At 36.0% G+C, this 144,179-nt stretch overlaps 5 protein-coding genes across 8 annotated transcripts in view; 1 reads left to right on the forward strand and 4 right to left on the reverse strand.

Moving 5' to 3' along the window:
• Positions 1 to 11,119: 11,119 nt before the first annotated feature.
• PAPOLA (poly(A) polymerase alpha) lies at positions 11,120 to 51,899 on the reverse strand. Of its 4 annotated transcripts, none has more exons than XM_088539677.1 (23): positions 51,651 to 51,899; positions 51,596 to 51,620; positions 42,512 to 42,682; positions 42,100 to 42,166; positions 40,433 to 40,514; positions 39,875 to 39,984; positions 38,129 to 38,182; positions 36,949 to 37,060; positions 35,544 to 35,633; positions 35,312 to 35,450; positions 33,801 to 33,873; positions 32,304 to 32,424; positions 31,310 to 31,394; positions 26,562 to 26,615; positions 25,659 to 25,778; positions 24,104 to 24,213; positions 20,861 to 20,982; positions 19,076 to 19,218; positions 18,089 to 18,186; positions 16,654 to 16,874; positions 16,218 to 16,280; positions 13,872 to 13,946; positions 11,120 to 11,791 (listed from the first exon to the last, which is right to left on the reverse strand). In XM_088539677.1, exons 2-23 carry the CDS (start codon positions 51,601 to 51,603, stop codon positions 11,696 to 11,698), a joined length of 2,214 nt encoding a protein of 737 aa, XP_088395803.1. In that variant the 5' UTR covers positions 51,604 to 51,620; positions 51,651 to 51,899; the 3' UTR covers positions 11,120 to 11,695. The 4 variants fall into 4 exon arrangements, with proteins under 4 accessions (XP_088395803.1, XP_088395802.1, XP_088395801.1 ...); XM_088539676.1 differs by having other exon boundaries at positions 16,218 to 16,283; XM_088539675.1 differs by having other exon boundaries at positions 18,089 to 18,189; positions 51,651 to 51,898.
• A 1,398-nt stretch (positions 51,900 to 53,297) lies between these two features.
• Positions 53,298 to 75,948, reverse strand: AK7 (adenylate kinase 7). Its single transcript, XM_088539759.1, has 18 exons — positions 75,859 to 75,948; positions 75,414 to 75,608; positions 74,119 to 74,227; positions 73,520 to 73,614; positions 72,687 to 72,797; positions 69,625 to 69,708; positions 69,082 to 69,170; positions 68,453 to 68,543; positions 66,175 to 66,252; positions 65,310 to 65,459; positions 63,787 to 63,915; positions 63,272 to 63,440; positions 61,941 to 62,069; positions 60,850 to 60,918; positions 59,342 to 59,539; positions 56,184 to 56,404; positions 54,155 to 54,313; positions 53,298 to 53,374 (listed from the first exon to the last, which is right to left on the reverse strand). The coding sequence occupies exons 1-18, from the start codon at positions 75,946 to 75,948 to the stop codon at positions 53,324 to 53,326; spliced, it is 2,217 nt and encodes a 738-aa protein (XP_088395885.1). The 3' UTR covers positions 53,298 to 53,323.
• A 2,939-nt stretch (positions 75,949 to 78,887) lies between these two features.
• Positions 78,888 to 80,941, reverse strand: GSKIP (GSK3B interacting protein). Its single transcript, XM_088539685.1, has 3 exons — positions 80,921 to 80,941; positions 79,734 to 79,992; positions 78,888 to 79,066 (listed from the first exon to the last, which is right to left on the reverse strand). The coding sequence occupies exons 2-3, from the start codon at positions 79,989 to 79,991 to the stop codon at positions 78,905 to 78,907; spliced, it is 420 nt and encodes a 139-aa protein (XP_088395811.1). The 5' UTR covers position 79,992; positions 80,921 to 80,941; the 3' UTR covers positions 78,888 to 78,904.
• Positions 80,942 to 81,282: 341 nt separating this feature from the next.
• On the forward strand, positions 81,283 to 120,619 carry ATG2B (autophagy related 2B). The gene is made up of 42 exons (XM_088539700.1): positions 81,283 to 81,459; positions 84,787 to 84,949; positions 86,540 to 86,692; positions 87,613 to 87,715; positions 88,979 to 89,141; positions 89,605 to 89,784; positions 91,115 to 91,215; positions 92,146 to 92,324; positions 92,952 to 93,106; positions 93,874 to 93,985; positions 94,141 to 94,402; positions 95,182 to 95,332; positions 95,836 to 95,928; positions 96,144 to 96,332; positions 96,947 to 97,220; positions 97,939 to 98,041; positions 98,546 to 98,738; positions 98,869 to 99,011; positions 99,631 to 99,788; positions 100,029 to 100,201; positions 100,534 to 100,684; positions 101,491 to 101,690; positions 102,587 to 102,667; positions 104,217 to 104,323; positions 104,624 to 104,716; positions 105,554 to 105,624; positions 106,649 to 106,725; positions 106,955 to 107,125; positions 107,607 to 107,748; positions 108,593 to 108,795; positions 109,632 to 109,858; positions 110,211 to 110,319; positions 111,665 to 111,859; positions 112,467 to 112,568; positions 113,677 to 113,755; positions 114,702 to 114,906; positions 115,830 to 115,899; positions 116,755 to 116,837; positions 117,350 to 117,471; positions 117,598 to 117,752; positions 118,724 to 118,873; positions 119,643 to 120,619. The coding sequence occupies exons 1-42, from the start codon at positions 81,298 to 81,300 to the stop codon at positions 119,871 to 119,873; spliced, it is 6,234 nt and encodes a 2,077-aa protein (XP_088395826.1). The 5' UTR covers positions 81,283 to 81,297; the 3' UTR covers positions 119,874 to 120,619.
• A 23,382-nt stretch (positions 120,620 to 144,001) lies between these two features.
• BDKRB1 (bradykinin receptor B1) overlaps positions 144,002 to 144,179 on the reverse strand; it is a 3,905-nt gene continuing 3,727 nt past the window's right edge. The window contains 2 exon segments of the mRNA XM_010214888.2: positions 144,002 to 144,061; positions 144,064 to 144,179. The exon segment at positions 144,064 to 144,179 is cut by the window's right edge and continues 941 nt beyond it. Coding sequence (XP_010213190.2) covers positions 144,020 to 144,061; positions 144,064 to 144,179 — 158 coding nt within the window. The 3' untranslated portion in view covers positions 144,002 to 144,019.

The following is a 144,179-nucleotide window of genomic DNA, read 5'->3' on the forward strand; positions in this document are numbered from 1 at the left end:
AAAAGGAGTTTCTTACACTCCACGGAAAGAGACTGCTAATGAGATGCAATGCGCTGAAGGAGGGAGTGCACAGCAATACTAATTGCGAGTGGAGCTGCTGCAGGGAACTACCCGCGCGCTCAGATGTGCTCCCGCATCCTGCTCCTGCGCAGGGAACGGCCCCAGCGCAGCACCCTGGGCGTCCCCGCGCAGGGCAGCGCGGCCGGGCGCACCCCGCAGAGCCTCTCCCTGCTCCTGGCCCTTCGCAGAGCTCCGCTTCAGAGCCACCACCAGCAGGAAGCAACGCAAAGCTGCGAGCAGCGGGACTCATCACCGAGCACAGGAATATGCATCGTCTCTCACAGATTTAGAGGAGACACAATACATTGAGCAGAGTTTTTCACACAAGCTATCCTTCGTCTTAAGAAGTTACTTGCGTACCTTCCAAATCTGTGTGCGCTGAGCTTTAGATCACAGCACAAAGCTCATCTCATTTCCAGGATTTTCCCCAATAAATTAGGTTCACGTATATAGGAGCTTGATGGAGAAAAGTTTTTCTTTTATGCAGATTTCATTAAACAGGTCATTTTAAGGAAAAAAATGTTTCTAAGTTAGATACAGACAACAAATATTATATATATATATTCATAGATGTTTGTGCATGTAGTTGAAATTTCAAATAGGAATTTTTTAATTAGTAAGCATATTCATTAACTTTGTATATTAAAAAATTAGAAAAAGTCAGCTCTAGTCTACTAACTTGAATCAAACAAGAATGTATTACAACCTTCCTACATTAAGTTTAATCGTTTCAAAATTAAATATTTTAAATATTTTAGATTTTGAAATTTGAATCTCTGCAAGATTACTCCTACAATGTGCTTTCTGATTATTTAATTCTTTCCCCCCACTAGATAAGGGCACCACAATCTCAGCACTCACTCCCAAGAAAAGCAATTCTCTGCAGCATTCTATAAACTACTTTGTTGCCAGACTAGAAGAAACTGTATTACCTGGGTTTCAACTTACATAGGTGTATATTGCCAAACCTAAAAATATTGGGAATGAAATACCACAGATAGTTGTACAGCAAAATTTCAGTTAGAACTATTTGTGATCAGTTCTTGGACAAGGTAACTGTCTTTCATCTACTTTGTCAACTCCAGCCTTGAGCTGTGTCTTTCTTCCTGCAACAATAGGCAAAGCCTATAAGAAAGAGTATCATCATTTTGGGAAATAAAATGGTTAAGTTGAGCTGTCTTCACATATTCACCCTTGTAATCTCTCTTCATCCTCCCCACAGTAGCCTCCAATCTCTATATTTTCCTTACTACAAAAGTCTTTGCCACTTTTCATCAAATTTTAGTATGATTTAGTGATGTGTATTGGTGGACCAATATAATGCAAACAAAGTCTAAGTCTTCCTGCAGAAGTTAATTTGCAACTTCCTGGAGATACCCCTTAGCAAGGTACAGTTTACATTGCAAGAAGTGCCTTCAGAAACACAATGAAGATAAAAGGAAATCATTAATGAGCCCTTAGTTTAATACAGGCATTTGACATTGATGAAGAAAAAAAAATCAATTAGGTTATCATTAAACTAACTAGTAGGGTTAACTACTTGACTAGCAGCAAGAAGAATCAACACCAGAGACAATGGGGCTGACACTACCATGTCCTAAAAAAACCTCCAAAAGATTTAACATACTACAAAAATTCTAAGAGGCAGAAAAACAAACAAACAAACAAACAAACAAACAAACAAAACCCACACACTCATTCATGCCCTAAGGCAAGAGCAATGTCCTGCATGAAGGCATCATAAAAAGGGAAGGCTCTTACACCAGGAACAATTCTGTATATCTGCACATTTCACATGCTGTAAGCAGCAAGGCTGCTTGCTCCATTTCTCAGGCTGGTAACAAAAGCACATGTGCCTTCTGCATACAGGTCACAAGATGCATCCAGTAACGTCCTGATGAGTTCCTTCTTTTGTTTCTTAATCATAGGAAAGTGAGTTCATATTCCAAATCAGGAAAGTGAATAGCAGGAGTACATGTAAAGCATTACATAGTCTTTTCTTAGGTCCAATACAGACAAGTTAACCATGAAAAGATACCACCAAGTACAGAAAGGAAAAATAAAATTGATAAAACCATAGTTTTAGGCTATAGGGTTGTGGAGCTAGAGCTTTGGTTTTTGCTGCTTTTTAATTCTTTTGCTGGGTTGGTTCCAGGGAGCAAAATTATTTTAGCAAAGACTGGTAACCTTTCTGAATTATAGGAAATCTATGTTCATTAGTAGAGTGTAAACCACAATTGCTTGTTGTTTCAGTTGCTCCCCATATGAAAGTTTGGCTGCTATTTGCAGTTATCTGGAAAAAATTGATTTAGACCTAGCAATTGGAAAGGGGAGTGAGGCAGCTACTTTTCTAACTCCCAACTCCACCACTGAATCACTAAACGACCCTGGGCAAGACAACTACTTTGTAGCTCCATTTGCCCATCTAAAGTGCATCTATTAAATTTACTTAGCTCACAAGGGCATCAAGAGGCTTAATTAATGTTTGCAAAAGCTTCAAGATCATCAGTTGAACGGTGCTTATAGAAGTCCAAAATATGATAATGCCAATGAGGAAAAATGGACAAATGCCAAGAATCGATTGGACAAACGGCTTCTCCTATCTGTGCCGTCCATACTTCAGTTTTTAGTTTGCCAGTGGAAATACACATGTCTGTTTAAATAAGGTCTCATACATATTCCACTGTGTACAGAACCAGTCACCACAATTTATAGGTCTGAAAACAGTAACAAAGCTTTAAGAAGTATTAGAAAGATATAAATTTCACTTTGAGTCCAACACATAAAAAGTCCATTCTCCAGAGTGGTTCTATACACTACTGAAAAATTCCCTGGGGCACTTAACATATACACAGGACTCGAGTTAACATTTTATGCACTGTAATTTTTTGATCAGTGGGCACTGGGAAGCATCTTCCCTTGACTGTTTTATGACGAAGAGTTTGAATTTAGTATCTGCAAGCACATAATCAACACCTAAATAAGAAACACCTTTCTCCCAAAGGAGACATTGCAATTGCCATAACATCTAGGCCACGACTGTTAACATTTTCACTAGGGAATTAGAAACGACTCCAAGATCCTGAGCAAATCTTCTCCCCTGGCTGAGCAGATACTCACCAGAGGACACTGTTCGTATTTCCCCTCTGCCCCTCGGCCTAATGACGAGCAGCCTTGGCTTACAATTACTCACAGAAAGATGAGGTGCCAAAGATACTGCAACACAACTGCACTGAAGCCAAGCGTCCTACTTCAGTTAGGCCCAGGCAAGCTGAAGTTTCATGATAAGATGTCATCCCCTCACACCATCCCCACACGTCCCAACCTAGCACTTCTTTTGTAGTCACGGTTTTTAATTGCAAAAACATCTCCCAGAAACAACAGTTTAAATGTGCTTGTGTGGGAAGGCACAGGGATAAGATCAACATGCTTAGGGGCCAACAAAAACACAGCCATATCAAAAAGTAGGCCAAGCCTTAAATGCTGAAGAAACAGGGTCTTAGATCAGATAATAGAAGATTGAAATATCAAAGCGTGTAGCAAGTATTAATTCTCCTACTTCAGTTTAGTTTTTGCTTTCTCAGTCTAGTTATTCCAGGTAGAAAGTAGTATAATGAGAACTGTTTAAAATAACAGGACTGTTTAGAAAAGGGCTGTAGGTTAACTAGGAAATGCTGGAAGCTGCTGAAAAGATCTGAAAGAAAAGAGGATCACTGGGATCACCCTATTCACCCTATAAGCATAGGCGCTTTTTTTTTTGATGAAATAAGTCAGCATAGAAGTATTGTCAAAATGGCAATTAGAGAGGTGTCCCCTGTAATTCTGTTTTTTATTCTTCAGTGTTGTACAGGCCGCCCTCAAAAAGGTGATAAACAAGCTTTCACTAAGCAGAACTTAGTCTATCTTCTGTAAACCAAGGTAACACTTCTGTGCAGTACTTACAGCAGTAAGGCACTTTGTCCTGCTTTGTAAAATGAACATGCTGTTCGTGTGGGGCTCTCAGGCACTCTAGAAGAAATTCTAGACTTTGTGAAAGAAGTAGGTTAGTTTTCCTCAAAAGTAATTTGTCTTTAAAAATTTAAACTCTAACTCTCACTGTTGTGAAAAACCAAGATGCAAACAATGAACAGATGCAAGCAACATCTATGGCTCCAGATAAAATGAGCACATTTCCCAATTTTGCTTTCCTTTCTCTAGGACATTGCTCTAATGGCATTTATTCCTTCCTCTTCCAGGTGATACCCTTAAAGCTAATTTAAAGCAAGATAACAAAGTAAAGATAACATATCTATTAAAAAACATAGATTCAAGAACTACCCTATGAGTCAACAGGTGTGTAATTCAAATTTACAGTAAAAACCCCAATGGTATCATTTTAAAGCATCTTCTATACAAAAACTCCAAAAAGTTTTGTTTACATGTTATTTTTTCCTCTTATAACCACACTAAAGCATCTTCAATATCACATGACCAATATGAACCCTTAACTTTCAAAAGGACTAAAATACTAGGACTGATGCCTGCATTTTGCTATCAACTGACTTGTGCTATTGGGGGGCTGTTGTGCTCTTGTGTCTAAGAAAGGATGCCTGATACCAACAATTGTGCCAGAAATTTTTCTTTGTTTTTAGGACCAGTCTGGATTCAGTTTTACACTTAACGGAAGATACTGAAAATAAAAGCTGGTAATTTGAGGTAATCTAAAAATCTAGCACACTAAAACACTAGTAAAATATTAAAGAGATATTTTAAGCAAAAGCTAGAAACTTGTTTCAGAAAGAGGTTCAGGTTATCTTTGAAAAACTAATGGCCCAGAAAGGAAGGCAGCTCTTTGTGGTGATTATAAGAACAAAACCTGCAACTTCAATGCATTTTTAAAAATACAGGTTACAGTAAATCAAATGTAAAAGTATTCCTAATGCCTAGAATACTCCTAATGGTACTAAATACAACGTGCCATTTTGACTTTATCTGCAAAGACAGAACATCTGGCACGCTTCTGGCTAGACAAATCTTATTCAGAGCTACAACTACTGAAAACATGAACTGATTCCCAGACCCTCCAAGCAAGTGTAAAAGCAAGCTTCCTATATGCCTACATTAAACAGTTCTTCCTAGGTTACTATAACCACCATAAATATATTGAGAGACTTGATGTTTTCCAGAATGTTTTCTTACGTAACAATTTCTAAAAAGCAGATTCTTGTGTTTTAAATTTTACATCTTGATTGAAACTAAGAAACTTTTTTTTTAATCTATGTCAACTACTGCAAATGCACCCAAAGCTCACGTAAATAGTTCAAGGGAAGGGCTCCTTTTATTAATACTGAAAAAGAAATAAAGTATCAATTGGTGAATTCAGTAGGAAACTACTACATATTTTGATTAAGTTAAGCTCAACTGTATTTGTATCATCCTAAAAAAACTGGGAAACTGAACGTCCCGGGGAAAATAGCACTAGAAAAATTCTAGTGTTCCACAGAAAATGATCTACTGCCACCAATAAAGCATGTGATTAAGCAAACAAAAAAAATTCCTTCTACAAATTAATTTTTTTAAAAAAACCTAAAAGGCAGTTTGAATAGTCCAAACTTACTAAGCTACCACTCTTGAAAAGGGTTCTGAAAAATCTTTTCTGTCTCTTCTCACGAACTCCAAATACTACACACTCCTGGAGAAAAACAAACAAGTATTCCTGAATGACAACATATTGCATTTAGTGGTCAAACTGATTGCTAGCTTACAGAAAATCCACATGCTTTTCAGGACTAAGAAAAGCATAATCACTTGGATTCTAATATACTGCACGAACAGGGCCTAAATTACCAAATGTTACATCAGTCTTGCTGTTTCTTACATCGCGATGGATAAAGGTTATGAATGATAAACTGTGGCTGAGACAATGAATGTTTCCATCCATCATTCTGGGCTTCTCTTATTCCAACCATGTGATTGAGTTGAATCAAGTTTATGACATCTTGGCAGGGAGAATCCTACAGAAGCTAATATCTAGATTGAATACATGAATAATGCATTTATTCCTCATAAAAGCCAAAAATGTTAATTTTAAGAACACGGGATCGCTATCTCACTTTGCTGAACCAGAGTAAGAAGAAATATTTTTTGAAGTCCTAGCAGATCATTCACAAAACATTTTTAAAGCTTCTTAATTACAGCAGCATTTATATTACCCCTGAAACGCAGTTGATCTCCAGATGCCATTAAATTAGAAATTGCACAAAGATCCTAAATTAAGCAAAGCCTCCGTTGCAGAGCTGCGGCCCCGGCCCCGCGGAGGCCGCTCCGCTCGCGCACGCGGCAGCCTTGGCACGGCGTCCGGGCAGGGCCCGCGAGCCGCCGGGGGCCGCGTTCTTGGCTGCGAAGGCAGAGCGTGCCCTCTGTCACTCATGGTGAGCAGGCCTGCCCAACTGTCTCTTTTCAACAACTTTATCATCAATCTCTTTATTAACAGCTCCGCTGCAGACTGAGAACGCAAACAAGGACAAGGCGCGTGCCAGATTTCTGGAAGGCGCGCGGCATCAGACATCATACCAGGCACAGTTTTAATGAATTTGGAGCAGAAGCTACACCTCCAAACACACATTCGCTTTTTAAGGAAGTACTTTTCCAAATAAAAAGCATGAAGAAGAATCAAACTTTGATATTTCAGGTGGAGGGGTGGGGAGGTAAAGGGACAAGGAGAAAGATTCCTCAAATGTCATCCCCTCAACCCAACCCCATCTGAACAGATTATTTTTTTCCCCAGCTCGATTTGAATAGCCTTATTAATGAAGAGTACATGAATATGATTCTATTTGACTTTTAATAATTCATCATTTACACATAAAAAAGGGTATTTTATAGGCTTTAGCATACTATTGGTGAAGCAAATATCACCAAAATAACCTTAAATGAAATGAAAGCTTTTGATTGATGAGTAGATTTTTTAACTATGCACAATATTTAAGTATTCTAACCGAATAAATATATACTTTAAAATGACAAAATGCATTCATAAAATAAATGTGCTTGCTTGCAAATAAGACAAAAAGACATCTGCACTAGTAAGCTGTCCAGTACTTTGTGGGTCATTGTTATTATGGGGCAATTTAAATGCATTGGCTATTTTCTTAACTTAAAAAAAAAAAAAAAAAAAAAAAATCACATGCAGCTTAGCCAACAAGTTAGAATTTTATAGTCCTACATCAGTAGTGATTTGCCTTTTTAGCCTTTTCTATTACTTGTGTGAATTAAAATTCCTATTTAAAAAGAATAATTTACTGCAAAACAAAGCTCGATAATATCTGCATCTGCATTATACCATTAAAAACATAACTTTCTCAAACCATTAAGAAACTTAAATTTGACTTATTTAAATGCAGTTTACAGCCTACCGGGTAAAAACTTGAACACTGGGGACATTCTTATTCTTGGTTTATTTAAAACAATCCAATAAAGCATTAAGATAATAAAAATGTTTAGGTCATTAAAAAAAAAATGCTGAAAGGTAACTGTGACCTGATTTATTCTTTAAATACAGAGAAAGTTTCCCAAAGATGGCATCCCTGAATTTAGAACAATACATATAAGCCTAAACTTCATTAAAAAAAAAAGAAAGTCTAAATATCCAAAAACCAGATGGGACATCCAAGAGTGGTTCACTGTATTATCTTTTTCATAATAAAATAAAACTCTCTGAAGTTTGATATCAAAGTTCGTATTCTTTTGCCGATCATAGTGGCAGATGTTTGCAGATATTTCAGATTATTAGCTTGAACTTTGTAAATGTATCAAACTGCATCTGTCTCTATCAGCAAATCCTAGAAGCTTTGTTTCTATTGAACAGATCCTTAATTCTGCAAACGTGATTAGACTAAAAAAAATTACTAACGTTTTCCCAAAATGAACACTGAGATCTTTAACAAGTGAACCTACAGCATACACACATAATGTATTTGTAGTATTCATGAGTGGACCCCCAGGGTAAACCTTTTTCCAAAGGGCTTCCACAGTTACATAAAGGGTGCCAGGACTCCTTTACCACATGGAAAACCTTTAGTAAGAAAGGACACAACTTCAAAACAATACGAATTATGTGTAAAAAAATAATTAAAAAAAAAAAAAAATCACACCTTGCTTCCTCTCCACACCATAGGTTTTTGCGTATTTAAGGACAGATTCCAGCTTTAGTAAAAGAGTAATATATTCTTGCTATACAGAATTATTTTTGGTTATTCTACAAGCAAAGCATTCATTCTCAATTTTGTGTTGTTGAATAAAATTGATATGTGCATTAGGATACATTTATTACGCAACTAATACTTCTCATTAGTTACTCAGCTGTACATTTTACAGCTTCTAGAAAAAAACTACCCTAAAACAATGGCCCATGGTCTTCAAAAAATCCACAACACTAAGAAATTGCAAATAACACTCACTACCCACATCAGAGAAGCACAAGCTTAAATTCACCAGCTCACAAGTCCAGTGCAAATCAGGATACCCAGTGTATCTAAAACCATCACGGTTGCAGGTTAACGTTTAACATTTTCTCTACAACAGCAGTTTTGAACTTCTTGCTTGAAGATTTTGAGTCCATGAACTTACTTTTAGATGTCTATCACAGGTAACTCAATAACATAACTCTGCCAGTAGATTCAGATACACTGACCAGGAATCTATTTCTACTACTAGCAGATCATTATTGTCTGGAAAAATAAGAGGAATTAAAGCCATAAATAACATGAGCTGAGAGGAAAGGGAGACAGAGTGGCCAACACATAAAGATGACTCATTTGTTTCAAATAAAACAAGTCATTGCATGCTGTGAAAAAAAGATACACAACACAAAGGTTTAGGCAGGGTAATTATAATACGAAGACCACAAGTACCAGTGGTTCCAGCAGTTAAAGAAAACAGCAAAAAATTGGGCTCCTCATTAAAGTTACTCACATCAAGCAATAGGCAGGATTGGGCTCATGCTGATACAAAGATCAATCAAATGATGCACAGCTATTTGTAATTCTTACTTTTATTTCAGGGCAAGCTTGAACTATTTGACAAGAAGAGAAATAGTGCCATCTGCTGACAAAAGGAACAGATAGTCACTTGCAAGGAAAGCAAGTGTTAAGATTCCAAGACTATTACAGTTAGTGTTTTAAATAAAGTTTAGTTCAAACTTTTAGAGACAACAGTACACCCCCAGATTGTCTATACATGCGTTTCTTCTAGTTTTGCCATCCCCTGAAGAACTCAATATTTTGAAATGGAGTCCTAATCAGGAGATAGGGAAAAAGGATGCTCTTAAAATGCGTTTGTCAATAAATTCTACCTGCAGACCCAAACCCACCATACAACACACAATTTTCCCTTTAACAGACTGAAACTTAGCATCTTGTTGTTACTTCTCCAAACCAACATGAGGTTTATTTACAGAATATTCTTTTATGCAGTTTTTATTTCTCTAGGTGCTGTTCTGTTTTATATTAGCCAAAAAATTAACAGACAACTTTTCATTCAGAGTAAAATAAGTATTGTACATTGAGAAGAATCAGGCGACTATGGGATTGTGCTGTTTTTTATTGTGTTTTCAATGGAGAAATACATCATCTGTTTACAAAATAGCTCTTGAAAAATACAAGGAGTACAGATACTATAAAACAAAGCAAACTCCAGTCATGAGACACTACGTACATCATGCGAAAGCAACAGTCTGATCTCCAGGTTATGAAAACTAGAATTAAAAAGTCACTATACAGAAAGATTCCAAGTTTCCAGCTTGGTAAAACTTGGGTGCAGTTACATGAAACGTTTAATAAAATGAAAAAAATCTTCTGATGTGTAAACAAAATGACAAGACTAAATTTGTGCCTGGCAATTTCGATCTAAACTCCATAGCTACACAAAATACACAGACACCTTGTACACTTCAACTGTTAATATAACCTTCTTTGGGGGTGGACAACAGCAGGCTGCACAGGCCAAGGAAAAAAGAAGTATTGTTTACTAGACATCTCAGACAAATGGCAAAAGAAAAAACCCTTCAGTTACTGCACAGCCTAAGTAAAAGATAAGCTACACTCTGACTTTGGAAAATTAATTTAGAAGGATAAGGGGAAGAGTGTAAGTATTTTAATTTTAACATGAAAGATGCATGTGTAATAGGATGGAGCACAATGGGAGAAGGGAGTTCATAAAACATGCTAATCAAAATATGAGAAGTATGATTTGACATCCCACTTATTTCAGACTAAGTAACAGTAACATGAAGTTTGTTATCTACATCTGGTAATTACTGCTGATATCCCTCACATTCCTCAAATACTGATGTTCTTTGCCATGAGAGATTCAGTTCTTTTAAAATAAAAAGTTGTTACTGATCTTTTTGATAGGACTACAGAACAAAAGAAAGGAGAGCTTACTAGATGTGAAGTGCTTACAAGAAATATGATTTTTAAAAGTTCAATGTTGTTCAGTATGTAAAACTATTTCTGATGAGCCATCTAAAATAAAAGGGTTAAAATTCTTGGGGAAAAAATCTTTTTGCCTTTATTTAAAATCTGAAGCTTTTTAATGCATATAGGACTTTTATGGAGTGTACAAAAACCATCTTATATTTAGTGATCTGAAGGCCATCAAAATGAGTGTTATTTTTCCACAGGCACACAATATTACTTAAAACTTTTTAGTCACGGGATAAAATTTTGAATTTGTGCCTACAAGCCACAACTATTGTTATAAGGTAAATGGAAAAAAAAAAAAAAAAAAAAAAAGTAAAACAAGGGTCTTGCTTGTTTTTCTTTTTATAACAATTGTCCTATATTGTGCATACAAGCTGGAGAAGAAAAAAAAAAAAAAAACTAAATGCAAAAGCTTTTCCCAAGAAATATAGTAAAGGATTCAAAAAGGGCATAAGGAGATTGATTAGCTCAAAGAAAAGTTTATCTGCTGTTTGACTGCTGATCTGTATGCACTTTAAAATAATTCTATAAATAAAAGTAGACCATATATCTTAATCATGTCCCACCAATACCAAAACCTCCCCAATTATTTTCTTAACACATGTCTTATAACCTCAAGATTTGACATTTCATTTTAAAGGCTTACTGCTGCTTGATGGCAGTCGAACTAGATATGCTATACACTGTTTTCAGTGTATAGTATATCGTAGAACATCAGCCAATTTGCAGATTACTAGTATTGAAGAGATCCTTCAATAAAATGAAAGTATCAGCTGAAGATCTAAAATTAGTCATACTCCAATAAAAAAGTACATAAAAGTGCATTTAAGGGATTCTTATGCCAGTTTTATCTCAATTTTTGAAACAATGCATCAAACAAATTCAATCAGAATGTCAAATATGGCTACAAATAGTGTTCATGTTTTTAAAGGCAGTAATCCTTCGAAATATTTAATGCAACTGTTGCTAACACATTAATAGTACTCCTGGCTTCACATACTAACCTGGACTTCCAATCAAGTGGTGATTTTAGCCCAGAAAGGGAAGTGCACAAAATATACCTAAATCCATTGCGATCACGTTCTAGTCTTGCACCCTTCGTTCTCCTTTTCTCTCGCATTAGAAGACAACAGGTTGAGTTGGCAGATACTGTTTATGGACCCCTGAGGTTGTTTTTACCGATTCAATCTCAATTTTATTGAATTCTTGATAACAGGAATAGGATTTGCAGGGAGAGCAGGGATATCCGAAAGGTCCGTACTGGATGTTTTCTGAAAAGAAAAGAGTAAGTTTAGTTGTATTTTAATCTCACAAAAATAAAAAGAAAAATATTTTAGTAACTGGCACTCAATTCCAACCATGACAAAAGAATTTAAGATTATACAAAAAAAACAGGGTAATTATAAATTGTAAGCATAGATGTAGACATTCCTTTCCCTAGAAGAACAATCTGTGCCAATCTTTCATACCATGTGCTTCTCTTCCACAACTGCAAGAAATTAAGCTGGACTTACTTATAACCTGTAAATAAAGCATAACATCCACAAAAGAGGGGTGCTTTATAGGCGACACCATCAAATCTGTATCTTTAGTATTTGAAGACTGCTTTGAATGCGCAGTGTAAAGACCCATGTCTCTTGTAGATGAATGATGAAAAACCATCCCAACATTAAAGGATGTTTTCATATATTCACGTTTCCAACCTTTCTCAATGCTCTATTAAAAAAAAACCAAAACTCCTCCAAGACAGTACTAGACAACTGCAATAAGTATTTTTGACAATACTCCGAACAGCTTTCTCCCACTTAAAAGAATTAGAATTCATTCAGCAAAGCTGCAACTGAAGCAAAACAAAAAGGAACTCTCTATATTCAGTATGACTGATTCGTTTTCACGATAGAAAAAAAAATAAAAATGTATTCCTACACTCGTCAGTCTCTTTTCTTTCTTCCTCCCTTAAGTACTTCTACTCCACTCCACTTAAGCTTATTATTTTGAGTATCCATTATATCACAATAGCCCAGCTATTAGACATTGCTTCCCATGATTTATTAGAAATTGTTTCCTTATGTAATAGATGTTCAAAATTTATATAAAGTACATTTGATACAGAGGGAAAAATGCATTAATATGACTGTTGTAAATTTTCGTTTAAAAAGTCAAATGCATTACCACTCACTGATACAGCAGCTACTGATACAACAGTTCAAAAAAAACAAGAATTCACTGCCAAAAAGCTTAGACAGCCCTGATCCACCACCCTCCTCCTGCCAGTAGCCCACTCCCTGGTTCATACAGACCTCCTTTTTAACATTACTTTTATTTACTGCACTATGAGTTGTAATGTGCTCTAAACAAAGCCACCGAAAAGTGACAGAAAAGGCCTATTAACTGATTTCCAGGTTTCCTTTCCTATAGTAATGATGCCCAAATTTGCCAAAACTATAAAACTTTATATTGTAATCATCCCTCAAAAAAAAAAAAAAGGGGGGGGGGATGTACGATCTATAAAGGGAATAATTTCCCCTGAAGCAGTTTAGGGTGCCTGTATAACATTTATTGTTTTAACCAAATATTTTTAATACCTGCATGCAGTACCGTTCACACAGTTCAAAAGCTGAAGAAATGGTCAGAACTATTGCAATAGATCTCCTTTTTCAACATATATATTTGCTAGACATCACTTAATGGGTAAAGTGTGCATAAAATGCTTTGTAATCAAAATCAATCTTCAATCAGTAGAGCAACAAGAGAAGCTTAGATGCAGGTAAGAGCAAAGACATTCTCTAGAAAAGTTGTTACAATATTAGAAACAAAAATATAGAGTGAATGCCAAGAAATGGCTTTTTTTTTCCCCCATGGCTCCTTCGACTTAAAATACCTACAAGTGAAGCAATGTAGCTGGCTAATACACTATCAAATTAGAACTTTTATCCTTCTCGCATCAAATATCAAAATCTCAAGTTATACTTCAGAATATTCTTAACCTCCACCAGGACATATTTGAAGAGCAGCTACTTAAAGCATTTGTTTCCTTGTTAGAAATGATTATTCTGTGATGTGCAAAGCACAAAGGAATAAACTGAGCCCCTTACTTTGAAGGCACAATTCAGAAGAGCAAATCCAGCTTCGGTCAGTTTGTATGGCAAGCCATACAAGTTTAGCTACAATGCATATTCAATAAGATCAATGACCATCTAAAACACAAAAATTGTGACAGTAACAACAAGCAACTTTCCATACAATGGATATTAAAAATTGCACATTTTTTCAACACTTGGATCATTTTAATTTCAATATTGTCACCACAGACTAGCACACATATAGATGAATTGTTTTTAAATACAGTACCTGAGGAGCTTGCAGAGAAGTTGTCTGAAGAGTTTCTGGTGGAGAAGTAACATTCACTTCTGTCTCAAGTTGTTCCTAGAAAACAAAAAGACTCGATTTAATGTTTTGCTCCTACCCTTCTTAAGGCTACAGAGTGTGGCAGTTATGCAGCTACCTGTGCAGAACTACATTAGCCAGAATGCCTCAAGATGCACAGAGAGGGAATATGGAAAAAGCTGCCTTTGCAAGCATGGGTGACTGCATAACTATCCATTCTCACACAACACACAAGTCAGACTTAGGATGTTTTGCAAATTTGGAATTTGGCATCAACACAAGCACTATCACTTTTTATTCGTCACGTGTTTAAGCGCTTGCTTGTTATGCTGAATAAGTTTGAAAAACATTATATGGTTCAACTCACAGAAGGCAGAGTGTAGTTCAAAAAAGTGTAGGCAAAAATCCAGGAAGCCCACGTAAATGTTACAGAGTGGAAAAGCCATTCAATTGTAATGAATACAATATTAAGCAAACCAATGCTAAGGCACTAAGCTCGATGTACTGAATCAAGTTCACTACCAGCTAAACACCAAGACAAACTACCTCTGTGACCACAGTGGGACATCAACTTCACCACCTGGTAAGCAATTTGGGCACAGCTCCACAATTCTCTGAAGACCAAATAGGTACCCAAATACCTTTAGCACCTACACACAAACTATATTTGATACAGTCTTCAATATCCGAAGGATTGGATTTGTTACAATACTCTAAAAATTGTTTAGGAGAGGGAGCAGCGATTACCCCTTCTACACAAAAAAGTGACCAAATTCAGCTCAAACAGCAGGAGGAAAAGGAACCTGTTTTCATTCTTGGATTTTATAGCAATTGGTGAGCTGAAGCACCTTGTTCAGAAGTCCTAAGAAACAGTGGGATTATCAGTGGGTTAAGTGGCAAAGGGCGGTAGCGGAGTAGGTTTTCTTCTCCACTATGTAAGGAGATATTTAAACAGACAAGTGCACAGAATCACACCCATTTCACAGGGAGGGTTTCACTGCATGGCTGAAGTGAGAGAGCAGTTAGGTTATTATCCAAAGAAAGGAGGCGTCAGTCCTGCATGTTCCTCTTTAAATAGTACTGGCAAGTGTACCATTTACAAACTAACTCAGCTCATTAACCTGGGAAAACACCCCTCCACCTTTTTGCTGGAACAGTTTCCCTGCTACATGAGTTGAATCAGCTTTATGGATGACCAGATAGGTGTGAAGTCAACTTTTCAAGTGAGAAGAGTAGGACTGCAAGGCAGAAGCAGGAGAGTCAGATGTTCTCCTTTTAATAGCAAAAACCTGTTAATTTGCTTAATATCATATAGTAAGACCACAGTGTAATAAAAAAAACTTTCCCTTCAAAGGAGACAAAATGTGTTTATAATATTTAGATTGGTCATACCTCCGTTTCTTTACATACACATTAAAAGAGATAGACTTTAGAGAAGAAACTGTCTATAAAAGCTAACAGGATTGCCTGTGTTTTATATGATAAAGATCTGTAACCAGAGAGCCTATTTCGGATGTTAGAATTAAATACATTTCTGCCTTCACCTGTCTTGAGTTCAAGGAGGTTTCAAGGTTACTATATAAAATACAATTCTTCACTCAAGACAGTGGAAAAATCTATAAACCAAAGCACTTGGATGTTCTAATAGATGTCTCAATTTCTCAGTGCATTTGCCAGAGTATTCCAAGGATAGAAAAATGGACTTCCCCCCGCAAACAGTCCAAGTAGATAGCTACTATCATAAGGCTAAACAAAGTCTGTCACCCCTTCTGCTCACTGGGAAGCAGAAAAATTGCTAAATTACAGGATATAGGAGGAACATGCTTGATCTCTGAAGGCCACCAAGAGTTTACTGAATTGTATAAAATAATTACTCTGTCAGGATTACAAATGTTGTCACCATCATTTGAAGGCTTTAGAGATTAAAAAGTGAACAAGTTCACAACTGTTTTTAAAATTCTCAGTGTAACATTCAAAACATTCAGGTTTGGGCTGCAGCTAAAACAAGGCGCACAGACACATCCCTACTCCAGCTAAATTTGAGTGAAAAAAATATTAGTTTTCTGCTATGCATAACACTGTGAATGAAAGAAATCACTCTGTGCGACTGTGTGCCCAGGCTCTGCTTAGCCTAACAGGGAGCAATGTGCTGCAACTTATTAACAGTTGCTTTAAAAAACATATGCTTTTGCCATGTCTAATGGACAGACTCTACAAACACTATCAGTTACACTGCCTAAGGAAATGCACAGTAATTTTCAAAAGTGTTTAATTAATCTCAATAAAATTATATGATCTAGTCGCACATACCTTAGTTTCCATTTTTTCATGCTCATTCACATCTATACAGCTAGGATCTTCACTTATTTCATCCTGCTGAAACACAAACCCAGAAACCTTTTATAAAAACACAGTATTAAAGAAGGAAAAAAAAAATGAAGAGAGGTGATCAAGGTATTTTTAACAACAGTATCAGCTCAAGGGGCTTACAGTCTCAGAATGCCAAAAAAAATCCCTTTTTAAGAATACAAAAGCTTACTATCTAAATATCTGTGCTAAAACAATGTCATACATGACCAGTATCAGCATAAGAAAAACAATAGCAACACCTAAGCAAGCCAGACACATAAGAATCTACACATTCCAAATACTTGAATCCTAGAATATGTGAACCAGCTCTTTACAGGAGAAATAAATGTCCAATATTTTGGACATTGGTATGTTATCATCTCAAAGTTTTAAATACCTCTTCCATTTTTATTTTCTTGGGAGACTCTTCTTTATGGGGAGATGATGTCCTTTTCACCGCTGTGACAGGGCTAGGTGTTTTTGTTGCAACATTTCCTGAAGTTCTTGGTGATGGATTTAATGGATGCACTGAGGGAAGAACTCTAGAGATTGTAGGCTTTGGTGGTGGTGAAGTGGCTGGTTGCGTGGCAGTTTGAGGAATGCTTTCATTTGAAGTACCTACAGGTAAGAATTTAAGAAGTTTCAATAAGATTAGTTTTGAACTCTGACATTTCAGTTTAGTTGCTGGTATTTTTGGTCTCCAGTTGAGACCACTGTTACCAGTCAGGCTTAACGGACAAGTTAATGGTACAGACATCACATGTGGAAGAGCAGGTATGTGTACACAGCTCAGCTGAGTTTCAAGCTCACTGGCAGAGAGAATTCACATACCAGGAGCAGGGCATCACATCAGTGACGCTCCAGTGTGTGTAAACAGCCTTGCTAAACAAACAGCAGGACATGCTAGCCCAGACAGAGCTCTGGGCTAATGTAGCCACATTGCTCTTGATACCCTAGGAAGCTTCACTATCTAAAGAAGTCGGACAAATGCAGACATACAGCATCTTAAACCGAAGAGAATGTCAGATTTATCTTGATTCATCAACTTTAAGCTTGATTTTTACTGTTTTTCCATCTCAGAGAAAGTCCCTAGAGATATGAAGCCATCACAGAGCACCAAATGTTACGATCTGATATTCCATATAATAATTTGAAAAATGCTCTATATGACAAAGTATTATCTCATCAGTTGCCAACCTCAAGCAAACAACTATACACAAGGAGATCCTGCATACAAGGAGACCTTCATGATGAGAGAAAAAAAAAATCTTAAATCTTTCACTGATTTTTCATTCGTTATTTTTTCAGGTAGATAATATAGAAGATAAAGATATTTGAAAGGACATCATTAAGAAGCATATGCTCTGTTCCCATTTGAATCTTCTGGAATTCTTCTTAGGGAAACAGGAACAGCAAGAACATGGGGGTATGGATTATATAGAGCACAGAACTGTCTCTAATCCGTGAGTTTCATGCTTTGTCACTTGGGTTTAACCACAAAAAGACCAGAAGAAATCCAAAAATAGCTCTTCCAGCTACAGAGAGTGGACATCTTGTCCTCGCTAGACCAGCTGAGCTACAGGCATCATTTGTCTAGAGTATTAGTAAAACTGCTTTACAGAATAATTATTTTTAGGTTTCTACTAAAATATCCTGAGTTTTAAAGCAATTAACCTGTAAAACAAGGAGCAAATGTTGCATCCTATGTTACTGAAAGCCTCAAATTGAAAGAAAAACTCTCTCTGAATTTTGCCAAAATACATACATATATACACACACGTATGTTATTTACATCAAATAATGGAAATAACATACTATGCTGTCTTCCTTACCCCCTGAGCTTTCACTGGAATTTGTTTGTGGCACAGTGACTTCAGAAGCCTGTATGTTGGTCACAGATGCTGCTGTTACAGCTGGCGCAGGACTGCTTCTGCTGTAAAGAGAAAGATAGCAAAATATTGAACTTAAAGTGTGCTACAGCATTATACAATCTGCCTTTCACCACAACATATGCGTTAGTTACTTTGACTTTTAGTTTACTTAAATTGTGGTGCGTGCTATAACATAGTATTTTGTGTTGTGAAATAAAGTAAAACATACTTGACAATTTACCAAGCTACAAAAAACTTTCCCAAAGTTTAGCCTGAATCACTTCAAAGAAAGCTTTTTAAACCAAAATGGGAATACCTTGAAGAGGGGAGAAAAAAAAAAAAAAAAAAAGTAAAAATGGAGGTAGTGTGTTCACAAAACAGAGGTGCAGAGGGAAATGCAGCAATTATTTTTCTTGAAGAATGGAACAAGAACAACTAGAATGTGGTGGTTGTTTTTAATTTACACATACCATTACTATTTTAATTTTAGTATTTTAGTCCTGGGTAAAGAATTGGAACCTGACATGTCACAGAATCAGGGAAGTATTAAATATTTGAAAACAACCAAGGCACATTTCACTTTCAAATGTGATAGCTTAGATATTATGCTTAATAACTACGCAAGTGTTTTAATAACACAGTTAGCAATATCCAAGTGTTAGAGATCACTTACCAAAACTGAAATATCTTATTTCTTTTGACATAAATACTTCTTTACCGTCTCACTCATGTAACTATCTCTCAGACCTCCTGTTTTCAACGTGCTCCCTATCCTACTCACCACTGGTCCTGCTCTAGTGTTCAAACCAGAAATACAAAGGAATGCAAGCTTCAGATTGTAAAACTCATGCCTTGATGCAGTATGTCATGCACACTTGCTATGCTCTTAACACAAGTAATTCAGGAACAGAAAACAATAACAAAATGAAGACTGGAAGCCATTGTTACCCCTGAGAACTTCCTGAACTGTTCAATGGACTCGTCTTCATAGCGCTCGTAGGCGAAGGCACAGACGTGCTGTTATCACTGTCCATAGACAAGTCTAGGCTGCTGTCGTTCAGAGCTGTCAGCCTGACTCCTTCTGTTGAATGCTGCAAACCACAACACAAAAACTGGTTAATCTCATTAAGGGCTTAAAAATCAACTCAAATGAAAGAATATTTCAGTAACAGTGTTAGCCATTTCATTTGAGGGAGAGGCACAGGGCACCGAAGATTTAATCAAAAGAGCTTCCAACACATACACTAAGCCGGTAAGCACATTTAAACACAATTAGATAAATATATTTTTAGAATGAACTTGAAAATAGGCACTTTTAAAGTGAACACATATGCAATATGGGAATGGATAATTTTCAGTTTTTGATACAAATAAACCTATCAAATATACAAATATTTACATTTTTATATTTACAATCAAGATCAAAATTTATCTGAAGCAATGATGTTCAAAAACAAAGTGCTTTTTTCTTCTTGCATTTAGTAACTATTTTTAATCAATTTTTTTTTTTGCTTTTCTGAGCAGATGAAAGCTAGTGAATAATACTGAAATACAGCACAAGTTAGTTTTTTTTTGAAGATCAGTTAATACAGAGAATTTAGAGGCTATTTTGAATATATCCAGTTGCATAATCAAAATTTTCGCGGAGGAGAAAAAAAAATCCTATGGCATAGTACTGCTTAGAGAGACGAGTTATTAAATATTCATATTATCCTTTGAGATGTTCTGAATAAATTTATAGTCGGTTTCAATAAAAAATTTTCAAATCTCTCTCAAAAAAAACTTTCAACATACTCCTTAAGACAACTTCAATAATAAGTCAAGTTATTCAGAAACATCTAAAAAACACATAATTGATGTAGCTTTCAGATTAAGTTGGGACTTACAGGAAGGAAATTTATTTAAAGACCAATTTCCTAAATCTCATACTCAGCTCCTCTTACTGAAAATAAATCACATCCAGATAGTTTTATCTTTTTTTTTTTTTTCCTCTCTTCTTCTTCATATGCAGCTGCCTAGTGCGCCACATGTTGAGTGAGAGGAAAAAAAAAATAAACACACACACACCACACACTTGAAGGCAATAAGCAATTTTTAGATTTTCAAATCTTTTCAAATTCCTTTATGCTAAAAGGACATAATTCTGAAAATTGCCAAGCTGCAGGTTGGAGAACACTTTTAGTAAAATTATCCTCAAAATAATCAACATCAGTTAGAGAAACAGAATATCAGCTTATACACAGAATAGAGCAACAAGTCCAACAAGAACAAAAATGACTTAAGGGAGGGGGGGGGAAAGAGTTGGGAGATAAGGAGATAACAAGACTTTTGACTGATAACAACATTGATATTGATACTTCCTTTAGATGATTTCAATGATAAAAACAAAACAGCTTTAAAAAAAAAACACACTCATCTTCAAACTGATTTAAATCCATTTAGTTTAGTAACAAGAACAGAAAATAATAAATTTCAGCAATTGATCTTAGAACAACAACAACAAACAGGACCAAAGATACTCTTATACTTCATGGTGTTGATGTTCTGATAAATCCAGTGTAACGCTTAGCCTGCATGGCGCATCTCTACCATAGTCCATGAAGTCTTATTGCTTGTACAGGTAAAACCAGGTTTTCAAAATGTTTCTCATTACTTAATGTGTAAATCAAATAAACACAGTGGAATCATTAGTCAATGGCATTTTACTTGCTCTCAAATATTATTGAAGTTTACCTTTTTCTTTTTCTGAAGGACGTGATTAGGTAGCAGTTGGTGAAGTTGCTTTCGTTTCACGTGCCTTGCAGCAATCTTCATATCCATCTCAAACATCTTGCTGTTTATTGCTTGCCTATAAACTACACAATTAGGAGAACATTAAGACATCAGTGAAACACTTGACAAGCGCTTACTAGTTCAGGAAGAAATGATTTGCATTTAAGGATATTTATCATTCTTAGGAATGAGCACAGTTTTTCCTCAGTCTGGATGAAATCTTGTCTACTCCCCTTGTACTGATAGCACAACCTTCACTACACTGCTTTGGAAACACTATTTCAATAAAGCTTCATGAAAGCATGCAGTTCTTCAACTATACTGTTAAAATTTTTCAACAGTATCAGAGCTGAACCTAGTTTTTCATTTAATCTTGTACAAACTAGAGATGGGAATAAGATTTTATCATTAGAACTATAGGATTTACATAAGACTATTTTCTTCACTTTAGATCCAATTTTTATTTATGCAGCTCCTACAACAAATGGGTTCTAACTCAGAAACTGAAAGTGCTAGCTAATACATTACAGTTTTTTCAGGAAGCCTAGATACCATTAAGTCACTACCAAAACAAAAATCTTAAAGGTTTTTTTTTTTTTTTTTTTTATTACATCTGCTGTTTCTATTCAACATTTCGCAAGTGGCTTAAGTCAACGTGGTTAGTGCTGTAAAAGAAACAGCCCTGCAAACTGACATTTAGAGTTTTAACTAAAGCCATTTAAAACTTGAAAAGTTATTTGGTCTTATTTTGCACCAACTCCCAAAACATTGAAAAAAAGCTGTGGCAGTGGTATGAATAACAGAAGTGTTCTATAGATCTTTAACACAAAAAACTTTTCTCTCCTTTATTCTCTGCCTATTCTGTGACCATAGAGAAAAACCTCATCAAAAGAATAAGAGGTGAAGAGTTTTGGGTTCCCTTTTTCATCCTACTAGAAAGCATGCCAGTTCCTCTCTAATTTCATACTTGAAAATCATTCAGCTAGTTTTAATAAAATTTTTTGGATCTACTGAAAAAACAGAGCAAACATTTTCTGATCAAGCAGTCATACTACAAAACTAAGCTAGTGAATTGGGGAAAGGGGGAGCAGGGTGCCAAAAACATACAGAGTCCTGCCCTTGAGCTTTAGAAAGTATCTATAAATCTTGAAGATTCAAGATAATATATGAGTAAACAAATGCTCAATTTCCAACTCTTCCTTCTACTAGAAAGGTGGATGAAGGAAGCTTTCTTTAATTACTACAATTATGACAGCTCCCCATCAAAAGTAATTATATTAAATCTGTTCATGATCTTAACCTGTACAAAGATGCTAGGCTTAACTAACTTAGCAATAAAAATCAGCACACACACGGAGGCTACTTAAGGCACAAATGAATGATTCAAACCAAAGTAACATAACACATTTTGTTGAAAAAACAATGAAATTTTAAGCTCTTGGAAGAACAAAGTTGTCATTAGGAATTTCTTATCAGAAATGCAAAAAGTAACTGCAATCACCCCTGTAGATGTTGCTAGCATATCAGATCTCTGCTTCAGAATGAGTCTCTGATCATTTGTTGAAAGCATACGGAATCAAGCATCATTAAGATATAAAAATCCCACCCCGTTTACAAGGCTCACAAGAGCATAACCTATGAATGCCAAGATCATTCAAATTAAGTCTTTTCATCTGTCAGTAAAAATGATGTAGGGGGGAAAAATCTTAATTAAAATAGTTACTAAATACACAACTGTAAACCATATGAATACTGGATTAAAAACATAGAACAAAGAACTATTTTTAATCTGAAATGACAAAAAACTGAAGTTGTTTGCCACTTTTTTGTTTTGGAATTTGTTTACAAATTAGACAGTAAACCTTTATATCAGTTTAAGTTTTTTCGGTAAAATGTAGCTTTACTTAAAATTATGTATATTTAGATAATTTTTTAATTTGAAACTAGAATAAGTCAGCCAGATACAAAATTTCTCTGAAAACTGTAGCACAATTTCTGTATAAAAATTTGTAATCTATTAAGTACATTATCAAATTACTAAATTTATAAACAGTAAAAAAACCAAAAACACAAAAATAAATGACACCTATAACACACAGGCCCCCTTCTTCTCCCATTCTGTTCCCCAGGGTGCAGCCATATAATTAAACCACTTGCTAATCCTCAAGCAAGTTCTCAAAAATTAGGAACTGTGTGAGTTCACTTTGACCACATTTAATGAAATGGACTAATCCAACTATCTCAAGAAAATACCCCCTTGAATGAAAAAAAGAAAAAAGCAGCTGAGAAAAGAGACAAAGCATTTTCAAATCTTTGCATTGCTTACAGGAAAAAACAAAAACAAAAAAAGGACAGGCCAAAAAACACACAGAGCTGTGCGGTATGCTTAATATGCCATACAACCTCCTTATCTCCAGACTTAGGAATGAGCAGACAGGAGTTGCACTAGGTAGTGCAACTTTAATCTACTCCCTTATCTCTGTAAACATGTAATACTTAAGCATTAGTATCTATTAAAAAATAAATAAATTCTGCAAGTATATTAATCCATCAAGGCCCCTGCCCCTTTTGCAGTCTTCATCTCCAGCTGTTACTAATTCTTGCTTCCAAATTTCTTATACATATTCAGAATGTTTTTGGCAACTCAGAAAGGGAATAAGTTAAAAAAAAATAAAAAAAAAAAATACAACAAGTTTTCATATCTGACACCACAGAATATAAGTTACTCAAGTAATTTACAAGCTAGTTCAAAAACCCTTTACTGAATTAACTGTCACAGACTAAAAAGCATTTTATTCTATAGTTTTTAAATACTTAACTTTGATTCATAAGTAAATTTGGAATTTTATTTAACATGAAAATAATTAAACTAAAGCATACTGCAAAAGGAGACTGGGCTAGGTAGACTGCATATAACAAAATTATCTATTCAATAACAAAGATAACACTATTATCTACCATTTTGAAAGAGATTTGAGACCTGTGTGTATTACTCCAATCATTTAAAGTTAGTTTTCATTAAAACTGTTTAACTTGAAGTCATCATAGTAAGACTGTATTTCAAATAATACCCTGAACTCCTTCACTAAATCTTGCTAGTCTTTGTCTAGTACAATCATACTGCTTAGAAACTAGATCATGAAAGAAAAGTAACAACATTCAGCAAATTTACCAATATCCAAATATCTAAAAACCAAGACTCACCTGTGTCCGTAAAAGACTGAATGTCGTAAGTAAGATCGACACTTAAGTTTTCTGAATTTTCAGTTTTCTTGAACACCAATCCAATCACCCACATTGTACGGTATTCTTCCCTGAAAAGTTTTAAATAAGAAAGTCATGTAATTCTGACCAGAGAACTGAATAACCTAGTAAGCAGTTTGCAGCAATAAACAACAGTTTTACATTTTAGTTCCACTAGCAGCAGGGCAGTAAACACCTGAAAGCAGAATCTAAAGCAGATTTAATGGCATTCTCTTAATATTTGGAATATATATAATATACATAACATAATGGAATATATAATTCATTGACTAAACAATGCTGATTTTTTTCACCTAAGCTTGTTTCAACCCCCTCTTTAGTTTAAGTTTGACCACAAACTGTGATTTTCAGATAAGAGCCTCCTCCCAAAAGCTCATCTTCACACAATTTATGTGGAAGATGAACTATTACACTTTATCAAAGAATTAATAAAAAGATTCTGTTGTCATAACAGCTCATGACATTTAACATTTAAAAAAAAATCTTTTTTTTTAAAAAAAAATCTCTAACACTATTCTAGAACAAGCCTATTTATGAATCAATTAAAGAACACCTTCACCTGTCTGTGTAAAGTTATCTACACTTTCTACATTTGGAAAACAACATTTCATTAGAAACATTGCCGGGAACAATCCTCAATCCTCTCAAGCGCTAACCAGAGTCTTTGATTATTCAAAAGCATGGCAACATGACCATGATTTTAACTTCCTATCTGTGTACCTACTAAAGTGGTGGAAAAGATGCACTGCCCACACTGGTCACTTGTGCTTGGAACATACATAAATGCCTGAACTGCATGTAACTTCACACAAAAGCCACGAGTAGCACATCGCCTGCAAGCAGCTCGCAACTGCAACAGGCTGCACGAAACGTGAACAAGGCTTTTTACATCTTCTCAATAAAAATTTCATCCACCTTCTTGCACCTCATACTAAAACATGATTTCTCAAAAGTTGATTAAAACATTCCATCTAAAAAAATCAAATATTTATGTTTTGGAGGGAGAGGTTTTAGGACACGCCTCCAAAAAGTCTAGAAAACAGAGCCCAGAAACCATTAGCATCTCAATTTCCAGATCCCCATGAATTCTACCATTAGCCATTACCAAGTGTTATGCCTCCCAACTACCAATATTTAAAAGTATTAAATTACCTAAGTCATTTAACACCGTGCCTGATATTCTAGCTTGATTCTCAGCACTGCCTTGTAATTAAAATGCTACATCAGATGCCAGGTGAGCAAACTAGTCAAGTACCAATACCTACCAAATTATCCACCATTATTGGCAAAAAAGTATGCAATTAGAACAGCATTAGAAAAAAAAAAAATTTTTTTTTTTTGCTTATAAACGGTTTGACATGGAACAAAGTACTTCAGAACGGCTTAAAAGTATACACTCTTAGATTACTCTACTTGGAAGAGTTATAAAAGCATTTATATTGATTAATTTTTATTTAGTCCTTCAACGACAACGGAAAATAGTAATTTTGCTTACTTGTCAGGATTTTCCTTGGGTGCTGGGAATGACTGTGGATTCACATGAGCCAGTGTAATGAACTCATTCTTCTCCAAATTCCCAACTAGAATACGTATCTTTGATTCCACCAAGCCCACCCTGCATAAATGCCATTCAATAGCAAGTTTTTGTTAATATGAAATAACAAAAATTCCTAACTTCATGTATCAAGGAGAATAAATTCCTCAGCATTCTACTTACACTACTACTTCAATACAAATGAACTAGCACACTATACTAAACAGATTAATTCAGATCAATAAACCATGTCAGATTATTAAGCAATACAAAGGAAGTTTAAGAACGGTCTAATTAACTCTTAACAACCTGGTTTTACAAATGAAGTTCAAAAGCAAGAGATCATCATCAGTAAAGATGAGAAAAATCTCTTCCATTGACCTCTTCTCAGTCAGCAAAACACTCCCATCTATTTCTCCAATATTTTCTAGGTTCAAATAAAGAACATTAAAAAGCAAAGAAGTTCCCCATAAGTGACAATCAGAGAACTTTGAAAAAAAACGAGGAGAGTGGAAACAGGGGAAAGAGGCTTTTTTGAGATCAACGGTGCTAGAGATTAAAAACACACCTATGCACATTACCTTTCTTACCAAAAAAAAAAAAAGTTACATTTAAGGAAACAAAGTTTAATATGAACATAACAGTGAAGAATAATGTAACCAACAGCTTTACTCTCCCACTTTTTTTTCTTTTTCCTATACTTAATGAAGAATATCTTCATCCACTTAATTTTGATACACTGAAGCTTCACTTTTTTTTTTTTTTTTTGGTCTTTAAAGAGTATATTATATAGACCTTTGCCTCCAGGTTGCCTAGATTTTTTATTTTCGTAATTGTTTTGTTAATAGCAAGCATTATACTCACCATTCTAGTCGCTGTTTTTCTGTCGGTGCGCTTGCTAGAAGTACAATATAATGCCTTTGGAGATAAAGACAATATGCTATTCTATTTATACTTCTAAAACTAGACATTCAAAGTTTAGTATTAAACTTCTCAATAACTTCTACACGGCAAGCCACAGATCATTAGCTAATCACATACCCTATAATAAAATTTAGTAGATTAAGTAGGCAAAGGCACTAGTAAACAGTCCCCAAGCACATGACTATAAGACCTCAAGATTTTTCAGATTTAGCTACACTTTAATACCACCGCTTAACAGAAGGCAAAAGGAATAAATGCAAATAAAATAATAAAATCAAAATATCCACTAGAAATGCAACAGCAGTTAAAAACCACTACAGAAATTTCAAAACCTAATGAGAACAGGGCTTTGGCTGCCTACTGCTTAGATTCACTGCAGGCAACTTGAAGACTGTTGAACCCAAGACTTGTGAACAGAAGGCTGTTCACAAGTACCTGGACAGATGTCATTTCTTAGTAACAACATTATTTCTCAAGAGTTAGATGAGTGGTTAGCATATACTCATTTATCAAATCCAAAAATAATATTAAACTTAACTTATAAAGACTGAATACCCATTTCTTAAAAGTCATTAGACACTTATCTGGAACTTCACAAGGAATGTTTCTTCTGAAGATAATCCTGAAACTTTCAATTAAGTTGATAGCGGATAATTACTGTATTATCCATTGTAAATAAATCCCAAAGAAATGGTATACAGAGCTAGAATTCTATTTTAAACAAGAATCCAAGGATGGCCAAATAGGAGATAAATATACAGAAAATAATAATTAATCACTGTATTTGAGTTCATAATCTTGGAAGTAACTTACTACATGCCTATTGCCAATATTTTCAGAAGTTTAAATAATTCAACTTGGCACTATAAATTCTATCTAAAAATATATTCAGGTCTTATCAGAACAGGATTAGTAAGATCAGCAATCAAACATTTGTTATGTTGACTTCAGAGAAAAGAAAGCAAGGCCTATGACAGTGAAATACTACAACGCAAAACTTCCTGATCTACAGGACTTGAAATTATAGGAGTAAACCAGAAACAACTGACAAAACTGGTAACTGTACATTATCTGTTTTTTCTGTTTTGGTTTGGTTTTAAAGGAAGAAGTATGGTGAAAAAATAAAATACTATAGTCATTTAATTTGTTAGCTAAAGCCAGAAGAACTACAAGAAGGGGAAAAGACATCCCTCTAAATCTCATCCTTCTGAACATGGTATATTATCCATTTATTTTCACGTTTTAAGAGTATTAACTATTTAAATACAAAGGGTTAAGTTTTTCCTACCATCTTATTTAAAACATGCTCATTTTAGTTACTTGCAAGACATGACCACCTCCTAAAATCTCAAAATTATGGTGTAGAAAAGTAAGATAGAGTAGAAGCATAATAGATTTTTCCAGAATATCTCTGGGAAAACAGACACATTCTGCCAATTCATTTGTAACTCAGCAGTGATGCAAGAACCTTGAAAGAGAGTTCCTTTTCCTCAAACTGTAATTGGGCAAAAAAATCACTTATTCCTAACAACAACTTCTAGATATGCAACTGCTAGCCTCAGGATTCCTACATCGTGTGTAGGACACATGACACGTGGTATGATTCAATCAGTGGGAAAGGCAACTTAACTTTGCATGTGTGAACTGGAAACAGACAAATCGACAAGTACTCAGAGAAACTAATTTTCTAGTCACATATTAAAAGCAGCTCCTTCAAACAAACTTTTAGAGAGCAACTCCAAAGTCTAAGCCCCAACTAGTTCATGCCTACACAAAGAAAGTCACTCACAGTTTTTATATTGGAAAGATCAACTAAACTCACTTTCAATTGAAAAAGGCGAAGAGTACATCACCAGCCTGCCACACACAAAGATTTGCTAAACTGCTGTCAGAGAATTATAGGACATCTACATAAGAGCATTAAGTTGCTGCTAAATTAAAGAAACGCTTAGTTTTAGGATCCAACAGTTAACTCAAGTTTTACAAAGACAAAAGTTGCTACGGATTCTTTAATTCCAATTTTATAACAAAGATTATGCCGAATTCAAAAGGATCCATTAGTTTTTGAAAGAGATAGGAAAAAAATCTCTTAAAAATAAAGTTTATCTCAACTGTGACTATCATTATTTATAGTATTATTTTGAGATATATAGTATTATTTTTAAAAAATGGTGTTTCTTCCCTCCCACCTCACCCGCCCTATCACAATTTTTATCAGGGAAAACTGAATGCAGCTATTTGAAAGTTATCTTACTATTAACATCTGTACCTACAAAAAAAAAAAAAAAAAAAAAAAGAAAAAAAAACCAAAAACGTATTTTTACAGAGAGCATAAAAGAAGATACCATGCAAGATCCAGAACACCTGGACATGTTCATTGCAAGTTTTCTTCATAGAGCTTTCCAGAATTTTTACTTTAAACCACTGCTTTCGTTAAAACTGGAACCAGGCATACCTTTCACAAGGGTCAGGGGTGCTTTGAACAGCTACATATAGATTCTATTCACATCTATTTAGCAGGATTTAAAATAAAATAAATAAATAAATAAACCTACAAATCATTTAGGGGAATGCTATTTTTCTGATAACCACATTTTGCTTGATTTTACAAAAGTTCTAACAATTTCAGCCTCATGTAAAACTGAACATTGTTATATCAGTCTGAAATTATTCTCATTTTCTTGCAAAATATTATATCCAGGAAGCATGAGCATATGTTTTTTGGTGCCCATTTTCCCCCATCTGAAAATTCAAAACCACATGCCACTATTGCAGGTGGCACATACTGCAATTTTCTAACTTAACTAATTGTTGACATTTAAAGGATAAAAGAGAAAAACTAAACAAAAGCTCAGATTTCCCTCTTCCTGATTTGTTCCAGCCGCTCAAGTACACAGTAACCTCCACATTTCTTTAGTCACACAGCTTTTCGAGTTTGCTGATTTTGAAAACAGCTAAGAAAGCAAAAGCATTTATGATGGCAGAGGTAAAGTGAATTAATTATAGTGTTAACTGTCATAAACACTACTACAGATACTAAAGCAACTCATTTGAGGAGAAATGATTTAGAAAGTTGAGGCAGAAGGGCGGGGGGTGAAGAGAACCTTGCTGTGAGACACTCATCTGGTCGAGCACTATACACTGCTTTGTATCTCAGCAGGAACAAGCTCATGATCCCTGTAACTTAAACATTGGAGTGAATGGGGGAGAGGGGAAAAGACAGGGAAGAGAAAAACACCTATATTTCAGATGGATATTGGACTGAAGAGCCACATTTATTCCATATTGATGACTGCATATAATTATTTTATTATGTGGACCGTTATTAAATAAAACTTTTAAATTGACTTACTAAGGTGTAACAGATGTTTACTTAATTAGCAGGTTCCATAATATCATTCCGCAGTTGTAAAAGACATTTTGTGCAAAAATTTACCAAACCTGGATATTCAATGCTACCAAAAGCAGCTTTTATTGCTCTACTGATGAAATGCCTAAAGCTGGTACACATAAAACTATGTTAAAATGGAGATTATTTCAAGTGACATTTCATGCTTTCTAACACTTCTTTCAAAACTAGAAAGAAAATGCAGTCGGGAAGGTTTTAGCAGACTCTTGAGCAGAAACTGATTTGTCTGCAGTCCGTTTTTAACTTTAAAAATGTTCTTTTAAGAATTTTCAAATTTAATCTCCAAGGTACAACGTAGAAGTCATCCAAATGTTTTAAAGCTTTTATCATGCAAAAGGTATAGAAACAAAACACAGACACATTATGAAGGTCATCAGTCTTTTAATGGGGGAACTGTATATTTCAGTCTTTTTTAGATTAGTACATAACCAACCAACCACCCAACACAGAAACATGTGTAAAGTCTTGATTCGAGAAAAATGGGTCTCCAAAATTTCAACTGAGGGCAAAGAAGATGTAGTCCATATTGTAATAATCCATATTTATTATAAAAGTACAACTTTCAGCAAGTCAATATACATTTAACAAGCTTCTGCCCCACAAGCATAATACTAGAAACCCTATATGTAAGAAGTATGACCTTGAGAGTATTTACCTTAATGCAAAGATATTACAAAATTAAAGATGATAGATGTAGAGTATTAGAGTCGAAAGCCTTAAGCTTTAATGAAGAAGTCTCATAATAACTAGTACATCTGACAGTTACTCAACATAACTATAAAAATTATCTTTTATTATCAGAGTGAACTGTTGACTATACGACAGAAGAAAGTACAGTTTCAAGTAGGTGCTCATCTTAAATATTGACCTGCAGAGTTAGTTCTTTAAAGATTTTGTTTCCCAGGAGATAAGACCCATTTTTAGAATGCTTACTGATACCACTAAAAAAAAACCCCACTTGTGTTAGTCAAACGAGGCGACAGGCCTTCCAGTTATACTGGTAGCACACCAATCCCACCATTAACTGCTGATTCTAGTCTAGGTATCTAGTCACTGACTATCAGGTTTCTGAATTACATACTGAAGACATCTGATGAAACTACTGATTTGCTAAGAGAAAGTACAAGACTGCTCACTCCTCTATATAAAAAAATAAATATTCTTACAACACTTTTTGTAAGCCTAATGTATGCAAAAGCAAATTCCTGTGCCACAGAGCATCATTAGATACTTTAACTGATAAAACTTAAAACATTCTGCCATGCCATAAAATACATACTTGTACTTTTGAAAGAAGTTTGGAGCTTCAAAAAGTTTGGACCACTCTGCCTTACTCAGCAAAATTTCATCTGTGATAGCAAGACCTAAATTATAAAAAAACATTTAAGCTTTTTTTTTTTAATACAACTCAATATCTAGAGTAAAACAGCTTAGAAAATAAAATTTACACATTTTTCTCCCCCTTCCTCAAAAGAGTTTATCAACAAGCTTTACATTTCCCTCTTACTTTCCACCCCACCCTTAAATGGATCATTAGTTACACATATCATATTATAAAAATAACCTTTGATACAATCATTTGTCTAAAAGCTTAATTGATCTGATTGATGATTTAATATGATTCGCTTTGCAGTGTAACATAGTCCAATTTACTCTTTTGGGTATGCCACAGGATAAGCCTGCTCAGTCCAAAGAAGGTAGAAATTTTTCTCACAGTACTTGTATAACCTCTGGGTGACTGAGTGACAGGGCAAAGAAATGAGACAACGAGCCACTTACTACATTGTCTCCGAGAGCTTCTGGTAGTTGCTCTTTCTATCAAGGCCTATCTAAGACAACATCTTTGCACATCTACTGTAACTATTAAGTAGATCACTTGTTCAAGTCTGAGCAAGCTGACTGCCATTGGGACCAATACCTGTCATCAAATGGGACTAATACACTAGTTTTCCAGGTGGCAAAACAGAATCTAAAGCCTCTAGAAGAAGCTTAAAAACAAAAATTGTAGCTCTCATTTTCAGAGCACAAGGCAATCTAATGAATTACCTACCCTTCGTTTTTAGGAGGGACCTACATACAGCAGTCCTCTACATAACTTGGTACTTACAATCAAAAGCAGCATGAAGGATTGGCTAAGTTCTACCTGCTTTAGAAAGTATTCTCATGAAAAAAAATTAACATCCTCCCATCTCCCCCCTCAAAATGAGGGTACCCATAACAGAACCATTTTAAATCCTTTTGAACATATATAGAGAGCATAAGATAATACTTACCTTGCTTAAATTCCTCAACCATGACCATCCGTGTGGAAACGGACACATTGTAGGTAGAGTTCTGCTGTGGGTATGCTGGTGTAATTATAGGCATAAGATGGTACCTATCACTGGGATTTACCTATATATAACAACAGCCAATCAGTTTTCAAGCATACACACGAGTTAATAAATTTGGATTTCTTCCTTTGCTAAAGTGAGTCTGAGTCTCAAATTCTAATGACATCTTAGTTTGCAGGTCAAGTAAATTTAGCAGTATATCAAGCTCGAGATGTTGGTATCCCTGGATTTAGAAACACCAACTGAACAAGACAACTTCTCTCTAATAGAAATTAGCTTCTGAGCACATCAAAGCAAGGATACCCTATCACAACATGAGAAATAGCTATGTTGAGTCCCTGTAAAAGATGTTCTTGCTTTAGTCCTGTTACACTACTGAAAATCATGAGCCAGTCTAACATGAGAGGCTCTGGGCAACCTGAGGAAAGCAGCACTTGCATTAACATATCCTTTATTAAAAACAGCTTATGGGGAACAAAAAGGGAACAGCGCTGAGGGAAATAATACATTTAAATAGCGTAATAATTTTGTTTTTCATAGGCTGTAGGTGAAAGCTAAAGACGAAAACTTGTCCTTAACTTATCACATTTTCTTTAGCAACTACAGCAGGAACAGTTCACATCATATACTGACTTCAATCCCCTAGCCCAGGGATACCAATATGACTTAGAAAGACTGTTTTCATCTTTGTACATTATTATTTAAATATAGACTTTTGTCAAACAGAAAAGCATATATAAAAAAGAAAAAACCATGAAGATCGTGCAACTGAATCTCTGGTGCTTGGATTCAGTCATCAAAAAAAGAAAGACCATCTGAGCACCAAGTATTTTAAAATTGAGAAAACTGAGCACCGACTCTATGCCCTATTGAAATCTGAGGATATGAACCACATGCCGCTGGAAGTTATTTTGTCTGTTTGAATGGCATTCACATCCAACAAAGGGCTACAAAGACAGTGACATCAACATTGCAAATGCTATTCAAAACTTAGAAATTAAGTTAGGATCTTCTTTGGTCCAAGATGAAAAGATATATTACTACACAAACATACAGAATTGACTGTTGCATTGCACTGAATTCAATGCAAACTGTTATTTTTAAGTGCAAGTCAGACAGTAAGTGAACTGTTATAAACAAGCATTTTTTTCAAGTGTACTGCTTTAAAGAATACATCTAATTGCTTTGAGTATCTATTAAGATCACTAATTGTAAGAGCTGGAGTAAAAAGTACATTTTTCAGTAAGGGTTCTTTAAGTGGCCAGTTTACAGAATTAAGCTAACTTTGTTCCACACAGGCTACTTGGAAGGTTACTATAAAGACATAGTGTCAAAATATTAACTTTAATAAACCCAAAATGAACTTCACCTCCAAATCTTCAAGCAACCGAATGTATTGTACAGTGTCACTTATAGGGGAAAAAATAATACACTAACCCTTGGGTCCCATACAGGCAAATTAAGATTGCATTCTTCTGGCTGTTTCAATAGCACTGGATTTGGCCATTCCCTGTTTAAAAAGATTGTAGCACTGAATAAGACTATTGGATAAAACCATTTGTGTTCAAACAACAAAACTTTTTGAATGTGACCCTTCCTCACTCTGCACTTACGGCAAGTCATCATTTCCTCATGAGCAAACTGCTCTAGTTCTAGTCCTTCAAACAACCTGTAGCCCAGAACTATGACATGGCTATAATTAGCTTCTCCAAGGCATCAGAACAATGAATTTTCTTTGACTTTGAGTCAGAGCTTCATCACTAATGGTTTAGATAGTTATAGCAAGCCCCTATGAACTCCTAAATTGCACTGAATTACAATTAAGACACTTCTTTATAAAGACTATCACTGCACCTGTCTTCATGCTAGCTGTTTCGTCATCAAATTAGAAGCAACTGCCAGCATCATTACAAAGCACACACACTAAATTAAAACTTTTTGCTAATGCAAATCATGAAAAAAAATGCTAAATTAAGCAAGTGCACAGAAAAAAAAGAAAAAAGCACACACTTCTGTTCCTCAGGATGACTCCTACTCCCACAAATAAGGTATCTTCCTACAGAAGTCAGGTGTATTTTGGGGTGTTCATACATTAATGCTCATACAGTATGCACATTAGGAATTTGTAAAAATCTCATGAAGCTGACAATAGAATAATGAACACCTTAAAAGGCAACAGCAGACAGCTTTCCTCTTAACAACTTTGTTTTCCAATATACTAATAAATAGTAAGAAAGAAAGCTATAGAGCCAATCGGAAACTGCACTAATTTTCTTCTCAGTAAGAACATAAAGCAACAACTAGGTGCAAGGATTCTAAAAATCTGCCAACACCTCATGAAGAATATAGGGCTCCAGATATGATCCAAGAAAAACAGCATTCAGTAGTGATCTGCAAAGTGCACTTTCCTCTAGTTCACTCTACATTTAGCAGGAATGCTCCCAGTGTTTTCAGCGTTATTCAAACCATCTGAGTTAACTAGCTCATAACTATGAATCCAGAAGCACTTTCCTCTCTATTTCCACATTGAGAAAACAAAGAAATCAGACTCCTGCCTCTGGTCCTGCCTAGCTGCATTTAAGCTATGTGCCTAAATGGGTTACTAACAGATACATCCAAATATCTAAACAACTTCAACTTTTGGGGCATTTGCTTTTGTACAGCACTACATAAGGGTTTCATCTGAACCAATGTTTGAGTTGTGACAAATAATTAGGTACATTCTACTTAAAAATTGAGTATTCTTGTTTTGGGTACTTCAAGAACCAGGCATGTTGAATGACTTTTATTGAAAAGCCCCAAGCTCTAGCACCAAGAGTAGACAACACTTTACTATCAACTTATCCTGAAAACAGCTGAAAAAAATACCATAAAAACAGGACTAAAATTTAGTGTCTACAAAACAATTTTATTTTAGTGTATTCTAAATTTAAAAAAAAAAAACATACCATTTAGAAAATACCAAGAAAAATTTATGTACAAGAGTTGATGCTATTGCATTTGGATAAAGCTGGCAAGTTCTTGCTACTAGCATAGCCCAGGAAACACCACCAAGGAAACCTAATATATTGGAATAGATGTTGTGGCCTGTGGATTGAGAAGGAAAGACAAAAGGAGAGAGTTATCAGTAACTATAAGGGTTAATGAAAACTTCAGAAATTTTGGAATAAAACTGCTTACGTTTTGCCCACAGTTTGATAGCTCTCAGTGTTAACCTGAAGTTGTCAATGTTTGGTACTAGATGCAGAATTTCATCGGTTACCCGGCAACCTGCCAAAAGAAAGGATTCGTTATCCTCGTTACACCTCAAGGTTTCTGTTTTAAATCCCTACCCACTTTCAAAGCCATCAAATTTTTGGTCAGCATCCTAGAAACTTTATTTGTATTTTAACGACTGATGTTTTGAATTGGAAGACACTTTTGCCTTGTTATTGTCCTTGCGTCCCCTCCCTACTAGCCTGTTTCACAGAAACACTGATGAGGAGAAGGCATGAATTTACATTTATGAATTTATACTGCTACCCAGTTTTCTGTTAATGAACTACTGAGATTCAGCACAAGCTGTTTAAGAAAGGGACAGACAATTTCTAAATTCTACTGCCAGTAGAATGAACCAGTACATCACAGAACATGCAACCAGTTAAAGCTTAAGAGCTTTCAGTGACCTACAGAAAAAAAAACCTCAAGTCATAAATCAAAGTTTTAATTTGCGAAAAGAATAGTCTAACAAGAACAATCTTTAAATATATAAATATTACTTGGATGAGATATTGCAAGACTTAAGAACAGCATTACAGATGACAATGTTACATTCTTGACAGATTTTTGATCTAGAATTGGGTTAATAAATGGCTGCGATATTGCTGTTTTATTACCACCAGTTCTCTAAGGCCAGGAATTCCTTTTAAAAAAAGCTACACAAAAGTCAAATACAAGTGTGAGTCCTAAAGTGTGCAATGATGACTTCACAAAACAGTCTAAGTTGCTGTGGCAGTATTCCCCACCTCCTTCCCAAATTTACTTTATGCATGACCAATTTCACCTGAGATGATGATAATTTGACTTCAGATCAGAAGCCAGTGATATCTTAAACTCCCCTGAAGCTGCATATACCCCAAAGCCCCTACCTGGCCCCACATCAGCAATATCTTTTAAAAACCTCAGTATTATAGAAAAGTTAATAGTTATACAACCTCACAAACTACTACAAGATTTACAAATCTGATCAGAACCTGCATGTATTTTATATCTCCAATTTACCACTGAAATAATCCCACAGCTCTTTATCACTTGTGTATGTTCAATACATATAAGACACACATATTTTCAAAGTGGATAACACTCCATACAAAAGTCCCACAGTCCCATTAGTTTCCTGTAGAAACTAACGGGTAAATTCAATCAAAAGAGTAATAAAATAAAAAGCCACAGACACCTCCCCCACAACTTCATAAATATGTGACTTCAGCTTCATATCCCAAGTCACTACATTTTCAGTAAAGACCACAGCTAAACTGTATCAAGTGATCTAGGTTATTTTTTAAAGACTTGACAAAGAAGTTAATATACGAAAGTATATACCTACCATTAAGACTTCGTATGCATCTAATATCTAAATTTTTAAGTAGACTATCATCTCGGAGGTCTAAGTCCTCAGGAATAGTTTGCAGTGCTAATCTTGCAAACAAAATATCAATCTGAAGGGGGAAAAAAAAGACATGATTTTTCTTCTGTCAAGTTGCAGTTCGCTGTAATTTATATTAATCAGTGGTTTACATAATCCAGGTAAGAATGGTAAGTGGGTGTGTGTGGGTGCACGCACAGAAGTAAGGTTCTCTTGGTGGCAAAACAAAACTAACAGATTGATTATAAAATGGTCTGAAAAAGATTAACAGAGTATCTTTTGAAAGCAGAGTTCATATTTTCTTAACCACTAGTCTGAAACTACTTCAAAAGTACAAAACTCAAGCAGGTTATTTTATATAATTTTGAAAACTGAAAAGTCCTGATTACATTCACTGCTGAATAGGTAATTTCATGCAGACAACCACAGAACAAAGAACCCTGCAATTTTCTAAGGGAAATGCGCTCACAGAACACAGCTTTGGCATTCTTCTCTCCCTTGCTGCCTGCTCCACATCCACCCTAGGACAGCTTGACCACTAGGCAGCAAACTGGATAGGAATGGACAGACCAAAACAACGGCTTTGGTCAGATGTAAACAAAAGAAAGTTTGAAAAGATGAGGATGAAGGGACTACGCAATTTCTCTTTAGCAGCAAATTGAAGACCTAAACAAGACCCAGACCTTCCTGTAACACGAAGTGTTGAAGTAAAACTGAATTTAAGGTCTGTACAGTGAGCTATTAAGAGCCAAAAATTTAAACCACATTACTTCGCTGACCTACCCTACTGAATTCTAATATTGGCATTATTCAGAACTTCTGAATGCAGTTTCTATGAAATGAGAAGAGGTACAAGTGGGTAATAGAGCCTAGCAAAAAAAACACACAGAAGGATCCTATATACAACTTCAACTATATCAAGTCATTTTTTTCAGTCTTAAGATCTCATTTAAATGACACAACTGCAGGTACTTGACAGGAGTTGTATTTATCTAAGTGTGAACACTTAGTGACTTTATAGTCACTTTAGGCAAAGGATAGTCACTTTAATGGCATATTAGTGAAGATTACATAAGTTATGGAGATCTTGAAAGCTTTTTTTCAACCATGTTCTACTAAAACAAAATAAAGACCTCTTTACCTCTATTCCATCGAAACAAAGTTTAATAACTGGGACAAAAGCTTCTTCAACGGCCTGGGGAAAAAAAGTTGCATTTTATTTTCAGCACAGAGAATAACACTTAGGCAATACCTAGCAGCTGTAAACAATGAAACATTGTTTGTATTGATTCTTTCCTATTTTCTGTGCTCATTTTCCCCCTCAGCAATTTATCATTGAAGACATACACAGCAAGGACTTAAATACTACACTTTCTTTTCTATGCGTTACAGTTACTACATGTTAATTGCAGCCCAACCTCATAATAACCAGCTCTGACAATACTACCTCCGGGTCTAACTCTCCTTCTCTGCAGGACATCAGACATTCTTTAATCCCCACAGAATCTCTGAACACACTTGAGGCCAACCTGTGGGTACTGTAGAAGCCTCTTGTTCCTATTGTTTCCAGAGTTAGCATCTTTTTGGACAATGAATATGAAAATAACTGTATGACTATGCATTGACTTCATCTAATCCAGTTGGAATTCGTCAATCCACCAATCTAACATCTTTCCTAAACATACTTAATCGAGGTCAGTTCTCTAACCCTTCTGAAATGAGCATCTGAACATGCTAAATCTGCAGCAGACTGCTCTTCTAAGAGCAGAGAGCGTTAGGAAATTCTATACACCTTCCCAATAGGATAGAACGGAAGCTACTAGAGGTTAAGCACTGTTTTAAGAGTGTTGCAGGTCTTAAAAAGAGAAAACAGTAACACTCTTCACAATCAGTCTCCTGGTCAGCAGGATGGATCCTAAACAAGATGTGAAACTAGCCAAGCACTCCTAACTTACCCACTAAAGTAACACATTTTCCATGTCCAGATTCAGCAGCATGCATACTCTAAACCTTCATGCTACATCGGCTACATAAATTTGAATCATTGTCAAAAAGAAGGGTTACCAAAACATTAATTAGAAATCTGAAATTACGTTATAAAAAGGCTCTCATGCACTCAAACAACTGATTCAGTGCCTGCTGTATCACACGGGTACTGTTACCAGCTACAGAACACACGAAGTGAACGTGCAGAGAGAGTCTATTCTATGATAGAACAGGGCTAAACCAAACTAGAGCTTAACACTTGTCATTAATAAACTTCAAAACTAAAACAGAAGAGAAAGAAAGAAAGAAAGAAGAGAAACTTTATTCCAAACTAGTGGTGAGAATAAATTTCTCACTAACTGACCTAAGAAGGCTTCTCATTCAGGTACAGTGGAAATAGAATACTGTATACCAGCATCTATTTCATTCTTAGAGGAAAAAAAAAATCATCTTTACATGTTAGCTGTCTTGTACAAGCATGTTATAACAGAACATGTGCAAAATATAAAGGTTACCTTCATTTTAAGATGCAAGTTGACAGTCAAAATGTAAGGTTTTATTAACCATTACAGTGATATTAACAAAAAATATGTACTTCTATGCTTGCAAAACCTTTATTAAAAACACACACAAGTTATTTTGAAAAGGATCAGGGCTAAACACCTGCATTTACATCTCCCTGATGCTACAGACACTGCAGATTATTCTGTCATGCAGTAAACAGGAACAGAGAAGACTTAAAGATCTCAAATTATTTCAAATATTTTGATAGGCTTGCTCTAAGTTAAGGAAAAACTCACTGCAACCTTAACAATAAAAGTGATTTTTGTTTAATGCTTTTTTCCTCCTTCTATGAACCTCTCAGTATCATTACTTCAGCTGTATCATACTACTTACATACCCTTAGATCTTTTACTTCTTCTTGTTGTTTCAATTTTTCATAAAATGACGTGAAAAAATCAGTTCTTTCAACATGTCTTGGTGCAACACACAGGGCATCAATATCAGCACCTGAAAGTGTTTATTAGCACAATTAGCTTATTCACACTTCACAAATATAAAATGGCAGCCACAATTGGAAATTTTTTTTTTGCAGACAAAGAGAAAAAAAACACATTACTCTTCCTACAATAATGTACAATGAAAAGTCATTCCGAGTCAAGCGAAAAGTTTTTTCACAGCCATTAGGCATACCAGACACATATACACATTCTTCCTTCACCTGTTAAACATATAACTTTTAAACATATATATATAGCCATTTTCAACAATATATCCTCAAGATCCTTTCATCTGCTATTTTGCAAACATGACACAGTTTTATTTAGAATGAAGGAAGATAGAAATGGTTCACAAAAATCTACTAATAAAATTTTTAAAATATCAAAGTAAGATTTTGTTACTTAAGCATAACATTTACGCATATCATTAGAAGTCTTATAATAAAAGTAAATTTTACCTTTTGTATGAACCCCTAATCTATAGGATCCAAAGGTAAAAATTTTTCCTCCAACATTTTCTATTACCGACTGTGGAAGATTCTAAATGGAGCAAACAAGACTGTTATTTTACCATAGCAAAGTACAATGAAACACATTTTTTTAAGAAACCAAACAAAAAATATTTCAGAAAACTGATGTTGAGCTGGAAAGATTAAAATCATTCTGAGTCTGCACTTCATACAAATATACTGTCTTTGATGCAGAGGTCTTTCAGGTTTAATTATCATTGATATAAATATTTAGTATTTAAGGGAAAGAAGCATGTCTGCCACTTGGGAACTACTAGGTAATATTACAGCAACAATATACGTTAGAGCCTCAAATCTAATATTTGTTCCAACTGCTCTACTATTCAGGAACAACATTTACTATGGACATTAAAACATTTTGCTTAATAAACTTTTTGCAGTCAGACCTTCAGACTTACTGGGAAATTAACAATGGAGCCCATCTTTAATTCGACAGAAAAATAACATTACCATATCAATGATTCTCAAACTTCTTTGATTCAAAATCACAACATACTCCATGCTTTACAAAAAAGTTTGCTTTTCAGAAATCAGAGAATTTTTCAGGTATAAGGTTACAACATTTCCCTGTTTTTATCTTTAAGGAACTCCAGAACCTACAGCAGTAGAGGCAATGCACTGCATTTTGAAGCTCTATATTAAGAGCCATTCAATAAAGTAGGTAATTAAACTGATAAGTTCACGTGATATATATCATGGAATAACAGATTAAGCAGCTTCAGATCTTACAACACACAAGTTCCTCTTGCTATTTTACTTTCAAGAACCTACATGTATATACATATATATTGTTTTTAGTCATGAAAATGTATAAATGCCCAGTTCTTTAGAGAAATGTAGAAAAAAATAATACTGAATGTACTCAAAAAAAAAAATATTTATATATATGTGTGTGTGCGTGTGTGTGTATTTGACAGCTAAAAAAACACACCATCTTAATTTTTACAAGCTTATATTTCTCTAGGAAAGGAAAAAAAAAAAAAAAAAGGCAGGGAGAGAAGGGCAGCAGGGAAAGTGGGGGGAGGGGGTAGGTCTATTTCTCCTAGCTGTGTAACCTGCTACCTGTATAACCTGCTTGATTTCAATAAAAAAGTGGGGGAGGATTTTGTTTTGTTTTTAATCAAATAGAGTATTATTACAGTCTAAAAGCAAGACTATAAGATAAGAACTTTTAAAACTGTAATATTAAAGGGAATAAAAGCACCATATATACCTTAAGCTGCAAACCATATTTTCGGATCTAGCACTGGATTAACATAGTAAATGTAAGCACATTATTAAGACAGGATTCTACATAGAAATACCACTTTTTTGTCAGTATATTTATCTAGTGAAATGAGAGAAATCTTGAAAATAAGCATTACAGTTCAAAATTTTCAACTTTTACAAATCTCACAATTAGTACAACTCATCAATTTTCCAGTATTTAGAACTCTAAATGGGCAGTTTTGCCTGGAACTAAATGAAGTCACAGAACAGTTGCATTTGTTTCTCCAGTTTGATCAAGTTTTCCCAAAACTAAGACACATCATGTTTAAACATAATTATTTTCCCACAAGTCTTTACACAAGCACTTATGTAAAACACATTCGTACCTTGCTTTCACTGATTTCTCGTATCCATTCCTTTACCAGGTTATTTAATTTTCCCAAAATTAGAATCCTATTGATAAAACAGCAGAATCACATGTAATAAAGTTATTGGCAAACTAGTCTTATTTACCAAGATGCTGATCAGCATTATGAGTCAACTAGAATAACATTACAGATATAATTATAGCTTTTGTTTATATATGTAAACACATACACACACACAGTCGTTCTTACAACATTCTCATTTCTACAACATTCTCATTCCATGCACTGAGATATTCTTGGTAAGGAGATAAGGTTCAAGCTTCATACTTCAAATTTCACTAACCATTTAAAAAAAAACATGCATGGGGTTCAACAAACAACTACATGAACCTCAAGATCCAAGAAGACCACCATGAGAATGTTTACTCACCTGCGTTGCAGTTCCTCTTCCTCTTCAAATACACCGTAAGGTTTTAGGGTGTCAATTAATTTCTGGGTAAGCATGCAGTCAAACTCCTTGGGGGCAGCTAAACTGATCGGTGAGGTAATGCCATAATGCTTCTGTAGCTGCTGTGTTTGTGATCCCTGGGTTGTAACAGGACTAATAAAAGTACATAGAGTTACCAAGAGAAACAAAATATAACTTTTTATTTATTCCCATCAGATCAGCAGACAAACACAAAGTGGCAGAGGGGAGGGGGAGTGGAAGCTAATGTTAACAGCTACATCCCTAAACAATTTATATTAACTCTTCATACTAATGACAGCAAAACAGCAAAAGGATTACTTTTCTCTGCCTCTAAAAACCGGTTGCAAGGTGAGAAGTCACCATGATATTTTACTTTCGCTCACTTAATCCTCAAAACATTCACAAACATAAGGAAACTGCACATTTTGAGCTCAAAGGCACCAAACAGTTATCTTTAAGCTGACTTCCTTGCAGGCTTGCGTAGCAGGATGGGGGAGGAACATCCGCTCAACCCAAGCTGCAAACCTGCCTCAATGATTCTTAGGGATGCCTCCACACAGCATAGAGCCTTGCATGAGAGATGCAAGCAGTGTCCTGCCATCATCTAAGTTCAAGGGATAGTTCACATTAGGTATCTATCAAAAGAAATACAGCAGAAAGAGACATGAAGGTAGCAGCATACTACCAATCTGATTATAGGTTTCCTACATAGCAGCTTGGGTACACAAACAATAATATGTTTTTTAGTAACAGCTATGTATCTTTGTGATGTTTATAATCAGACACAGCCTTATTTTCAGAATCAGGTCAGATTTAATGCTGTCGAGACTGAATATATTAAAACTAAACATACTACAGTATAATATAAAGTGTTTAGATTCAGTGATTATGGCATATCTATAATTAAAACTTGTGAATTGATAATAGCAAAAGTAGTCATCTATTAAAAACATTTTAAAATATATTCAGTGATAGAGCAAGTTTTAATACATAAACTAGACAAATTTTACCTTTAAGAACATTCAGCCTAGCTAGTGCTATATTTCAGATACAGAAAAACACACTACTTAAATCTGTATTAAAATAGTTTTCACTATGTAAGTTTTGTTCATCTATTTTAGCAACTTTTCTCTAAATGAGAAATATTATTCCCCTATCTTTGATTTTTAAAGTAGAAAAGTACATTGAAAAACTTTTTTGTAAAGAATATGAAGGAACTTAGAAACCAACAAAAAACATTATGACCTCTCATCAAAACAAGCATTGAAAACATGGTTATTAGATCAATAGCTATTCAAAACCCTTTATTTTCTCTCTTACTTCAGAGCTAAAGCAATGCTTAGATAGAGGTTTTAAACTTCAACACTTAAAATTATAACTTCCTATATAGGATTGTTCTCATTCATCAGCATGAAATAATACTATATTTCATACTGAACTGTAATATGTATCTTTAATAACCAGAAAAAGCGGTGCTAATGTCTTTCTGAACGCATTTTTTCATTTTATTAGGGAAATAGGCATAACATCAGTTTAGTCTCCTTGAATTTTTACAGAACTCATGCTAAGAAAATTTCTCATGTGTGAAAAATTTACGTTTATAGCTTATGTAGTGGTTTCATTGTTTGTAAGTGTAGCATTTCTATTGTATGAAGTTGAAGGACTTTTTTTGTGAGATTTCCCTCCTTAGAATTCCTCATTTCCATGAAGATACACTTTTTATACAAAAATATAAATTTTGCATGCAACCAAGAACTCTGTGACAATGTGAGCTGCTTACCAAGAAAGTTCAAGCCTATTTCTCCCTGTGTAACTATTCATTAACAAAAAGAGGGAAGAGAGAAAAAAAAACTCTAAGAGGAATTAAGAGCTTTTAAAAATTTGTACATATAATCAAAATCCAATCAATCATTCCCGAGAACATGATTTGACAAAAGTTTCTTTCAGCTTAAGGAGAAGTTTTATCAGCCAGAGAAGCTGATAACTGAACAAGTCATACACTTTTGGACTTGATATGCAAATTAATCCATCTTAACAGCTTTTTAAAATCCTTCATATAGAACAAATTGTAATTAATGACAAAGAAAACTATTAAAAATGATTCAATAATTCAAAAGTTGTATTTAAGAACAGCAATACAAACAGTATCTCATCCAGTGAACTTTAGCCACTTATCTGTTACAAAAAATATTCATAAAACGTCTTACTACATTTAAACTTCCCTGTATAGGATAAATATTTTTGACTTAGACCATAAAGCAGACAGTTGGAAGACAGGAAAATTTGCAAGTTAAACTCTTATTTGACAAATTAAGATTTTCCAGATTCTATATTTTAATAGTTGCTTTAACTTACTGGTTTATTTCAAGCTTTATTTCTGAAGAATTTCCCAAATGGTTTCACTGCAAGTTCCACATATCCATAACTAGAAGCTTTATCAAATTTGACAGATATCAGGCTTCCTTTAAATAGCAGACAAAAATTCAGCCTGACAGACCTTGTTTCTAGGTTTCTCAAAAAGTCTCAATAACCAAAATGTCACTCAAGCCCTGATCCAGGGAAGCAGATTCCAGAACTCAATACTGCTGACCAAGCCCCTTGTCTTTCACCTGTTCCGCCCTACGCAATCCTCTTTAGTTTCACTCCTACTCAGTTGTGGGGCCACACTACTAACCTTCTGAAGAACTAGCAACTTGAAGCAAGGGGGAGAAAAGCATAAATATATTTCCTTGCCCCTCAAATTACAATACATAAAAAACAGACAACATTAGATCGCTTCCCTGATCATATGGACATGATTTCCTTAAACCAGCAGTATCTTAAAGCCCCTACAGCAACAGATCAGTCATGGGGCACATAAGTTTTCAAACCACTCACAAAAAGGACAGTTCAAAAAAATAAAAACAAGTCAATACGCATCTGCGGGGACTTTTAAGGAAAAAAAAAATAAGGCTGTTACGTATTTTACAAAAACAGGATCCTGTCAGCAACAAAGGACTGCCCTGCATGACTTTCACTTGTGTAGGAAGGCTCAGGATTCAATACAAATTATTAGACTAAAGAGAGCATCTTTCTCAACTCCATTTCTCCGTTTCACAAAAGGCTAGCCCAGCTTGGGCATCATATACCTCTAATGGCCCTGTACCAGCAGACAGTCGGACAGTAGATTCAAACACCCCCTACCTACATTTATCATTAATTGATTGATACATAAGAGAACTATGAGTACCATTTGTATGCATGTATAGTGGAATGATCCCAGAGGAGTGTGCTCTTCATTCAAGTAACAGACAACCAACACGAGGCATGAGGCTTGAGAAGTCTGTGCACTTCTTCTAGCCGATAATGAAATTATTTTCAACATGAGCTACTAGCCCTTTTCTAGGCTAAGTGGCAGAGACAATAATGCAACAATCTGAAGTTCCAGAAAGTGGTTTAGCCATCTGTACAGATTTATGATTATACGTCATAAATACATATACAAGTCTAGGTAGCATTGTCTCTACTTTTTTTTATTCTCAAGATGGATAAATCACTTGCATCCAAGCATGGCACAGAGTGATACTTATCATATAAGCACTTTCAGACAGACATTTATTTTTACCAGATTCAAAAGAACAATCTCTAATACTTGTAGAAACTCCCCTGAAATTTCTCATTTTCCAAAGCTGTTACATCTGTGAATCTGCCCTCCACAGAAGTACTATTTTTTTCCTCTAACCATTAATATTTATCTTTGAGAAACATTAAATGAGGACTTTTTTTTTTTTTTTTGCAGAACAGTATGTAACATTCTCAAGATAGCTGCCTTCTAGAAGCCTTTAGAAGTCCAGTAGATGCAGCAATGCTTGCATATCAACATCAACTACATTCTTTTCAATCCTAATATATTTTAGGCCAAAACTATTTAAATTGAAGCTCAAATATTTATATCAATTGAAGTTTAGCCTTTTCTAAGTATAACTTACACACTGAAAGCTACTTGAAGGATGCCATTGGTAAGTTATAGAAACAAATGGTACTAGGCATAGAAAGTTTATATTAAACTGATTTAAAGCGTAAATTAACTAGTGCTAAGTAATCAATATCCATGCATTTAAGGGGCAGTAAATCCTCAAAAATGCTGCGCAGCAGAAGTATTTACAGATATACCTTCTTCCCCTGCAGAGTATCACATAAAGCCAAGAAATTTCAAATAGAGCTTTTATCATCTGCTTTTTAAGTGAAAAATAAATTATTGTTGAAACCTAATTTGTAAATGCAACTTTAAAGATGAAACACCACATTCATCTTTCGTTTAAGCCAGAAAACACTGGTGAACAGAAACAGAATTCTGGTACTTAACTCATTCATGAAATCATAAAGACCACCCTATACTCTAAAAACTTTTGCCTTGAAAGGGTACATGGACATTTCAGTTTTTAACCTTCAGTGCTAGCTTTACAGCTAAAAGCACAGAAGAGTCAAATCCCTAACAGGTGGTGGGGGAATAAGTAAAATTTGTTAGTCATTTAAGTTAAGAATTAACAAAAAGCAAAGAACACTGAACAGCAACAGAAAGTCCCATCTCAATTAGTCAATCCTAAAAACAGCAGCAACAGACTGGAGACCTTGTCAGGGTCTGACAGGCAACTCAAAAACATATTATGCTTAGACTAGTGGGGGTGTTTTTGTTTGTTTGTTTTTTGGTCTGTTTCATTCTAGCCCTCCAAATAAATGAATTAAGATCTTAACTTTTGCTCCTGTTTATACCTAGCTATCAATGGCTCAGGATTAAACAAGAGTTGTAGAAAAAGAATATACAGTTAAATTTAACACGCTATTGTTTCTCAGATTTATCCTCAATGATTTAAGAGCATAGGCTGATAGTTTAAACCATTTGCAAACTGGGTGACACCTACAGTGGCTTAATACTGAAGCATTATGACTCAAAATTTCATCTGCAAACATGAAACTCAATTCTTAATGAAATGCACCTCCAATGTAACTTTTCATATATACACTGTACGTGAAAATTTAATCTTTATTATGTTGACAGCAGTATAACTAAAAGACCTTTTTCCTCCAAAATCCCAAGTTTTAGTAGCCATGCTTTCTAACATGGCTACTATTCACACTGAATTAAGAATAAACTGTGGTAATGTAACCACTGGTAAAGATTTCAGAGTGCAAAAGGTGGCAAAAGGGGGATGAGGAAAAAAAGAAGGAAGGAAAGAAAGAAGAAAAAGAGAGACACACGTAAAAGATCTTCAAAGGAAAGTAATTTCACATTTACCACAATCACTATGTTGATAAATCCAGTCTTTCTTACTTGCTGGTGCAAGACACCTAAATCAGAACCCTGAAGCAAAACAGATAACCACACTATCTGATTGAGCAACTGGAACTTAATTCACATAGCTCAAGCTTTCCTGTGTCAGATTTCAGAAGAACACTTGTATGTATTTTTAAGTTTCTTCCAACAATGGTCAAGTTAGGCAATTTGGCATGAAAAAATAAAGTTTCTGGCTTACAGTGATGCTCTCATCCTAAACTACAAACATACAAACAATAAATCTGAATGACATCTGTGCAAATTAAAGGGGGATGTTATTTTAAATGGTTAGGATAATCCAGGTGTTCTTCCCGAACTAAAAGTTTGAATCTTTAGCAGAAAACTACTAAACCTTTCAGATTATCTATGAAGAAGCTTTGAGAGTTAGATATTAAAGGTATATGAAAAAGATTTGAACACACCTATTTAAGTAATAACGGACAACTAGAGAAGAGCTTCTTAACTATAATGGAGGAAAGAATTTTCAGATTCCATTAACCTTTTAACTCATTCTCGAGATCTCTGTTCTTTCAGTTTTGGACAATTTTTGCATAACAGAAAAGCAAAAACAGTCTGTCTACACTTCATTCACAACACTCTTGCAAACAACAGTCCCATAAGCTGTTCAAGTTTAAATAGCAGAAACTTCTACTGAAGTCTGCAAATCTTCTGAAACAGGCTCAGTCCTTTTGCAAAGTGATGAATAAATTTAATTCCTTCCAAAATGTAGCCTATAAAGAGTGAGATCGCTCTGTTCAGAAACTTGCACTTAATTCACTCACAGTCCCATGTCCACTCTCACCTTCCCTCTGACATGCAAATTACCAATCATCAACAAAACAATGATTTTTGAATTTGCTCAAAACAATTAAACAGAACAAATTTTACATCCCAAATGCAAGCAAAAATAACTGCCCACAGTAAAGTTTGATAAACTTTATTACCACCACTCCAAAAATCTAAAATAGCAATTATTGATACTAACAACTCTTAAACTTTCATAGCCCTTACGACAGTTTTAATATTTCAAATATCTGACTCTATGTATTCTTCCACTTTTGATAAAGTCCTTTGACAAAGTCCTAAAGTGATTTCAGCAGATAGAGAAGTTCAGCTGACAAGCTGCATAATATTAACAGTTTAACAAGAAACATATGCTTATTGTCATTTATCTACATGATGGGTCAGAAGGTCCAAAGTAGATAAAAAGAGCTTCATAAATTCACAAGAAAAACAGGCAATGCACAGGAACAAGTGCTCTTCACCTAACAGTTCAGTGGCATATATTTCTGTATTAGAGGGAACATCTACCTACATTTCCAGCAAGTTTTTTCCAGCAAGTTTTTCAAACAATTAAAAGGTAAAGACTTCTCCTTTAAGCAGCTGCTACCTCTCCAGCAGAGGGTACCATTCTCGGTAAACATTCATATGAATTCCAAGAGTATTTATATTTTTATTGAAGGCTTTTAGAAATGCCAGCTACCAGCATCACCAGAGCCTGAGCTCATACTCTTGCTGCTTAAATGCTGTGTTTATATATAAAAAAAAAAAGGTGTTTTTATAGTTTGTGCCATTTGTGCTAAAATACACACACCCAGCAGCATGAGAACTGCTACACTTGAGACACAGAACTGCTTCCTGAGATTTCTGAAATAATGCTTTGAAGTAAACAGTGATGATGCTCATCTCTAGTTGGGTAGAAGATGAGCTCTGAGTAGGCCTGTCAACTGAAGATACCACTCTAAAAAAAAAAAAAAAAATCTAAAGGTTCCCCCAAAAGACTAGGGGGATCTAGTATGTATTTCACTCGTCATTCTGAAAGTTGTGGCAGTGACAACAGATATTACATATAGGTTGTTAAAACCTTCAGTCAGAAGGTTAACATCAAAAAGCATTATGGAGAAGAAAGAACTTTCTAAATTTTTAAAAATCTTGAACATTAAATAGTCAGTAAATCTAAGTCACAGTAAAAAGTTGCTAGCACTGCAATGCTTACTTTAAAGCCTTGTGATACAAAGTCAACCAATCCACAGATGCACAAACACTAGAATCAATACAGGATTAGAAAGAAAACTTTTTCTCATTAAAATAATTCTTTATCACTATGGATGCCAATTAGTGTTTGTGCTGAAAAAAGTAATATTTTAAAACAGTGTAAATATATTAAATTAGTATTATTAAAATTTATTATGAAACTCTCCAGTAAGAAAAATACCATCGTTAAGCTCTTCAAATTTGAAGTAATAGTCCAATTAACTTACTAGAAGCCCAAGTTTGAAATATTATTATTAAGCATTTGGTATTTACATAGTTAAAACAAAATAAACAAGAATGAAAGTGGAAAGTATAAACACCCTCCCATCTTCCCAGAGGGAAAAAAATAAAAAATAAAAAAATAAAAGCCTAGCCAACTTCATAGCTAAGGTTCTGGGAATTTTTCATTGTTATAACAAAGAGCAGCAGAACTTATCTATGAAGACACTGCAAGGTGGTTACACAAGCCTCAGCATAACTGTTTTTTTCTTCTGTGTTCATGTACTCTATATTTTCTCCAGCATAAACTTACTCAGCTAAGCTCGCCTTATCTGCACCATGACTAATACAGAAATGTTTTTAGACTATGAAGTAAGCAACAACAGAGAAATGGGGCTAATCTTTATATAAACCCTATGCATTCAGAATTATAGCTAATGCAGTAACTCCAACTTTCCTTGTACTTCACTTTCAATACCCAAAAAGAAACGCCTGAGGAGTAAGGGCCACTTAACCATGTGCCCATAGCTGGTTTTCTCGACTTCAAATAGAATAGAAACATCATGGATTACAGAACTGAGGAACTGCAAGCTCTGTGGTCTCAACCTGGACCATTCTTAATGTCCAAAACATTAAGAATGAAGGAAAAAAAGGGGAAAAAAAAAGGAAAAGGGAGAGCAGGCTAGGTCGGGCGAAGACACGGAGATAAAGCTCGCCCCCGCTGCACCAGGCCACGGACGCGGCAGGTCACCAGGACAAGGCCTCAATTCGGGGAGGAAAAGCCCCCCCCGGGCGCCGCGCGGCGAATGGCGGGGCGGGAGGGGGGCAGGGAAGGGCGGCCACGCGCGCGGAGCGGCCAGGGGGCGCTCCGCGCCCGGGCGGCCCGCTGCGAGCGAGGGCCGCGGAGCGGGGCGGCCGCTCGGGGCCCCCCGGGCCCGCGCGGCCCCTGTTCGGGACACACGAAGCCGCCCCCGCGCCGCGGCCCCCGGCACGAGGAGGCGGAGGGGAGGGGAGCCGCTTCACGCGGCGAGCGGGTTTGGCGGCATCTTGAGACCAAAGAGAAAAATATATATATATTATTATATATATAGTATATTTTTAAAGCTCTTCGTCTTTTGCGGGCAACTGAAAAGCCAGGGGAGGCGCCTCCCCTCTCGCCCGCGTCCCCGCCGGGGCTCGGGCGCCCCCCCGCTCGGCCAGCATGGGCACCCGCGCCGAGCAGGCGACACCAACGACAGGCGCGAGCCCCTGGGCACCCGCTGCGGGCTCGCGGCGCCGAGAAGGGGCGAGGAAAAGAGAGTCGGCGAGCGGCGACGCCGAGGCCCCTCACACTGCGGCACCGGAAGAGCGCAAGGCCGCAGGGGCAGCACGAGAAGGGGGAAGGGCGAGAGCGGGGAAAAGTGCCCCGGCGCGGAGGCACCGCGCGGGCAAGGACAGGGCAGAAGCTTCTCAGGACCTCCGCGAGGCTTCCAACTTACAACGGCATCGTCTCTCCGGCTCCTCCTCCGCCGGCGCCGCCACCACCACCACCACCGCCGCCGCCGCCGCGTCTTCCCCTTCTCCCCTCCTCTGCTTCCTCGTCCTCCCCCACCGCTGCTGCCTGCGGACCAGTCACTCCTCCCGCCGAAAAGCGGGGGCCGTGATCATGGTACGGGCCGGGCTCGGGCCCCGGAGAGGAGAGCGCCGCTCGCCGGGCCGGGCCTGGCCTGGCCTGCCCGCCGCCGCTTCACTTTCCTCTTCCCCTCCGGCCTTCTAACATGGCGCCCGGGCGCTACCACGGCAACCTTCTAGAACGGGGGGGCCCTGCGCAGCGGCGCGGCCACCCCCGCACGGCGCGCACGCGGGCTCGCCCGCGCATGCGCGCTGGCCGCGCGGCCAGCGAGCAGCCTGGGAGTCGTAGTGCGGGCGCGGGGAGCGAGCCGCGCTCGGGAAACAAAGCGCCACCGGCCGCGCATGCGCGGCGGGGCTCGCGCCCAGCGCCGCGGCGGCTGTGGCGGGTCCGGGGGCGAAATTACGAATTCGTCCCCAAAGGGCCCGTAAGATAAACGACAACGTGCAGGAGTAGTATATAACAATTATAGATCTTCCCAGCTTTACAAACATCATCAATAAAAGGAAAAAAGAAGTGACAGAGCGAGTTCTGTTCATGACTCTCACCCCTGACATGACTTTGTGACTGTAAAGACAGCCACGCTAGGACTACATTAAAAATAATAGCTAAAGTGTTTAGTGTAACAATTCTAGTGTTTTTAATTTGTTCTCCTCAACGGTCCTCACTTTCTGTTTTTGCAAAATATTGTGTTAACATATTTGTTTTACAACAACCAAATTACCAGTTTCAGCTCAATCACCATAGCTTTATCAGCAGTTTTTTTTTTTTTTTTTTTGAGAGGTGTATGAAATCCAGTAGGCAAAGGGAAGCGCAGCCAAACCACAGTTAGAAAACGGGCATGGCAGCCAGACCATCATTGGAAAAGGACCTAGGACTCAGCTAGAAACTTCAAATGTTTCTGTAAAAAAAAAAACATGTAATAAACTTGAATAATGAAGAAATAGTAAAGGTCATGAGAATTGTACCAGTATGGTACGCAAGAAAATACCAACACTTACAGTCGATCTTTACTAGGAAAATATTAATCCAGGTAGTCCTCGGTACAGGACAGGAGGGCTGTGTTGCGCAGTCTTTTGTCTGTGGCTAGCTGATAGGCAAAGAGGAGATGCCCTGCTAAAAAATCTCATTTGGTTATTTTTCTTAAAACAGCTGGAGGAGTGAACAGGTTCTGGGTGATGTAAGCCTGTAAGCCTCTTTTTTTTTTTTTTTTTTTTTTGATGAGCAAAGTAAGAGACCTTGCTTTTTCTATATATTTTCATTTTCAGTTAAAACAAACTTTACTGTTGTTGTTTTCGGAATATATATCTTTTCTCAGAGGTCTTGAATCTTCTCATTCAAGATTGTATGGATCACAGTTTCAAATAAAAAAATATGGAGGCACAAATGATATCTAATAAACATTGTTCTGTTAGAAGATACATTAAAGAATGAATACTACAGTATACGAATAACAGTACAATTAATAATACAGTATGGGAAGTAAACACTAAGGTTATATAACAAGCCTAAACAAAAACCATTTCAGAAACTGAGTATATGGTAAAATGCATTAGAAGTGCTCTGTCTATTTCACAGTATCTACAGCTGTCAGGATTTAAGGTTTATCTCCCTCAATTTCAGGATTGTTCTTGAAGAGATATTCTGCCTATAAACAGAAGATTTTCAAAGTTACAAATACATGATCAAGTGCCCGAATTAAAAAAAAAATACACAAACTAACAAAAACAGTTGCTTTACACACAAAACAATCTCAGAAAGTATTAACTGGCTCTAGGATGTGGTCTCTGGCAGAGATGTTGGTGAAACCTTTTTCTCACAACTACCACCCAGCACATTTTCCAGGCTAGTAGCAGCAAGCACATCTCTCACGGGCTATTAACACAGCATTTGCCCTCCATGGAAAGTCCTGGGTGGGAGTAACAGAGTAACCTAGAGCCTGACTACTGCACCCAAAGGAGTAGATAACAGTAGATAAGATAGTTCTTGCAATAGGGAAGATCTCATCCTCCTACATTGTCAGGTATTTAACATTCACCACATTTCTGTGGTCCCCTACATCACTGCAAGGTATACAGAAAGGCAGGGAGAGACCTCACATGCCACAGTCAATTCTAATAGTGATTCTTCTGCTATTGCATAGCAAAACTAGGTATCTTTAGTTGCTATGAAGTGTCAACCACGCCATTAAGGAGTAGTCACAGTATTCCTTAAGTTTAGCAGCAATTATTGCTCTCCCGAACTGCAAGGACTAACCATTGATGAATTGTAATTACAAAAATGGGAAAAAGAATTAAAGTCCATATGTTGTGAGAGATTCTTTGGGACTAAATGAATATTTTGATTGAGCTTTTAAAAATATATTTAAGGAAAAATCAACAACAAACAAACAAACAGACACACACACACACACAGATAACCACCTTACCAGAAAATCAACTGGATCATCTGGCCTGATCTTACAGCATTCATTTAGCCCTTGCATAAGTGTTGGCATGACGTGCTTCATTAAGTAGTTTCGTAATGGAATAGATTGGGCCTCCAGTAACTCTTCTTCTTGTCTCTTCACTTCTGCCAGACGTTTGTTCTATAAATAATGAACCAAAGAATAAAATGAGTAACTTTTACCAAATAGCACTAGACTAAATAATAGTGGTGGCCTCAAGAAATATTAGGAGTCAGAAACCATGGACTTTTTTTTTTTTTAAACACACACTTAATAGCGCTATTAGGAACTTTTTATTAAGTTTAGAGCATAGTGTTTGCTAAGGAAAGTGAACCAAGGATGGTGAAAACTAAAATAATGTACCTAGTAAAATTATTTTGTCTCCTCTTTTATACCTAATGGGAAATATATTCTGTTCTACATACATCTATTTCTATAAGATATTTGTCAAAGTGACTGGAAAACACTAACACGTGTCACCTCAAAAATCACTGCTATTACAATTGCAAATAATTTATTGAAGGATTTTTCAACTGGAGGCAGAAGAGTGTTTAAATTCTGTGAAGAGCTTTGACTCTCTAAGTAACTAGTAACTGCAAAATGTCTCAAAGTCTTTCTCTCTCTCTTTTTAAACCGTTCTCTGGGAAGAGAACTCAATGTGCTAAAATGCCAGTGGATTATATCCCTTTATATCAGCTAAAATTATTCTTGTATTCCAGTCAAATCCAATAAAATGATTACACTCAAAGTAAAATGAATAAAAAACTTACCAAAAAACTTGAGTTAGCCTTTTTTTTTAATTATTTAATAGCAGTTAATAGCATCTGTACTTGCAATAGTTTTAGCCAGAAGACTACTCAAACATTTATTGTCCTCTCTCATTGTGTTCAGTAGTAGCACAAGACATAGATAGATACAGCAAGCAGAAGAGACTGAAGAAAACTAGAGAAATAGTTCTTCTGTACTCAAGCATGACACAAAAGCCATGTTCTAATAAAACTGAATTACCCGATTCATTCAATCTAGGAGCAATATTGAATAAATCAGCTGGTCCCTCTATCCAGAGATTGTAGCTAATCTACAAAGGTAAATGAATCGTTGCTTAGATTTCCTGAGTACCTGCCTCTTTAAACACACATTTTATTTAAATACCTTTTTTTTTTTTAAAGATTCAAATAACGTGTAGTTTGCTTTTCTTAAAGTTAGATGGCTTTGAATTGGATGTAGATAAAAATGTGTTAACTATTCTTGCTAACCTTTCAGACAATCTTCTGGAGAGCACAAAATGCTATTTAATCTTGAATGAAGCTGAAAATAAGCATAGAGATGAGGAAGAAATCCTGACACTTATTTACATGCCAACATCAGAGCAACATAAAAGCTTGTTTAAAAGTGAGCAATTTCAGCCTATTATTTCCCCATAGATATGCATGTACATTCAAATGGAAGAAAAGAATTCCTCCTCAGAATAATCAGTTTGTTTTAAATATCTCTACAGAGACAATAGAAGAGCTGCCTTCTGGTGAAGCAGCCTGACTTTAGGTGAGGGTAAAAAAAATATAGTAGTGTGGCTTTCAGTTTATTTACACAAAATAGAGTGAGGAGAGAGGGAGAGAAGGAAAAAAAAAGGCATCAGGTGCAAGCCCTTTACAGTAAGGTACCCTTAATACTAAGTACTTATTAAACTTAGCAAACAAAAAGCATCCTTCAGACCATATCAGGCATTCCTCACTAAAACACCACTTAGCTCTTAATGGTGCTTCTCTGGCATGTTGGTATTGCAGAGAGCTCCACTGCAAACTGGAATATTGATCAGACTATGTAGAGTTAAAAGTCTTGCTTGAAAGGCATCTTCAATAGCAAAGTATGATAGAATGAACTATACACGTGTCATACTTTACAAGTTCAAGCACATATACCACATTTTCAAGCATAACAGATTGCAGGAAGCCCCTTTGTTTCTACTTTTTAAATCACACAAATGGTTTCCCAGAAATATATGTTAACCTACCCACTCTACCCATTTTTCCTTCCTTTCTGCTCTTTCCTCAGCTTCTTTACGTTCTTGCTCAGCTGCTTCTTTAGCTTCTTTGGCAAGGCGTTCCTCAGCCGCTTTGCGTTCTAAGTTTTCCTTTTCTTCAGCTGTCAAACCATAGTTCCGAGGTTCCCCAATTTCTTTGATGATCTCTTTTATAATAAGTCTGTTCTCAGGATCTTCCAATTTGACTACATCTTTTAAACAATACAGGAGAGAAAATTTTCAGGGCTTTTATCAATCATCAGTGATCATTAGTGAACAACTGTAATATATGGTGACTGTGTTGTTTGAATTTTCCACTATAAGGCATTATTTTCAGGTGTCTATAACAGTCAACATTTTGCTGTATAAATTAAATTTTCTATACCTGAGTTCCTTTAACAATTTCAGCTAAAATAGTTTGTCTTCCAAGATGATGATACAGAGATTTTTTTTTTAATAATGTTTTGCTCAGCAGTTGTAGCTTGACTATGCTTTGAAACTTGAAAATCAAGTCATTAAAGCATCTGAGATGTTCCTTCAGCCAAGCTTATGTCAGGTCATGCAAATTTATGGAACTGTAAACTTCTGAATCCCATACACTTTGCCATACGTATTTACAAAATGTTTTGTAAATATGCTTTACATATTTGCAAAATACATTTGTGTAAATCTATTTTACACAATACATTGATAGAACTGGACAACAAACTCCCCAAAATTCATTCATAGACTGTTTTTGAACATAGACCTATATCTAGTTAAAATCCTACTATAACTACAAAGCCAATCAATAGTTTTATTCAGGGGCATAGGGGTTGAGCAAGATCTCTTTCATTTCATTCATTCTTGCTTTTAACTTTTGGAGGCTATTTGGGCACCAGACTTGCAAAAACACTCAGAAAAAAATGGAGACTGTCGGCAGGGCTCTCTGGGCTCTGTATGTATTTAGTGTGGACGCATCTGGCAGAAGGGGTATAGATAAGTACATGGAAAGGAAGAAAAGGGGGAAATTAAGGCCTGCAAAGATTAAAAATACAGAGGTAAAGGTAGTAGGGGACAGCGAGTATAAAGGCACAGAAATGGCTAAGGACAGAAAGCAGAGAAAGAGGAAAAAGCAAAAAAAAAAATACAGAATTTAGATTAAAATCCAGTAGTCCTTAATATACATTCCTCTGTTTTATGAAGTTATTTTGAGAGCTGTTGACCAAGGCTGCCTCTCATGACTTTCTAAGCACTAGTTCTGACAGAAGGCAGGAGTCCATTACTAAAATCATTGTTCCAATAGATAATGCAGTTGTAATTTGGACTTGAGGTCTAAAAATCTGCTAATTATCCAAGGTAGGAAGATAAAGAAACTTTAGCAAGCAGTTATGTTATCAGTTTCTTCTTTCAAAAAAAAAAAAAAAAAATCAGGAATTACATTCTTGAAGTATTCCATTTTTTCAGCTTTTCAGTTAAGCTGATCATTATTTCTGTAATTTTAGCTGCACCTGGATATATGAATTACTTTGCAAACTCTTTACATTGCAAACTAATGCAAAAGAATTCCTAGCATTACTTTATATTACTATTTTTAACCATGTAAAGTACTTAGAACTCTGCATTGAGTGTGAGTTCTTGAATATGGCAGTCTTTTCTCAAATAGCCAAGCAACATTTCTATGAAAAAATGCTTCAGTAATCCTAATTAATTGGATACCTATAGACACAGGTTTTTAAATAATAATACAGTTAATATTGACCCTTGTCAAGAAGAAGCAGCACCAAAATGGAGTTCATAAATTAATATTTCAAAGCAAATTACTGTTATAGTTTTAACATGCCTTTTTGTAGATAATTTAACATACTTGTCTCACCATTCTCATTTTGCAGATGAGAAAAAAAAAAAGGACAGAGATAGCTGACTTAAAAGAATTAATGTTGTGAGTCACTACAGAAAACAAGGGTTTCCAGAATCTTGAAGCTCCACTCCTTTATACTAATTGTATTTCAGACTCAGAAGAAGTAATAAAATCAACTCATATGACTATAAGTTACAAATTTCTAAAATTAAAATGGAAGTAAGTTTTGATTAATTCAAAACTATATTTAAAGAATCAAGTGCATTTCTTCAACCAATCCACACTGAAGTCAGTGAAAACAGCCAACTTCCTTCAGAACATGACTAAGAAAACAGTCAACTCTGTTTAAATCTGATATGAAAATCAATAGCGTCAGCTGAAGAGAGCAGAGACAAACAAATACTTACATCTTATCATCTACTCCCTTCTATAAATTGATGGTAAAATATGGTAGGATGGTAAAATAGATTTTAGCAGTAAACTGCATGAGAGAATGAGGATAAAATATAAAAATGCCTTGGCAGAGGTTTAATATGCACCTAGATATTTGGAAGCGGAAAGGCAGAAGAGTAATTTAGCAAAAATTCTAAATCTAAAATCATCACGTTATCACACCATTTTTGTCTATATGTATACTTTCTTAACAATACAAGTATGGTATTACTCTCAAAAAATTTCATATAATGACTGATGTTACTTTAAAAAATGAGGAATTCAATTATCATTAAGGCTGTTCCATAATTATTTTCTCATAACACGTCTCAAATAGGGACGTTCTTAGTACCTGGAGTTTGATTCTAGGTCCAGGGTTTTCCCCCATTCTCTCTCTCTCTCTTTTTAATTTATTTTATTTTTATTAATGCCTCTACAATTTTCTCTAGAGTGCTGTCACCTTATCTGTTTCTACAGCCAAGTATAGTACAAAACAGATGAGGTAGAAAACTTCTGCACTAAGCTTCTTTCTTCTATTACAAATTAGCCTATAAGGTGATGGCATCTGAGGATAACTTTAAAAAAATATAAGTGATTTCAACATTGAAATACTATGAAATATATTATCACATCAATACAGGAGGATGTCAGTGTAGAACTCTGCAACTTGTCAGGAAATTATTTTGGTTATTTAGCCTACAGTTAAAATGCAAATTTTAAAAACAGTTTGAACGAAAGAGAATGACTCAAAATTCCTAAAGCATACAAGTATTTCTGCAGATTTTCTTAAATGCATATTGTATATTTATTAAATATGTACATGTACATTAACTCTATTGTTTTTAAGGAGTGTATGTAATTTTTAATTATTTCATACCAATAATCTGAGGATGTATTTCAAGTTCATCAAAATAGTTGAGAACACTCTCATCTTCTGTGTTATAGTCTCTGAAAAAACGAAGAGAATCCAGGAACTTGTTCTGAGTGTAATGAGTTCCAGCAACAACACTCTCTGGGAGATTTATTATTCTGTTTTTAAGGAATTCATCAGTTGCAGCCAAAGAAATAACAAATTCTGTGAAGAAGAATATATTTTTCTGAGAATAAATTTCTGTGGCATGTATTATTTTTCCCCTTTATTATCTATTTTACATTAACATAAGTAGATGTAAATTGCATATATCTTTATGCAGAAGTTAATTATGAAATGTCTTATATTCTCCATTTCCACATTTCTGTCAGTATTTACTAAGGCAAGATCTGTTTGAAAAGGAGCTGCAGGTCCCAATTTCACCAAATTCTTTCATAGCAGTAGTGGTGCTAGCACTTCTTTAGTGCAGCCAAAGCAGCAAGTGACACTGGAAAATTAACAACTTGTTTATCAAAAATTGGATTACACTGTATTGTGATTTTTAATCTCATAAACAAAGGTATCTCTGTTGAATTAAAGTAAATTCAAATAAATTCAATTGTCGATAGTGTGCCTTAAGCACCCTATGCCACATACCATAAAACTTGGCATCAGTTATATTTGTAGTATGATGTAACATACTGTAGTATGGAGTAGTATTTGTAGTATGAAGGAACATACTTGTAGTATGAAGGAACATTCCTGTAGTAGGAACAACAGAAAGCTTCCAAGGATACACAAAAATTTTTTATCTCCCTACTATACTTTAGAAGTCTTCTTATATTTACAGTTTCATTATGCTTAATCTTGCTCTGTTTTATCAGTTTGGAAATCAAAAGAATTTGTGCTTTGTGAAATAGTAATTCATATATTTTTGTAACAATATCTTCCATGTATTTCTGTCTAATATACTAGTGAATATAATAATACTGACATCTTTTTATTTAATTGTGGAAAAAAACCCAGGAAATCATTCTTCTGACATCCGTGGGAAACTTACAGACTTGGTCAGAGACAGCGTTTGTCCCCCCAAACTGACTACTCCCTCCCCTCAAAAAAAAAAAAAAAAAAAAAAAAAAAAAAAAAAAAAGGACATCTTTCAAGATATCACAGCAAGCAGTACAAGGAACTCTACAAAGGGCTAATGATAAACATGTCTTTTTAATATGCCAAGTTTAGGCACTCATGTTTATTCCATTAATAGCTGCAGTAATCACAAAAAAAGGCAGCACTGGTTTTGTTACAAGCCAGCATTTGATGTGGCATTTTAACAAAAAAAAAAAAAAAGGGAAAAAAAAACAACCCCAAGTCCTCCTTTTGACTAATTGTTCACTTCTAAATAAACGGGCAGCAGCATAACATGAATTAGATATTTCCTTTATGTTAATTAAAATGTGAACAGTGGCATTTCATACTTCTTATCAGGAGTAGCAATACTCTGAAGTCTTCTCTGTTTATAAAAACATCAAACTTACCAGGTGTGATTAACTTATCATATTTGTACATTTTGCCTTTAATTTCTTCTTCCTCATCTTCATCTTCCACTAAAACAAAAGTAGGAACAAACCGACATTGTCATTTTAATCAACAATATCATTGCATTTGCTAAAAAGGTACCTAGTATGAACATAATTTTGTATCTGTGCAAATTTTACTAATGTTTTGGTAACAAAGCTAGACCCTGCCTTAGAGAGGTCATTAACATTGCCAGTCACCACAAAATTCTCCTATGGGACACTAATAGTTATTTACCTCTACAGAAGTATACAAATACATATGCAATTTAAAAATGGGTCCATACCACTGTCCTGACCCTGATCCCCCTTCCTGGATATTTTTCTTAAAGAGTGAATCAGGGTTCTGAACACAGCTTACAGAAATATAGTTAAATGATTTCTGTCTTCAAGTGATCAGCTCTTCTCCAGCTGAGTGTCAACCAACTCAGCTACCTGACGAGCATCAGCTGAACATGGTAATTTACAATGTGCCTTACTAAGATAATTGGGAGGGATGTTTGTTTCTTTATCAGCTCACCCTGTTATTTACACAGGGAGATGACACTTGGTCCTAATGCATAGACAGGCAGTGCTTGCTCAGAGCGTGAAGATGAATGTACTGACTGTATGTTGCAGAGCTCCACTGAACTCCTGTCCTCTGAAGCCAAGATGCCCACATAGACACCCACACGGACATACCCACATAGACTGTGGATTGGCTATTGCCTCAGACCCCTTGTTAACCAGTCCTTGAATATTATGAACACAATCTGCCTTAGAAGCATGCTTAGGTGAAGCAGTCCAGCACAAAAGAATACAGTGTCTTCCATATCCATACATTTGCTTATTACTATGCCAGCAAAGATAGCCTGAAAAATATATTTCTTAACTGAAAAAACAGAAAAACTGGTTGCAATCCTTTTGAAATTTTGAGTGGCCTGTGAGAACGAGAATTTAGTGTGTCCTGCACAGCAATCATTGCAGTGTTCATACACAACGAATATGGCAACGAGAAATATAATGATAATAACAACATTAACAGTAGTAAAAACAAGACCAGCCGTACTTACAATTAAAAAGTTCTTTTGCCTGATCGTAGGTTTCTGGGAATCCATCCAAAACATACCCCTGATTCCTACAAGGCATAGTTTTAAGCTTATCTTTTGTGAATTTAATAATGTATTGGCCTTGTATTTGATCTAAAAGACAAAGACAGTTAATAGGTTTATAGAATAGAGATATCTGAAATTATGTCATTAACATTTTCATTAATTTATCCAAGAAGTTTTTATTTAGACTCTAAAAATAATTATACAGTTTGAATAACTGTTTTTCATGTTGCTAGAAATCTATGTAATGTGTAGCAAGTAAATAAATTTATTAGAGTTTAGAAAGCTATAAACATTAGAACTCTAAGGATACTAAAAGGCGAAGTGAGTATGTAGAATAATGCTATAGGGTCCCAAGCATTTTTATTTTTTTTCAGATTTTAACAGAAATAGGAAAGAAGCAAATGCTTTATACATATATATAAATGTGACAAAACACGTGACAAAGGAAAATTCTATATCTACCACAAGCAATAAGACTTAAAAATAGCCTTGCCATACAAATGTGAAATGGGAACTATGGGTTTCACTTTCAGACCAAGGTAAGAGGTGGTCTATTAATCTGTCGTACATTGTTGAGCAAATGTGTGACCAAAAAAAGCTTGTTTTGCCCTGATTTCCTCCTCTGGTAACCACTGACTACAATTTCCTACTTTATTATTCTTCAGCTTTTAAAGTCTTAATAAATATTTATAAAAAATGTGATCATCCAACCATTTCACAATTTTAAAAGACATCAGTATTTTAAACAATAAAGCAAGACATGCAAAAGAGATGTTGTCATAGATCTCATTCCTGAAATCTTTGGATGAGCTACAGCTACACTTTTGCAGATATATCTGATTCTGATCAGGTAAAACTGTAGTGATAGAATGCATTTTAAGAAATATCTGGGCAGAGGGGGTATCCCTCAATTAAAATGTTAAGACTAAGTTAAAAACCTGTTGACTTTGGTTCATACATGGACGATAACTAGTACTTTTGAGTAATGGCAACCTTATGGCACTTTTTCAATATTTAGACTTTACAAATAGACAAATGAAACATTTACCATTAAAAATCACCACAGTAAATATGTAGCTTTTAGCAGCTGAATTAAAATATTTCTTTTACAGGTACAGCCACACATATTTCAATCTAATTGTGTAATTTCACAATTGCATTTGTTTTTTTTTTAATTACATTTAAATACAAAGTGACAAGGCATAATTCTTATTTTTAAAAGTATCTACAAGATCCAAAGGACAAATTCGTTGCATTATTTGCTATTTGTATAGGGTTGCACTAGTTACCTAAATCCCATTTTATCACTTGGTGTTTCCTACTTCCATTTTGCTCCATGCTTTTTTTGATTTCATCTAATAACTCTCGTGCTTCCTCTATATTTTCACTCTCATCTTCATCATCTTCTCCCTCTTCTATATCATCCGCTTCCACTTCTTTTGGAGCCACGATTTTCTCCTAAAGACAACAATATGAACAGACTCAGAATACTATGCTAAATTTCTGTTTATACACAGATATAATAAAAGGATGACTCCTCTCCTCCTTCTCCCTCCTACCTGCCCCCAGAAAAATCCCATTCCATTCAACATCTTACTTTCAAATATGTTTCTGTACAATAAGGTAACGAGCAACCTGCAGTCACCAAAAAGACCTGTGAATCCCCCAAAGGTGATAAAATGTCAAAAAGTCCTTTCTATTTTGAAGTAGATTACTAAAAAAACTATTCAGTTTTTTTTTACATCAGAAAAAAAAAATAAAAACAATAAAATAACAACAATACTGAAATCAGTTATCAACACACCAGATTTGCTATTGTTTCAGAAATCACATCTTTTATTTTAATGTGATGTAGCTTGTAGTGCCTGCAGAGATTTTCAGCAATGCTGGATTTTCCGACTCCAGGAGGACCATGAACATAAATTTTGAGAGGCTGAAAAAGAAAGATAAAAATGTTACATTGTTCAAACAAGATTGATGGTTTTATTTAAAAAGAACTTTTTTCATATAATTACCTTTAATAATTATTCTTAAATAATTAAGTTGAAATACATTTTAGTTTATTTTACACTAATTATTTATCATCTCCTTAAATATCTCCTATATCTTCCACTGACTTTGGAATAAATAACTGTGTTATTTGGTAACACAGTTATTTAATCAAATAACACAGTTATGTAGGATGCAGTAAATTTTGGAATGAAGTGGTAGATATTTTACTATCCAAATGCAATGACTGCATTTCCCAACTCAGGTAGAGTTGCAGTCATCACGGTGGTTGTTTTAAGTTTAAAAATTTTACAAAGTAAATAGTTAACAAAGATTCAGCCTGCTATCCTGATAAAAGGTGAATAACTTTAACCACTACGTATACATTTAGCAAACAGCATACAGCAACTCAAAACCATACATGATAAACTTGCAGTCCTAATTCAGGAAGTGCAAACTCCTGAAATTTTGACAGAGCAGTGGTCTAGGAAAGAGGGGTCTAGCTGTTTTTCTGTCTCGTACTCGGGATGCGTATATTTTGTGTTGGATATTTTTGAATTACACACATACGCACATGCACACACAGATACAGCAGTTTAACCCAGTCTTAGACCTGAAAATCTTTTCTGATGTATGCTAGTACTTTCAATGAACTACTTTCACCAACAATATAAGTGTGTTTTGTTTTACATCTCCTGAACCCCATAAAATCTTAGTAGTATTTAGACGGCTTTATCACACTGAAGACAAACAATAGGTATGTGACTACTAGCATTTTTCTGTGCCTTCACATAACTACTTCTACACAGATGGAAATTCTTTCAGATAACAGAAAACAGCAAAAATGTTCAGCAAATTACAAAACGGAGGGAGCTAAAGTGACAGTTATATGGCAGTTGGATATTTTCATTCACTAGGCATAACAAGGGGGAACAAAATACTCTCTTAACTACCAAATCTCTTGTTAAAATAAATATATAAGCCTAAATAATAAAAAAAAAATGTACTTATTGCATTTTTAAAACAAGGTATACCAGGCATGTCATATATATTGCATAAAGCAGCTAGTTCTAGAGTAGCAGCTTCTCCATCAGGAAGCTTATTTTCACTTACAGGGTTTCACTTTTTGGCCAAACAGAAAGAAAACTGTAGCTGATTTTACGGTTAACTAGTACTCTCTACAAATTTCAATTTAATTTCCAGTTTATATGTCCACTTACTTTGCTTCTCTATCAGTATTCCAAGTGTTTTCTCTTAAAGAAATAGAAATATGTGTTTATATAATCACTTCTATTTGAAAAAGGAACACTTTAAAAATAGTATATCTCAAAGCATTACCAGCAATCCTCGACTTTCCTTGTATTCTTTGATGATTTCTTCAATGTTCTCCACCAGTCCTGTCTGAGCAACCCACTTAATGTTGAAATTGTCTTTCAGAAAAATAGCCTCCATTCGTAGGTTCACAAACAACATATCCAAATGTGATTGCTGAGGAAGCAAAAGCACATTTTGTTTTACAGACCTTAGCTATATACGTTCAAAGTGCAAAGTTGATCATCTTAAACTAAAGACTGGGATGAAATTAAGTTTTTTTTTTTTTTAATTTTAATTTAAAGAGCTTTCAATATGAGTTTATATTTAAGTATTCTCATCAACTGCTGGGATAGTACGACACAATTATTTTGCACTATACAGAGACTCCATGTGATTACAGGAAATAATCTTTTTCATAAATCTATCAAATGTCATCTTAAAACGATTGGGGCTTTCTTTTTTGTTGGAGGAGTTGGTGTTTCTTTGTTTGTTTGTTTGTCCCTCCTGTTGCTCCTGTACAATTTATTTCAGCTAAATACAGGAATATAACATAATTGACATGTGCTGTGTTCATCAGCTTTAGTAGAACCTCATTATTGACATTTTCTTAGTTTTTATGATTTTGTGTTGGTTTTGTAAGGGTTCCTATATGCTTAATGCAGCATTGACATCAGTGTTTCTCTGCTTTTCAAAATCATGCTGTAACTCCACAGAATTATGTTTTAGGTTGGTTAAACTTTCAGTTTATTTATTTTGTAAATTTAAAATTCTTTTTTTAGTCATGTTTTAGGGTTATAGTTTTGTAATGAAATAAATAAGCAAATGATACTTTCATAATGCTATACTTTATGTTTATATCCCTTTCTTAAGTAATAAAAGAAATACAAACTGTTAACTCTTTGATCAGGAACGCATTTTCTCTTGGAATTATCTCAATTTTTCCAGGTCCAAGATTTCTGCTGATACACTAGAAAAAAAAAGTATAATACATATGTGAATTCAGATTCTTTGAAAAGAGTAAACAGGATTTCTGAGGATAATATTGGCTTTTAGACTTTATTTTACACATGGAAAATCAGTATACTGATTTGAAATAACAACATTATGATGTTAACTTTAATATTAGTTTTAAATATCTCTCTCTCTTTTGCTGTATATTGGTCCCTCTGTACTAAAAACCCGCCGTGTTCCAAAGGTCTTATATCTTTGTATTACTTCCTACTGCTAAGATCTAATCGTATTTTATTTCCCAGGACTTCCATTTCAGATTCTTAAAATGTTTAGTTCTGTGGAGAATCAGGAAAGAACAATACTAATAGCTCTCCATATTAATTTGCATCCTTGCATCTGCAGATAGATAAGTTGTTGTTAGTTATTCTTACAGCCTTTTAACAATAGCTTAAAACAAAACAAAACCTAACAAAAAAGATTTGATTTCATAAAAATGTAAGAACGGCTTTATGGGACCTCATCAAATCTATATATATTCCAGTGTTCTGTCTTCAGTAGTGGTCATTAGTGGATGCTTAAATAAAAGTAAGAACACAAAAAAAATACACATGATACCTCCTTCTAATACTCTCCTAGCCTTTAGCCATTTTTCATCTCAGAAAATTCCTAAATTAGAAATGGCTTGTATGTATTTGGTAACTTTAATGAAATTTCTCTACTGTGTCCTTCCTCAGCCTTCCCCTGGGCCGGGATAGGTCCCATTAAGGTTGTTCGCTGCTGAACTCTCTACTGGCAATGTCCATATTTGCTGGTCAGGTCAAAGAGCTTCCGTAGGTTTCCAAAGATGGTTTTTCTTCAACAAAAGCCACATTGACTCTTCCCAGATAGATCATATCTATCCTTTAACACATTTATTTATTAGCTTCTAATAACATACCTTGTTATTGGCCAATGGTGTTATGCATACTGACCTGCAATTCCCCAAACCTTTCTTTTTATATTAGCATTGCTTTTATCATGCAGCAGTCTTCAAGTGCCAGGACAATGCTAAGCAGGAGCTTGTACATGTGAACTATCAACTAAATTATTTTATTCTTGAGTTATTTCTCAACTCTGATGAATACCATGAGATTCTAGTGATTTGTTAGTATTCATTTTTTAAATTCGTTCTATAACCTTTTTATAGTCTTTTGTTACAGATTTATACAGTTTTATACTGATTTAATGAGTCATCCACAAACAGATCCTGAAATATTAAGATGTTTCCAAAGCATTATCCACACACACTAATACAAAGTATCTCTACTTCTTGTCTTCTTTAAGTGCTGCTTTTATACTATAACCATCTATTGGGCAAATAGATTTACTGGCAGCCTTTTTGTTCCTTAAGTGTTTGAAGACAGACTATTCATTTTGATTTTTTTTTATTTTAACAGTTCATCTTCATCTTTTTTTTTTCCTGATTTATTGTGGTTCCTACACATATTCTGCCGTATTTCCTTTATCAGTACATAACAACAAATTTAAAAGGCTGCCACCTTCTTTCATTCAGTCTACAATTGAACCATGGCAATTTTTACTTTCTCAGGCTTTTCGTTAGGAGTAGCATGCCATGTCCGTACACTTTCACGCAAACTTTCAATGCATCCTTTTCTAAGGATGTAATACTTTTAACCTCTTTATGCTCATTTTTATGCAACAGATACATTTGTGTGTGTGTGTGTGTGTGTGTGTGTGTGTGTGCTTATAATTGACCACAACCACTGAATGCTTTGACCTTTATTTCCTTCAAATGAATTTGACTAATTGCCTTATGTTCACTTAGCAAATTGCAAGATGTTTTGCTTTTACAAGCATCTTGTAATAAAGTTTAGAAATAATCTCAACATCTTCCTACTAAATTAAGGGAAAAGCATTTTAAATAATCATCTAATGGCAGAACTGCAAAATTCAGATCAATACCTAATTCAGCACAGCTTTCTTAGGTAACTCTTCTACTGCAGTTGCTGACTTTTGCCAAAGTCAGCTTTGCAGAACCAGCTGGACTTGGTAATGCATTTTGTTTAAAGGACAGAAGAGTCTTACAGAATTGCAAGGTAATTTTTATATCATTTGTTATACAAGATAATTCAGGAAGACCCAGAGACATCTACTTCAGTGAAATTTAAAGCTTTCAAAACCTTAAAAATATCTGATAAAAGAATTAATTTTCTTACCTTTATTAATTCTTTAAGAGTATGCATAGATTCATCTACTGCAACTATGTAGTGAGTCTTAGGCTTATGGTCTGCTATATTTTGTAATATCCTAAAATATGGCAAGTACAGTTAAAGTAATAATAGTTATGGAAACAGATTTGCAGACTTGGCTTTCATCATTAAAAACATTTTAGGAACAGTTCAAAGACAAAGGATACACAGAGTCTTGGAGAACAGGACAATTTTGTATATATTGTCCCTCATGAAAAGCAAAGCTAGATAATCTATGTGGCCGAATATCCCAAGAACAAAAGGTCACGTCTCTAGAAAATATTAATTAATCTACAGTACAGCCCAAGATCCACCCCTGAGCCAGCTGACTGATACTACGTCCTAGTTTCAGGATTGCTAATAATTTCTTAAAGGCATGGCACTCGTGTGAGTCAGATAAAATTTCCAGAAGGCCTACCTAATACTAAAGAAGCTAAAATCTCTGTTTGACTCAATCAGAAGAGACAACTAGTTTTGTTAAAACCCCCAAATCTAAAAGTCTCCATACTCTCCCGGCACATTTAGTTACTGAGCTAGGAGTTGATCATTTTCTTCAGGATCATTCATTTTTCACGCATTTTTCATTATCTACTTACGCTGCTAAATCAAGAACATGAATAGTTGGAATAAAATTGTTTCCATTTCCAAAAACAGGTATTGTAGGAGCCTCACTAAGCCAAGCCATCTGAAAATACAAATGGGGAGTGAAATGAGAAGGAAAAGATTATTTTTAACCAGAGATGGGGAAAAAAAAAAGGATTATTTGTGTGCTTGGCCTTGAAAAGGTTATTTTTAGTACTTTGTATTCCAAATAAAAAAAGATTGGAAAAAAAGAATACAATATTGAAAATAAAAACATTTTTCCCCCCCAATTCCTGCAGTCTCTTCACCTAGCAGACATATTCTCACCACACAATGCATACTGGGATATTGTTCAAAAAGTAGGAAAAAGAGAAGAAGATCAGGAAAAAAAATAAAGGAAATAACTTTCACTGTAGCCAGAACAATTTCAAAGGGAACAAATTATCTGTTCTGTACACAGAAGCATTAAGTTTATTATACCAAAGCTATTAGAAATGCATTCCATCCCACTGCAGTTTACACTTAAATTAACCTTCAAAATTCTCTTGGATGACTACCTTGAAAAAGTAATGCAAGATTCCTTCACCAGCTCCATACTGCAGTCCTGAAGCAACAACATAAGTCGTGAATTTTTGTTTGTTCTGTGAAATAAAATCAACAAGAACATTCTTATAAAAATACGGTATTGTAAGTGGGGCTGTGCCTTACCCTGAAACTTCAGTATTCAAGTACTATAGAGGAAGTGCTTAGATTATATCACTAGGGATTGGAGCAAGATAATTTTTTAACATAACTTTCAGTTATATGTCATACTGCTAATATTTCCTCAAAAATTGAGTTGCAATCAGAACTAATCTGTTTAAATTTGAACTGAGATTCTAAAAAAAAGAGTTGAGAAATTGGAGGTACGTAATTCAAAAGGAGTGTACAGGATAACTTATGCTTCAGCATTCTGGTTTCAGGGAAAAAAAATTCTGAAAACTCTTGAAGCTTTTCTTTACTAGCATTATATTTATATTTGACTTTCTGAAGAGGTGGGAAATAATGATTCAGTAAAGAATAATCACTTTGAAGTGGGGTTGTTTTAAATTAGGGCCAACCATACTGAGATATTAATTAATATTACAAATTCAAATTCATTACATACAAATTCATTAAATAATTTTAATGTTGTAAAGATCCTACTTATTATCTTATCTAGATAACACTAATTAACCTGCATCTACCACCATAGCCAGTAAATGCTCAGATTTGATATCTACATTTCGTGGGTAAAAAAACAAACAAACAAAAATTCCCATATCTTTTGATATCATCTTTAAAGGGAAATAAATCAGACAGCCAATCTTTCATTACAGAAGCAAAGCAACATATGAAGGGATGCCATATGAAGGGATATGCAGCAATGTGTTTGTATCTGGGTCTGTATTTTTATGTATCTATCTACAAAATTAAACGTCGTAATAAAAACTGTATTTCAACTCAGTTGAATGCAACAGCTTTGTAATAATTATATGAAACAGATTAAAATCACAATAGACCACAGATAGCAAAAGAGTTCCTAGATTTAGATTGCTCAGTTAGTATTATGGCAGAAAGAAGCTATTTGTACCCAAAGAGCAACTCCGAGTTTTGTTCTGAACCATAAAGGAAGTGTGCTGTAAGGTTCCTGATATTCTGCTGGAAGGAAAAAGGTTCCTTTTGTGAAAGCACAGGAGAGGCCATTAGCCTCTAAAGAAGAAGTAACGAGCAGGATTTTCCTAGCATCTGTCTCTGCAGTAACCTCGTCTGGCCATTTGTGAAATACAAACTGGTCTGGCACCCTCTGCTATAACTCTCTGAAATACAAACTTCCAGCATATATCCAGATCATTGGTGAAGACCTTCAAGTTGTGTAATATTCATTAAAGCCACTAGATGTCACATTCTAGCCATTATAATCAGTAGTGGGATGTTCTGATTTGTTTTGTTTTGGGTTTAGGGTTTTTTGTGGGTGTGGATTTTTTGTTTGTTTATTGTAATCCAGAAATCTTCAATTAGCAATGAAGCAGGGTAACAATGATTTGCTGAAAACAAATTCTTATGAGACTTCCTTTTCCAAAGCACTTCCAGGAACAAATCAGGGACCAGGGTACCCATTGATACAAGCCCTGAAGAAAAAAGTGGTCTACCTGGAAGGACCACAAGAGGCATATTTTCAAAATATTCAGGTGGCAGTGCTTAGTGGAACAATCTGTAGCGGTACACTGTCATCTAAACTGACGTGCAGCATTGCAAACATATAAAAGCTAATTGTATTATTAGCTTGGTTATGTGGTGATTCAGCACATAAGAATACTCAAACATAATTGAGCCAATAGTTCATCTATGTGGTGTTGCTGGCAGGACTTATTATCAAGTTCTGTTGCAATTTTCATGTTTCTAATATCACACGTATAAGAGTTATACCATAATCTTAGGCATTTATGTTAGTGCAGGAAACATAGCAGTCATTTACCACTCTATTTTTTTTTCCAGTCTGTAATACGAATTTTGCTGGTGTTCTGTACTGCTAAACCCATGTAAGAGGAGAAAACAATTTCTGATGCTCTTTTCTCAGCAGAGTGTAAAAAAATGAACATTTTGTATATTAAATTCAAGGTAAAAATTGTTCTTTTTTTTTATTTTCCTGCATAATTAGTCATATAAATTTCTGTTATGGAGGCTGAATTAATTAATTTTCAGTTTTCAGCTACACCTCACTATGGAAAACTGCTAGCACAAAGAGAGTAATCAAATGACTTCATCACTCAGGATTCTTTCTTGTCTTCCAGTTCTCCCTCCCAGCCTCCACAGATTCTAGAGACAAATGTCAATTTCCTCCAGCCAGGAAGCAAGATCTGAGCCACCGCTGTTATTTATATGATAACAGCTCCCAAAAGAGATCTGTTCTCTAAGAAGATTAGTAGTCTAATCAGGCAGAGACAAGTGAAGGTGAAGGAAATGAATATAAATACATATAAACTAATGAATATAAAACACATACAAAGAGATAATATTTGCTGTAGGTATTCTGGGTCAGCTCTTTGTCCACAATTTTAAAATGAATTACAAGAGTGGATTAAAACCAACAAGCTTTTTTACTCCATGTGCTTGGTCTGTCCAGGAACATGCTAGATGGGGTTCAAATTACTAAAGTATTTACCAAAACATCTTCTAAGCATTTCAGTGAGACAACATAACATGCTAATATTTCAAGAGAGATGCTACTTTCGTGTAAAACTATGATTATATCCCTTCTACCTTCTTTCATCTACCTTTCCTTTACCTTCTTCCAGCCTTGAGCCTCCTTTCCCCAAAAAGGCTCCAACTTTGATTCTCTCTGAAACAGCTACTGAAACAAGTGGGTTTAATTACCAACTAAGGAAAAAAGACAGAATTTGGGAGGTAGAGATTTGTATTATATAGACACATATTTCAGAAGAGATTACTGCCTTCTTTGTACTTGATATTAATAACAGGTGGTATTTGCATTTATCATAGCTTCATTTTTTAAAAACTACTGGTAACTTCTGTGATTAAGATAATGTACAAAGTAAAAAGACCCAACAATCTATACTTAAACAAATTATTTACATACATTTTTTCCAAGTTTGAGAACAAGCTTTTCAGCATTTATGTGATCGGTAAAGTTAGGATGAGATTTTCTTCTGCGATAATCTTCATCAGTAAAAACAATTTCTAAATCCTCCTACGATGGAAAAACATGAATGTTATACATCCCTTAAACAACATTTGTAAAGGCCAAAATTGTTTAAAAGAAGTGTTTTTATTTGATATTCTTAATACTTCAGACATTTTGAATATATCAATATTTTGATATTTACAAACTTTTCATGTACATTTATATTTTAAAATATATGGAAGTCTATCACTACATATAGCATTATATAAACATGAAAATTTATATAATGAAAACATTATACAAACATGAAACCAGCCGCAGATAACATTTTCATGCAAAATTTATGTAAGACTAAATTCAGGAACTATAATAACATGCTACAAAATGTACCACATGATTCTTGATGATAATCCCACAGCGATATATGCAAATATATGCATTTATTCACATATAAACTTGTTAAAGTATGTATTTCACTAAAAATATATTAAGTTAGAAAGACAGCATATATTTTGGTTAGCGTAGGCGTCACCTCTTGCCAAACAGCACCTGATTTTTGCACATAAGTCTCCCCACTCTTTATAGTCCAGTGCCTGAAGTACTCTGTCTAGTGGAGTAGAGTAAATTTAACAATTTGGGCAGCAAGCAGTGGTTCAGGTGCAAGGATGACAAGAAAAAGACTTGCTGAACCAAATTTACTAGTATTGAGAAGAATACTGAAACAGTTTAATTGTATACATTTAATAGAAAGCGTTCAGTGAAAATGAAGGGGATTTTTTATTGCTTACTGGGTCAAGGGGTTTGCTTTTAGCCCAGGTCATTACTGTTGAAATGAGAATGAATATCTTCAGTGTCTCAAAATGCTGCATCTCTGTACGTAGTGCTGTTTAATAATAAAAAGGGATATCCTTATTGTAAACTGTATTTCTTAAACAGCTTTTTTTGCTTTTATACAAAAGCCCTGTATAAGTGGCTATGTTATAATGTTCTACACTATATTCACTTTCACACCTTCTTTGGCTTAGTACAAAATACATGTAATAATTAAGCAAATAATAATATGTCAAAAAAGACTTACATTAACATGAGAGGAAGAAAAGAAAATCAGCTATACCAGGAAACGATTAATTTTTACTGACTACTAAGATACTGCAAGAAAAATTTCCTTCTCTCTATCGAAACAGAATAATCCACAGAACTGTAGAAAACTCTTCTTATTTTAGGATAGAGTAAAATAATTAAATGTAGTTTATAGTTTGTTGATTCCCCTAGAACTTATGACGCTATGAATACAAGAGTATAATTCAGTCTATCATATATATATATATACTTTTATATATGTATACGTATGGCACCAACTTTCCATTCAGCTGATGGCTGTACTAACCAGAGGCAGCCCATGTTGCTTCTTCAATTTGCTTTGCATCCTCAGTGATATTATATAAAATGATGTCGCACTCAAGCAAGTAACTCAAAAGTTCATCTCGAGAGGAGATCTGTGGAAAAAAAAAAGTTAGAAACCTTCATTAAAAGGAGAAAAGAAAGAAAAAGAAAGGAAGAAAGCAAGAAAGGGAGGAAGGAAGAAAGGAAGAAAGAGAAAGAAAGGAAATGGATACAAAACTTTTTTTTTTAAATTAAACTTGCTGATAGAATGTAGTTTTCCCACACATAGACTTCTGAAGAGGATGTTAGAATAATTCATAAGACTACAAGACTGATATCGAACTTTGTCAGTCATATAAAAGTAAGGATGATGCATAAGTTAAATATGGAGACATCCAATCTACAACATACATTAATGTGGTTTTAAAAGACATAAAATTTTAAGTGGAATTTTAGGATTTATATCTTCAGTGCAATTGTATCAAAAAGATATCTTTTTTTTTCCAGTATTTTTAACATTGATCATCTGGCAGAAGAGTGAAGGTCAGAAAAATGTCAGCTTATTTGCAAAATAAAAAATAATCTCATTCAACAGAAATGATAGCGTGCTGTATGTATCACTCCAAGAGACAGTTTGCATGAGAGCAGCAACAAAGAATAAATATCACTACCCGTAATTTTCTGATTGAACAGTTCAGCTATATGGACGTTCCTGTCAGAACTTTCAAATGTTTGAAGAGATTCTAGACAATCAATGTGAGACACTTAAAGGCACTCTTACTGTTAGAAAACCTTAAGCAACGACATTCTTAAAAGTGAGCCTCCTCTAGTTAGCTGAGCTTTGAACATACCTTGCACAAAGATGTAGGAATTCAGAACAATTAGTAATTAGTGAAAAGTAGTGATTTCAGTGGATAGTTAGAAAGGGTAGATCCTGAATTTGGTTCAAACACCAATATGCTTAAAATGGTGCTAAAATACATAGGAGAGCTGTGAGAGATACCTGATGCTGATGTGTTTTTTTTTTCAGGTAGAAAGATAACAGGCTTGTGGCTCATGGGGTAGACTATGTTCTGTCCAAAGTGGTCAAATTTTTATGTATGTAAGTCTCCTAATTGTAACATTTGCTGGATCAGATCCAACAGGGAGTGGATGACTACGTAGGAAGCAGAGGTAATAAAATATGAGCATAAAACTTCCAGCAGCAACAAGAGACCTTTAACATGGGTCATTTTAAAAGACTCATGGTATTTCTGGTCTTGTCTGATGGTGACCTGAGATAACAAGACTACTACTCACTTCATAGGTTTCCACTGCAAAAGATGGTTTATTGCCCTCTGCTTTGGAAAGAGTTCCCACCACTTGGTAGACTCCCTCCTTGGGCTTGTGGCCTCCTTTCAAGTTAGGAACTTCAGTATCTGACGCATTTTCCTCCTCTTCCTCCTCCTCTCCGACTTCCTCCAGCGAGGCCCCAACAACACACTTGGACAAATACTGCAACACACACAAGACGCCGAGTCGAGCATGGCCTCCCTCGGCCCGGTCCCAGGATAGCATGGATGCCCCTCCAGACTTCAGGGACTTGTGCCCTGAAAGCCGCAGCCATCCCTGCTCCCAGCCGCTGCCAGGGCCTCGTCCGCAAGGACTGTCTGGCGCCCCATGGCCTCCCTGCTCCCACAGGGCCCCCGATGCCCTCCCGCCCTCATCGGTGGCCCCCGAGTTGTGCCGGGGGCACTGCAGCCACCTCGCCGACGCTGCGGCCGCAGTAGGAGTCCAGGTGGTTGAGGAAGATGCGCTGGCTGCGCACGGGAGCCGCCGCCGCCGCCTCCGCCATGGCCCGGGGACGCCGCCGTCGCTAAGCGACCGCGCAGGCCCAGCTCCACCCGGGCGCTCCAGCCCTGGCCACGGGCCGCTTCGTCCCCCTCCTCCTCCCCTCCTCGAGGCAAAGGCAGGAGAGCTGCGGCCTGCAGCACAACCGCGGGCTGCGGGCCCCTCTCCCAGGGCTCAGGGCAGAGGAGCCTTACTGCAGTTATGGGGTCCGCCTCTCCTCGCTTACTGACCTTACGGGGGGGCGGGAGGGGAGGGGGAAGAGGGGTTCGCTGAAGCAAAGATTTTGCCAACAAGGTGGTTTTGATTAGTTTTCCAAGGCTCAGGAAGGGCACAGACCACCAAAAAGCATGTAGTACACTCCTTCTTCTACGAGCCCTTTCTGTAGGGCTCGTCCCTAAAGGAGGAAACTTTGTTCCCAACTTTGAGGCAGAGAGGTGACCTGGGCCTACCTTCACCTGGGCAGTGCTAAACGCATCATCCTAAGCGGCCTTGGCAGAGAGCATCTCAGAAGGGAAGCAGCCCTTTAGGTAATCCATCGCCCTTGTTAAAAAGTCTATGTCAGATACCATGCTTTGATTTTTCTTTCTAGTAGTGCATAATCTTGCCCACAGGAAACGTGGAATTTATAGATTAACAGTTGAATGAGGTGGGGCTGCCAGTTCAGATCATGAAAACAAATAACTGCCTAAGGAGACCTACAGAATAGGGCTGTTGTCAGCACTTTGAAGAAGCTCCATAGAGGCACCTATTCCATGTATAGAAATTGTGTTTTCTTCAGATTAGTAAACCCAGAATAAGAAATCGTGGGATGACGTCGCTTTATTGCTTTTGAGCGAGTTGCAGTGCAGTGTATTAAAACAAACAACAGAAGTTTCTCCTAACACTTACAAAACACATGCTTTGAAATTATCTCTCAGATGTCCATAACAAGCACTTGAAATGACACAGCATTATAGAAGTGTCTCAAAAAAAAAAAAAAAAAACACCACTAGCAGGACATCTTTACCTTGGTTATTTTCCCCATCTAACATTTCCTCTCCTATTTCTTCTTTACAATACCTGTTGTTTTTTCTTCTGTTCTTTTCTTCCCCCCACCACGCACTGCAATTTCAGTAATTGTGAATTTGCAGCCAAAGATGCTTTCAAATCAAAACTGTGTTTATGGAAACATAGACCTTGGTTTGTTCCAGTCCTCTCCCCCCAATAAAACTACAACACACTGTGGCATTTATTTAATGCTTTAGTCATTGAAAATTAACAAATAAATAGTTGCAAGGGAACATATTCAAATATAAAGCCAGTAAAGTACATTCTCCTCACAGAGGACTAACCATGTGCCACAGAGCGGTGTGCAAAAGAGAGCCTACAAACAGTTTTTAGAGCATGAAAGCACACTCTAGGACAGGAGTGCCAGGAATGTCAACCTAAAAAGATAATGAAGTATTAAATTAAGCTCTAGAAAACAGAAGTTTTGACTATAAATTGTCTTGTCAGTCACAGTTATATAATATCACTATGCAAAATCTATTATAAATACTCTCATAGACTTCTCCAATTAATATTACCAATCCTCAGCTGCTGTAAATCAATGTGGATAATTATCTATGTAAATCATTAGCTCTAATAGTCTGAAGTCAGTGGAATTTGCAAGTTTACAACAACTAATAATCCATCTCTAGGCACATATCCAGAGATCTAAGAGCAGGGAATAAAAGCAGGATTATTAAAATAAAGATGCACAAATACTGAGTAATAAAAGAATACAAAATGTATGATCATCACAGAACTTTAAATTTTTTTTTCAATAGCACTAATATTCCTAACCAATTGTAACTTTTAAAATGTCTGCCATTCAATACACAGTTGAAAACCTGAAGAAGAACAATAGATTTATAAAGATATTAGTACCAACTTTTAAGTAGAAAATACAAGTTACATCTTCCAGTTTGGTATAAGTCATATAAATTTCATATACAGCCTTTGGTTGCAAACTAATACAATGCAATTAATATTACAGTGTTTATTCAGTATTCATCAAAAGAGGATTTGATAGAGGTACTAAAGTACTGTATTATAGAAAGCAAAGGCTGAAGCAAAAATACTCTAGGGTATATCCTGCATATCAGGTAAACACATTCAGCATAGTAAACAGGCCAGAGTGGAGCCTCCCAACAGCTACAATATAGCATGCGTACATATGTATACATATACATGTATCATCTTGATAAAAGTGTAGCCCCTTACACCCTAATTTACTTCTGTGCTTAGCTCATTTGCAGTTGAGACAATACATTCATATATTAACAGTACATCCCGTTACTATTATAGTTTGCTGAAGATGTCACAGACAAGGACAGATCAAGTAAGACTTGTTTTTAACTCACTGTCACTATATATATGCAATGCTCAAGCGTTTGAGAGCCATCTTCCTCATTGAAGCAAAAAAAATTCTGATTTAAGCACAGCAAAACAAGCTGAACCTCTATTCTGTGCAAAACAGTAGTTCCCATTAATTAAGTAAAACAAGTAGTTAACTTCTATTTTAAAAAGTAGATTTGAAAATAATCAGCAAGCACAAAAAGAAAGATGACTACTTGCATGTATAACATTCAGGCTCTAAACAGTTCTCACCAAGATATTTTCTGGAATTTTAGATAACAAAAACACAGATAACGCTGAAAAGAGAACTTCTTTTTTGAATGCCTTGGAACATAAATTGTTTACTTACAACAAAAAGAAAACAAGAAACTTTTTACAATTTATTCATTGACTTTTTCAGCCTCTTGAGCTAACAAGCCCACTGAAGCAAGATGTCACGTATCAGTGCTACAAGGAATTAGATACTAATGCAAGAAACAAGGCTCAAGCTATGTTTGTGACTATGTTTGTAAGAAAGATTTCAGTACCTTATACTAAAGATTCCTTTTAGGATTAATAAAACTTCCTCACTTCAGGATGAATCACGACTGACTATCCTTCTTCAAAGCTTCTAGTCTTTGCAGTAATGCATTTCCGAAAAACTCTCGATACGCAGGGCTGAGAGAGTCCAATAAAGAGTAGACGGTTTCATGGTAGGGAGTTTGCAAACTGTCATCAGTCTGATCAAAAGCATAAGCTACTACCTGTAACAAAGAAATCAATGGTTATATCTTTGTGACTAACATTACCTTGTCACGGAGAGCAAAGAAATCAGAGTTCAACTTTTTCAGTCCAGATAGTACAGTAATGTGCGGACAAAGATACTTGATTTAAATTGCAATCAGTGCTTTCTACTTGGGATTTGATAATAACGTAACATTTAGGTAGTCTAAAATACTTAGGTAGTCTAAAATACTTTTTTTTTTGTCCCAAACTCAGATATTAGTAAAAACCTTTCTTTGAAAAGAAATCTAACATCCAGGTTTCTGCACAATATAAATGTTGCAAAAAAGTTACATACATACAATTGTTACATACAAACCCAATTACTGAAGTTTTCTGCAACACATTTGCCTGCTATCAGCTTCAGTCTTCATCATCTTGTGAGTACCTTAAAGTTTTTTCCAGCCCTCTCTTCCTTGCTTCATTTGAAATAGGTAGTTAAAGTTGCACCTTAACCTTGCACTAGTTCACTAAAGTTACTTTCAGTTGCACTTTCTAGGCAAATGCATGTGGAACTGGTTATCATAAAAATAGAAGAGAAATAGGTAGACTGCTTTAGATGCCACTCAAATACTATTCTAAACACATTTTGAGCAATGATTATTGTAAAACAAAGAGACTTTACAAACTCTACGCAAAGCATTTTACCCTAAGTCCTGCTTCTGTGAGCTCGAGGCAGTATTTGTTTCTCTCCCTGGTCTCCACGTTGATATATGCCACATCCTCTGCACATGGAAGGGTTTTTGAGACAAACATGTTGCGGACAGCAAAGAGAACATCATTCACAACAGCTTCTGCTTCTAGTCTCATATCTTTCACATCTGCTCCATCAAAGTCTCTATAATCAGAATCCTCTTCAAAGACCATATTATTGCTCATCTCCATAGGATTGCAATCAGTCTCCATTCTGCATGCAAAAATATATTTTTTAGATTTTTAATACCATTACATTATACTAGTACATACATATTACTATAATACCACTATACTATATACAATATTAACACTATAAATATGCCTATTTAAGATATGGTTTATGTTTTATCATTACCCAAGACAAAGCAAAATATGGGATTCTCTGAGAGAGTCTCTGCTCTCTGAGACTCATGATGGTCCAAATAAGTCTACACCAAAACGGCCAGAACAACAGTTTAAGGTGGCAACATCAGCATATAAAAGCAGTGTCACAAAGGTTTGGCCAGTTCTTCATTCACAAGCAACTTGCTACCTGTTGTTTAAGAACCTGTTATGATTCAGCAGTAATTAATTCTATGCTTTGCTCATCCAGCATGCATTAGGAAAACAAGTCATGCCTGGAAAAAAAAAATTCAATAGCCACTGCAGACACAATGCTATTCATGGTACATTTAAGAAAGACTGCATCTATGAACGAATGGGTTATTGCACTTTATAAGGACAGATTAGGAACAATGGCCTTTTGTTTGCCCTCACTAAAGAGCAATTCCTCATAGGCAACCGCCGATGCATTTCAGAAACACACAGAGCTACCTTGCCTATGGCACCGATAACAGAAAGGGCCGGGCGGCAGCAGTTACAACGGCGGTCACAAACTACCCCCGAACTCATCACACCCAACGCCCCGCCCGGCGCAGGTCCCCACGACGGGGTGCCCTGGCTCCACCATCGCCACAAGGCGACCCCATCGCGGGCAGCACCTACCGGGACGCCGACGCCGCCCGCTCGGCTCGGCTCGGCTCGGCTCCCCTCGGCCCGGCCCTGCAGGAGGCCAGGGCCGGCCTCACTGCCCCGGCGAGCCCCAGGCAGCCCCAACTGCCGCCTCACCCGCCGCGACTCAGCGCCGCCCTCACGCCCACCCGTGAGGCTACTTCCGCCCACCCGTGAGGCTACTTCCGCCCACCCGTGAGGCCACTTCCGCCCCCTCCTCCTCCGCCGCCTGTTCGGCACTTCCGCTCGCGCGTCGCGGCGCCGGTGACGGCGCTCGGCGGGGGGAGGCAGAGAGGAGCCGCCGCCCGTGCGCGTGCCCGCGCCGCCGCCCCGGGGCCGACGCGCCCCCGCGACCCGCCCCGCCACTCACAGAGCTCCCCCCCGCCCTGCGGCCCTGTGCGGCCGCCCTGAAGATGGCGGCGGCCGAGTGAGGATGGCGCTACCTGCCAGCGGCCCCGCGTCCTGAGGGAGGCGGCTCAGCGGCCCCGGCCCCGCGGCGCCTCGCGCCGATCCCCGCGCTGCCGCCATGCCGTGGCCCTTCTCGGAGTCCATCAAGAAGAGGGCCTGCAGGTACCTGCTGCAGCGCTACCTCGGCCACTTCCTGCAGGAGAAGCTCAGCCTGGAACAGCTCAGCCTCGATCTCTACCAGGGCACCGGCTCCTTGACGCAGGTCCCGCTGGACAAGTGGGTAAGAGACGCGGGCGCTGCCCCTTCCCGCGGCGGGGGCTGCCGCCTGCCCTGTTCTCCCTGCCCGACCTCCTCCATGGAAAAAGGTTAAACCCCTAATCAGCATTTTATCCAGGTCACCCTTCCCTGCTAGGTGAGCACAGTGAAAAACTGACACGGGCCATTTATTGCAAAGACAAAAAAAAATCTTTTGGATTTTGTTTTCATTTGGATTTTGTTGTTTTTAATTCTGAGAAATACAAGAAAAATTGGGAAGGAAAATTGTCTGTTGCCCTTTAACTAAAAAGTAAGAATTACTGGCATGGCATAGAGAAGAAAGAGCTGCTCCTGACCAGAAATAGCCACTGTAGTACCTAGGAAGCGTGTTTACTGCCAGCTGCTAGAGATGACAAAAGCATAAAGTTTTCCCTGCCCTGAATACATTCAGGCTTCAGCCTAGAGCAACCTTGACTCTTCTGGATAGTGCTATGCTAAACGTGGCTCACGTAGACTTCTGAATGTGGAAGTGCTTGTTGGCAAGAAGCAGAAACTTGCAGCTTAGCTGGAGTTTGCGTAGCAGCTGGGCTGTCACATTTTGAACCATTTGAAGCTTTTTCAGTCCCAATCTGTATGTTATGTATTTGTGCGTGTGTGTATGTACATGTATATGTAGATATATATATATAGGTAGTCTGCTATATAAAGCTAAGGTGCTGTGTCTATGCTTGTAAGTATTTTGTAAGGTTTCCTGGCAGAATTACCCATGTTACTGAATTCTCCCTGCTATGCGAGCTACAGTCATAGGGAGCCATACGTACTGTGTGTCACTCATTGACTCCCAGGGTAGCTGAGATGATTAACTAGCTGTACAACCTCACTGCTTTACAGGTGTTTTTTATTGTACTACATTCTGGTATAAGACTATGCAGGATAGATTAAAAAAATACATGTGAATATCTGATATTTACAAATAATGCTTTGCCAGTTGTTTCTTTGCAAGTGTATTTGAGAGTGACAGTAGAAAAATATTTGCAGAAATTCTCATTATTGTATGTCCATGTTTTTCAGGCTCTGCAGCTTATTTTGTATAGGAAGAAAGGCTGTTATACTTAACAGAATTGCAATGCCCTCTAGTGGAAATCAGCGATTTTTCTCTAAACAAACTGGCATGATTTAAAAAGTAAACACTCTGAAATAGCAGCAGTAATAAACAGTACTAGATGAAGTTAAATATGTATACTTGGTGATTAAATGTATATGCAGTACTGGGTAGGATACCTTCCCCATTTGGAGATCACTGGCTTGTAAACAGTGCACGGTGTATTGGTGGCTCTGTGCACGTGACGTTCTCACGTATGACTGATTGCAAAAGCAGATGTGGCAGAAGTATGGAAGTATTACAGCTCTTTTTTTTTTTTTTTTTTCCTAGTCATTGTCAGCTTGTTCTACATTAATCACCAGAGTGACTGTAGTTATGCATGTTATCTTATCCATTCTGTGGATACTTTGTTCATTGGAGTATCCTAGATATTCTAGCCAGTGTTGTCTGTGTGTTTGCAGATTGTAGAGATACCTTAATGGCCTCAAGTATTCTCAAGTAACCTCTTGGTCTCCTGACACCTGAGCTATTTAGAAAAACAACCCAAAATCTAACTTAGGATATGGGTGGTTGAATTTGAATGTACATAAAATAGTACTGTGGTTACTATTGATAATATTACTGTGATTCCAGCTGGAGACTTTCAGTCAAAGATGTGGGAACAAGTCCTGATGTGAAGATAGAACCTCAGTTTTAACATTTAATTTAGAATGCACTAATCTTTCCTTTGAGGAACAGTAGGATTGTTTATGAATGAATTTTGCTATAAAACATTTGAAATTTCTGATTTTTTACGGTAATTTTTATTTTGAAATAAAAAGAAATATAGTAGTTCAATTTCTATGTATTTTGGTAGCAAAAAGAGGGCAGATTTATTCAAAATCAGTTTTTGATAATTAACTTCCTTTTAATGAAAATGCATCTAAAGTACTTTAAATAACTATATGGTATTTTCAAATATTCCGGTTTACTTGCTGTACCCTTTTTTGGTCTTGTCAGATACTATTACCATCTCTGTAATTATAACTGGAGACAGAATATTTTCATTTACCTCGTTTCCTAAAATACTCTTGTTTATTTTCTTTTAAAATGATTCTTTATAATTGTAGTAAATTAAAAAAAGTTATAAGTGACTTTTAAAAAATACCAATTTAAAAGTTATTTTACACTTTCGTTGTTGAATTGGAGTGTTTAGAGTGTTCCTATAATCAAAATGGTAAAGTCAAAACTATACTTGTTTGCTTATTGAGCCCTAGGTTCTAACCTGCTTGAACGCAGTCCTGTGCCACGTGCTTAGGTGACTCTGCGTGTGCAGGGGGGTTGGACGAGATGATCTCTAGAGGTCCCTTCCAACCCTAAGCATTCTATGATTCTAATATTAAAGCCACAGTCATGATCAGGGTCTTATCTACACTTGCCAAATTTGGTGTGTGGTTGAGATTGATTTTATGTTGTTTGAGCAGCATAGGAAGTTCTTACTTAGTTGAAATTAAAAGTACTGAACTTCTGGTTAGGAACACAAATTACGTTTTTTTATTTTTTTTCAAGTGTATAATCATTTAATAGGAAGAATATGTTTGCTTGTAAAACTGTTGCTTGTACAGTATTCCATTTTGCTCATCCATCTCACTTCATACCGTGTGTTTCCTGGAGCAGTGTGATTGTCTGTAGCTTGGTTTATAATGTTACTGTAAAGAGTCCTAATAAAGGAACAGTGTCTATAGACTACTGGTCAGGCAACTGGATTCTGATTCTTACTTTTTCTTAATAACACTTAACGTTACTTTGAAGTCATTAAAATCTGATTTAGAAATGGCATGCATGAAGTACAGTGAAAATGGATTTTTCTGGTTCCGTTGTCAGAGAAATGTGATACGAGGATTACATTACATCCAGTGAAATACTTTTTGCATCTTTACTGTCAGCTGTTTTTCAACTTTCTTCAAGAATTACCAGGAAAAGAATATATTAACTTGTGTTGCTGTTGCAGTATATATTAAAGTAACATAATAGGATTTGATATATTGTAAAAGAACAGAATATTCAGCTATCCACATGTTAATCTGTATCATATTAAAAGCTCAGTAATTAGTATGACCAAATTATGACAGAATCAAAATACTGAGAAATTTATTGGCTAATTTATTGGTTCTCTTATATGTAATTACTTTTCTGATATACTCCATATGTTGATTGGTTATTATAGTACTCAGAATAATGAAAGTGACTTTTTTGATTCGCTTCTTTTAGTGTCTGAATGAAATCCTGGAGTCTGTAGATGCGCCTCTGGAAGTCACAGATGGCTTTATCCAGTCAATTTCATTATCTGTTCCATGGGGGTCCTTGCTGCAAGATAACTGTGCATTGGAAGTAAAAGGATTAGAGATGGTCTTCAGGCCAAGACCAAGACTTGGTATGCTTATTTTTTCATTTTCCACATGGTGATTTTTTTTTTTTTTTACAGTTTTTCAAAAGCAAAAGGCTCCGCTTGCCTTAGATACTGCTTCTGTATTATTTAAAGCATCTTTTAACTTACATGCATTACCAACAGAAGATAATGTTGTTCTATTAAATAACTTCAGAAGTTTATTTTAAAAAAATATATAGTAGTACTATAACTCTTACTCCAAACCATTTGGGACACACAGAAGTTAAAATAATGCTTTAAAGTTTTGTGTGGAAGGAAATTTTTGTTAGCCACGTCCTGTGGGTATAGAATGCCAAATGCTGTTCAGTCAGTGCTAGTAGCTGTGCACCTTGCTGTGCTGTAGGATAACACGATAGTTTGAGATTTTGCAGGGAGTTGTAGTGAGGTTTTGGCTTTCTTCAGCAGCATTAGAGTAAAAGGTACACCTTTTTGTATATTTGGACAATATCAAATGCATTTTGTTTCCCCCTGTGTTATAATGATGGCTTTTAAGTATTGTAAATGCTAAGTACAGTAAATCTTTGATAACAATGTTGAAAGGGTTATCAGATCTCTTCTAGCTTGCTTGTGTCCATATAATGCTGATCTACAGTAGACTGTACTTGTGATTAAGTTTTCACTATCAAAGTTTGAGGTATTCTGTTAACATTTGTTATTATATAACATATGGGACCTTTAGTTATTCTTCAGTGGGTGGAAATTTTTGAATATATGTCTGAAGGTCTTAGATTTGCTTTTTTTTTATGGTGTAGAGATAGTGTAAGAAAATATTTTGGTTTTAATACAGTATAAAGATGCGAAAAACTGCATAAATCCCAGAATCCTTCATCTTTCAAGTAACTTTTAAGCAGTTTTAATAAAATCACAGTGGATTATTCTTGCTGTTAACTATATAAACCTGACCTCTACCTTTTAACTGAGACATCAAGATATAAAACTGTAAGTCTAGACCAGAATTTAAGTTAAGGTGGTAGACTGCTTTAAAAATCATGCCGAAACAAAGCCTGTTCTTTTTAACGTGTTGTGTTCTCATGTTGTTAATGAATTGTTTTGAAAGTTATTAGCTCATGTCTGTGTTAGATATTTAAAACGTATATTACTTAAGATCTAAGTTAGATCTAGGTTAGATTCAATATGATTACATCTTACAACTTGCTTAATCTTTCGCGGTTTGTAACACACCTCAGAATAACTTTCTTGAAAGTTGTTTATTTGATTTTGATTTTGTCTGGAAAATCCTTCTGGTACAATTAAAGTATCTTTAGAAATGGATTAATTAAAGCCTTTAAGCCCTTCATTTAAGTGCTGAAGGCTGGGTATGCTTAACCCTGCTTTAATTTTGTTTGTACTGAATTTTCAAATATCAGAATCTTATCCATACAGTCTTAGCAGATTAGAACTATTTCATAAGAGTTGAGTCCATAAAGAGATTATGCGAGTATATTGATACATTTGATTTCTTATTTAACTGTTTAAACTATTTTCTAAATGTGCCAAATGTATAATAATATTTGGTAGTTTTTTTTTTTTTTGATGCTCCCAGTCAAATGTGTTAAGACTTCTCTTGCTCTACAGCATCTGGCTCTGAGCCTATGTACTGGTCAAGTTTTATGACGAGTAGTATGCAACTTGCAAAAGAGTGTCTTAGCCAAAAATTGACGGATGAACAAGGAGAAGGGTCCCAGCCTTTTGAAGGACTTGAGAAATTTGCAGAAACTATTGAAACAGGTATGAGTTTATTGTGCAAGCTTGAAAGAACATTTTAAATTAAACCTGATATAATGTGCTTGAGTCTTACAAAATTGGATGCCATTTGCCATTACTTCTCTCAAAATTTTTCATTTGTTCACAATGCCTTGTAAAATTTAAATAGGAAGGCAGGATAATTGTTCCTGTTTTCAAAGGGGGGAAAAAGCCCAAATAATATAAAAATAGGTATATTCTTTCCTCAGTTGAAAGGAATGAACCTGTCTTTGGAATCAAATGGACATATGTTTTCACCAGAAGAAATCCAGATGCATCTGCGTTTGAATGGTTAGCAAGATGCTATAGTTTCGAGTCTGCCAATTTAGTTCATCACATAAGCTTAAACTGTTCTTATTGGTGCTGCTGCTGAGAGCAAGACAGACAAAACTGGTGTTACAAGTGTTTCTTAATAATTGCAATATATTAGATTCACTTCACCAACTCCATGTTGTTTTGTTTAATTTAAGTGGAATAAACAAAAGGCTCAGTACCACATGAGGTGGTAGGGAGCATAGTGCTGAGATACCTAACCTTATGAAAATATTTAAAATTAGATCTGGAAATAGAAGTAGACAGTCAAAGCTACACCAAGTTTATGAACTTGGATATGGTGAGGCAGCGAAGCAGGTATTTTCTCTGATCATTTTCTCTGATGGAGCTATATAAACAATCTAAGCATGTATCCATGCACAAAAGCTCCACTGAATCGTATGGATATACGTAGACGTCTAATAGCCACTTACATTGTCACTTGAAGTCTTGTTATGCTACTTTAAATGTTTCTTAATACTGAACATAAATTTCCACTGAAATAAATACTGATATCTCCCTCAGTAGAAAACAATCTTTCATTTTGTTTATAAAAGTTATGACTGAGCAACTTAACTGTTTTCTCATTTAAGTTCTAAGAAGAGTGAAAGTTACGTTTTTAGATACTGTTCTGCGAATTGAACATGTGCCGGAAAACTCTAAAAGTGGAAGTGCACTTGAAATCCGAGTAGAAAGGTAATTTTCTTTTTTAATTTTTTTTTTCAGAATTGTCTTTCTTCCGCTTTGTGTGCAATATATATTATATCACGAATATGCATGTTTATATAATTAGACTCTAAATCTTGAACATCCCTCTTTGAGACCTCCTTTTCTTATGATGCCAGTGAACACTCTCTCCCTTTAATTTCTGCTTAAAGAGTTTAAGCTAAATATATATAATCATCAGATTATTCAGAAGAGTTCTAGATTTTTCCAAAGATGAATAAATACAAATTCTCAAATATTCAAATGCCAATGGATATTATTGTAAAATCAGACCACCCCCTAACTGATAAGACATTTAATATATTAGAAATTCATCTGGTACATATTGAATATACTTGAACAGTCCTGTAAAGACGTGAGGTTTTAGGTCTTCTGTGAGCTTCCAGAAGAGTCTACCTATATGCCATGAATACTTTGAAAATCATCACTGTTAAATGGCATGTTATTAAAGTATGCCTTTGGCCAATGGGATAGTGTAAACTTTTGTTTTCAATATGCAATGGGTAAATAAAACTGATTATTACTGAGCAATACTAATGAAATATATTTGTTTTTAATCAAGCATTTATACAGTTGAAGCTCTGTGTTTAGGAGGGATGTCAGGAAGACTATTAATTTTCTTATTGAAATCCCTTGCCAAAACCTTTTTCCCTTTCTGTGTTTTCTAAAACTAGCTGTTAAATAGCATGTTGCTTTTCAGATGTTTGATATATTTTATTTATGGAAAAGTAGTTGTGTTTTCTTCCTGTAAGTCTTATAATGTGGAGACTTGATTCTTTTTCAGACTTAACTGTTTCTGCTGTTCATCAGTGTTTTAATGTGAAAATCTCTCATTTCAATACAGGGTTATCTTGAAGTGGTGCTTTTAAGCAGGGCAGACTTTCCAAAAACTTACGTTCTGCAGCAAGAGTTGTATACGTCCTAATGGAAACATGAATAGTAGTGTAGGTCAGACTCCTTCACTTCATGATCAAATTAGACATAAGTACTAGGGTGTATTCACACTGGAGACATGTTGCAATTGTCGTATGACATCCTGTGGAAAAAGGACAAGATTTCCAGACATTCCCAGAATATGCGCAGCCCCATTCCCATTCTTTCTGGACATTCAGTGGCACTGTAAATAGTCTAAAGGAAAAGAACATGTAAACCTTAGATCAGAAGCCAAGTGTCACAATAAATGTAAAAATTTACATGCTGTTCCTATCATCTTCATTTCCTTTTGCCTCCCAGAACGATATACTGTGACGAAACTGCAGATGAATGCTCTGGAATTAACGTGCATCAGCCCACAGCCTTTGCTCATAAGTTGCTTCATCTCTCAGGTGTCTCTCTCTTCTGGGATGAGTTTCCTGCATCAACAAAGTCCTCCCCAGTCTGCTCAGCTACACAGCTGGTAAAATGAAATATGTTATGTATGACTGTAAAGTGATCAGTGATAAAATGTATTGTTACACACGTATACTAGACTCAGTGTGAAAGATACAGGAATTGAACTTACTAGATCTGTGTTGATTTTTTTTTTTAATAATTCCTGTTGATTTTGAGGAGAGGGAAAGAAATGGTGACTTTAGGACTGAGCCAAACTTAAGATGGAGTCTGGTTGCAACTTGAGCGTGTAGAAGTCCTTTCTACTTCAATATTCTGTGGAAACTGCATCCCTTTTTTGCAAAGTCCTGATGCTTCATATTGCAAGTGCTTTGCTTCTTTCATGGTTATCAATCTGTTTCTCATTCAAATGCTTCAAATTTATATTTGAGTACAACTAATTTCTGTGATAAACTTATTTGAAATGTATATTTTAGGTTTCTTGGCGAGAATTGGATATGTTCTTATTCCTTTCTCCTTAACATTTTAAGGCAACTGAACCAAAGCTTTCACCTAGCTGGAACCCAAAAATCACTTATGAGCCACATCCACAATTAACACGGAGCTTGCCAGAAATTACTCCCTCTGACCCTGTACAGATCAGTAAGCTGACTGGTAGAATGGAGTTGAGCCTAACATTAAAGCAAAATGAAGTACTTCCTGGAGCAAAGGTTAGTCATCCTTTCCTGGTCCTTAGCTAAATTGATATAGTCATGTAGGATTTTTTGTTTTTGTTTTTACTGTGTAAAAAGAGCTGTAAGATTCTTAAAGGGACAGACGTTTTGTTATTAAGTTTCCTAATTTTATATGAAAAGTAAAAATTCTGTGCATTCAAAAGCTATATATATAAAGACATCTTTACACTGTACAAGATTATGAGATTCCCAGGAAATAGCACAAAATATTAACAGAACAAATTGGTACGCTCTTTTCCTACAAGTACCTTATGGATAGAGGATTTTCATATTTATAAATAAATGAACAAGTTTTAGATCTCGAAACTAAACTATGTGGGAACTCCTTTGAATACAACATGTGTTTAAGTATGTAAACCACAAAAGACAAGAGTATTCATGTCAAGTATGAAAAACTTATGTTTTTATTTTTCCACCTTTCTTAAGGAAAGGAAAAGATGGGAGGAAACAATATGCACATAACTAATAGAGCATTTACTTTTTTTGTTGGCTTGTTTTTGGTAAACATTCCCCTAAAATCTGTATAGGCAAAAGCTAGTTTTCATATAAATGCATTCCCTGGCATGTCTGTTTTTCACGAGTGATAATTATGAATGGATAAACATCTGGGCATACAGGACTCTGCTGTTGAATATCAAATCTATTCAAGTCCTTAAGATAAATGTAACTTAAACTGCTTTTAAAGGAAGAAAAGTGGTTTCCTTTTTTTAATATATCATATTAAAATTCTATAAACATTCCACTGTTTAAAAAGGATTATGGCTGTATTAATCTGTCTACTAAAGAGAATACTCTGAAGAGAATTTTTGCAAATTGTAAGGCCTCCTTCAGAGGGTATCAGTTTCAGGATTTTATATTTAGTTCATAATGCTGACTTCATACTGTTACTTACTTCTGGAATTATTAAAGAAGCAAAACTGTTAGCAGTGTAGTGGCCATCTGCAGTTTTCCTTTTAGGCACCTATGTATTAGTATAAGCAAGTAAACTGTTAGTGCTACATGTGCAATTACTCTGACAAGCCACCAAAATCTCCAAGTTGGAAGCAGTATGCACTTAAATTTCAAGCTCTTGTCACTTAGAAGAAGGTAATGACATTGCACTGTATCCTTAAGAACACAAAATCTGTAGTTTGTGTAAAGGAAGCATAGAGCAGATAACAGAAACAGTTAAAGGAAACACTGGGCATTCAGCTGTCTTACACCAGTGAAGCTGTACACCAGCAGTTAGTTGTTGTTTGGAGAGTTTTAAAGAGAATTTCTATAATTGTTGATGAAAATAACATATTATTTTATTTTTATTTTCAAGTTGGATGTAGATGGACAAATAGATTCCATGCATCTATTTCTGTCGCCAAGGCAGGTACATCTTCTATTGGACATGGTAGCAGCTATTGCTGGACCAGGCAAGTGCATGTTCTCTAAATATTAAATAAGTACTTAGTTGATCTGCAAAGGAAATTTGCAGGCAAACAAGTTTTTTGAAAGAAAAAAAAAAAAGTTGTGGTAAACTTAGTAAACTTACTATTTATTTAGATCTGCTTCTAGCAAAACATTTTGCAACTCCTCTCATTTGACTGTAAATCACTTACTGGTTTCATTTGCACGCTATAAATGTTTGTAATGAAAACCTAGGTAATAAAAAGGTTTGGAAAGTAAACATAGAATAGGGCAAGATTTGGGGAAAATGAAGAAAGGGAAGTTGGCGAAGGTCAGGAGGCCAAAACAGTTTTGGTTCTCATAGCTTCTGTTGGCCAGAGGCCTAGCTGTCTAGTCAGGATGAGATACAGTTTTTCTAGTTACTTAGTGTAATAGCACTCATTATTTGGGTACCTAGTTGATACTTTCAGAAAATATTTGTCATATTCTAAAGTAGTTGCTTGATACTCTTCTAATGTTGCAAATTTATTTATCAATTTTATTGTTTTTTATGTAACTGGAAGAGAGTTAAAACATTATCCAATATTGTGTCATGTTGGAGCCTGGAATTTTAGTAATTTCTTATTAGAAACAGCTTCTTGAAGCGGTGTCCACTAGTCTATAATGTCAGCCTAGAAGAGAAATATATGCTGATACCATTTATAAACACATGTGCATAGATGACCTTAAAAGTTTCTCCTGAGGCTTGGAAGTACTGTTAAAGAGAGAATAATCTCCAAAACAGCAAAGGAAGTGGCTATATATACACCATACTCATGTACTTTTTACTTTTAAAACTATATTTTAGATTAGATTGTAGATTGTTAGGTTATATTTTAGATTCATTGTTGAATTTACATGAGATATTGGTAAAGAAATAATAGAGGGTTTTATCTCTCTCTCTTTTTGTAATTCAGAGAGCCTAAGCAGGATAGAACTGTCAAATAAAGACAGGAAAAACCGACCAATGCAACAGGAAGATGAGTATCGGATTCAGATGGAGTTGAAACGTTATTTAAGAAAAGAGTCTTTATCTGCAGGAGCATCATCTGAGCAAAGCTTCTATGAGACAGAGAGTGCCAGAACGCCTTCGAGTCGTGGTGCGTGTTAACGATGATGCAGCACAGCAAACACCCTGTTATTCAGACTGTACAGATTGATTGTCCAGCTTCTGATCTTTCTGACTAAAATACCCAAAGAAGTTTGACATAGAATATCCATTATCTGACATTAATTCAACTTTTAAATAAAAATGTAAAAATCTAACCAGGTATCAGGTTAGATTGGATTCAGGTTTATGTTAAAAATGTTCAAAACATTCATGTGCAACAGGGTAAATACAATGCACATGCAATAGGATCTTTTTGAATGAATGGTTAAGAAATAAATATGGAATAGTAGTTTATTGCTCTGATTTTTGTATTCTTTTTCCCATATTTTTTTTACTGATTTTTCCGTGAAAATGAGGAGTATATTAATTTATGCCAATTTGAAGAGGAAAATGGAGCATTAGATAAGTTTTTAGTGTTTTTTTTGTATTCATAATACTAAATACATCCACCTTTGACATGAGAGAACTTGAAACTACTGAAAATAATATGCTTAGCTGGTTAATATTATGTCCAGTAATTATATTTCTGAAGTTACAAATCAATTTCTGTTAAAGCTGTAGTTAATATTTTTGATAGGAAAATAACTCACGTTTTGATATCTATGGTTTTAATTAGAAGAAGAAGTTTTCTTCTCAATGGCTGAAATGGACATGTCTCACAGCCTTTCCTCCCTTCCGCCACTTGGAGACCCTCCAACTATGGATCTAGACTTGTCTCTAACCAGTACATACACAACTACACCAGCAGGATCTCCACTGAGCACTACTGTGGTATAGTATTAAGTATATTTAAAACCCTTTTGGAATAAGATTTTTTCTGAAACCGTTACATAAATATGCTGTTACATAAATAGGCCAATTGTTGTCTAGCATCTTTTAATGTGTATTTATAGGCCTAAAATCATTCTATACCTGCCCTAAGGGTGTACAGGTGTTTTTAGCAGATCGTTTCCATAGTTGCAAAGGAAAACCATGTTTGAAAATTTCTTATCTGTTTGACTACCAAGACAGGGAATAGAATGCGTTTGTTTTCAAATGCCTTGAGGCTTATACAGCATATTTATGAAGAAAGCTCTGACTTTTATTTATAGCTCCATGCTTGATGTTTGCTGTTTTTTGTCACCGATTTTGCAGTCTGTACTACAATGAACAGTACAAAATTGTGTATTACTTTGGTCTTCAAAAAACACAAAGTTACTCTATTAATATCTCTGTTTTTCCCATCTCTATTATATGCCAAGTGTTTTTCTTAGAGAGCAGTTTTCATTTTACAGAGAAAAAAGAGAGGCTGTACGTAGTGAGAGAGAAGCTTCATTTTGCTTTAAAAATGTGTGTAAGAGTATTGTAGAATTGCCTTGTAGCCCAAAGTAAAGTGTCTCTATGTTGTGTAATTTAGTGGTGACATTCTGTGAAGTGGTCTGTTGTTGACTGTCTTGCACAGTCACCTGTTTTGTTTCTTTACATTATTTTTGTTACGTCTCATGCTTGTAAACACTTTTTTTTTGGCAAATTTAAGGTCATACATATTTTTCTTTTAGCTTCAGCCAACTTGGGGTGATTTTCTTGATCGTAACAAACAAGAACTGCAACCACCAAGAGGTTCTTCACTTGCAGCCAATGTGGTTCACCAAGCTTCCTTAAGAAGGACGTGTAAGTTCATACTGCTTTGCATTGTGATCTCCAGATAATTTTGGAAATAAAATGTTACTCCACGACTTGGTGAGAAGAAATGAAAATCACAAATGAGATGATGTTATGTATGTGTTTTTACTGAAAAATTACTTGAACTTAATTTTGTATTTCAGCTATTCCATCCAGATCTGTTTCAGTGGATGAATCCAGGCCTGAGCTTCTTTTTAGACTGGCAGTGGGAACTTTCTCAGTGTCTGTACTGCACATTGACCCTTTACCCCCACCTGAAAGTTCACTGAATCTTAATCCATTGACACCAATGGCTCGGGATTTCTTTACCCGAATAGAAAAGATTGAGCCAGTTAAGTTTGCAACAGAAGATTTTCTGTCCTTCCGAGAAGTATTTGCGGAAGCTTGTTCTCATGATCACCTTAGGTATAACTTTGCTTCTTAATAAATATAATAAAGAAAAAGTACTTTTGAATAAGCTTGAATAAATTAAGTTTATTTCCTTTGGATTTGTGTCACTTAATACTTTGACCTGCATACGACGTTTTTGTTAATTTCAAAATAGTCCTGAATTTTGAAATTTGCTGTCCAAGGCTGTTTCAGGGAAAAAAAAAAAAAAAAAAGCTTACAACCCTATCTAAATCTTTTCTAGTGTAGATAAAACAAATCTGGGCAGTTTTGACTACACAAATTTGCAAACTTAGGGCAATTAAGTAAAGGATTTCTTTAGAAATATTTGTATTTTATAGGACTATTTCTATGATAACAACAGGGTTTCTTTTTGGAGGAGCTTGGATTTTTATTTAATGCAAAACAGGGTATCAGTACGGTTTTGAAGTAAGTGTGAGCAAGATAATCAAGACAGTTGGGGGGGGATTTTCCAGAAGTACAGTGCATGCTGTAGCGTATTTGTGGGGACATATATTTTTCTTTCTTTTTTATTTTATGCATACATAAATTCTAGAGTTCCTGAGAAATCTGAGTTTTTCATGCTTCCTTTAAGGATATTAGATACTCGGCTTCAGGTGAATTGCACTTAAAGTTAGACGTAAAGTAGATTAAAAGTTCCTCTTCTCTTGCCATTGTTGAAAATACCTCCTAAGTGGGTTCCTTTATTTTGTTGCCAGTGTTAGAATCTACTATAATTATAAGATTTTTTTTAATGTAGCTTTATACATATTTACATTTTTACTTTTTTATGACAGATTTATAGGTACTGGCATCAAAGTCTCTTATGAACAAAGACAAAGGGCTACTTCTCGAAGTTTCAGTACTGATTTATCCATAGGAGAAATGGAGTTCTTGGAATGCCTTTTCTCTACCGACTCTCATTCCATTCAGCCTCACTATACAGAGGTATGTTTTTTAAAAAAAATGAGTAAATGAAATGTAGTTGAAACTGTTATGACTTTTAAATAGTTATAAATTACAGTAACTATGTGGTTTTAAGGTACAATTTAATATTTTGGTTGCAGGTTCAGATGGTGAACCAGGCGGGTATCATTACCTGGCACAATTAGTATTAAGTAGGCAAACTCAAATAGTGTACTTTTGTTGTAAATATAGCTAACACTGATTGGTATTAAAGTAAACATTTTCTGAAAACAAGCTGATGGAGTTAAACAATGGAAAGGTTTCTTTAGGTGATGATTCCAGTTCCAACTCCTTTGCTGATCACAGTGGTCTCGTAAAATGTCTCACCAACTAGATGGACTAGCAGTGGCACCAGGGTTCTATTGTCTAACATGACCACATGATTACCTTCTGTCTAGCCTAGGTAAAATGTCATAAATGTATTTTCCTGCGACTACTGTTTCCTCCTTGCCCGTTAATTCTTTTAAATCTATTTTGTTCTGTAGCTGTTGACATTTCACTCTAAAGAAGAAAATGATTCTCATGCTGTGCCATGCCTTCAGCTTCATTATAAGCACTCAGATAACAGAGGACCTCAGGTAAGGTGGGAGATAAAAACAAGTTCCTGTGTAGTATTCTTTATGCAATTTTCTTGATATTAAGGGAAGAGATACCTTTCTGTAGAACAGAAAGGCCTTAGCAGTTGTTGTTTAAAATTGATTTCGTTACATCCTTTTTAAGGATTTAACTGCTTTTTTTTTTTTTTATCCTTATCTCTCTCTCCCTTCCCTCCCTCCTTTTTTATTTTTTTCAGGGTAGTCAAGGGAGACTAAGTTCCGTTCCACAAAAAGCAGAGCTACAAATAAAGTTAAGCCCAGTGTTTTGTGAATTGGATATTAGTATTGTAGACAGATTAAATTCTTTACTTCAACCTCAGAAACTAACTACAGTGGAGATGATGGCATCTCATATGTACACTTCTTACAACAAGCAATTTAGTCTGGTAAGTTGGATATGAAATTTGTTAATATGCATGCTGAATTTTTATGACAAGTATTATTGATGACAGAAAAACTAGTCTCTAAAACCGACTTTAGATAGAATCTAGACATCAGTGAAAGCTCTCCATTTAAAAATTTCATAAAACATGGAAAAAAATTACCGATATAATTATATCCTGAACATTTTGATTCTTTTCAAAAACTGAGCAATACAGTCAGGGAAGTTTTGAATGGAACATGTCAGCGAAAGGAGCTGGAAGCCATGACTTACTGAGAAGGAAAAGCATGTGTGGGAGTAACAGGATTCAGGAATAGGATTTCGTTAAGACGCGATAGCACCTAACTGCTGCAGACTGTCATTTGCTGCTTCTATTGTCTAATTTGAGAAAGATCAAATAGCCATTTTTGAAGAATTTCTAGCCTTTCTTTGAAATGTTTAATATTTAACTAAATAATATCTTAACAGTACCAATAATAGAAGTGTGACCTAACAAACAACAACTGGTTCTAGTATCTGTGTTTTACAACCTTTTTTATATAGCATGTCATCAAAAGCCTTCTCAATAGTATTTTTTATCCTATTTATTATTTACTATTATTATTATTATTATTATAGCATAAAGCATTTACTGAAGTTTTTCTGGATGATTCACATACTCCTGCAAACTGCAGAGTTTCCGTTCAAGTCACTGCGCCAGCATTAAATCTCTCTGTTCGCTTCCCGATACCTGACTTACGATCAGATCAGGAAAGAGGACCTTGGTTTAAGAAATCACTTCAGAAGGAGATTCTTCATCTTGAATTCACAGATGTGGAATTTAAGACTGAGTTTATAGGAGGGTCAACTCCAGAGCAACTTAAATTAGAACTCACCTTTAAAGAGCTAACCGGTAAGAATATTCAAGTTAAAATCAAAAAGCATATTTGATTTTTTTTTTCCAGTGATGGCTTAGTTGAGACAGAAGTTTTCTAATGTGAATTCACTGAAACCTCTTGAAGGGATCTTTTTCCATTTACATTTTGTTTTTGAAAACAGATTCATATGTATATATTTTCCTGCTATTGTTATACCAGTTTCTTTTGATTTAGGATGACTCTGGAATTTCTGTCATAGTGTTATGAATCTACTTTATAGGAAGAGATTACAGTTATGCCAATAAGCAATCCCTTCTAGTCTAGAAACAAAGTGAATAATGATTTTCTAAATGAATGCCAAGTAGAGGACTTTAATATTTTTATGCCTCTAAACTTTCAAAGTAATAAATCTGTCATACTGGACTTTATTTGAGACCTTCTTTGTTGATTGGTTTGCTGCTTTTAGTTTTCAAGTGTATGGCATAAGGTAGTGATACTAAAAATGTAAATGCAGATACCTCTGCATTAGAAACGTGGTGTTTTCTAACTCCTACTAGAACGTAGTAAGAAATAATTTTGAATTTTAATAATTAAATATCAATTTTTATTGAAAAAGAAAACTGAATTTCCATTTTAAGTATCTTACAGGCAGTGTTCACAATTAGCTTGTTGAACTCTATTCTGGGGAATGGGAAACCTGATGCTAGTGTCACTTTCATCTGTTATTTTTCTCTATTTTCTTTATCTGCTCAGGCTCCTTTGAAGAAGATAAAGGAGAGGCACCAATAAAATTTTTTCAAGTATCTGGTGGCATCGATGGAGATATGACATCATCAGATAACTTTGACTGGCCTCGGTAAAGTAATGTTCTGTTTTTCATCATAAGTTACGTGGAGCGGTAGGGTGTAGTACTATTATTTTCTAGTTCTGATGAAACCTGTGACATAGATGCTTTAAAAGTCCATTCTAAAAGAAGAATATGCAGTTATTGGAAAGAGTCTGAGGACTGATGAAACTGCTCCTTGTTTGTAATAACGCAAGACAGTTTTAATGTGTGTGGGTTTTTTTTGTTTTTGTTTTTGTTTTTTTTATTATTATAAAAAGTGATTATAGGCCTGAAACTTTGTAGCATGCTTTTGGAGACTAAACTTTTTGGCTTGGCAATTCTTTTATCTTTGTGCATAAGGGTGTATGCTTGTTTCCTTGATTCCATGGTGGTATAACTGTCTAATAAAAGGTGTTCATTGGTTGGCTTTCTGCATGTATTTTCTGGCTAGCTAGTAAAACTAAAGGAGAGGTAACTCTGTACTTGCATAAAAATTCTCTAATGGCTTATTGTGAATAATTTCTCCAATATCAGGATTGTATTGAAAATAAATCCTCTAGCTGTGCACTCGATCCTGGAAAGGATAGCAGCAGAGGAGGAAGAAGGAGATGGTAACTTTCAAGAGGAAGAAGAAGGAGGGTCTCATTCTTTGAAGGATGTCTGTGATTTTAGAAGACCAGAGCCTTCTCCTTTTTCTTCTCGTAGGGTCATGTTTGAAAACGAAGAGGTACTGTAAAGTTATCTTACTGCTGTTGGGCTCATTGTAGATTGAATCAATATATTCTCCCAACCATAGATGCATTGATGTATGCAAAATATTTTTTACTTCAGTCTTTTTTTTTTTTTTCTCCTTTCAGATGGTGATGCCAGGAGATGTAGTTGAAATGATGGAATTTCAGGATAAAACAATTAGTAATTCTCATTATGTCCTGGAACTCACATTACCAAACATTCACTTAACGTTACCAAGCAAAAGCTTTTATGAAAAAATTTACAATAGGTAAGTGGGATATTTTCCTTGGTTGTCACGACCTGTGTGTACTTCTAGTTCTGTATTCATTGTTGATAAAAGTTAGTGAATGAGTAGCTATAGCAGGAACTCATTAGTGTAGTTTTCTAAGAATAGAAAGTTTTGTATAAATCATAAGACACAGTAATATCTGTCATAGCAACTAAGATCAGATCTGTACCTTAGCAGCCAGCTGCAAAAAACGCTTAGGCAGATTTCATGAGTGGAGGAGAAAGTTCAGTAGTCCCTTGCTTTCAAAGAAAGAACCTATTCAGAATTTGTATACAATGTTTAGTTTCCTCTTAAATAGATGCAGATCTTTTTTCCCTTTCTTCCCCCTTTAGTGAGTAAATATGCACCTCGTAATAGAGGAGTTTTTAGGACAGTGATAAATGCTGGCTTTGATACGTGCATATCATTAATATCTAAAAGCACAAAATGATTTTTTTTATGTCCACATATAATGTTATTCTTTCTTGTGCTCTTGAACCTTTTCCTTGTTTGCCTTTATATCAAATCTGTGAAAGAAATACTGCTTGTTTAATCATTACTAAATGGGCATATATGGTTATATTTTGCCTAATAATAATAATAATTTCTTTCTTTCTAGGATCAGCAATGATTTATTGCTGTGGGAACCCACAGCTCCGTCTCCTGTAGAAACATTTGAAAACCTTTCTTATGGTGTTGGACTATCTGTGGCCAGCCAGCTCATCAATACTTTTAGTAAAGAGAGCTTTAGTCAGTTTAAATCTGCAGTTCATTATGGTAATACACTGAATAAATCATCTATAATTACAGTGGTACAAAGCATAATTGACTGAAGTGATTAAGCTGATAGTGGAAAGAATTTGCAAATTTATAAGAAAAGATTTACGTATCCCAAGGCTGTTATATTAATTAAAATATAAGTGTGAAATTCAGTCATATTACAGATGGTAAAAACAATGAGTTAATGGCATAATATATGCACTGGTATAAAACTGCGTTTGCTGTTTCATCTCATAGATGATGAGAGCGGATCTGAGGAGGAAACGCTGCAGTATTATTCCACAGTCGATCCAAACTATCGTTCACGCAGAAGGAAAAAGCTTGACTCTCAGAATAAGAACTCACAAAGTTTCCTCTCTGTTGTGTTAAATGTTAGTCATGGATTAGTTTCAATATTCACAGATATAAAGGTGAGATTTTGGATTTGAAAATTATACGCAAAATTGAGCTGTGTGTGTCAAAGTCGTTTTGGCTGTGGGACCCCTTCGTGATGTACATATGTTTTTTTTTTTGGAAGGTGCAAATGTTTACAACAACATTAAAATTCTTTTATTATCTTGATATTGCCGTGCTGTAATATAAGTAGGCTATAATGCTACATAATATTTGAGCAATTTTGCTTACTTGATATTTAATATGAAAATAAACACAGACAAATATGTATAGCTGTCATGTTATGTTAGACTATCTTTAAATGCACAAACTGCGCAAATAATCATTTTTCCTTCTATTCTTCCTTCAGAAAGATGATGGAAATATAGTGGAAGGAAAATACGGTGAATTCTGGTTAGAATTCAACAGTGGTTCCCTTTTCAGTGTGACTAAATACGAAGGCTTTGAAGATAGACACTACATTTGTCTTCATTCTAGCAGCCTCAATTTATATCACCAAGGTAGGGACAGGGTTATGGTGGCGTTCAGGGTGAATTTGACATGAGATAAGATTACACTTTTTTAGAAGAAATGCTGTCTTTTTGTTCTGGTAGTGCATCATTTAGCACAATAGAACTGTTGTTCATGGCTAACGTCCCTCTATGTTACAGTAGTGCAACTTAAAGATAACTATGTTTTCTTGGTTAACTCTTCAACCCAAAATTATAGGTCTGTACCCCTGGCTACTACTGGTCATTAAAGATCTTATTGTCTTCTGACAATTTAGCTGTAGTTTGTTGCATTCACACGTTTTCTGTCTCAGTGGTTGCTTGGTTTAAAATAGTACAGCACAGTCTGCAGCAGTAGAACCCTGGCTGCTAATTGTAGTCAGCAGATGAAGTTTCTAAGTATCTGTGTGGTCTGTATGTCCAAAAACACTCCCATAGTTAAACTTCAAAACTTTTCCCTTCAAGTGTATTTGAATGAATTGTCTTCAGTGTACTTTCTGTGCGGGGCTTAATTATGTGTTTAGAGGTTAATCATGCACCGTCACACAACTTTTGCTAGAAAAGTGATAATTTTTGTTTTGGTTTTTGCCTTTTTTTTTTTTTTTTTTAAAGTTACATTGAACATTTTATGTGGAACTGTGGTTCTAAATATTGGATTACCTGTAACCTCCCCTTCCCGGTTTATAGTAGTAAGTGTGCAGGACTTACAGGAATTGGTAATGAAAATCACTCTAAAGGATTTTCTTAGTATTTCTTAGTATTTCTTAAAGTCCTATCAGCTTTTTGATGAGATAACTCATGCTAAAATGTGTCTGCAGGTTTGGTGGATGGGGTTGTCCCTTCGTCTGAGGTCCGGCTGCCCAGCACAATACGGCCCCACTGGTTGGAACCAACCATTTGCTTCTGTGAAGAGGACGGCCTTAGTAGGACTGCGCTGGATGGTGTGGGAGGGGAGTCTCTGAACATGCTGACCGTTGCAGTCAAAATACAGTCAGATAAACTGGAGAATAACACAAAGGTTTGTGTTTTCAAATTTTCACTTTTGTGATTTATTTGGCTGTTGTTTTTTTTCTGGAAACGTTAAGTGTGGAATTACAAAGACCGTAGGTAAAGGAATCATGAATTCAGAGCTGCTTTCTTTCTTAAACTATAATATTGCATTAAATTCAGATTTTAGATGTTTTGTAATACTTAAGTGTTGACATACCTTACCAATTTTTTTTTTAACCATACCTCACTTTATTTCTTTAATGAATATACTTGTTGGTCAATTGGTCTTTTTCTCACTCAAACTTATTTTTGTTCAGTTGAGTTTTAATCAGGTGCCAAACCAGTCAGGAATAAACATAAAGAGTTGAAAGGATTTTGTTTGGCTCACTGTCAGTGTCATAAATGTGCAGGCTTTGTTTCCTTACTTGGAGCTGCACTCTGGCAATAAGGGTGATTCTTTTGGCTTTGACAGTAACATTCATTAGCATGGCTAAAAGATGAGCTGTTAGCTGGCTTAGTGGTGACAAATGGATTAGTGTAGTTACTTAGAGAAAGAATCTGCAGACTAGTACAGCAAATTTGTGGCTCAATGGACTCAGGTTTAAAGAGCATAATAAAGGACTATGAAGCTTGTACTTCTGGAGAATCTCTGCATGAATGAACAGGTTATCTCCCTAGTGTCACCGCCACAAAAATGGTCATAATTTCTAAATTCTACTGTTAAAATAAGTAATAGACTGGATTATCTGGGGTTTTTTGTTTTGGAAAGGATGTTGTCTTAAGTTTCCAAATCTGGCCCAGGCCTTTCTTTGTTTCTGTTCCAGGATCCTCCAACTGTCTGGAAATAAGACTTTCATATTCTAAATCTCAAATAATTAAATGTAATAATTATATGTATTTAATTTCTGCAACTTTCTTGTACAGGAATTTCTAGTTGCTGTTGGACTAAGAGGAGCTACCCTGCAGCACAGAGTCCTGCCTTCAGGTTTAACCTGGCACGAACAGGTCAGATTACTACTACAGCTTTCTCAACTCCATCTTCAATGTCAGTGTCATTGCTTTAATATTTGTTCTAAATATCAAGCTTACCTTAGTCAGAAATATTGGTGTTAGCCTTTGACTTATTGTCCTACTCTCTTCTTGTAGGTGTATTATTGTTTGTTTGTTTTTCCCTCTTCTCTCTTGGTAGCTCTGATAGACTACTGATCTGTTCTCAGATTTTAATTTGTGCATTCATTTGTTGCAGTTCATCTCATCAACCTAAATCTTTGCCAGGACAATCTGAGGAAGCTTAAAAAGTGTAGTTCATACAGGAAATCTCCATAGCCTAATGCTTATTATTTTCTTGCCTTTATCGAAGTAGTTAGATGACCCTTGACTTAAAGCAACCATTTGCAGCTTTGGTGAGGTTTCTTTATTTCAGCATTTCTCCCATTTGCTGACTTCATTCCTCAAGTTGCAGTTTCTCCCCCTCACTTTCCCATTTTATATTGATTGTGTTAACGTTAATGGAAAAGAAGACTTTGGGGAATTAGTAAGCAGCTGATTACATAAAGGTTTGTAATGTAAATCTCCTTCTTAAAAGGGTTATATTGATACGTATGGATTCAGAGGTAGAGCCTGGCAGGGAAGGCTGGAGAACCTAGACCTGGAAGCTGTGGGTGGAGGTGTACGAGTTAGGACATGCCATTAGCAGAGCAGCAGTGTAGTTGTGTGTATTTGCACGTTACACCACGCTGAATTACAGACCGTAAGCCCTGTAATTCAAGCTGTCCTGCTACAGTATATATGGTATGCATATTTTTACATGTGTTTTTATAGTGTGTCTGTATGGAGCTGTGCTATAGGAACCTGGTGCTTCAGGCTCAGATGTGTCACTCCTTTCTTCTCTGTGTGATGCTTTTATGTCTTCTTGTAGCCTACTTTACATATTGTATTGCTGCTGTGAGTGGCTTTTCTCTCTGTGTTGAGAGTCTTGCCTGAAATGGGTTTGAGTAGCTTTTTTTTGAGGAGGAGGTGGAAGTATTAGTCCAAGTTTAGGTAGAGAGGATTGAAGCGACTAACAGGGTTGGTGTGTACTATGCTTGGAAAAAACACTTGAAGATAAACTTTTATCTTTTGTACTGTAACTGAGTTGAGAGAGGTTTAGTGATTCTCTAATTAAATCCTTGCTCCCCTTTATTTTCTCTTTATACAAAATAAGCTGCTAATAGACAAAGAAAATATTCCTAACGCTACCGTAACAGCAACAAAGAACAGTGAATTAGAGTTTGTTTGTAAAATGCTGTAGAAATAGTTTGAGAGGAATTGGATAACCAGCCACTCTAGGGTTCTGTGGTCAGGTTCTTTTCATATTTTTCTAATAGGCTGTTTGACTCTCGTATTTTTTTGCCCTGCTTACATTCAGTGCTTTCCTGTATTGAGATAGTTTGGAACGCCTTTGAATATCTACCACCTAAGCATTTTGATGCTAAGGTCTTTCTTTTTTTATATAATTTATGATTGTTTCTTAACACATATTGAAGGGTTATAATAATATGTTTGTGACTTTTAGATTTTATATTTCCTGAATATTTCTGATGAGCCTGTCTTGGGATATAATCCTCCAGCTACAGTTACAACCTTTCATGTCCATCTGTGGAGTTGTGCTCTTGATTACAGGTAAATAAAATCTGAGCATGTATCACTTGATACTGCAACAATGTATTTATTCTTTAGGAATGCTTTTAGGAATGCTCCAACATATTATAAATAATATTTATCTAGGTTTGTTTGGAAAAAATACTTAACATAAATTGCTTACAGTTTAAGGTATTTAAAGTAGGATAAGCACTATTCAAGGGCTGAGGAATTCTAGGTAGGAATGTTCTAAGACTTTTTTGTGATTCTGAAATATGCACAAAATACTCATATACTTTTTTTTTTTTTTTTTTTTTTTTTTCTCCCTCCCCTTGTTGTTAGGCCTTTGTATTTGCCAGTCAGGTCTCTACTTACAGTTGAAACTTTCAGCATTTCCAGCAGTGTTGCAGTAGATAAATCCTCTTCTACTCTGAGGTACAATTTTGTGTGTTTGTGGATCATGGAAGCTCCTGTAAAACTTGTAATGCCTGTCTACTTTTTTAATTTAGAAAGAAAATACATAATCAAATTTGATTGACTCTCGGAAATGTACTTTGTTTATGTGCAATCCTTCTGTTTTATTAGGATAAATTACATAATATTATTGCTACTAAAAGCAAACCAAGTAATAACTATCAACTCTGAGGCCTTTAATACACTTGTAAGTTTTATTATTTTAGAGGATATCTGTATTATATTGAGATAGTATTTTAAATAAGGAAATATTTAATGTAATGTTTTCTTAAAACTTCAGTTAAATATTCATACTTGTTATAGTTGTAGCGATGTGAATCATTTCCCAAGTTGTTTCTATTGCTATGAAATTACAAATGGTCATGTGTACTGGAAACAAATGTCTCTGATATTTTATTTAAAGAAGAAAAAAATTTTTAGTCTGATGATTCTATATGTCAAAAACATTAATTTCTCAAGTAAGGATCAAATGGATATATTAAAATACAAGTAAAAATTACTTAGTTATTGTAGTTGAGATGGTTAGATCCATACTCTATAGTTATCTTATGGATTTGAGAATTATGGAAGGTCAAAATGAAGCGTTTTAATTTGTTTGAAATACATTTAAATAAAGAGCAAATAGTTATTTTTATGTTCCCAATAGATTTAAAATATATTGAATATATATTTACACACACATACTTATTTTTTCCCTAAATTTGTTAAATATTCTCAATATTGTCTGTTTTGCCTGGTAATTTGTGCAATGTTTCCTTTTTATGTTTTATTAATTTTTTTTTTGTGTTTCCCCTTAAGGATAATTTTAGATGAAGCTGCTTTGCATCTGTCTGACAAGTGCAATACTGTCACCGTGAACCTTCATAGAGGTAAGGATCTTTAAGATATAGCTGTGTTCTATTGTTGAATTTCTGATAGAGCCTAAAGAAACAAAATTCCCAGAATATTCAGTGTGTCTGTGTGTATATGTGTGTGTGTGTGTGTATCTATATATAAAGCTTATTAAGAAAAATAATAAATGGCAAGTTGAACATGTAAGTGTTGTAGTTTTGATGTGTAGATGAAACACCATGTCACAGAACAGAAACCACAGTCTCTAATGTTATCACTAGAGCAGCATATTGAGTAATTGGGTAAAAAAAAGTTCATTTTTGAAAATCTTTAGACAGACAAATCTGCACAGAAAAGACATCTCGTATAATGAATTCTAAATAGTTTAACTTGGAGAGTGTTATATGGCATGGAAAGGGAATACCGTTTTCAGAAAGATACCAACTATTTTTCTGTCATTCATACAGTAACAACTTTAGGACTAGGGAACTCGAACCAATATTTCATAGTTATATTGTAGAAATAATTAAACCCTGTGGTGACAAATATGTATGTTTCGCTTAGATAAGAGAGACTTAATGAAGGAGAGTGTAAAGATGTGCCAACATTGTTTAAATATGACAGAGGGGAAATAAATTACTCATGGCACTGAGTAGTTTGTACAGTGTGAAAGGGTCTAAGTGGCCTTTTGGCTGAAACGTTCCTAGGATGCTTAGTCATTTAGCTTCTTGCTTAGTCATTTAGCTTCTGTGTTGCTGTGTTTCTCTAACTCATATGGGTAGGATGAAGGTAAATGCTTTAAAGATTCCACTGTGCCCATGATGGCCATGAGAGGGACCGTGAATATTTCTGTTTTTATTCTGAGTAGCTGAACCTTGAACTTGAGTAGTTCTGATATAGAAAAAACATCAGAAATATGAAAAGTGTCAACCCCAAAGCGCCCCCCCCCCCCTTTTTTTCTTATTTTTTCTAATGGTTTCATGACCCCAAAAATAACGTTATCGTTATTTTGTTTTTTAAGTACTTATATTTCATTTTTTTAAATTACTCATTGACCTGCAGATTATGTCCGTGTTATGGATATGGGACTTCTGGAATTAACCATTACAACAGTAAAATCTGGTTTTGATGGAGAAAGAGTAAGTATCTGTAATCACAATTAAAATAAAATGTAAAATATTCATGACAGAATTATTATTTGAAAATGATTTTATTGTGCTTAGTGGCGAGGAGGGTTCAGTTCACATATACTTTTTTTTGAAGTCTCTTTTGACTAGTTTAATTTAACAGTATCTATGTATAAATTGTTATTTATATAGAACCTCGTTATTTTAAACATATTCCTGTTTTTCTATTGCTGCTCTCTAGACTAAACCACGTTTTGAGCTGCACTGTTCCAGTGATATTATCCATATTCGTACCTGCTCTGATTCATGTGCTGCACTAATGAATCTTATACAATATATTGCAAGTTATGGTGATTTACATCCACCTGCAAAGACGGAGATGAAATCTGGAGTCAGCAAGACAAAAATGAAGGTATAAATTGGCAAAGTATCATCAACTTAATTGCACATCTCTTAATAATATGTTTCAGCTTTGATGTCCAGATTCTATTTCCAAGTTATAATTGTTGTTAATTTGTGAACTGATTATGTGTAGTTTAAAAAAATAATTGAGAGTAAATTGTTCCCTTTTTTCTGACTTTGTCAGTACTTGGTATTTAAAATCTTTTGTGCTCTTTACCTGTTATACTTCATTCCTATATGAATGCTCTTTGAAGCATATGAATCTGCTCTTAATTAAGAATTTTGATGATCTAAATAAACTGAACCACAATGTTTTAAGCTTATTTATAGATCATATGGAGCATAGTTTCAGGTGAGTTTGTTACTTATAAAGTTAGGCTATTATTCCTTGCTCTTTAATGGTTATGAACCAAGCCATTCTAGCAGATTCATGTTCAACATAAGGCAGTTGTCTTTAAGATGTAAAACTATGTCTAATACCTATCATATAGGCAGATACCTTTAGCCAGCCGTCTTCCCAAGGCCCAATCCTTGCCGAATCAGAGCAGCAGATTTTACGGGATTTGATGAGTGATGCTATGGAGGAGGTTGAGCCGCGTCGGACTGCTTCCCCCACGAAGCCAGAGCCTAATGGTAAGGCTCCTCTGGAGACATAAGCGCTTTGAAAAAGCAGCACTTTAGTTAAATACTGTACGTGAGTATCTGATAATAAAGTTGATACTATAGATGGGAAAGAAAGCAGTAGAAAATTAGTAATTTAAAATTCTGGTCGGATATATATAACTAAGATGCTGAAAACAATAGGAGAGGATTTTTACTGTAGTTTCTGACAATAACCAAAATTTTCTAATCATAAGTCACCATCAAGGTGTAAATTGATAGAGCATATTGCAGTGTGGAAGAATTAAAGACCTCTGTTCTGTGTATGAAGACAATCCAGGAGGATGGAGCACTTTAAGTCACAGAAAGAATTTAGAGCTCCGAACCAGTCTTTTAATTAGCAGAAAGGAGGACACAATTGATTTCATCACAGGATTGTAGCTTCTGCATTATGTTTAAATATAAATGCAAAGTAAAATTAGAAACAAATTTTCTATTGTAAATAGCGATAATCTCTAGTTTTTGATGTATTGTCTCTTTGCAATGGTGGAAGATGTAGTATTGAATGTTATAGGTATTGTGGTCTTACTGCATGAATGAGGAACTTGGAAACAAAAAGCTGTTGCATACCTGTGGGATATTTTTTGTTAACTCATCTCTTCTAGTAGCAAGTTACAAATGTTGTAATTGCCTTCAGTCATACAGTGGATATAGTTTTGAAAACTGTACTTCATAGGAATTGATTCAGCATCAATAATAAACATATTCTCTTTATGATGTAGTTAAGTAAAATTTTTATTTAGGAATTCTGTTATTTTGTTTTTATTTTCATATTGTGTGAATTTTATTTTCACTATTTTTTTTTCCTCCCCTGCAGGAGTTTTGGACGACAGCTCCCAAACTCAAGAGCCATCTTGTTCAGATCTCTTCTTGTTTCCAGATGAAAGTGGAAATGTTTCACAAGAGTCAAGTCCCCCTTACTCTTCCTTCACTCATCACCTGTTAAGTGAGGCAATGGGAGATGCTCCTGCTGAAAGTGATGATTTCTGCATTCTCTTTGCACCCAAAGTTTCTGTAACTGTAAGAATCTTTTATAATTATTAAGATACCCATATAAAAACTGAATTAGATAAAAGCTTTTGCAAGATGTGCACAAGTTACACATCAATTTTTTCTTGATTACTTGGTGATATTTTTGGTAATGGGCAAAATAAGAGAAAAGTAGTCTTTCTATTTGGAAAGTATTTCAGGTAATGTTACCATTAAACATGAATACAGATATTTTAGAATATATACGTATTTTTCTCTCTTTGCATTATGTAATTATTATAAAAGTTTGCAAGCAGAAATGGTGTTTGCTTTGCACATATTTTAATCTTTCATTCATCTCTTATGTAGTCTAAGCTTTCATTTGTTTTATGAGCCTGAGCTCAGCCAAAGCTCAGAGAAAAGCTTATGTGTCACTTTACATCACTATATCTCAACTACATGAAAAGGTTTAGAGAGCTATAGGCAAACTCTACGAAAATAGCAAATATTCATGTTCTTTGTAGTATCTCTAGTTGCCTTCCTCTTAATAGACACAGGTAGGGCTGGATGCCTAATGAGAAGCCAATATTTGCCTGGTTATCTTTGAGCTTGTCTATTTCTAAAATGCTAATATGGTGGCTCTGTCTGTACCAGGTTGTTTTCCAATTCTTTTGCAGTTCAGATAATTTTTTTCAGCTTCTTTTTAGTTTCTAGTTTACTTACCTGTTCTCAGAATGATTCTTATAAGGTAATCTAAAGTTATGGTGTCTATGTTGTATTAATTTCAGAAGACAGTACAGAATAGTTTTGTTTTCTTTTCATGTTGAATTGCACATCTGAATAAAGATTTCAACTTCTCAGTATTATATGTGTTTTTTAACCACTAGGCAAAAGAGGAAGAACCAGTAGTAAGAGTAATGGTGGATGATGCAATTATCATAAAGGATAATCATTTCAGCCAACCTGTTAAAAAAGCAGATACAAGCAAAGCTCCCCTTCACTTTCCTGTTCCTTTGGTACGCTATGTTGTAAAGGAAATCTCTCTTATTTGGCATCTTTATGGTGGAAAAGATTTTGGAACTGCGCCACCAACTTCTCCAGCTAAAAGTTTCATGTAAGTGTTTTGATCAAATCCTGTAAGATATCTACTTTTCCCTTGGGTTTAAGATTGAATGGCGACATGAACTTCATTATTCTTCCTTCTGTCCGTCCCTCCCTCTCTGCCAGGAATGTTCCATTGAGTTTAGTTCTAGATACCATGGTATATTTTTCCATTTCCTAACCTGAAAGAACAGAAGTCGTTTTGGTGTCTTGGGTTTTTTTTGGTGTTTTTATCTTTTCACTGATATAATACTAAGTAAAATCCAGTGAAACAGGCATGCTTTTACAATTAGAATTACAAATGAGCTGACTTGAAATTTAAACTAGGAAAATGTACCTTTTTGTCTGTCTGTTTTCCCCCACAGTAGTCCCCATAGTTCTCCTTCTCATACTCCAACAAGGCATGGACGGAGTACAGCATGTGGGGGAAGAGGAAGAAACCCAGACTTCCTTATGGAAATTCAGTTAAGCAAGGTGAATAATAGAAAAGCCTTCAGCCTTGACTCTGTGAATAGTTTTTATATATCAGTTTGATATCAGTTTTCCCCTGGAATTGAGGAAGCTGTCTTTCATTAATATGTACATCTAAGCAATCATGGTGACATGGTGAATTTAGAATTGATTTTTTTTTTGGATTGTTGGGTTTTTTGCTTGACCATGTTTTGCAACTGCTCTTCCATTTTCTTGTAACTTTGGTTCTACTTGTAATTGATACATCTATCACGAAGTAAAAATGGTTTAGGAAAATAACTGGCTTGTATATTTGCTGAGACATCCAGCTGATAACTGGATATTAAGTAATACCCAATAATTTCACAACATCATCCCTTTTAAGGTTTCTGATAATAATATTTAGTTTCCTTTTGGGTATTACGCAGCTGTTGTTTTTTTAATCCCATGCTTAGATCTGACAACCAATCTTCATATTTAAAGGATTAGTAACAGAACCTTTTTAAAATACAAATTTCTTAATCACTTCTGCAAACATGAAAGGAATTACATAAAGTGTAAATGCCTTTTATATTCTGTGCATGCTTTTAGACCTTAAAATTTAGCCCATCAACAGTTAAAATTTGCCAGAAAAAAAATGATTCTTTAGATTTGTCTAGACAGAAATGATGCTATGATAAAAAGGGTAGAAGAGCTAAATATTCCATGGGAAAAATCCGTAGTAATGCAATTTCTTGAGATCTAAGTATCTGTCCAGAGGAGGTCACTGTTCTGTTTGCTGTGTGTGCTCTTAAACTGCTGCCAAGAATGCCATGGAAATTACTAAGAGAAGGAATGATGCGTAGCTAACTGGAAATGGTAGTTGCATCAAGAGATGAGGAAGACAGGAGAATTTAGAATGAAAGGATTAGGATTTCTATGAGCTAATGTACTGAAGAAAAAGGAAAGTAAAATTGCAAGCAGCAACATGAGAAGGCTATTTGGTAGAAAACAGAAATGTTACTTTCCTAAGAATATTAGGTGCAGGATTCAAGAATTGCTGGATTCCCTGGTGCAAGCTTCAATGTGATGCAAGGAAGAAAGAGCTGCAACTTATTGAGAGGAAAAAGCAGAGTAATGAATGAAAAGTAAAACCCACTCTTTATTTCACACTGACTTGTTCTAGCTTTAATTTTGACCAGTATGAGTATGCCCACAAAATGGGATTGATGCACAAAAATATGATTGGTTTTATTATTATTCCTGTAAACTTAAGTCCATATATGTGTGTGTGTGTCTGTGTGTGTATATATGTATTTAGTAGTAGTGTCTTACTAAAGCTTGTTTATCACTAAAGCTGATCACACTGTTTTTCTTCTCTTTAACAAAGGTGAAATTCCAGCATGAGGTGTATCCCTCAAGTGGGCCACCAAGTGAATCCAGTCTATTGGAGCAGCCAGTGTCACGTCAGGTTTTTATTGTTCAAGACCTGGAGATCAGAGATCGCTTGGCTACATCACAAATGAATAAATTTCTCTATCTCTACTGTAGTAATGAGATGCCCAGAAAAGCACATTCAAACATGGTACAGTTATGAAATATGTTAATTTAATAATATCTACTGTGGTTGAACATTATAACTGAGTAACTGAGAGTTGTATACATTTCTTGATCTTGCAGATGAAGGAATATGAGGTCATGGAATACTGATGTGATATTACTCATTGCTAGCTAGTTATTTTCTGGACTTCTAGTAAATATTAAAATTATTTAAAAAGGCAGTTTGAAAATTGGTATGTCAGGTATTAATGTTTGTGATATTCTGTCAAGTTAGAAAAAAAGTATATGTACGGGAATACTTTGCTAGCATTCTGGTTTTGGTTTGGAACACATCTGTTTGTATGTGTATGCATAAACTTTTCAATAGGAATGTAGTCCTGAAGTACAGGAATGTCATAGTGGCTCTATTAAAAAAAAAAAAAGTTATTTTGCTTTTTAGAGTTTTCTTATTTCTATGAACTTTTTATAATTTCCATAAAAATTACTTCAGTTCAACACTAGCTTTGTAATTGGCACTTGGGATTCTATTAGCAGGACAGGGGGTTTGCAATAAATGTTTGTCCTAGGTAGTGGTCTGAGATTAATAGTTGAGAATGTTGCCACTTTTTATTTAATTTGCCAATGTTCTTCAGTTAACAGTTAAAGTCCTGCATGTTCGGCCAGAGTCTGGCAGATCCCCACAGGAATGTTGTTTACGTGTTTCACTGATGCCACTTCGCCTCAACATTGACCAGGTTAGTTATGCCAATACAAAACAAAATGTCATTTTTTTAATCTTTTTTCTTTTTAAGGCTTGATTTATGATTAACAGCTTTGGAGCTCTGTTTGCTTATCTGTCTTTAAATAAATGAAGTAAAACAGTTTGTATATTCATATTTAAAGTGCAATTATTATTCTCTGTAGACACATTTCTTGTTTCATTTGTTTTCTGCCAAAAGATGCTTTTTTCAAAAGCAGAATCAGGAGTGTTATGCCTACTGCCCGTTTCCTACAACACATATTGGATACCAACTTTTCACTGTGCTGCCATGTGTTTCTCTGTATGCTCTGCAGTAATTTTGTGTAGCACAGTAGCCTGGAAATAATGACACCTTGTGACAAAATACATTCCCTCTTCCTAACTTTTGTAAATGCTTTGAATGTGGAACCATAAAAAAGAAGTAGCTTTTGCAACTGCTGCAAAATCAACCACCCTTTTCTTGTAAGTGCAGGGCTGCATGCACTTCTGTTACAATTTCTTGTTATTACTTCTTACGCCGTCTGCTTATCAGATGGAACCTAAAAAGGAAAAAGAAGCCCAGACATCATAAGTCATGGGATGAATAAGGCAACAGTGTGATGTGTGATGCATCTATCAAAAAAGAAAATGGGATTGGGTAGACAAGACATTAAGTAGTGGCAGAGAAGTGTTAGTAACTGTTAGTGAAACATGGGTGAGATCTGGTCTGGAATGATTTGTCTGCATTGGCAGTATCAGTACAAATGAATATAAACTCACTTTGAATACCTTTTGGTTGGAAATTAGGAGTGAGTTTATAGCCATTAAAACACTGGGCCAAATAAGAGCAGAGATGATGGAAAACAAGCTGAAGTTTTAAAACAGCTCAGTGGCTTATGAATCAGGTCCTGTTTAGCAGGGAGCGATGACCAACAGGTTCTTTCTAGGTTCTCTTATGGATTCCTAAATGACCTTTGCATTTATTAGAGGATAAAAGAAGGGTCAAAATAAAGAAATACTTTTAGACTCATATCTGTATAGCAATACAAGAAATGGAATTACAGGTAATATTTTTAGAGAGTTGATGTTTCTTTAAGCTGATTATCTTATATTTTTGTCATTAGGATGCCTTGTTTTTTCTGAAGGATTTTTTCACTAGCCTGTCTACAGAAGTTGAACTTTTAGTGACTCCAGATCCTGAAGGTATGATGGAACAATAGGAAAGAGCTTCTTTCTCTTTTATGTGTGTGCATGTGTGTAAGAGCACATATCTGAATCCCTTGTGTGTTTATAAAAGCAGCTAGTGATTAGAGTTCAACATTAATGATCTGTTCATTAGAGCACAGACATTTTGAAAATATTTTGGGGTTTTGTATGTTATTGATACTGTCAATATCTTAAACACCTGGAATTCAGGTGCGCAATGTGGCATGCTTTTTTCACTAAAATAGTAGTTATCTCATAAGAAATTCTGAAAAACTTGCAGAATATAGGCATATAGTACTAGCTACTATAAGTAGATAGATCAAAAGCATTATTTGCAACCTTTCTGCATACAGGGATATGTTTGTCTAATTGCTTTAAGTGTAATGCCTGGGGAAGGAATATAGCTCAAGTGTGTAAATAGGCAGCACAATGTTTGTAATTTCTTAAAGCAGTATATTCATTCAGCTGCACTGTTTGATTTTTAAGCAAAGTATATTGAAAAGTGTACCTCTACTAATTGTGTCTGTGAATTTGTTAGCAGCTGTACTTTACCTACTTCTGTTGAGACAGCATCTTGAAATGGCTATGAAGTACTTAGAAATGCTCTTGCTAGAATAAAATGGATTATTTATGCTGATGCATAATTAGAACTGGAAAAATTTTTCTTGAACTTCAGAACATTTCATGCAGGCTTTTAAGTAAAAAGCAGTGGCTTTTTACCATAAACCTCAAATTAAGCTTCTTGTAATAATTTTAAAAGATAATTAAAATATTGTCATACTCGGAGACCTGGTAGTAATTCCTATTAGTTAGTATTAAAACTTAATAATACCAAGATAATTTTTGTAATTACTGTGAAAGATATCGGGCTATTTATTTTGTGTGTGTGTGTGTGTGTGTGTGTGTGTGTGTGTGTGTATATATATTTTTTTTCTTTTCTCAGTTAAGAAATCTGCTGCTACTGAAGTTACCTGCAATTTGCCCAGACATGTCAGCAGCCTTAAGGACCCAAGTCCAGTAATTTCCTTCTCATCACACAAGCAAACAAATGAAAATGGTAGCATTGATTCTGTGGATGTGATTAATGTAGATGATCACTATTTCTTACAAGAAATGACATCATACAGTGATCAGCCGGTATTTTTCAGGTAAAGTTTAAAGATTTTCAGAGAAGCACAACTCTTCTGCTGAATGCTTTAAGAAAGTGTCACAATAAGCCATTCAGAACTTGCAGACAAGATGCGTCTTTTATTACTGATTATGGAAAGCAAATACATCTTCCAGTGACATGAACAAGTAACTAATGAATTCATTATTTTTTGTGCATTAATGAGCACAAACAGATAAAATGAAATCAAGGCTCTCCTATCTACAGAATAAGTATGATGATTTACAAATAAATAAAAGGAGCAGTATTTGTACTATGGATCTGAAAGTCAAAATTAGATCTAATTTATAACCAGGAATGAAAGCATATCAACAAAAATGTTATCAAGGAAAGGTTATAAGATTAAAATATGTTCTGCATATAGTTCTGACCAAAAGTCTGATTGTAGAGATTGCATCTTGTTATGCAGAAGTTTTTTTGTTATCTATTCAGATGATTAGATATTATAACAAGAGACTTTTGTAAGCACAGCAAAAACAAACAGTGGAAGAATGATTGTGATTTTATTTAATCACATATATCACTAGCAGAATTTTTTTAAAGTTCCAGTTGTAGGGGTAAGTTTTCAGCCTTTGTGTTTAATTAAAAAAAAAAAGTGAATTCCTTTTTTTCTTTTTAAAAAAAGGAAGGTGTTCATCTACAAAAAAAAGTGCTACTTTTGCAGGACAGCTACACTTAAATGCTGACCTTGGTTTGAATTTAGTGAATCAAGAAAAACTCTATTTGTTGTTGTGTTTTTACACAGTTTCTCTAATTTATGTAAGCACTAGCAATAACTATCTAGGAGGAACTGTAGTTTCAGAAAAGGGTATGGGAGTTTAGGAAACCATTAATTTATTTTTGAAAGGATCTATTTATTTCCTGCTTATGTTCCTCACAATGAATTTATCTTGTATATTCCAGAGAATTTCGGTTTACATCAGAAGTTCCAATACGCCTAGACTACCATGGCAAACATGTCTCCATGGATCAGGTTTGTTTATAATGCTGATGCTGTGTAAGAAATAGACACATTTTTTTTCCCTTCGGTTGGGATATATTTTGTTCTCTACTCATTATTGATGAACCCATGGGAAACAAAGAGTATTTCTTTCTTTAAAATTCCAGTAAAGCTTAGTCTTGTTTCACTCTCAGTTTGAAACCCGGAATAGATCTTCCAGGTATAATGAATCTGTACTTGAAAGTCACATTCATCAACTCCATGGCTGGCTGGAAGTCCAGTCACACAGCTGTAATGTCTCAGAGGATGATACCACTGCCTGATGCTTTAATTAATGTGCTTTATTTTCTTTTGTCGTTTAATGCTAACACAAAGCATTTCTTTTGTTTCTGTTTTCTGCCCCTGCAGTCCAGCAATAAAGAGGTTTCAGAATTTGGTGTAGATTAAAAAAGAAAAAATCTGGATTTACTAACTAACAGTTAGTTACTAAATCTGGTTTGCAGAGCAGATATTGAATATTCTTTTTGCACAACAAAGTTCATAACCTCTTATAGCACAAGGGTATGAAAATACGGTTAAGTAGAGGTGGGAACTCCTTGAATTGGCATTGCTGTCAAAGAACTTGTAACATGAAATAGCAGCTACATCAGACTTCTGAAGAGCCTTTACCAAAAGATTCATCTGAGTAGCTGAATAAGCTACATATTGTCTTTTGCAAATTTTCAGGTAACATAATTCATAGGACTGTAATTAGTGTCACTTAGGAGGTTGAGATGGGATCATTTCAAATAAGAATGCATGAAGAAGGTTTAGATGATAATTTTTTTTCCAGGTACAGACTGCCCAGAGCATGTAAACTCTCCTGATAATGTAATATTTCATTTACAGGGAACATTAGCAGGGATTCTTATTGGACTTGCTCAATTAAACTGCTCAGAATTAAAGTTGAAAAAACTTTGCTACAGACATGGGTAAGTTTATCAAGTTGTAGAATAACATTAGTACTGCGGATTGGACCGGTCTATGGTGGATGTTGCAAGTAAAACGCAAAATCTCTCATTAGATGCACTTATAAAATTCAAGATGCTTTCTAATAATTTTTGTAACCAGTATTTCACTTTGACTAGGTCTATATTAGTTTATAGGCATAGTTCTTTGGGTGTGGAAAAAAATGGAATTAAGAAATGTCTGTGAATATATAGAGTTCAAGAAAATCATCTGTTTTCAGTATGTATATGTGCTAATTTTGGTGCTAAACTCTTCATTGTAGTTGTATGGTTGTTTCCTCTGAAGCTGTATGCCGTCATGCAGTCTTAAACTTTTCTTTTATGAGGCATGTAAACATGAAACAGTTGTATTAGCCAAGAGCAATCGAATATCACACTCAAACAGCTTCCCCTTTGTCTGAATGACTTTTTTTGATCTAAGTGAATAATTAATTCAGTGAATTCTTTTTTTATAAATATTAATCACTTTATTTCAGTTTATTAGGTGTGGATAAGTTGTTCTCTTATGCCATCGGTGAATGGATTAATGATATTAAAAAGAACCAGCTACCAGGAATTTTGGGAGGAGTAGGACCAATGCATTCACTAGTGCAGCTGGGTAAGTTAATTCTCATTCCTATAGAGATGTATGTAGCGCTGGTTTTTAAAAAGCTGACAGTGTCAGTTCATATTTTTACTCAAATTCAAAAGAACTTTCTAAATGGCATTCCATGTTCCTTTGCAGTCCAAGGCCTGAAGGACTTGGTGTGGTTGCCCATAGAGCAGTACCGAAAGGATGGTCGCATTGTGAGGGGCTTTCAAAGAGGGGCTGCTTCTTTTGGCACTTCCACTGCAATGGCAGCATTGGAGCTAACAAACAGAATGGTTCAAACTATACAGGTATGTAGTATATTGCCTCTAGAAATGGATATAAAATGAGAACTTTTAGTAGTAAAGTGATTTTTATTAAGATACATATTTATGATGTATTTTAATGCTACATTTAAGTTTGGAGCTCTGTATAAAGAATGCTATACAAATAGGAAAGCACAGAATCAGCAGAAATGAGGTGAGACTTGTGATATGATATGCAATGTCTGGAACACTGCATTTAAAATCTTGCCCAACATCCAGACTTTTAATTTTTTTCCCCCATTTAGTTATCGCTGCTTTGGCTAAAATATGTTTGTTTATCTTAAAGATATTTTTCTTGTGGCTTAAGATTAAAAAGCTCTGGAAAAAAACGTCACTGATATGAAGGAAGGGGAGTTCTTGGCTCATTTGTATTTTCCAGTATTTTCTGATAATATTGTCTTATCTGTTTTGAAAAGCAATAGTAAATTTGATAATACACTAGAAGTCTATAAAGCCTTACGGTTTTAATGCTAACATAATCTTGTTTTAAAGAGATTATAGCTTTATATTATTTAAAGCGAAATACCTAATTAAAATACAGTTTTACCACCTAATTTTGCAAACACTGTATGTGCTTAAGTTTGAACAAATATGGTCAGTGGTGGTATTCATGTGAGTGAAATTCTGTATTTGCTTATTGGTAAGACAAGCATGCTATTGTTTAAATGTTGTGGTTTTTGTCACTTTTTATTATTAGTATGAGCACTTACGAGGCAGGAGGAAGCCATCCAGACCTACAGCATCCATAATTTCTTTCATTATGGAACTTACTGTATAGCTACAGTTGTGCTCGTTCTGGAAGCTGTGTGCAAAGGCTCAAACCCATGTAAAACCAGTATTATTTGCAGAATAAACAATCCTTTTATTTCAATTACGTCACCCTATTCATAGTTTAGAAATACGATCTGATACTGTGGTAGAGCTGCTGTTATTTTGTATGTGCTGTCTATCTTCAGGCAGCTGCAGAGACCGCGTATGACATGGTGTCTCCAGGGCCAACTTTCATTGAATCCAAAAAGGTCAAACGATTCCCGCGACACCGTTTAGCTCATCAGCCAGTAGACCTGCGGGAAGGTGTGGCCAAAGCATATAGTGTAGTAAAAGAGGTGAGTGGAAATATCGTTGTTCTCTAATAAACTTAAGTCATATCTCCTAAGAAAGCAAATAAAATATCAAGCGTTAGCCTAAGCTAAGAATTTTTTAGTACCAAATGAAGATGGGTGTAATTTTTAATGACGACTGTCTTTATCAGTAACCTTAAAACAACCGAAAGCTTGCATGGAAAAATCCAAGAAGCAGAAATAAGCCAAGATGTTATGTAGGTAGGAATGAATAGGACTTTGATGTTTTTCAGTAGTAGCGTATGGTGCTACCACGTATCCAGAAGTTTAGCAGTATGTGAGTTTACTGTAATTGTGAGGTATTTGTTTGACTTTTTAGTTACTGCTATATTTTGAGGTTGTTAGAGCTTAAGTGTAATTCTAATGTAAAACAAGTGAAAGCTGTGTCTTTATCTTGAAAGTGTATTAAAAGAATGTTAACTTGTGTGTGTATTGTACATTCAGTATTTTTAGTTAGCTGCTTCTAGGGAGTTAGATCTCAGTGGGGGAGCCTTCAGTGAACTTCACTGAACTCGCAGCTTTTTCTCTTGCTCAGAAAGACTGCTGCCAGAAGTTACATGAAGTATTTTTTTTGTAAATTCATGAAAGTGTTATCCTAGTCTTCCCTAGGAGTACTGATTTAGATTTATCCAATTACACTTGTACATTTCGGATACAAATCACAGGTTATTACTGCAGAGCAGTTTAAGTCGTCATTTAAGGAGAGGTTGTTTTTGCTTTTTCTGTGTGACTAATTTCTGTTAATTTTTCAAAGGGGATTACGGACACAGCCCATACCATCTATGAAACTGCTGCTCGTGAGCATGAAAACAGAGGGGTAACTGGTGCCGTAGGAGGAGTCCTCCGCCAGATTCCACCAACTGTGGTGAAGCCTTTTATTGTTGCAACAGAGGCAACCTCAAATGTTTTAGGTGGAATGAGAAACCAGATCAGGCCAGATGTACGTCAAGAAGAGTCTCAGAAATGGCGCCTTGGGGAAGACTGACGTTATAGATGTGACTCAGCAGGCAGGTAGCAAGGCTGGAAGTGCAGAAGGTCATGTCCTGTTGGCAGCTTTTGATGGAGCTCACTTTGTTTTGTTATGCTCATCTCAGGAACAAACAAGGTTTTCAACTACTTAATAGCAAAACATCCAACCAAAAATATTTATGAAGTGAAAAGCAAATTGGTACTTGCTTCTGCTGTGTGTTACCAATACATTTGGTAGATAGTGCCAAACATAGCAAAGCATGCGCTGCCAACTCAGAGACATGCTTGCTCCGTTCCATTTACCATATTTTCATGGTAGAGTTAACATCTGAAGCAGTAGCCTGTATGGTGAAATTAAGTATAATTTAAAAGAGATTTTTTTCAGCATAGTTAAAAGAACTGCCTTTAATAAAGGGTTTTATAGGAGCTCTTCACTGACAAAACCAGAAAAGCTTTCATTTTGGACATGAGCTAGAGGACTATGTAATACAAAAGCAGATAATATGGTTTAGCGGTCATAAGCGTTGCTTTTAGTGTGGCATTTACAATGAGGGCAAGCTTGATAACCATGCGGAATTTAGATCCAGTGTTGAATCATCTATGAACAGAATTTGTTCCTAAATATCAAATTCCTGCTCCTGTGGGTCTCTGAAGAACCTGAATGTTGCAGAAATGTTCTGTTGTGTTGCACTTTAAAGGATATGGCCTGTATATTGTGCTTTTTTTATATTGTGAATAAAATGTAATGTGCATTATCCTTTATGTGGTTTAGAAGTTTACACAAATTACTGAAAGAAGCATCATTTGATGAAGATTTTACAAAAGGAAGAAAAAAATTCATTTAAATTGGTCATTAGATGTAAAAACACTTTTCAGTTACACTGATTACTATGCTGAAAACTACTGTTCCTCAGAAAATTACCAGTTACCTACTAATGTAGCCAAAATTTCTTTCTAAGAATGAGGAATTCTAAGTAAAGTAAAAAAAAATGTTTCATAATTTCATAGGTAGAAGTCTTATAAAGACTATATTTTAATAATCTGCTTTTATTTAAAGATCATCTTGTTGCAAAGTGTTGCTCATGCTGCTATCACAACATAAACTATTTGTGATTTAAATTTTGTACTGTCAGACCATGAGTATTTGGGGTCACTTTAATTTGGGATGGAGATGGATGAGAGGATGTAAAAAGAAAAAGAAAAAAAAAAAAAACCTCCTCAAAACAAAGCTGATACTGACACGATTTTCAGTGAACTTTGTGACCAGGATCTCTTCAGAGCCTTATTAAGCAAATGACACTACACAGTTTATGGGCAATGAAATGTACTAGCTATACCAGGAGTTACTTTATTCTTAAACTTTATTTCTTTGTACCAGCAAAATCTGGAGGACAAAAATTAAGGGGCTGTTCTGTAGGGTTTTTTTTTTCCTATTTGTTTTGAATCAGAACACCTTAAAGAGTTTTGGTGACTGGCTGAAGCATCAGTTTGCACTACTCCTGTGCTTGTCCCTTCAAATATGCTATGTCCGGATCTGCAGAGGGACACTGGATACTTTTAATCTGACTTAAATCTCCAGGGATCATAAGGAGGCAGGGTTTTTATTTACATACCTGCTGGTAGCAGAAGCTTCACTGACTGGTATTACAGGACAAACAGGAGCACATGGAGACAGAGTTACTGCCTGCTCATCCTGATATTGTAGTAGCTATTCCTGGACACCACAGAATCTAGCTCGAGGGTAACTGAAGGCTTTGAAAGTATTCCCTCTGCTGTGGTCCAGTTTGTTATGTTTCATAAAACAAAATTCCAATTTTACAAACAAGTCCTTGTATTAGTGGCACCTGGCCCTACAAGGTTTATTTTCATTCCCTGAAATCTTCTTAGTTGTGGTATATTAAAGAACTGCCTAGCTCAGTTAAGCATAGTGTTATAGGCAGAAGGAGGGGTCATTTGGAGAACAAACACCTGCAGATTTAGTAAAATGAAATACATTCTGATTTAACACTGTTTTCTGCAGCTCACACTTTCCTCCAGTAATTATTTCTTAATGTTAAGAGAGACAAAAGATGAGCATTTCAGACAGTTCAGGAGTGAGCTCCAGGTTTGTAACTTGGCACTTCCTGAATGCCTTGTCAAGAAGGGGCGATGAGCTGACCCAAGTGAGTAGTCACGCGTCATTTCCATTTGCCGCACGCGCTGCATCATTTCGGCTGGCCCAGTTTGTCCAGTTATTGGAGTATGTTGTAGTAGCATAAATCTGCCTATTTAATTCCTATATAAATCTTTTTTGGCACCACTGAAAAGAAGGGGCAGTTCAGTGTTCATCTTGTTTTGTCATGATCTGATTGTACAGCAATGCTGGTAGAAAAATATTTTTGTATGAAGGCATGTTGTCAAGATAAAACATTTTTGTAGACTTGTCTCTTGGAGTCAACAAGCAAATCGTACAATTCATTAAACTTCACTTTTCACTATTTAAATCCTTGCATCTACTTCTTGCACTTTATTGAATCTGTTCAGTGAAACCGACTTTAATTTTTTTTTCCTAACATTTTATTCCTAGAAGCAGTTTCTTAATTTTTTGGACTTAATTTTACATTGCTTTTTCTGGTGTAGCATCAGCTTGCGCTGTTTGAAAAGGTTTTTGTTTTTGAAAAAAGAAGAAAACTTTTACATTAGGACCTTGCTTTTAAGTGTCACTTATAGAATAGCTTGTCTTAAATCAAGAAGTAGATATGGTATATGACATGAGGATTCATCAAATTGTCTGCTCAATATTGTAAGAGTTTTGAGGTACTTAACAAAATAGCCAGAATGAGGTTTGACTCTGGACATATTTGTGATGACTTCAAATATATCTGTTGAAGAAGCCTACCGATACACTGCTTTAGGTCCCTTTTAGCATGAGATCTGTGAAATGATTATTGAACTTGAGTTTTCCACTGAAATCAACTGTTACAGGTATTAGAACTTTTAATAATTTGTGTGTGTGTAAACAGGCACAGTCCATGTTTACCATGCTAATTCTGTAGTGTTGAATTGACCAATGCTGCTACTTCTGCTACTTCTTAGCCTGACAACTCTCCAGATAGACGGCCCCAGCACTGTCATCCAGCATTTTCTTAAGCATTATGAAGCTGCAGATATTATAGTGACGAGTGCCCTGGAAGTACCTGAAAGAAGACAGTCATATCTTAAAACCAAAACAAAAAAGCCCCCCTTCAGAAAAATCTCACTGGTGACTGAGAGCAACAAATCATCACTTCCATTCAAAGGCAGCTTCCATTTTCTTTCAAATAGCTGTTGACAGCTCCTAAATACCATAACTTCTTAGCAATGCAGTGTATTCTGCATTTGCCTGATGATTAGCTTTAGGTCAGTCACCAGTGGGTTTGTACATGCTTAATGGATGTGTCTCTTTTGGTTTATTTTCTCATTAAATGGCTAGTTGCCATTATCCACTGCTAACTTTTACTTACAGTTGTTCAAAGTAGTTGCCAAGAAGGGTTTAACAGCTTTTTTTATTTTATGATGAAGAAGCAAAATTCCATTTTTACTGAACATGATCCATATACCTGCAAATGTGATTAATTTTGCTTGGAAGTGTACATATTTGTACAACAGTGAAATCCAGCAGTCATTGTAGAATAGTTGCATACTTTTAAATATGTGAAATCTCACAGCAATATAAGCGTTTTCAGAAAAGATGTGGGCGTTTAACTCAGTTTGGATCCATGTTGCACATAGTCTCCAGGCCTCATGTTTTAAGCTTATGACAACTGTTTTAAGTTGCTCTACATGCTGAATCTTGTTTACAATAAATAAAAAATACATTAAAAATTAAGTATCTAAATACTAATCGTGCATTTATACTGGGTTTCTTAAAAGTAGGGTAGCTCAAATGGAAGAACAGCTCTTTGTGTACATGTTTGTGTAAATTTTTTACATTTTTGCAGTTCAAGTAGTTTTGTGGTATTGTTTGTACATAGTTTGCCAGTGTAAAGACTATAATCTTATGAGACAATAGAAACCACTGTTGAAGGGAATTGACTATTTCAACTTGAGTTATTTTGCTTACAATTCTTGTCCCCTCAATATGTGCTTGAGAATTATTTTTAGACCATAATTTATATGGCACCAAATATGTATATTTTAGCTTATTATAGTGCTGAAAGGCTTCAATGCAAGTAAGGTTGTCCTGTTAAACATGTTTAATGGAAAAAAACCTGCAAATTTGTAACAATACATGAATAAATACCTTAATCCATTCCTTGAGTCGATTTTCTCTACCTCAGAATACTAGTCCAGATAACACCCTCTCAAAATAGCAGAAGTTACTGTTAAAGCAAGGTCGATATTTGAAAGAAACAAAAGTAGAAAGACTTGTGTGAAGTAGAAAAAAAAAACAAATGTGTCTGTAATAACCTATGCATACATAAATATTACAGGCCACATGATGCTTATCAAACTATTCTGACAAATAGCAGCCCCTCCATTTAAGATGGAAGTGACTTATCCTGTACCTTTTTTTTAAAATGGAGAAAGATCTTTTTAGTAAGACTTGATGTGAATTAACTTTCGGTTACATTGTACGGGTTTTAAAACTCTTAATTTTATCTTTGTTGACTGAAGTTCTTTATTAGCAGAATGACAGAGGATGAAGTTGTTTTTTTGTTTTGTTTTCCTCCTGTGTTTGAGCAAGGTAAATAAGTTTATTCTCCACTTTTCTAAACACTGTTTTTAAAAAGTGATCAAGGATGTTTTAACATATTCTGAGAGAAAATATGCACCACAGATGAGAAATAGGGAACTGCTAGAAATCGGTTACTGATCATCACAAAGCATGAAAAACTAGAAGTCGCTTCGCGTGCTCGGGATGCTTCATTTTGTAGATTGGAAGTGATGAGCTTACAGATTCCTCTGCTTTGCAGTCTGTGCTTCACAGGCTTTTGGGTCTCAACTGTCACTTTGGAGAAAGTGATTCTGTAAAAGCTACTCCTAAGTGTTTCTGATTTATTATTATTATTATTATTATTATTATTACTTTTAGTCTACCACAATTCAAGCTTGTGTTCTACCCTAGGTTCCCCCACACTGTCAGAATACCAGGCCTCATTTTGTTCAAGTGAGCTCTAGGGCGATCATACATGATGGAATTAGCTGGAATTGCAACCCAAGGAAAATGTCAAAGGCGATCTATTTCCCTTCTTGATACCAAGGCAGGTTCCTGATGTCTCCAGGTTAGTCCTGAGAGCAGATTCCTGGCTGGTGACACTGTGACTAACAGAGTTTACGGGAAGCCACCAGTACGACATCAACCCGGAGCAACATTCGCTGGTTCCCAAAACTCCCATTCCTAACCGAGAATGACTCCAGCTGAAGTGTGTCTTTTCTCTATAATCATAGCACTTGTTTTCCTGTTTTGTAATAACCTTTCAAATTAGGTATTAAGTAATGTTTAGGTTCCAATTCACATTTCTAAGAGTGTTTTAAGTAGCTTAGTATTACGGATTATAAACAGCTGCATGAAACTTCCCATATGACAGATGTACTATTTAAAGGACTTTTTTTCTGGGTAAGAGTGACTAGAAAAAAGCAGAATATACTGAAGGGCAACAATGAAGTATTTGTTGTCCCACAGATCATGAAATATTTTGATATTGAATCTGGATTTCTGAGATGGTTATCTGCAATGTAACTGTCTTGGAATTTTATATAGCTATCGAATGATCTCCTCCTTGTTGATTTCATTCTTTGCTAGGAGCTCAAGTGTCAAATTTGACTCCTACAGACCAAGAGCCAAAGCCTTCAGAGAGGTAAAAATGTGTATTCCTATAGAAGCAAGGGGGAATGTTGCTTTAGTTTTGGGAATAGTGACTGCGTTTTCTCCTTCTGCCCAGAACCCAATAAATTTTACCTTGATACAAAGGTAAAATAAGTAACAGCAAAAAGCTGCTCTTAGCTCTTTCAATAAGAAATCCTTTAACCTTTAAAGATTCGAGTAAAATTAGAACATTTGGCAGCTGTTTGATACTAAAAGACTCCTGCAGGTCAGTTCATCTTTCAGCATCTCCTTTTCCTACTTTTCATATCTTTTTCTCTGTTTACATTGAAAATTCTTCATATTGCTTGTGCAAGCACACACTCTGAGTGAAGTTTGTAGCTACTTTTAAGTGAAAGGAGCTGTGACTGTGAGGCAGTTTAGCAGCAGCAGAACTAGCACCATGCTCTTCATTCAAACACTTCAGTGCCCGAGGAGCGCAGGGCCTCAAGTGCATGTGTAGTTTGCTGCAGCCATTGAACTAGTGGCATGTTAGACTGTCACCAGCATGCAGTTAAGTATTAACTATTGCAAATGGACATAGATAAGAGCACCCCACGAGTTTAGCTGGGGTTTACGTACTGTATTAGCACCTTTAGAAACTAAACAACATCAAGTAGGTTATGGTATGGTATGCTCCACATTGTGCGAGATGTACTTCCTAATGTGTCTGGAAAACTGGTTATACTTTCAGAAATTAGTATTTCATAAGTGACTTGGGTCCAGGTCTTCATAGGTGTTTAAAAAGTGTGTCTTTTGGATAAATTCTAGATGTCAGAGTGCCTTCCTATAGAGAGCAGTGTCATTGCCCTTGTGGTATGGTTGGGGAAATGGAGGCACAAAGTAGGCCTGTACGTTGTAGTGCAGTCCTTCAGCTCCATCGCAGCCTTCCTGCCTGACCAGCAGAGGCCTGCTGGGCTAAAGGGGAATAAAAGGAGAAACATACAGGGTGTCCTATGAGAAAGTTTATCCTTATGCTTATATTGTTAAGATGATGGCGTAGGCAAAGCCATTGCTAAGTTTATGTTTGGATATGGCCTGTACTTCACAGATCTGATCTGTTCCAGCTGATGGAAAACCAGGTAGAGCATGTAGCTGACAGTGATTGATATGTGTGGTATGTGTGTGCAAACACTCGGTGCTATAGATAGCAAGGTAACAGAAATTCAAAATAGCAATATGAGAGGTTGGAAAAGGCAGGGCTGAGTTGCATAAACAGGTTCTTTAAACAGATGCAAGTTATTAGGAAATAGAGTTCCTGGTATCATTTATCTCTTCAGCAATGTTTAGCAGATCTGGAATGTATCTTGGCGTTCTTCAGTAAGACCAAATATTTCAAAATTATTATGTTATGTACCTATATAGTCTGCTCCAAGAGCATAACTTTGATCTCTTTAAAAGAGCTTATCTTAAAGTTAAGGTCTTCAATATGGCTTGAGTTCCATTTTTTGTTGGCCTTTCAGAGCTGTTTAGTATTTTGTAATACTGTTGACTCCTCCTGTTTTATTTTTTCCATGTCACTTCTGCCTCTGAGTGCTTATTTTCCTCTGTTAGAAGAGTCAGCAGGCCAAATTCAGCGGATGTAAAGGGGGGAGGGCAATTATACTGATTTCATCGCAGGCAAACCCTTCATCTTGATAGTTGAATTTTATTCACACCAGTCAGAGCACTGCTTTGTGTTTTTAGTGTTCCTCTTTCCTAGGAGCTGTAACTCAATACCATGTAGCTCCTTTTTTCCTTCTTCAGACCAGAGGTGATGCCCCTCCAAGTAAATTCTGCGTTAATGCAATGTGGTTTGACAATTCTTTCAAAAAAAATGACCTCTAAGTTTGAGAAGATCCGTTGACATGGAAGTATAAACTGGGCCCTGTCTCTTTGAAATATCCCATGGACACTGCAGCAATGACAGAAGGCAATTACAAAGGAGCACGTCCCACTACATTAACCGTTAATGGCTTTACATCATTGCCTTAAGCCTCTCGTATCATTTAATGTGAAGATCCACACTGACAGTAAAAGAAAGGGTTTTCAAATGCCATTTTCATCATAACCATTTTTGTTTCCTGTTCTCAGCCTGAATTTTTACTGATGCTACTTTCTATTAAGTGTGAAGTCTTAAGAATTGTTTTTAACAGCCATTTAGGAAGATGCAGAAAAGGAGACTAAGGATGATAAAGAAAGATGAGCAGTAATTTTATTTCTACTATGCCTGAGCTTTGCTGATAAACAACTACTCTTCTGTCTGTATTACTTGATCAATACAACTTTTGCAAGGGCAGTTGCTTGGATTTAAGCTTGCCATAAAAATAAAAAAAAATAAAAAAAAAGGAGAGGTAGATTTTCCAAATTATATGTTGAGGACTTGGAAAAAAATGCATTTTAAGAGGAGAAATTCAGATAGGCCCACTGGATCCACTCATTTTTCTTTAAATGCATCATAGCTGCTACATTTCATCCTGTTACTCAACAGGTGATTCACAGAGTCTATATTTGACTTCAGAAAAACTCCACTCTTGCTATAAAGACCTCAGATGATGGTAAGTCTGTCCGTATCTCCACAGCAGATAAGTATCTGAACTGAATTCTGTTTACGCAGCTTCTTGTTTTCAGATTTTAAGTAACCACCTCCTGGCTGGATTGCCCCCTGTCCTTTTCTGAAGACAGGGTACCTCATTTTAGTCATTTGTGGTGCAAGTTGGGCAAGGCCTGAACTGACCTTCAGGGAAAGCTAAGCAGCCCAGCAGCTCAGTAACCTCATGTTCACCGTAGAACCCTGTCTGAAGGAACGTTTTTCATTCTGTCTCGTGGTCCTGAGTTTTTGTATGACTGCATGCATAAAATAAACATCCTGGTTTTAGCCTGCTAACACATGACATGATGCTAGAGGTCTGGTTTTGCACTGGTATCCCTTGTAGGGAGGTGGCCAGCCTGCCATATATTGGCACTGGTAGCTGCTACTGCTCTTGCTCTCCTCCTGTGACCTTAGCTATTAGAAAGCTCTAGGGGGGTGCAGCAGGAAAGAGGGATTTCTGACCCTATAACAAGGGTAAAGTGACAGTTTGAGCAGACCTAAAGTAGAAGACTCCTTCAAATCCTTTACTACCCAAAAACTGAAGAACCTGACCCAAAAGGCAAAATACTGGGAGTGGGTGACAAAATATTGTTGGTTTCCAAGTGGACTCATGGATGACTGAACCTGTTGCTTTGCTGAAAGCTTCTTCTTTCCTCAGATCACTCTTCTGTCAAAGATCAAGTTCAGTGTATCTGATTTCAAGCAGGAAGCATTTACAATCATAAGACATTAAAAATCCAAAATTTCTCTAGAAAGCGGTTTCAGAAGGGGTTGGTTGCCACTAGAATGTAAAAATGTACGTTGAAATTTATTCTCAGAATAGCTCTTATCTACCTAAAAACCTATGTTATATACCTGAAACTTCATCTCACAGATCTATAAAAACTATGTGTGCATGTAAGCTCTACTGGCCCAGGACACACCAGGTGCTGGACAAATCACGAACCATCACTGATACTAACTGTTGCTTTAGGTATTGCCATATATATTTTTAGGTGGGCCATTTATATCCTTACATGCATTGCAATTATGACTATGATAGTCATATTCCAGCAAGTTGAGATACATGTGAAAGAGCAATAGGCATTATGCTTTCTAGAATGATTAAAGAAAATACTTTGGGGAGGTAGCAATAGTTTTCCCAAACTTTTTTATTTTAAAAAGAATGTTTCTTATTTGTTCATGATGAACTGCTAGAATTAAGACAGTCTGCAGAAGGAATGGATCATACTGGTGGGATATACTACAAAAAATAAAAGTGGCTGCTACAAAAGTAAGTAAATGTTCTTAATAATTCTTCAATCTATTCTGGCTGCATCTGCATTTGTGCTGGGATAAGTAATACTGGACTGCGATGAGAAGATGTCATTGGTGCCGTGTACATCACTTGCGATATTTGTTTAATTGGTCTCATCTTCAGAATTTAGGAGTAGCTCAAAGAACACTGCACTATGTGCAAAGCTACTGTAACATTAAATATGGGCAGAGCTTGTCTCAATTTGCTTTACTAAACCAGATTTAACTTAGCAGATGCATTTCGTATGCCATAATTATTTCTATATAGTTAAAATTTCAAGCTTTTAGTGTCCACAAGGCCTAACTGTGCACAATCTTGCATGGTGGTTACACTCAGCAGAAAATTAAACAGAAGTCAAAGTAATATGCCTGCTTAAATGTTTTTCCTAGTAAGCGAGAATAAGCTTAAGTACTTGAGTACTTGGTTGAAAAGGGTCTTCAAATTCTATGCAAATAGATAAAATTCACAGAATTGTGTGTGACAACTAATGACATGTTCTAGGTCATACACTGCTTAAAGGAAAGGGATGATGAATCTTCTTAGATTTTTTCAAAAGACACTCTCAGATCTTATTCATCAACCTATTAATAGATGAGCTATTACAGTGTATTTCTAAACTGATTATGATTATCACAGGCAGCAAGGTAAGGTGAGAGAGAGCAAAACTTCAAAGCAGTGATCCTAGTAGGAGTTAAACATTCTCAATCCTAGTTCCTCCAGAAAAGCAGTAATTCACTTCTACCAGGAGAGGCTGCTCAGCACCTGCTTCTTGGCCAAGAGGGGACGATAAGCGCTCGTTTGGCATAAGAAGGCCTCCTTAGGTATGTTTAGTGGTCCATATATTCAGACACATGCAGGTAATGATCTACACTGAGGCTAGTGGCAGAAGGGTAGATCAGAAACAGATGTAAACTGGTTGTCAGCCTGATCAGATTGCAAGCAATTCTTGGTGTACCTGAAAACAAATATATTTAGCTACATTTATATTGTAAAAACAAAAATCCTAAGGAAATGCCTTCTTCAGGCAGCACTTGAAAGGGAGTTTTATAGCTATTTTTAAAGAGTTTTGACCAAATTGTGCCAGAAATTTGTAGAATACACTAACAGAAGCTCTCCAGTTGCAGATTAATGCCCTTTGCTCCTTTTTCCTCCTCTTCTGTGTGCTACTTGTTCAAGACTAATTCCTCGAAACAGTCCTAGCATCTTTGCTCCAAATATTAAAAAAAAAGAGGGGTGTAATGAGTGCCTCTGGCTGAGATTTTACATATCTTAGAGGACCTCCAGTGCATGGTTACAGAGCCAGCAATAGTTCAAAAGTCCTTAAAAATAAATAACCCAGTCAATCTAGGGTGCAAAAACCCTGTGTATACTCTCCTGCTATGACTCCTCTAGCTCAATTTCTTGCTTATATCTGCTGAGTTAACGGAGAAGTGTTCATGGGGACAGTGAGGGAAAGGCGCCCCTTTGCTGCAGAGGTGCAGCCATCTTGGATGAAGTCTCCTTTGTTCCACTACCTGCTAGGTCCTGTGTGGTGCAGGCAGCCACACCGGGCTCCCTTTGAGGTATCTGGTCAGCTAGGCGGGGGCAGGAAAAGCCAGGAAAGGCTGGTTTTGGGGTAGGCAGTGTGGGTGTCTTCTCACGGCCTGGGCACGCGTTGGGGAGCAAGGGTAGCGGATCGAGTTATCAGTTGTGCTTTTGGCACTTGAAGAGCGAAGTGCATGTCACTTGATGACGTGTATCTTAGCTTGCAGTTCAGTTCTACTGTTTTTTGTACCCTGTTATAATTACACCCCACAGCACAAATAACTCTTCAGTAACAGCCACCTCTGCTATGTCCCTGGGTGACCTTCAGCTCTGTGCCTCTGTGGTGGGGCCTGTCCCATGTAACAGAGGCAGAAACCACAGGAGCCATCAGGGCTCATCTCTGGAGTTCAGGACAGAAAGCCTCCTACTGCCAGTAGGCTGAATCCAGACTGGAGAGTACCATCTAATTTTGAGGATAACTGTCTTGCCAAGGCCATGGACAAAATTTGTGACAGAACATGAAATTGGATTCTGCTTGCTTGCATCAAAGGTGCTAAAACACCAGAAAAAATAACAGTAATAACCCCAAGCTCTGAATATGTGTTGGTTTAATGGTTGCTGTTCTTCCTCACCCAGCATGAGTGAGTAGTTTTGACCACCCAAACTATTAACTTTATGAATGCCCTCCTGAGAGGAAATGATTTTGATCTGCACTGACAAAGCATAGAAGGTAGAGGAGTTCTGGTTGTCCACATGCCATGAGTTATAAATGAGACAGTTCTGTTCATTCACTATCTTTAATGGGTGCAAAGTAGAACAACACACTAGTAACAACAACAAAAAAATCTTTCTACTTGTGCCACCTGGGATCTATTCCTGCCTGGTTTCAAAATTACATGGCATACCATGTGTGTCAGTCCTTGACTTAATAGAAAAATGATGTAGCATCCATCTTTTTATGTTCCTGTGATTTTTTTTTTCTACATCCATGCAGAATCACAGAAGGGTTGAGGTTAGAAGGGACCTCGGAGATCATCTAGTCAAACCCCCCTGCTCGAGCAGGGACACCTAGAGCATGTGGCACAGGGTGGCATCCACGTGCGTTTTGAAGATCTCCAGAGAAGGAGAGTCATGCTTGCCATGAGTCTGACCCAGGAGATATAATAGCTAAGAGCATGGGGAGTGATGAGTAGGTCAGTTTGATTTTTTTTCCTTTTTTTTTGGTGTAAAAACCCTGCAGGCAAGGCAATAACTGTATTTTTAAAAACTGGACTGGAAGGTTTGAGAGTAACTAAGCAACAAATGCATATTAAAAGTGCACACAAAGGACAAGGCAGCAAGAATTCTTCAATTAATATCCAAGCTATGTGTTTCATGATCTCTTCACTAACATAAGTGTAAATCCAGAATAGCCTCACTACAGAAGAAAGATCCATAGTGTTGAAGACTACCTCTGTAGCATTGTAGTCTTACATCTTGTGTGTCTGTAGTTAGAGATGAGTCTTTAGGAGGCTGTCCCCGGAGAAGCTTATTTAATGGAAAATAGCACTTAAGAAAAAATGTTATTGGGCTATTACCTTGCTCTTTAGTGAATTTGTACTTCTGCCAGGAATGCTTTAAAAATGATATGATATTCAGCCCCAGGCTCATTCTGTAACAGAGCAAGAGCTCCCCAAATGGTGCAAAACACATTCCAGATAAGAGACTTGAGCAAAGATCTGAGGATCTGGTCCTGTTGTCTTGAATAGACTACGTATTACCCACAACTGAGGTGAGCAAAATTAAAACAATTGTATTGGCCAGAGAACGTATTAACAACAAGAATAAATTGGCAAGCAGCTAATTTCCTCACATCAACATTTATGCACCACTCTCATTTATTGGCATTGCTTTACTGTCTGATTGTATGGATTCTTAAACTTCTCTTGTTAAAATCGCACAGACATTGCAATTCTGTCACGCCGCTGGCAGAATCACTCAATCCTTGTCAGAACCAAGCTTTTGCCACAGGACACCTGATCTGGATCACAGGGAATGGCTCATAAAAAAAAAAAAAAGAGAAAGCAAGAAGGGAGAGCCCAAGGAGATGGCTCCTCTACCTGCTTGCTCCCTGCTTAGAATGGAAGTTGAGGACATGGCGGGCACTCACATCTCTCCTCCTTCACCCGAGACAGAGCAGAAACAGAGCTCTCCCTGTCCTCGGACAGTACACGAACAAAACACCGGTACTCCATTTTGACAGTGTGCCCTTCTCGGCTTTTGCCAATTGAAATTGCTATTTGTGGTATAATTAAAAATTATACATGTTGATTAGCTTCTCCTCCAGCGTTTGATGGCCATGTATGCCTATTTGTAGCTATTTTTCTTTTTTACTTTTTCCTCTCTGTTCGGGTCCCATAGCATAGATAAGAGCTGGTTAAATGCAAACTTCATCCTTTGTTGCACTGCTTGGAAGCAATCTGCATGCAGCTACATAATTGTAGGGATAATGAAATCTCAGATTACTAACACTGTATTTCCTTCATCTTTTAGCTGTGAACAGGGAGAAAACACTCTGAAATATTTAAACTAAGCAATCTGAAGAATTTGCCTTGCACAAAATATGAACTTAGCAAAAGTCATACTAAACAGGTTAGGTCACTGCAACATTCTGCATAAATATCCTTAGGCGCCTGTTCAGCTGTTGATAGGCTTCCTTACCTCCCTCGCTCTTGGCAAAGCCATTTCTGCCTATGTATGTTCAGGAAGGACAGTGATCCTTGTGTATATCCTTATGGGCTCGTGTATATCCTTAGTAGTCCTCAATCCCCCTGGCTCCTGTCTCATGTACACTCACGCGCTCTTTCTGCTTCTCTCTGCCCCATCTCTTGAGGCCTCAGATGCACATCTCATATATATAATACAGGCTTTCGGCTGAGGTTCATTTGTGGTACACTAATGTCATCCCTGAAGCAGCTCAGACATTGTTGATGAATGATGTGTATTCCTCCTTTTCCAAGGAGCTGACAACATTGTCACTTCACCCTTGGGAAGGCAACAATATCCTTATTTACTTGGAATTCATTCAAGTCACCTTGCACCGGTTAGTTGAATTTCAGCACAGTGTTGAACAATATCTTGCTGTCACAGAGCAATATCATCCTGACTGGCGCATCCATGGAAAGAAATGGGCATGAAATACCCAGAACTACATAAGAGAAAATGCAATTGCAAAATTCCTGATAAATACTAGCAAAATTTACCCACACTGAATCAGCACGGTATGATCCTGCATTAACCCTTTCTCAAGGGACAAGAACTGGTCTATTCCCAGCAAGCAAGAAGAGGATCTTGGCTCACATGACCAGTACATGCATTTGAAGCTGCGCTTGCTGGTATACCTGCCATACTGAAATCCATGCATGCTTTTGTATTTCAGCCCTGAAGCTATATGGTAAGCCACTGATCTGCATGTGCACAGAAGCTTTGACATATTTTGGATACAGAGGAATTAATGTGTCATCACTGATACGTCATTGTGTCTTCCCTCAGGAGTGAATCTAACTTTTGCAGATATGCCAGCCTGACTGCACAAACTTTGTGCCATTAATGAGCCCTTATAAAGTGACTCCAGTGCATCTCATGCTTGTTGCCTTTGATATGTGGTGGCCATTTCCTGAAGATCTCCAGACATCCACAAATATTAGGTAAGTTTACAGGACAGCACATGATAGGTAAAACACTAGCATACTTTTAAAGGGTTAGTGAGTGACTACTTATGAGATATTGCACTGGGCTTTGAATTGTAGACTTATGCTATGAATTTTTATTTCTGTGTTTTAACTGAGCTCTACTCTCTACTCATGAGTGATGCCAGAAGATTTTCAAAAGCAGTGAGACAGTTAAACAGTATGGCAATATAGATTTTTTCATTTGTAGAGGTTCAGATGTTAACTGCCTGGCTTACCAGGCCAAGTCCTCCAGAACAATCGCAATAACCAAAATAGATTGGAACAGGAAAGGAACAGCAATGCCCAGAGAAAAGGAGAAGCGGGAGCTTTCCTTCTACTGTTAAAGAAAAATATGTTCACAATGTTTCCCCAGTGGGCTCCTACCCAGTCCCAGCAACTGCCTCTGTATTTTAACCCTTACATTTAAGCAAAACTTCTTAGTCCTGCCTTCAATCCCTTTCTAAGCCAAAAAAGAGATGAATGAGCAGATAGGGTTTGTTTACTTCTCTGAAAAGGACTAACAGGTTAGGTCATGTTGGGAAGCATCTGATCCTTCAATATCTGTACCTACTGCAGGCCCTCAAAGACAGTGAAGCTGTTCAGTGCTTGGAATTGGTCAGAGAGTTTCAGCTTCATATGGCCATTACTGACCCTTCATTTCTTCTTCAGGTGCATTAACATTAATGGCATGTTCCACATGTAACTTCTTGGCAGTTTCTTCACTGAGATAGTCAGCTCTGGTGATGGTTTTCATCAGCAGGTATGTAGCTTGGGACCTGGCTTGACCTGTGGTGTTATGGTGTATTTTACTAGTAGTATCTAATTTCAGATGGTAGAGTCTCTGCCATGACATGCTGTCATTGTGTGTAATTTGTATGAAGCCATGCAAAGGATTAGGATTGGAGAACCTATGTCAACAGTGCTGCACCAGTCAATTCAGTGAACATGAGCTATGCTGGGCAGCACTGATCTTTAGGAGGGTTGGGAAGGAGAAGACACATTTTATGGCTTCCACAGTCTCCCCCCAAAAAGCACATGTGGTTGTGCACGCAGTAAGGTGTTAGCTTGCCAGCTCACATAGGGCATTGATACGAATCAGTGCTCCTCAAGCAGCTTTCTGCAGCAATGCTCCAGCCTCCATCATAAGATAACTGCTGTTTCATATTTTGAAATTGTTACATGCACGTATAATTTTAATTGTATAGTTTATAACTATAGTTTAAAAAGGGTAGAGAAATTAGCCTATTCTTGAGGCTTTATCAGTCATTTTCAGTAGTAATCATTCCTCTTTCTCTACTCAGAGAAGGCCATCCAGTGTGAGGATCTAAATGCTAGATGTGAATATCACAAAAACATTATGTCCAAATGGAGGAATGTGAACACCATTAGTCTTTCTGAGACGTGCTTGGCAAACAGCACTGTACTCTGTACACAGCAGCAAGCAGAACATGAGATACGGCCTCTTCTCAACACAGGAGAGATGCATTTGAACAACGGCCCCTAACAAACATAAATAATTTAATAGCTGAGGATAACAGCTGCTGGTAAAACCATGCTACGGGCTCTCTGGGATGCAATGCAGTGCTGTGTGTTTATTTTTCTTAGTTGTGCATAAGGGAGGGGTCTTCCCCAGCTAGATATGTCCTGCTGCAGTAATTGATTTTGCATTAAAGCTCTGAATTAATGAATCTCCCTGCCTGCAGACTCAGGGAGGATAGAGAAAAGCACTGTTCTTTTAAGGTGGTCAGGCAAAAGAAACTGGGCAAGAGTGCCTAAGTGAGCCACGGAGGTAGAGCAGCTTCGGGGACTCCTCTGAAGTGGGAAACTCACAAATATTTTTGGCAGCAAAACTTTGCCTACAAAAAAAGAAGTGCCCTGAGTGCTCCTGGAGGAGGCTATTACCACTAAAAGTGTGTGGGGAGCTGTTCTTAGGAGGTCAGATTGTTCCCCAAGGTGGAGAGGATAAATGAAAGTAGCGATGGGGCCCCCTTGGACGGGGCCTTGGCAAACGGTGAAAATTATCAGCTGGAACCCCCTGTAGCAAGGTTGTGGTGCTAGCCATTCTCTAGCCCACTGCAATACAAATCATTTGGTAGAAAAACAAACACTTAAAGCAAAGTGTGTTCAGCCTACAGATACTAGATGAGTAAAAAACAGCTGTCTTTCTTTTTCAAGTAAAGTGCCTCTCTAGAAACAGAGTTCACACAGCTCTAATCAAACCAATAAATCTTTGTATAACTGTACAACATTAGAAATTACTGAAAGCGAATCTGTTAGAAGACAAATGTCATATCTATCTTTACTGTAAAGTATATGTGGAGGGAGGAGAAATTAATGTGCTAGATGACATAAACAGTAATTTGATGAATTTAAAACCTCATGAATTAGAAAATATCTAAAATAGCACTATAGTTTTGCTCCATATTCTTTTAGAAGAAGAAATAGATAATTAAAAATCACTAAAAGGCATTGTGTTTTTAGCTCTGTCTTTATATACATACTTATAGAAACTATATATTGTAAAATAATGCAATTAAATCAGCAAAATCAGATGGTGCAAAGCAAGCATATGCAACAACCTCCAGTATCTGTGCAACCTTTTACACTTCCCTTAATATGTTTGTAATGTGATGGCCATTTTTAATTACATGACTGTATATAATTATGGCCACACGGTCTTTTTCCTTCTCTCTCTTCCAGTGCCCAGATAGAAAACAGAAGACATCTCTAGTTTTCTGACTCTGGTCATTTATTTCCTTAGCTTCTTTCACAAAGCAGAGAGTGGTTGGCCTAGTGTAAGAGAGAGCAGCTGATGCTGATGTGTGATTTTCCCACTACCACCAACCAAGCGAAGACTCACTGAGCTGGTACAACCTACCCTTCCAAAATATACACATGGTTTCTCAAACGCAGAACTGCACAATTTCCATCTCCGTTACCAGTAACAACTGAAACAGAACACAGTTCTGTGACACGAAGATTTTTGTTCTCTGACCAAGGAGATCAGGAGATCCATTTATAAATATGCCCCCCCACACCTATGTGGTGGTCCCAGAAATCTCTGAATATTGATTGGAAGAACTGTTAGTTGTTCCATTTGCCCTGTATGCAATCTGATAGCTATTTTCCTTGAAATGAGAATTTCTAAAACACTTGGAAGATGTGTCTAGATTTAAAAATTGTTATAGCAAAAACTTTCATGAAAATCTAAACATAACTCCAGTTGGAAAGACTAAAACATTCTAACTGCTGAATACTTCTGTTGCTCTTTTTCTAAGACAAACTGTTGTTTTTGCTGGCAGCTTCTGGCAACAGGCATTCCTATTTTTCGACATAGATGACAGTAACCTACTGCTATACAGTAAGCTTGTCACTAACGTTCAGTAAATGTTATTAACCTTACTCTAAGTGAGACTTGCAGCATCTGCACTGTTAAACCTTTCTCTTCATACCAAATAAAGTTCAGAGCATGTATCTTGCTCTCTTGTTTCTTCCTGACAGACGTACAGAAAATGTTACTTCGTATACCAGTAACCTTAGATAAAAAAAAAGATATTTCTCAGATGACTTTTGTGACAAAAAGAAATCATTCTGGATGTCCCGAAAGCTCCTTCTCATCTTTGCTAAAAGGAAACATGAGAAAAGGTCTTGGCCAGTCTGTGACAATTGTCTCGTACAGGCGGCTCCTGGCTCCCAGTTCTCTGCAGTCTCTCCTGCTGTGGGCTGTCGTGTGCCAAACGTGGCCGGCTGTGCATGATGCTCCTGCAAAATGAGGGCTGAGAGAGGTCATGGGACTGGATCAGGAGCCCTGCTGAAAGACATTAAGCCCTGCCATCATCTACCAGTGCCAGCCACTGCCACCTGTGACCAGGTATCGTCTTCCATGACATGACCTGGTGCAATCTTGTCCCATGCATGAGAGCAGAATATATTGGACTAGAAAAGCAAATGCTTCACTAAAATGAGGGGAGATGGTCTGATATAAAATTGAACAGTTATAATTTGACAAAAAGTAGACAAGGAACCCAGTGCATGAAGGAGCTATGTAGCACATCCATATCCCAAAAGCCTGGGACAGTATCTGAAAATAACTTCCCCAAACTCTTCATGTCTCATCAGAATAAACAGGATGGGCTGCATAGAATGCCTGGAAGTGAAATAGAGCTGGGAGGGAGCAGAGCAAGGCAGGAAGAACAGTGCAGGTCCAAAATCCCACATCTAATTTTATTTTACTGAAACCAGGCCCTTGGTTTATGTGCTTTTTACATGGATTACCCTTTCCAAAGTGATTAGTAGTACTTCTGTGCTGTTTCTCAGGGAAGCCATGTGCTGTTTAGAGTGCTTATTATTTAGATAATGTGCAGCATACTTGAAGGATATCTGATTTTTGCTATAGAATGAAAGACAGGAAGATTAGCGATAAGATTTTAATTTTAAAGTAACTAGTTTTGTGATCTGCTGTTCCAAGTAATTATTTTCACAGTAAACCTATGAATGCTTCTATTATTTGGCTAATATTTCACTAACAAATACAAACCTATAAATGCTTTGCATCCCTCCATTGATGATTCTGCACAAAGCAGTTTTTTCCCAGTCACAGATCTCTCTCCCAGTCACAGTGTCACTTTGCAGCCCTTCATATCCAAATGTCTGAGGCAGGACAGAAGGAGACAAAACTGTGTCGAACACCACAACTTCATCGCACAAATAATTTTGGCTCTTTCGGTACCTTTTTTTTTTTTGCAGCAGTACATAAAATATAAGGATATCAGTAGAGACTTAATTTCCATCAAATGAATTTTAACTCATTGTCTGACTAACACTTGCAAGGTCAGACAGATTTTATGTGCTTGCTGTGTGTGATTCACATTATGAATTACTGGCATCCATACCAGGAAGCTGGTATCCACCCAGAAGATAAGAGTTAAACAAAGTTGGCAACAGGCCTCATTCAGAGGCTCAGTGTTTCTTGCAATTCTTGGAGGACTGACTAATGTCTTGTAGTGGAGACAGGGATGTTCTGCCTGTAGCACTTACTGCAACAAGACATATATGTGCTTTAAAAGCAGGAAGTTTTGTATTCAACAATTCCTTTTTATAGAGTTTGATTATATGTTAGTGTTTAATTTAGCACTACATTACAGCACAAGGCAGTTATTATCAGTGACAACAGCGTAACCAAAGTAGTCTGTGCAGGCGGGATTCTTCCGCTATGCTTCTAGTTGAGGACCAGGCTCTGAAGAAGACCCTTACTGTTCACCCAAAGCAGTACAAGGCATGGGTTGTCCCCAAGAGGCAACAGGGTTTGCTACAGACATGCTTAGTAATTAATGTGAATGTCACGGAAGGGTCGAATTCTGGCTTTTTTGAGTAGCTGTAGGGTGAACTCAACCAGTATGACTGCATCCCTTTTTTTGCAACAGCAACAAAATAAGAAAAGAGGAGGTGGTCACTCCCATCCTAGAGCAGAGATTTGCCAACATTTTCTCTTGTGCAATACGAAGGTGTATTTGCAACACAGTGTGTTCTAGAGGTAATAATAAGAGGGCATGTCACTCTCTGGCTACACGGCCATTCTCCACGACAAATAAAACATATTAGTTGTGAAGAATCTCTGTTGTACTACGTCTTAGAAAAGAGGAGAGAAGTACCTCATCAAGCCTGGTAGGCTAGGAACTGCACTTGGGATTTGACAGATTCCCAGGGAAGTGTGAAGTAAAAGGCTTGGTAATGAGCAGCAGCTGCTGAAAGCCCCAATAACAGATCAGCTAACACAGCAGAGTAAATGAGCTAAATTAGCTGGCATTCTCTTCAGATGGGCTTGTTTTGCCCTCAAGCTTCAAATTCCTGTAGAATAAAACCAACATGGTCCAGTGTAGCTATTCTCTATATGTCCTGTGTTGATGGAGCAAGATTTTGCATCTCCAGTTCTTCTGACCTCCTTCTGTCCCAAAGTCCTACCTTATGTGTCTCTGAAGAAGCTGGCTGACCCCTCTTTGTCAATGACCAATGGTGATTTCTACTGTTTGTCAGGCATCCCTCTGTGTTACAAGGAGGGGTGGATATTCAGTCTATATTTCAGCTGATGGCAATATTCTTCCTAATTACTATTATTTTAGAATCTTTTCTAATCCTTTCAGTTATGATTATTAGACACATTTGTCTCCATGCTTTCTCACTGCAGTAAGTTATTCAGTTTAATTACCTATTGTTTCAAAGATTTCTTTCTGAGAATTTATGATGTGATAAATGAATCTGCTCTTATCAATGTATTATTTGTATTTAATAATGCACAAGACACAATGATTTAGTTTCTTGAGGATACGGTTTGGTTTATATAAATGCATTTATCTCCCACATAATATGGAGTCACACAAAACTGCCTCAAAAGTGATTAAGCTGCAGTATTGGAAATCCAGATCTTAGTCACATTCCCCCTAGTTCGTGGGGAGTGTGAGGAGCAGAACGAGAATGAGTAGAATGAGAGAATGTAAAAAGGGGGCTTATTGCCCATGGGCAGTGGAGACTTGCAGTATTGGTTGACTTGCAATCTGAGCTGATGTTTCAGTATTGAATGAAATTGATAGGCAAAGAGCCCTGGCTATGCAAACAAGGAATTTATTAACCACAAGAAATAGAGTCAGTGGAGGGATGCATATCAAAGATGAAAATCCCCCTGTGCTGAGGCAGGATCAGCTCTGCCTACATCACTCCCCATAGTGCTTGACTAATGTGGTCTCAGAAGTCTCCACGCTGAGGTTCTGGATCCTGCCCTAGGCAACCCGTCATGCCCTGTCTCCCTTGCTACCATGTAAGTTCATTCCCTCTTGTCATATATATCTGGAAGGCACAAGCAGCTTGGAACTGTTGGGTTGCATTCAACTTCTCATCAACTTTTCTGCTTAACTGCTATGTTTGTCACTCAGCATCCTGTATCTGTGGAGGAGATTATTTCTGCTTAAATTTTATATTTTACATTTATTGTGAACTGAATTTTCTCTCTATTTTTTCTCTATTAACACAGCCCAAACAATCCCTAATGAAAGATGATGATAAATTTTAACTTCTGTCTTATGGATGAAAAACATTTATCTTTACATTATTTCACAGTAAACACACTGATTTGTGACACCCTGTTAAGTACTGTTTGAAGGTGTACTTACAGACATTTTTTTCTGATGGTTGATGGTTCTGATGGTTCTGATATATGCAGTACAAACAAAGCTTTAATGAAAACCGTTGTCACATTCCCACTGAAGTAAATGGGAGGCTTTCTCCTGATTTCAGTGGCTGCTAGCTTATACCCCAAATGCATCATATCATTCAAGAAGTGTTTCTCCATTCAGTCAATATGGACAACAGTTAGTCAGAGAAGACAAGATATTTTTCCCTTTTAAGGTCCCTATGCATGGTGGGAAAATGGCATTTCTGTTTATACTTTTTTTTTTTTCTTCATGATTTCAGCTTTTGCTCCTTTTCAGAATATATCTCCATTTGGAAATATTTTGAGTAATGGTTTCAGTTCGAGATGTACTGAAAAAGTCTAGTGCGCAACATAAACTAAAATAGTCTGGAATCTAGTTGATCTCAGATGATTCACTGGGCTTCACATAGTGTTGTGATTGCTAACGCCCTGACATTTATTTGGGAAAAAAAAAAAAAAAAAAAAACTGGCACAGAGGGAATGAAAATAATAAACTTAGGAATGATTCTTTGTTTCTGATCCCTTAACTCATCCTTCAACCTATAGTAGGAAGATAGACTTCTAACTCTTCGAAAGTTTTCCATTACTCAAAAATGCCATGGGAGTCTTTAAGGATGAACACCCAGCCTATTGGAATGGGAGTTGAATGAGCAAATTTTAGTAATTAAAAAAGATTAATTTCATAATGAGCATAGTAGTAATAAAAAGAATTGCTGAAAATGCAGCACTGTTACAGTGATTGCCATACAGTGTACAGTGTTACAGTACACTGATACATATAAGAGTGAATGGGCTTTATAATAACTCATTAAATAAAGTTATAAATATGATGTGCTTTTATGTCCCTTTCTGCACTCAGTATATTTCTGAGTGAACAGGTATTTTTCCTTTGAACTGACACTGTAACTATGTCCTCTTTTAATTTTGTGTTGTCTTTATATGCACTGACTTTTACTGTTACAGCTACAGATCTCAGTTATCTTAAATCTTTTCTACAACTGTAGTTATGATGGATAAGAAGTTTCCCTCATCTCCTGTCTGGTATATTATTATATCCGTATTATTATTGCCACTAATAATAACAGAGTATATTTTCTAGAAGCAGTAAGGATTTCTAATCACAGAACTACATTTTTAGATGATGTGGGCTTTTACCCAAAAGAGCTGAAAAACAAAGTGAAAAAGACAGCAGAGCCAATGAACTCACACAAAAAGGAACAAGTCAATGGTAAAATGGTTATGCAGTTTATTAATTTTGACTGATAAGAATATCAATTCTTATAAATGTGGGATTTGCCTCAAATGAAAAATAAGCCAAAGTAATAAGAGTGCACAAGGCTATTACTGATGTTTTCATGTATATGAAAAGAATCTTTACCTACTTGATGAATTCTTGTGTAATGTTTCACTGGACCCCCAAAACAGTCAAATTTTGAGAAAGATATTGGATTGTTTTGCTTTTTACAGCCTCTGCACACTTTTTTGGGGGGTTTTACTTTGTCTTGTACAATATTCATGCACCAAATACATTTAAAACAAAGAAACACTTCTTCAAATATTCCACATGCTTCAGTAATAATAAAATTCGTTAATAATACTGTTAAGAGTAACTGGAGCTGTTCTAATCTCATATTTGCCCTGAAATACACACAGCACAATTTTATATATAATGTTATCAGTGATACAGTAGTTGTCATCATAGACATGATGCACTAGAATGCTTAATTGGTTTACAGATTTCTGTAAATAAACCACACCTCTTATACCTTGCCAAAGAGGGTTTCTGTTTTTCAAGTCACTGAAAATTGATGAGGTTAGATCATTTGCTATGACATTCTGGTATCAGGTGTTATGTATTTGGATGGATAGCATGGAAAAATAAAATCAAACCAAAGGACAAATAAGCAGTCAAGTGATATATTTGAACAAATAATTAGCATAGTCTGAATGCCATATCAGTGCATTTTATATTCCTTTTAATGCCATTTAAAGTGAGTTGTAGTATCAAAATTAACATGGAACAAGGAATCATTAAGTTAAGCTACTCCTGACTGGGAACAAGATGAAATATGAAATGGTGACTTTTCTTTTAATGATTCCCAGCTCCAAGAAAACCTACAGGGAATAAGTTGTGAAAAAACTTGCAAAGCTATTTGTCTGAAATATTTCCCAACAAAGACATAAATCACAG

This window comes from Tinamus guttatus, unplaced genomic scaffold (genome assembly GCF_059628265.1).
Source record: "Tinamus guttatus ecotype Peru unplaced genomic scaffold, ASM5962826v1 Tinamus_guttatus_pri_ptg000048l, whole genome shotgun sequence".
Lineage (NCBI taxonomy): Eukaryota > Metazoa > Chordata > Aves > Tinamiformes > Tinamidae > Tinamus > Tinamus guttatus.

Coding starts and splice junctions, on each gene's coding strand:
- PAPOLA (XM_088539673.1), bottom strand. Junction 24,214..25,658: donor CCCAAGGAAAATCCTGACAA/GTAAGCAAAATT, acceptor AAAACTTTTCAG/GGAAGAATACCGTACAATGT. Junction 19,219..20,860: donor TCCTTCAGAAAAAGAAAAAG/GTAAACTTCAAT, acceptor TGTGGTTTGCAG/CATTCAACAGAAGGAGTCAG.
- AK7 (XM_088539759.1), bottom strand. CDS start 75,948: ATGGCGGAGGCGGCGGCGGCGGCTCCCGTGCGCAGCCAGCGCATCTTC. Junction 72,798..73,519: donor AAAGCAAACCCCTTGACCCA/GTAAGCAATAAA, acceptor TTTCCATCGTAG/GAGGATTTAGAAATTGTTTT. Junction 63,916..65,309: donor AGGAAAGTCGAGGATTGCTG/GTAATGCTTTGA, acceptor TTTCTTTTTCAG/CCTCTCAAAATTTATGTTCA.
- GSKIP (XM_088539685.1), bottom strand. CDS start 79,991: ATGGAGACTGATTGCAATCCTATGGAGATGAGCAATAATATGGTCTTT. Junction 79,067..79,733: donor TCACAGAAGCAGGACTTAGG/GTAAAATGCTTT, acceptor TCTTTGTTACAG/GTAGTAGCTTATGCTTTTGA.
- ATG2B (XM_088539700.1), top strand. CDS start 81,298: ATGCCGTGGCCCTTCTCGGAGTCCATCAAGAAGAGGGCCTGCAGGTAC. Junction 111,860..112,466: donor GAAAAGCACATTCAAACATG/GTACAGTTATGA, acceptor AATGTTCTTCAG/TTAACAGTTAAAGTCCTGCA. Junction 115,900..116,754: donor AACATGTCTCCATGGATCAG/GTTTGTTTATAA, acceptor TTTCATTTACAG/GGAACATTAGCAGGGATTCT.